We start from the raw sequence: 144,179 nt of genomic DNA, 5'->3' as shown, positions 1-144,179 counted from the left end.
AGAAATATCTCTGCAGATGGTTTGTGGTGTTCTCATGCCCTTTGTTTTCTACACTGACTCCAAGGGAACACTGATCTCATCACACCTACCATGGGACTAAGGAGCCCACTGATACTGTGTGTGTGCCACCCTCTTACTTGGTGACAGGGAACGTGTCCTGCAAGGTGTCAAGAATGTAAACATGTGATAAAAGACCCCCACCATATCTTCTCTTAGCTCCAAAGTCCATTCAAAATGTGGGATAGGATTAGGGATGAGCCAGAAGTTGTTATTTATTTCTTTATTGTCAACTTTTAGCACTCAGCTTTTGTTCAAATTCAAGTTAACCTCCCTTCATCCCCCTACCTATTTTAAAAACAACCTGCTGGAAGAAAAGGAACCATTGCCAGAGTCTGATGAGCATTCCCTCCATCCTGGTGCCAGTGCAGGCAGCTCCCTCACTGTGCTGCTCCCTCTCCCCCCAGGCTGTGCCTTGCCTGTGCCAGAACAGCTGCTCATGGGGTTAGGTGAACCAGACTGAAGGGCTGGTTTGGGTTAAAAATACCCAATGCAACAAAACAAAGCAAAACAAAAGTAGTCATTTTTAACCAAGAATGCTTCCCTGACCCAGCCAGGCCGCCACACACCACACAGTCACAGCTGGCCAGGCTACACCTTCCCATGGTAATGTGAGATGTTGGCTTTTCACTGCATCACAATCCAAAGCACTGCAAGAGGTCCAGGCTGTCCTGCCCAGGGGTGACCAGAGAACTTCAGCTTCTCAACACATGTCCCATGGGGTCCACAGCTTGCCAGGCAGGCTGACACTAATGTCACAGAGAACTAAGTGGCAACAGGTCCTCTTCCTTCTACAAGGGCAAACCAAGCATTTCAGACCAGGAATATCCAAACTTTTTAAGAGGACTTTTTGAAATTAAAGACTCCAAGTTGGAATTTTTTAGGGCATTCTGTCCCACTGAAAAATTAATTTCAGTTCAGTTTTCATCCTGAATCCAAGTGGAAATAGATTTTAAATATCTGAATAAAACTGACCAAAAATTCTTATTTTCAGTGGAGTAAGGATTATATTTATACCAAGCATAAGTCATGACAGGAACAAGATTCAAGGATAAAATAAGTATTATCAATTTTACACAAATGTACTGTAAATGTAATAAAATAATACAGCAAAATAAAGTACATTTAATGACTGCAATACAATGCATCATTATGCTACAGTCATACAATACCTGTTAGTCTGTACACATAACAATTTCAAAATTGTATCTATGCATATAAAATAGTCACTGCTTTCTTCTTCAATATTTCAGTATCATTCTAGTATTATTTTAATCATAAATACTCTTAAGTAGCTTTAGGTGAAGACTTCAGAGTACGAGAAATGTTGAAGCAATAAATTTCAAGGAAAATGTATGTAAAGGGTTCTGTCAGTGGAAGTTAAAAAAGGATCTTGCTAATTTGGTCTTTTTAAAATGCTTTTTTTAACAGACAAGTAGATCAGAATTTTATTGCCAGTGATGGAAAGACTCAAATATTTTATAAAAAAACCTAGAAATATCTCCACCAAATGACAGATTTTCTTCTTTCTGTAACATATCTTGCTATTTTCTTGATCAATCAAAGATCTGCTGCTCACAGATATAAAAGCTTTGTATTGCAAGCGTTAGTCTCATGCAAGGATTTATAATAATAAATCCATATGACTATATAGATACAGTCAATGCCACAAAAGATACACTGAACAGGCCACAAAGTATTGGGGGAAAGTGCAAAAAAAGAATTCACAGCAGGTGAGAAAAAGTTGAAAAGGATTTCTGGATGAATTATGGATTTACAGAAAACAGGGCTGAAGAGAAGACCATAAGAGATCTATACTTGGACCAGGACTCAAAATTTCTGTGGGTTTTTTTTTTTCTTAATTATTATTCTATTTTTCTAACACCTACCTCCCTAAGTAATTTACTCTAATTCTGTCCTGACCTCTTAGCATGAGGCTGGGAGGAAGTTTCTGCTGCTAGTTTTAAACCCTCACATTTCCCACCACAGCCCAGATTTGGTGAACAAAGTATTCCTTTTCCTCCCTGCAACAGACTTTTCCACAGAACTCAGGGAGCAATTTAAAGCATAAAAGAGAGAAGTTATAATGGAGAAAGAAGAGGTTAAATGGAACAGAGCTCTCTGAGCAGAATAGTTGGATGTTGTTTATCCAAAATAAACAACAGGGATTGGATGAAAAGCACTGGGAGTTACTGAGGCAATGAGTGGGGGTAATAGTGAAGAATCAGAAAGAAATAAGATCCAGGGTTTCATGAAACAACTTAGAAATGGGTTATGTGAGGGCAGGTGAAGCAAGTACTTCTGGGCAAGAGCAGAGACATGATGGCGTGCTGAAGCCTTTGGTGGAAGTGATCTGTCCTTTTGAGCAGTAATGATTTGTTTCTCTTTGGTGTACCTGGGATAAAAAGGCCTCAGATACATGCACAGCAGCTGCTTCCCTCTGTTGTGCTCATATGCCAAAGGAGAGTAAACATTCACCAAACTCAATGCAAACAAGAGCCAAATACCTACTTTAAAAAACTCTGCAAGCCTGGGTTTGGAAATCACTGCACTGAATACATGGGAGTGACTCATTTCTATCACAACTACCCAGAGATGTTCACTGGACAATTTCTTACCTAAAACAGATGTGCTCAGAAAAATAGTTTTTAATCACAAAACCTGCTTTAGCAGAGCCTGCAATAGGTAGGACAGCAACAGAGTAATAGTGCACAGTCCCCCTAATAAATAAGGGCATATGAAGAAGATGCTCCACATTTTATCTCTCAAACTCTCTGAATAATGGATTTCTTCATCATGTTCAGCAAATTCCTAGAAACCCACCCTTGCATGGGAAGGACAGCATGAGGAACCCACACAGCACAGTTTTTCACTCAGAGGCTTTTGCACTGGGAGAGCAATCTTTGAAAATTGTGAGGCTCAGAGCCTGTAATCAATGGCTTGCCACTGTTATTGGCATCTTTTGTGATCTGCTCTGAGAAAACTTCCTGCAGCACAACTCCCCTGGTGCCCAAGCTGACCTCTAGGTAGGATCCTGGAGTCCAATGCAGAGCCTGAGCCCTGTCCAGGGCACAAAACTGATATTTTGGGTTGTCCCTCTAGTCCCAGCAGTGTTTGATTCTCACAGAAGCTACAGAAGCTCAATTTGAGGAAACTACACCTCCACATTTGCCTAGATTTCCTCCTCTCTTCCTCCCCATGGGTGTCACAAAAAGCTTAAAATAGCATAAGATTTGCAGCACTTTTCCTGTGCTATTTTTTGCAGATAATTGAAAAGGGTAGGGGGAGAAAGATTAGTATCTAAGGCAGTATTTGTAAGTCTAAAGAAATCATTATAATGGTGCTAACCCAGCTCAGGACCAGCTGGATCTCTTGGACCCGGAGGTGGGAATTTTAATTCCACAGTCTCTCCTGATTTTACTGTTTCAGAAATGTGCATCATGTGAAGAAATTAGAAAGCTGTGTCTCCTTTTGTCTCAAGGGATTTGACTTTGCTCACCATTCTGCCAGTCCTCTGGGTCTATTGAAGAAAAAACCACAACCCTCTGCTACTTGCCACTATTTTATTGTGTACTTTTGAAGGAAGAACTCTGTCTACCTTGAACAGATCCCTCAAGACAATCTCCAGTGCACATAATGACATATGAAAATGAATTGAATGCTCTGAACATTGTGCCTCTGCTTCACAGACCAATTCTGCCAATCTACCACAATTTGTGATTCATCAAAGTAGACCTTGATCTTAGACAGAGAACTTTAATTCCCCTCTTTCCTCTGTCAACCTAACAAAACACTAATTCTTAAGGAACATAATATTGTGTATTTGCTGATGTAAAAGGCTCCTGGTATGAAAAAAGCAGCTTTTCCCCTACCACCCTGTGGTGAGAGGCAGACTTTGCACAGCAAGGTGATGTATTATTAGAACTAGCAAAATCCACAGAATTCCTTCATGAGATTGAAACAAATTCTGTTTCATTTGTGACTGTGTTTGTTATTTTTGTTAAACTGCCCCTTCTCATGTCCTATCCCAAGAAGAAATCCTGTCAAGAAGGATTATTTTTGGCCAATTCTCCTTCAAAGAGTCACAATCAATAATCTCTTTTACAGAAGTAAACCTTTGGGAACGCAGTAAAGAATGTTAATCGTAGCTCCTATGGACATCTCACTTTCTCTAAAGGCAACAAATGAAATATTAAAAACTAAGTAGCATTTAAACAAGTCACTCACCATGAAGTCTATCTCAAAGCTCACACACTAATCAAAACCAGAGCAACACAAGGGACCCTGGCTTTAAAAAAATAATCTTTTCTCCTATATCATCAATTTCATAAAAAGCCTTCAAAATCCACAAGAGTAAAACTGTTTCTCACTTAGAGAGCAAAGAGAAAAAAAAAGTGTGTGAGCATTTCAGGTTTTATAAAGGAAGTAATGTGGCAAATTGTAGGCTTCTGTGAATCCATTTAAGTAAGCCAAGTTAAATACATATGGCCTACAAGGTTGTGGGGTGGGGATTTGGTAGGCTCTAGAAATTCAGAAACATTATAATCTCCTTACTATCACTTGTAAGGGGGATATCACTCCATATTTTTTCAGCATTAAGTGGCTTATCAATATAGACTCTCAAAGAAGAGCTTCAGATTTTGTTGCCTACCCTGAAAACCTTCACTTGGAAACAACATGTGCTGTTTATCAGTCTGCAGCAGAGCTACAGATACAAATATATGTTTTCTGTCATGATAGCATCAATTGAAACATCCCATAGTACTTTTCCTGCCAATATCTTCCTATAAAATTATTATGGACCCTGTGCATATTTGGGTAGGTCTGTGATCTGTCAGGTATTAGCAGTAATCATTAGGGCTGTTCACTTCTGCAGCTGTGAGCAGTTACAGAAGGAGATGCTGGTGATGGCCCATTCAAGAGCTGGGCCATACCAGCCACTGCAACTGCTTTCTGCTCTCCTCATTCCCTCCTCATCCCAGAGAGAAATTACCGAACTTCACAGGATCAGGAGCAGGTTTCTTCATTGCAAAGCAGAGGAAAGATCCTTCCTGTTACAGTTGGTGAGGCATTGGCAGTCACACAACCACCGACCAGAGCCAAATCTCATCTCTTGCTAGGCAGCGAGGTACCACAGATCCTCCTCTCTTTTCCCTCAGATGGTGGTGACTTTTCCTTCTCTCCTTTTCCCTTTGCTCCTGGCTGCCCTGGGTGGGTTTCTCTGCACATGACCTCTGTATTGTCCACGCTGTGCCAAACTCACTAAATCTGCAGGCAGAAAAGCAAAGAGCTGCCCAAACAGCCAAAAGGGACGGCAGGATCCAGCAAGAGCCCCTCCTGCAGAGGAGATGCACATCAAGGGCATCAGGGGCTGGGGAGCCAGCCTTGCACTGCATTTGTCAGCCAGGACAGGACTTTAAATACCTCAGACAGCTTCACTGATACAATTTCTGATACAAAGGCAGCTACAATTTCACTAGAATGAGTGTTATATATATACATACATGCTGCAGTCCCATAACTGTGAAAATCGTTCCTATGCAACTGTGCTCTGGCATCTCCATTTAGCTTTTAATGGTGCTTCCACCCTTTGCACTGCAAGGACAACCTCAGACCTGTAACACTGCCTGCAAACTGAGACAGCAGCACTGCCAGGAGCTGCAGGAAGCCCCCAGGCTGCAGGCTGGGTGTGTTCCACGCTCCTCCCTGGGAGGAGTCACCATTGAGGGTGCCCTCAAGCTCAGCATGCCCTCACTCCAAGCATGTCAGAATGAGATGCTTTCCCTGCTTTCCCAGCTTTGTACAAAGCCTAGTCCATGTTTCAATTTCTAATTTAAGTGAATTTGGACTGATTAAGTTGAATGTCCTAAGTCAATGAGCCTGAGGCCCTATTTCAATACAGTGCCCAAGCGCAGGTATGGAATTATTCCTATTCAGAATATCATATTCTTTAATGTGCTTTGCCACAAAGATCAGGAGCAGCCAAAAGCACAGGATGGCAAACTCTCTTGCCTTGAGGTTATTGCAGCAGCTCTGCCACTTGAAGAGCAGGAAAAATTAATTCCTAAAGATTACTGTGAGCTTCCCCCTTTCCCAGCATATGTGAAGAACACAGGGACAACATCGGCAAGCCCAAATCTGAAAGTCAGGGAGATGGACTTCCAAGACCAGGTACACATTCTTCCCTTTCAAGGCAAGGGAGTCTTCAGATGGGTGCAGAGCATGAGTCCTCATGCTCCCTACTGTTCCTTCAGGAGGAAAAGGGAAGAGAAGCTTCCCACTGCTCTAGAAAAACATCATTTACTGACTCCTCTGTCACCTGTTGGAAAGAGGAAAGAATTTTTTGCCTAGCACAGCTGACTGTAGAACTTATAATGCTTTTAAGCCTAAATATGAAAGCATGATGTTAATGTTCAAAGCAAAACTAACTAGCAACAAATTTTTTGTCATCAGCTCCTTACTGATGAGCTCTGGACCCAAAATTATTCATGGGAATCCTTCTGTTGCGACATTTTCAATAGGAATACTGTGTATTTGACTTGAATGGAAGCAGACATCATCCTTTCCATCCAACACAGCAAACAGGCCAAGAATACATCAATCATATCAAGAACATGGTCAAAAGGTTGGCTGTTTCTTTCTAAAATTACTTATAGTCAACACTAGTAAGGATGTGGAAATGAAATGTTCTGTTATCACAAACATAGAGCATCAGAAGGCAATACAAAATTAGCATGCAGCAAATATTCCAGTATGGCTTTCCAGGCCCATTTACAGTGAGACTGGAGATGATACCAAACAGGCTGTGAGCCCAAGCATTTGTACATGTGTTCAAGCAGTTAAAAAACAAGTAATCTGACCATATATTCTTTGCTGATTCCAGACAAGCCCTCTAGGCTTGTGTTGACCTTGCTGCATACCTAACATTATGCACATTCTTAACTTCTACTATTGAAATAATTCCTAAAATATGAGGTATTTCTCTGAGTATTTGCAGGACTGGATCCTAACTCTGAGCTGGTATTCACTAAGATATTCAGGAAAATTAATCCAAATTAACTAAGGGCTTAATTTAAAGCAGATTAGTTAAAGTGCATTTAACCCTGTAAAGACTTTTCAAAATTAAAGTAGTCTTAATTCAGCTTTGTATAGAGCTTAATCCATTTTTCAATTTCTAATTTAAGTGAATTTGTACTAATTAAGTTGAATGTCCTATGTAAATGAGCCTGAGGCCCTAATTCAGTACTATGTTCATGGACAGGTATAAAACCATTCCTTGAAATCATATCCAGCTGTTTTCAGTAAAGTGCATATTTAAATACATTCCTGAATCATACTCTTAACTGCTTTATATTCTTAAATCATTTGAGAATTATAGTTTGATGGTAAGGAAAAATCATAGCCCAAAGGGCCAAAAGGCAGATAAATATTTTTCATTTACTGTCCTCCAGATGATACCAATTTCTTCAATGTGTATACAAGCAATCTTCAATCATTGTTTTCTGTAGGAAATCTCTGATTGACACAGAATTAATGACTGGTTCTTCAGGCTGGAATTATTTTTTTTCCTTAAAAGGGGAAAGGAAGATTAATCCTTCACTTTTTGGAAAGATTTCATAAAGGGTGTTGTTTTCTCAACCCAGACTGGTAAAGCACCATATCTATTCCCAATGGAAAAGATGAATTTCAGTAATTGTATTTATCTAGGATTTTACATCTTAGGTTTTGCAACCCTTTTTTCAAAGCTCCCTTTACTTGGAAGTGTTTGAATCTAAATTATTTTCTTGAAGGATATACAGCAAGAAAGTGAACAAAAAACCAATTTAAAAATCTTAATAACAACATCTGAATAGGCACCAAAGTTAAGTTTAAATATTCAATGTCAGATACATTTGTGCCTAACTACTTCACAGAAGAGAGGTAAAATTTTGTGATAGTATTCCTGCTAGCAGTGTAGCAGCAAAAGCATGCTAAGAGGCAAGTTGCCTCTTAAATAAAATTTGCCAACTAAATTAGGCACTGAGCCAGGAAGGCTGTTCAGAGAGTCATGGAGCCCAGGCAGACTTCCCACGTCTGCTTACTCAGAGTGGATTGGAGAAGTCAACTCACACATGATACAATTCAGCTCTTGATCCTTCCAACTTACAAATTCCTGCAGCTTCCCCAGGCACTTGAAGAGTCCTGTTGAACAGAGCACTGGGCACCAAACCCCCGGATGCTAAAGACCCGAGGTGTCATGATGTGTAGATAACATGAATTGTAACAGAGAGAACCAACACGGTTGTATTTCCATGCAGCTGAGTCCAAGCAAACACTCCTCATCTCTCAGGCAGGCAGGAGCATTTCTGGACATGAGCTTACTGAGACACTCAGAGGTGCTTACTGAGTTTACTCAGACACCTTCCCTTACCTGAATGGATATCGTGGGTGGTGGCAGAGTGAATATGTGACCCACAGCTCACTGAATGCCATGATGCTGTTATGAGTGATGCCCACAACAAAACTGAGATTTGAGAGCTCTACATCAGTTTCACCAAGTATCTGTATTTTGGTTAGTCTTCCTCAAGGATGATGAGTTCTTCCCCAAGAGAGAGGAAGAACTTAATCTTTTTTTAACTCATGCAGTGTAAGAGGGACAATTTCACCCCGTGCAGGTCCTTCAAGCACATTTATCAACATCTTAGGTGAGCACTGTGCTTCTGTGTGAGATTGTGCTTCTATCCTTTCCACTGCAAGGACAACCTAAAACCTGTAACCTGTAAAGAAAGAGGAAGAGCAGGTATTGAAAAGAGATTCAAGGGCAATTACTGCCATCCTGATCAATGTCTACCTAACTCCTGCTGCCAGGAACAGCAACTTGTTTGTCCTTCCTTTCTGTTACTGCCTTTCACTACATTATTTTTCTACTGTCTGGTGAAGTTACTACCATCACCTCTCCCACTTTAATAAAAAAGTGAAGAGAAAAGATATTCACAAGAATATAGACATGGTTGCCTTCCACAGGGCTTTGCAGAATGGCCGAGTTGTGAGCGGGCCATCAGCAGCAGAAAGTGCAGGGGACACTGCTTGTAAATGGGGCTTCTTTTAATTCCACTATCATCGTTTCCAGAATTTCCACGGCTCACTTTTAGTTGAAGAGACGTTTCCTCCACACTGAGACAAAGGAGCTTTTTAGATGCGTTTGAAGGCTGTTAGCCACCACCACATGCCAGCCATCCTCTCCTTGTGCTCTGTAGCTGCTCCACATCAAGCACCCAGTGGTCTCTGCACTTCCCGCTGCCTTCTCTTGAACCCAAAGCTTTTGCTATTTTCCAGTTTGCAGATATGGTGCAGATGAGGAGCAGTGCCTAGCTGAGGTGTGCTCAGGAACAGAATCGCTCCAGACACAGAAAAGCAGCTTCTCTCGGGCACACATTGAGCTGGCAGCGTTTCGCTGGCATCCAGATAACAAGGACATCCACTTCCCTGCAAAACACGCTCAGAACTCGCAGCCATGGAATGGACTTGATAGCCTTTAAATTCTGTTTTACTGTGCTGGCTTCCAGGGATGGCTGGGAGCCGATGTGGCAGCTCATTAACACTCAGTTAACACTTCCCTACATAGCACAGCGCTGACTTTTACATTCTCCTGTTTTCCGGAGAGCAGCGCGTGGGCAATTAAAGGAGGGGTAACAGCTTAAGAGATACAAAATATTATGAACAAATCAGTTTTTAAAACACTGAAAACAAAAAAATCCACAATGCACTGAAAACACCATTTGTGATTATGGAATCCAGGAGAAGCATTATTTTTACCTCTCCAAATTTCCAATGCGTGTGATTTCTGAGAGTCTCAGCTTCAGGTATCACAGACAGACATCTACATAAGAGCAGTTCATTATCTGAGGAAGCAACCCTCTAAATCAGCTTCTGGTTTCAACCTTACAGCAACATCATTTTATTTAAAATGCCTACAGCTCGCTTTTAACTTTTAGACTGAAAAAGCAGGGAGAGTGCAACTCAAACTTTCTCTGATGCTGTATCCTTCAGCTCTGGAAGCCAGAATGATCTCTTCTTGCAAATAAATCAGTAAAAGAGGAAGTGAAAATGTCAGACTGCATTTGATTGCCAGAAAACCAACTCTTTTCCACAACAAAAGAGAGTAAACTCCATGTGAAATGGGGATCTTGTCTACAAGTTGCCTCAGACCTCAGACAGCACAGTGAGAGGGTGCAGAAGATTAATAGGCAGATTATCAGCCAGCCCACCCCACTGCAATGTCTGATGTGCTAATGAGTGGCCTGGTGCTGAAATCCCACTTAGGCTGCTCTCCATCCCTGTGAAACCCAGCTCAGCATCCTTCCAGATTCCAGGAGGGATTGGCAAACACCCACCTGCCAGCCAAGGAGGAGGAGGAGGGCGTGCTGAAGGTGGCCATGGATGCACTGACAGCCTGCACAGCTCCCCATGGACACCCAGCTCTCCCTGCCTCAATGGCTTCTGTCCTTTGGGCTCTCCTGCAATGCTCAGCAGGAACAAAAAGTGCCTCTCTCTGCACAGGACTTTGGTGGGCAGCACTTTCCTTCTTCCCCCATGGATCCAGCCTGCCAGGAGAGACCCACACTTTTTGACAGGCAGAGGTACCCCTTGCACTCCCCAGCTCTGCAGGAGCTCCTGAGTCTTTTAAAGCTCCTTTTCCTACTAATCCAGGCACCAGTGTCCTGTGGGAGAAGGTGCAGCAGAGCTGCTCTCCTGCAAAGCTCCAGCTGGTGCAACCAGCCCCATTGGAAACCACTGTGGGTGTCTCTGTGTGGCCCTGTGCTGGGCCAAGTAAACAAACTCACACTGCACATTTGCAAAGAGGGTTTTTCAGCTCTGCCAGAGATGGCCAGGCACAGATTGAGCCATTAGGCAGATTTCAGCTGTGCACAAACCCTGGTGTGTTGCACAGGGAAGATGTTGGGCAGCAGCTGAAGAAGCAGCTCCTGGCCTCTGCAGGAGCTTCTCTCATGGTAAAGAACCAGTCCCACCTGTGGCAGCTAAAAACACTGAGATTTATTTTGGAAATGTGATTGCCAACAGATAGAAAGCAGTAGAAGAAGCAGTGAAACAGCATATATTCAGAAATAAATCTCTTTTTGGCTACAGTGCCCGAGAGGGGTGCCACAAAATCCTCTTTAGTGTGGCACAGATGGGACAAAGGCAAGCCTGATGCAACCTGGAGTTTTATTCCTATTTGAAAAGGAAGCAACTAAAGTGTAAAGACTTTTTAAATGACCTCTGCTCTTCCCTTTTCCTTTCTCTCCAGTTAGCCCTTAAACACTCAGCTGCAGTCATCTTTTTAGTTGATCAGTCAGTGCTGGATCTCCTGGACATTTCCCTCACAGGTATTTGATAAACTATAATTCATCACAATACCATCTTTGGGATTATATTTTCAGATCTACCACTAATTTGGGAGGTATATATTGAAACATTGATTTAAAGTATTGACCTTTATATAAGTTAAAAATTTGACATCTCCATATTCCAAATTCTTCTGTCTTTCTTATCTGTTTTATCTTCTGGATAAACTGGAGGCCCAAGTTTCCAGGAAGCAGAAAAAGCATTTTATTTACCCCAGCCATAGAAAAAGCAAAGTGATCTCACTGAATATTTTACATGAAAAATTCAACTTTGCACATCTTTTTACAATCCAGAACACTTCAGATCCAAAATACAAAATATTTACATGCCCTTAAGTTGGCCAAATGTGACTCTTTGTTACAGCAAAATAAAAAAAGTCCAACTTGTCACAGGAAGCACCTTCTCAACTTAATATCATGTTCCTGCTGAAGTTCTTATTTGACATGGAAAAAAACAAAGTTTTTTTCTCAAAATCAGCCAGCCTGATTTTGAGAAATGGCTATTTTATCTGAAACTCATCATCTCTGTCCGCCTCTCACAAAAAAACAAAACAAAACAAAACAAAAGACAAAAAAGCAAAAAAAAAAATTAGAATCAACTTAGGTTATGTGGAATGGAAAATTACAACTCTGACAATTAAAGTTTGGTAAAAGGTCTAAAAAAAGGTTATAATAGGAAGGGTCAGGTGAGATTAAGTGAAAAAATCACTAAATCACTACCTGCTTCACCTGTATTATCTTCATTATTAGGACCTTGGCTATTACTCAGATTAATATTCCTACATTAATCACTTTTGGTGATATTGGAGAAATGCCTGTGAACTAATAAGAACTCAGGACATGGGAGGATCAGATTTGATATAAATGAAGTGTTTTTTCTGGGTCTTTGGCACGTAGCTACATGCATAAGAAGCAGAAAATAGGACAAAACCGTCAAAGTAATATGAAAACACGTGATGGTGGTTTATTAAAAGACTTACAGCTGAAGAATATGAATGCCCCCTTTTTTGCCTCTATATGTGATGTACCATCCTATCTCCCATAGCTCTTTGAAGGCAGAGGATCCAGAAGTAACAGCTGAATTCTCAAACCAAAAAGCCAATGAACTGGAATATTCCCTTCAAAAGGGATGATGTGGTTTTATTGAAACCACTCTCCAAGTGGCTGGCTCCCAGAGAGTGGTGGGGGAGCCAGCCATCTCTTGGAACAGATTTGGCATAAATGAGGAATAATCCAAGGCAGCATCCATGCCAAGCCTCTTGTCATTACTCGATGGCACTGCTGGGATGTTTGGTCTCTGGACCCTGACTCCAGCAGCACAGGCTTCCCCTGGCCAGCAGCTTCACTCCAGCTCACTGAAAATAAGGAATCAAGAGTAGCACAACTGGGATTTTCAAGAAGGAGCCTGGTGGGGCTGAATGAAAGGGAGCCTGAGCTGCAGGGAGGAGATTACAAGGCAGCATTGCCAACTAATGCTGCTGGAAACAAGGCTTGTGATAGCATCTCCTCTGCTGGGAATGAGCAGGAATGCCAGCCAAGCTTGCATTCCAGTAGACTGCAGGGTTATTTGAGCAAAAAAGACATCAGATAGCCTGAATGGAAGATCTTGCCCTTGCCAGTCTGCCTGATGTAAGCGAGCTGCTGTATTTACAGATGCATTGGTTTACAGAAACACAAAATAACTCCAAGTAACTGCAAAAGCACCAACAGGCTTACCCAGTGTAAATAAACACACTGTGCTTACAAACTAGTGGGTTTCTTTAGCACGCAGTACTGGGGCTCAAGACCTTGCAGAACAAAAGAAAACAGAGTACATAAAGAACTGTGATGTTTGTTTCACTACACAGTATATACATAACATAAACTTTGCATCCAAATTTACAAATAAGTCTTTATTGCTTTCCATCTGCAAATTGCCAAGTTGAACATCAACTATTGGTTTAGTTTCAGAGAAAGTTGCACAGAAGAGACAGAATTATTTGCAAAATAAAATGAATTGTTGATGATCCTGTCCTCATCATTTGATAAAAGGATATTTCACTGAGCTTTAGCGTGCAGAGTACCAGCATGGTCCCTCCTGTGATCTCGCTCAGGGAAAGGTCAGCTAGCCAGAGAAATCATATTTACTTTTGGAGCATTCAGCTACATAAGCTGCCAGCTGGGAAAAAAGTGTCCAGTGACTCAGAGGGAAATGCTTCTACACCCCCAACATGAATGGAAGCTATGAAGGGTTAACAATGAGAAATGGTGGAAGATGGTTCAATCAACAGATCTGTGCCCACTGTTCCAAAAAGAAAGCCCTGACGTTCCCAAAGTAGGGAGGATTCTCCAAAGCATTTAAAGCCATTCTCTGTTTCACAGATGAAAAGGTGCATACACATCCATGTTACCATGGAGAAAATGACATCTTTCCTCTCCCCTACTTGTGGATTTCAGGCTTTGAACTTTAGATTAATACAGGTCATTTTTTGCCTTTAGCTACCCTTCACCACAACACAGATGGTCCTGAAACTGTAAAGTTAAGCCATTTACTAATGGACCCATAGGGTTAGATTCAAACCCCAAACATTACACAAAAACTTTCAAACCTTTGGTACATTTAAACCTGGCATTGCATTTCGCACAGAACCTATTTTTCTAACATGTTGGATCAAATTCTGAAGCCTGACCACTTGGGTCAGACTCTGATAGCTTTCACAAGAAACAGCATTTTTTTTTCTTCCTCTAAGAGCCACAAATTAATAGATTTTGTATGAAGACAGGAATGGGACTCTTTCTAGCATTTAAATCTGGATTCAAATCCATATTTTACAGGTTGGGTCTAGCCCACAATCCAACTCATTTGGCAACGTTTTCTCTTCTAATTGAGATATCTAGTTCAACACAAATGGAATACTTCCACAGTTAAAGATGACACTAAAAAGCTTTTTTCCAGCATTTAACTGAAATTAATTTTAAAGCAGTAAAAATCTGAGTACAAAATGATGTCACATGCATGGACCAACTTCATTCTAACATTAGGCTAAGTCAAATGAACAAAGGTAATGAAGGTGAGAAGAGTAGCAGTGTTTTTAGCTGAAATTAATGCTTTCATCACTTATGTTAAAACAGGTAATAATCTCCTAATCTTTATTTTGATAAGTGGTTTATTTCTATATACACATTAGCAGAAGGACATCAATTAATTAGCAAAATGAAAACAGGGATATAAAAATTCTAAAAAAGGGGGATTTGCAAATTCAAACATCATTGGTCCTTACACTGTTCTCTTTAATATTAAGTTTTGCTTTTGGATACTGAGCATAACTTCACCAACACATACATTGCTCATGCCCTGAGTGTTAATCTCACTAGTGTTCTCTGTGGATTTCAAAAAACTGAGAACTCTTCAAGTGTAGAAGCAGTGCAGAACAGAGACTGTGCAAAAATGATATTTTCTTGTTCCTCGTGCTCCAAATCATCACACTGTGATTCCACAGCTGCTCCCAAGGGTCCTCTTGGAGAGCACCATGAATGAGTCCCTGCCCCACTGCTCATGGAAGCCAGGGCTCAGGCAGGGCTCAGGGAGGGAGGGGAGCTTCCATTTCTGCCCTCCACACTTAGTCAAGGCAGCGCCAGGAAACTCAGAGCCAGGATTCAGGACCTGACCTTGGTTCCCATGGTTTAGATGTATCTGTCTTTACAGACAAGAGCAGCTGCTCACCACAACACCCCAAAACACCTGAAAAAAACCCTGACCTGAGAAAAGGAGTTAACTCCTATCCCAAGGTCTGCTTTATCAACAACATTTTCTGTTAACATCACTGGAGTAGAAAAGATCTCATGGGTCATTGGAAGTTCTTTATCGTGGAAACTGCATCACAAAATCTCTTCCATAAAATTACCAAGCACAGTCTAATATTAAACAAAATTGTTTGCCACCACCACTCTTCCTGGGACACTTTTCCAGAACCTCCCAACTGGGATAACTGGAAACTTACTTCTATTTTCTATCTTTAATTAATATGCCCCTGGGGATTTTTACTATGAGCAATGATAAGCAAGCCAAAAAGAGCTTAGTGTAATTCTTGAAACATGAGCAAGGAAAGTCATTAGGAGAAGGTACCTCTTGGGAAGCAAGTTAGAAATTGAAGGTATAAGAGGAAATAAGTATCCATTGTTCTTATATTCACCCCTGACAGGTGTTAATTGAATTTCCTGGACCTACATAAACTTTTATATGGTTTGCTTTTATTATGAGAAACATGGTGCTATTATTTAGAACCAGGGGAAGTTGTAGCTTAACTCTCTTCTCACTGCCTAGACAAGAACATGCACTTCAGATTTATGGATATCAAAGAACTGAATGATGTTTGTGGAGACTGTAACAGAAAATTTTAGGTATATTCCAGTCTATAAAATTATCTAGTTTAATTTATTTATAATAGAAAGTGGTATATGTTTTCATTGGTGAAAGCTGCCATTTTCTAGCCAATTCTAGTTGCAAGAGGGAAAGGATATAAAAACTTGAATTTAAGTTTAATTTCTGAGTTTACAAGTGACTCAGCCTGCATTCACATACCAGTCCCTTATCCTCTTACTGTCTCCATTTCCTCATCTTTAAAATATGGGTAATAATATTTCTGTATCCCTGGAGTGTTTCTCAGGCTTAATTAATTCAATGCTTTACAAAGTGCTTTCTGATACAGAGATGGGAGTGCTACACATATCCAGAGGATTCCATTTGAGACGATTTGTAAATAAGTCTGTGCTTTCTAGATCCTGTTTTTAATTCAGACTAAGACTGACCTGGAATTAGAATTGCTACAATTGTAATTTTCACTCACAGCTCAACTCTGAAAGGTGCTGAGCATCGTAGCCAGATGCAAGTGATTTTCTCCCATAGAAAGACATCTATGAAAGCCAGGTCTGTGGCCAGCATTTTCTCCCAGGCCAGTAGCCCTCCCTAGCCTGGGGAATGTGAGAATGTGGCTGCAGGCCAGATCCCTGGTGCACAGAGGGAGGGAATTGGAGCACCAGGCCCCTGGCCAGCACTTGCCAACCAGAGCTGCCCTTTTCTCACAGAAAGCTAACAGGACAGTGCAGGCACAGGGGTTCTGCTCCACAGAGTGCTCTGCAGCTGTCCTGCTAGGAAAGGAATGGGACACAGGGCAGACAGCTCTGCAAGAGCTCAGGGGCCCCTTGGACCTCGAAGGAAGGGGAAGCAGAGGTCAGAAATTCTGGCTGGTCCTGTGTTTCATTAGGTCTATAGCTCCCCAAGTCAGATTGCCTAAGGCAGAACACCATTTTTGGAGCTGACACTCCACTGCAAGGCTGAAGACGGGAGGCCCAAGATGGGATCAAGGATTTTCATCTGGAGTTAAATGTTTCTATGGATTCATCTGCAAATCTATGTGGAGTGGGGAGGAGTGATTTCCCTATTACTTCTTAGTCAGGAAGGGTCTGTTACTCTCTGCACTGGACTTAACTAGGATGCTTTTCCTGCAATACATCTGTTAAAGCTGATTTTGTTCCTACAGATGAAAATCACCCAGGAGGTGTCTGCTATCTAGCCATAATGTATGTTTAAAATGAAAGAATGGCTTGTCACAGAAAAGTGTGGTCAAGCAATTTAGCAGCAAGTTCAGATTTGGGAAGGCCAGGATCCATTCCTTATCCTACCACAGGCACAAGAGCAGTACTTGTATTATCTGCAGAACTCCTCCTTGGGAATGCTAAGTGCCTCACACTATTTTAAGTCACCCCATCTTTGTGTCTCAATCCCCCATGTGCAAAATGGGAGACAATAGCAAAGAAGTCTCACAGGGACTGTGAGATGATGAGATGCTAAAGAAAGAGAGGCCATATGTGTTCCTAAAATAAGTAACAGCATGGATAGGGCTATTTTGGGACAAAGAGCTGTGCTAGCTTTGCATGCAACTGCCTCCACCACAGCAGATATGAAATCACAGCCTCATAGAATGGTTTGGGTTGGGAAGTACCTTTAAAGATAATCCAACTCCTCTTCAATGAGCAGGGACACAGGAGTTTTAATCTATAGGAGTTTAAACCCCCCAGTATTCATATATGTATATTATGTTGTCTTTCTAAGGTAAATGATTTGAGGATTTAGACTGCTCAGGTGATAACATTCAGGAATTCTGGCAGGTACTGAACTCCACTTTTCAGCGGCACAGATAATGCTGTGAGCTAGTGCCAGGTAACTCAAGAGTTATGGAATTATCAAGCTGGTTCTTCCAAGGGTGACATCCAGGGAAGGGAGCAGTGGTTTGGTGACTGCCTGGGGTGCCTGCTGTCCCCTGGCTGCCCACACAGACAGGGACAGTGAGGTGAGCACCATGTGCAGGAGTGCTGCAGTGTAACACTGTCTCTTTTCAATAAGTTTCTGGCTGAGGCTCTAAATATCAGAGTTAATCACCTAAAGTGCCTTGTGGTGGCTTATGCCCTTCTGCAGGTCTAACTTTTTATACCCACCTTGGAACAATAAAAGGTAAAAGCTTTGAAATATAGAGCTGTAAAATAAAGAGCATGTGGGGCACACACAGAGCTTATGACTTTTTGCCTTCATTAAGGTCTCACAAACTTGTTTTTCCTTGTCATGTACAGCCATGCCCCAGACTGCAAACACAAAGTGGCTGGGAGAAAAGAGGACACCAGAGAGGATCACTGGAACTTACAAACAGACTTTCAGCAACTGGAGATGAGAGCAGGTCACAAGGTTTGCTAAATGCATGTATGGCATCAAGGTACCTCATCACCCAGAAATAGTTTAAGTATTTGTTTATATATGGACCTAGAAATTTGGCTTGTGTTTAACATAGAGATTCAAATCTGATTTGAGCAAATAACCCAGAGTTCCACCTTATAAACTGGTCTTTCATATGTGTGTAATAACATATACTCATATGATACATTTCTTTTTGTTGTTTAAGTTAGAAATGTCAGTGATGCTCATTGCCTTTGAAATTCCTGAACAGATGCAGAAGTTAAGGGACTGAGAAAAATTAATGTTGAAAATTAGCCATACTTCCCAAACCTCAAAAATACTCACATTTGTGTTAAACTGCTTTATATATCCTAATTTATTTGCTCTTATTTATGGATACTTCCCAGGTTTCTTTGCCAGAAAATAAAGTATGTTAAGTATGTGGACATGCAAAATAAATTATTAGACTTGCTACAATTGTAATTTTCACTCACGGCTCAACTCTGAAAGGTGCTGAGCATCGTAGCCAGATGCACTTGAAGACAAGAGAATAAATGTGCTCTCAGAGACCCATGTAATACACATTAAATACAGATATAATTGGAATAATTCACTATATTGGGCAGAACTGTAAGGTTTTGGCAGGAGAAGAGGCTTCAGGGTGACCTGTGGGGGGGATGAGGGGTTGCCCTGTGCTGGTCAGGGACATTTCCAGCTGGATTTGCAGCAGCCAACATGGACCCACTGATGCCCCAAGAGCAAACCAGTGAGAGGAGCATATGGGGCCTCTGCAAAAACATATTTAAGAAAGGTGGCAGCTACTAAACAAGGAGAGATGCCAGAGAAAGAGAGATGCCAGAGCTGGCATGGAACAAGCAGGGGCAAGAGAGACACCAGGGCAGGGGAGAGACTGGAGAAAAAGGGGAGACTGATCCAACAAGAGGAGACTGGTCCACAGCAAAGCAGGGGCAGAGGAAAAGGAAAGGCTGGAGCAGGAGTGAGGAGTCTTAGGGGCAGGCACAGTCTGTGGGGACTGTGGCCCATTGAGGAACCTCAGTGGAAGGTTCTTCCCTATTTGAGTAGGGAACAAGGAGCAGTGAAAGAAAAGGAAAAACCACACAGTGACCACCTTCTTCTGTGATGTCCAGTGTCCCATCAGGGAGCTGAAGTGTGGTGTGCAGTGAGGGAGATGGGGCAGGGAAGAAGAGCTTTTACACAGGGAAGTGGTATTTTCTCCTAGTTTAAATCTTGTTTATTTCACAATACTGGAATAAAGACTTAAAAGTTTACATTAATTGAAATAAAATAAATTCTGTTAAATTGCCCAACACAACTCCTTTTTCCCCCCACAACACTTGGATAACAAAAGAATCAACTGAAACCCTTATTCCAAACCTGAAATAACCACCTACAATTCAGGAAAAACGAGAACCTTTCCCCTCAGCTGTCCTTCTTCACATTTTCACCATATTTACCCCAGATCCAAATAAGTCTACATTTTATGAATTGGACAATGCCCAATAACTATGGGAATTAAAAGATAATAATGTGCTAAAACACTGACTGCCAGATCTAGACAGACACAAGGGACAAGAAGAAATGTTTTTTCCTGACTGTCCAGCTGCTTTGAATTCAGCTGAAACACAGTCTCTCTCTGAGAAACCCAGAGAAAATGGCTCACAGTGAGCAAAGCTGACCTGCCTGCTCACTTGGGAGGGACTCAGCCAACCCAGGACATGGAAGAAGTGACATGAGCTTTCTGAGGAGGGGGCCAGGCTCTCCCTGTTCCAAGACTTGTTAGGCCCAGGAGAAGGGATGGGATGGGATGCTAGGAAGCCTGGGCTGATTCTTGGATGATGCTGGCCCTTGCCCAGCCTCTCTCATCACAGAGTGCTTGACCTTGTGAGAACTGGACAGGGTCTGGAGCCACTTAAGTGCCAAGAGAGTGGAGTTTCTCCATCTCCAATTTAATTTCCCTTGGCGTGTTGAGAGCTCCCCACTGCCAGACTGACCAGCCCAAAAGGAGATTGAGAATGAGCCCTGATTGTTGTTCAGCACTCACAAGAGCCAGACAGACCTTGGAGTTTCCCCATTTTTCCATCCTAAATGCAGCAGTACTGCAAATGCTGAAGTTAGAGCAAACTCAGATTTTAAGTGCAGTTCCAGCAACTCTTCCCATTTCTACCAAACAGGCTCAAACTTCAATATTTTGTGGAGAGAAGCTGGAAAGGGCCAGGAATTTAGCAGAAAGCTTGTATGGATGATTTATGGGCAAACCATTGCTAATTCACCAAGGGTGTTTAATTTTAAAGTATGATTGCCTTTTCAGTCACTCCACAGAGCTTCAGTTAGAACAAGGGCTTGGATTAGAGCTTTAGGGGATGTATAATCAACAGTCCACAAGGCTGAGGTATGCAGACACTATTTATCTCAATGAAACTCTTTCCACATTATGATGACCTGAATTTAATTACATCACCTTCATCCATCAGCTGACAGGCAGTTGCAGTCTCTCCAGTCTTAGATTGTCTCTCAGATCATTGAACTCACAGCATAACCAAGAAGACATCCACCCTTAAATCATCTTCCTGAAAGCATGGAAACACACAAGTTCTTCTAGGAAAGAAAAGATATATTTTTTTCTTTAGTAGAGCTTCTCTGTTAGGCATGTTGAGTCTGGTATAACCATGTCCTGTAAAACTTTACTGGCTTATTTGTTTTGTGCAAAGTAGCACAACACAGCTGCTCTTTATGGACTGAAACTTTTACCTGGCACTGAAATGATCCTTGGCTTCATTTTATAAAGCTATGGAAAACCTCAACCTGTGATTATTTTGTTAGCTTTAAAAATGACTTTTGTTTTCACTTGCCTTTAGTGTTCTCTGATTGTGTTAGGGAGTTAGCTGCATAATTTCCCTGTGTTGATTTGGAAACTATTCTTTCTGCCATAAGATCCATGTGTGTGTTTGTAGCACAGAAAGTTTCAGTTTGTGATTCAAAAGCTGCCATTCAATTAGACATGGACATTTCAACTTCAGCTTGGCAAAAACACTGCAGTGATTTCCCAACATCGCAGATGCTTTATCTGCACACAAACCCTCCAGATGCTCATGCTGTCACATACATGCTGTTGAAGGCTGTCCAACAATGCTCCAAGATCCTAAAAGCATTTACAAAATCAAGCTCAACTTCACTCAACAAATCACCAAAATATGAAGAGAGTGCAGACACTGCAATGAAAGCATTGACCACAATGGGCAGGCACCAGCAGGAGCTGAGCACCTCTGCAAGATTAACTCAGGATGCAAAGGGATCTCCAGAAGTCCCAGTTGTTTTGGTCTTCATCTTGACAACTGATCCATCATTTTTTAAAAGACAAGAAAGAGCAGGTTCAAACCTTTAGGGCCTGACTCAAAGCTCTCCCTGTAATCAGAAAAAAAATGCCATAGCTGTAGGGGTTGGTGGTCTCTGATGTGTCTTTGAGAAAACATCAATTAAAATACTAAAACACAATCAATGGCCAAATTTCATGTGTGACACTCTTTTCTAAAGCTTCATTTTTCATATTAGCTTTAATTTTGCTTTTACCCCTCTCTATTAATTTGAAACTTTGCTGCTTGCATCTGTAACCTTAGAGAATCATCGCTACACTCTGCTGCAAGGAGCATCTAGCACAGACAAGCCCCCAGCCTTGCCCAAATCCATCTCTGCTGTTTTTTGGCCCCTCAGAGAAAGACTGCAGCCTCACCTCATAAGTGAAGAGGGAAAAAGTGCTTGGCATCATGACAGTTCAGAGAAAGAAAAAACTTTATTTAGGAAGAAAAAACATTTATGGTCTGAACCTATCCATAAGAAACAGGCAATTTCTACTGGAACTTCTCTGACAAGAAAGTCACCTCCACCACAGGGATCTCCACTGCAGCAAGAGAAATAAGTCCAAAGTCTCCCCATTGGTACTGGATTTCTGATAAAGTCATCTCCCAGTAGAGAACTGGAGCAGCTCATTCCCCACTCCACAGCAGCGAGAGGGAGAGCAGAATTTTCACTCACTATTTTCCAAGTCCTGTTTCTGTCAGGGGAAAGGACTCTGGAGCATTGTCTGGCCATCAGGAGGGTGGGGTTTGCTGTGAAAAGGAAGTGATGAACAATCAAAATCAGTCAAATCATGTAAGAACAGGGCTCGGAAGAGTTTGGGGAATTATTAGGGGTTTATCGCAAAATTCCTTTCAACGTAATGTGCTGTAAAAGAAATATCTGATGGGAGCACCAGTTCAGCAAAACATTTAATGGGTACTTGATGTAAAGTTAAATACAAAACAAAAATTAACCCCAGGCAAATATAATCCACAAAATTCCCAAGAGTCTTTTCAGGTACTTCTTTGCATGAAGTTATTTCTAACTTGATCCAAGAAATCACCATACCAAATCTATTCTCATTTTTCTCTTCTAGGAGTAGGCCAAAATAATTATTTTTTCCCCTCAGAAAATTACATTGGTAAAAAAAAAGAAATATTCCCCATCCTCCTGTTTCTGAAGAAGATGTTGTGGTTACACCACGGACTTCAACAGATGCTCATAATTATACAAGGGTTTTCCTTGATCAGAGTTTGGAAGAGAGAATGGTATATAGCAGTCAAATCCTAAATATAACTTACTGAAATCACTGGAGAGGGCCCTGGCACTGCCATGGCTGAATGGTTGAGCTTCACATATGTGAAGGGTTTGTTTTAAAAGCACAAGAATGTCAAAAGGACAGAATTAGTATAGTGAGATATATTCTCAGTGTCTGAGAACACTGCATGCAGGTTCTGCAGTAATGAGTGATAAAATCTCTCAGGTTCATCTGTTCCATCCTGTACTCTTTAGCAGCACAAGGAAAATTATCTTCCAGACCAAGAGTAATAAATTTTGGATGTGAAAAAATATTTAGCTCCCAGGACTATTTAGCTATGTGTTGCAGACATCTTTTTGTGAAAATCTTTTCTTAGGATTTTCTCTCCTCTGAGAAGCTGAGGCCTCAGAAACAAAATGTAACCAATGGTTATCTGCTGCTGTGGAATGCAACAGGTGTGTCTGTGATTGGGCCATTTTGAGTGTTTACAATTAATGGCCAACCACAGAGCAGATAGCTTGGACTCTCTGTCCGAGCCAGCTGCCTTTGTTATCATTCTTTTCTATTCTAGCCTTCTGAGAGACGAAACCTTTCCTTCTATTTCTTTTTAGTATAGTTATAATGTAGTATATATATATCATAAAATAATAAATCAAGCCTTCTGAACATGGAGTCAACGTTCTCGTCTCTTGCCTCATCCAAGAACCCCTGTGAACACTGTCACAGCTATGCATGCAGATAAGAAGCAGAAATGAGAAGAATGTTAATCTGACCAGCCTCCTGTCAGCCCAGGGATGGGCTTTTCCTTGCTGGGGGTCAAAGACACCTCCTAGCCCCATTACCACTTTCCTTACCTAAAGATTAAAAGAGTCCCACGGCACAAAATCCAGTCACAGGTCACAACCAGCCAACAGCAAATATCTCCCATCCTTGCCCCAGACAAAACTGCAAAATCTAAAATTTCCATAGTGGAACACTGTATGTTCCAAAACTGCAAAATCTAAAATTTCCATAGTGGAACACTGTATGTTCCAAAACTGCAAAATCTAAAATTTCCATAGTGGAACACTGTATGTTCCAAAATGCCCTCCCTTTAATAAGCACTGTTCTGTTCATAACATTCTTTATGAAATGCAGCATGTAAAGGCTTTCTGCAGACACAGAAAATAAAGGAAAAACAGCACTTAAAGATTTAACCACCATACGGATTTCAGAAATAGGCAAATTTTTTTCCAATCTTCCTGATGCGATTTCTTTATTTGCCTGATTTACAAAATAAAGCACTGCTCCCTCTTCCTTTCTGCTTCACTAGGATGTTAGGAAGACCATACACACAGTACACTGAATATGCAAAATAGTATTTAACTGATCATGCATTCAACAATCAGAAAAACATGTTCCTTTAAATTCCATCTAGTTTTATTGGAAAATTATTTGCTTCAGAAAATTTGTTTCTGGAACTTTAAAACACTGTATTGTGTGATAACTTGGGTTTATTCTCATCATTTATTGACTTGTTAGCCATTTCATTTAGTGTTAATGATGCAAACCATCTTGTTTAATGCTTTGATGCTGCCCAACATATTATTGCTTTGGTCTGCAGAATAGACCACTTTTAATACCTCTCCTTTAAAAAACATTATCATTATTTAATTTTTATTACATAAGTTTTTCAAAAATGCCATCTCAGAACAAGTAATTTGCAGATTAACTTGTTCACCACAACAGCTTTTAAAAATCACTGCAGTGTTCCAGAGCATTAACCTAAGACATCTTAGCAAGAATTTTATGAGCTCTTGTGTTTGGGACAAGTACTACAATTTATTCCCACTACAATGTCCCTTTCTAAGAGCCAGATTCAGAAGAGTGCCATGCAGTGTCACTGCAGCATTGCTATGCTGGAATGTTGTGTATATTGACTCAAGAATGTTCTTGGCAGAAGCCTTCCAGAAAAAGACACTGTAGTTTTGGAGGCAACTTTTAATTGAACAAAGTTCCTTGTTCAATGTCAAGAGAAAGTGCTTTTTCTGATTCTTAGTCAAGGCTGGCTGGGGCGAGCAGGAGTGAGAAGCTGAGCTGCTTCTGGGAAATCCTGCAAGGGTCTTCCATGACTTAGCATTGCTGATGACACTTCTACCCTATTTCTACTGGATGGAGCAGTTCTGTGGGTTTCATTTATACTTCAAATGGTTTATAAAGAGGTGAATATTTTTAATGTGCTTTAAAGTAAGGATGGTGCAGAGATTCAAGAAAAAAAAAAAGACACTGAATTTTGCAAATGTACAACCAAGCTCAGATCTGGGATAAGTGTACATAAAAATAGGAGCAGGGTCCCCAAAAAAGTAACTTTCTATCAGCAAGGTTCTTGTTTTCCTAGGTAGTTTTTGATTTTCTTGTTTTCCTTACTGTAGTTTTTGATTTTGTTTGGTTTTTTTTTTTAAGAAATAGAAAAAGCAAAATTTAATTTTTTTTAAGAAACAGAAAAAGCAAAATTTAAGCAACCTAAAGCATCTTTTACCCACACACCAAGTAGGTTGTATGGCTTTTCTGGTTGTTTCCTTTTCTAATCCCTTCCCTTAGTATTCCAGGTTACAACATTTTCTTTTCCATTCCAATAGTTTCAGAAACCAAATTGTTTACTTCAATGCTCTATTCCTTCCTTCATGATTCTCAACTTCTGTCGTGCCATTATATGAAAGACATTTTTGTTTGACATTTCATAGAGCTTATGAGAACAATACATTTCATGCATCACCTTTGTATTTCATTTCAAGCCACTGAAAGGTAAACTCCATTCAACCCCACTGAGGTTATCTGTCTTATCTCAAGTCCATGCTGGTTTGGAGAGCCGTTTTGCACAACTCCTCAGACAAAGCCCTGCATTTTCCATTGCTCAGGCTGTTTCCTCACCCACAGCTCAGAGCCCCTTTGAGCAGTTTCTTTCTTTCACTTTATGAACAGATTTTTTTTTTTTTTTTTAAACACAGGGGACCCTTACAATGGTTGTTTTAAATCTGACAACAGCTCTCCAATAACCCAATGACAGAAAACCCTGAGATGGAAATCAGCTGAGCAAGTCTATAATCAGTTTGAGAGACCACTAGGGAAAGTACCCAAAGCAAGCACCAAAAACATACTTAGAGAAATTGTTAAATGAGACAAAGAAAAAGCCTTTCTGTAGCTTGCAACTGAAATGCTGCATCCTTCCAAAGGTGTATGCAGCTACAGTGTGGTTTCAAATTCCACAAGGAAAGATGCAATGGGAAAAGGGTCATTTTCTCATGTGGTATATTGCCAAAAACATCCTCCTATCTCCCTGAAGTTCCCTCATTGGCCTTTACAGATGGTAAGTATTATAATGCCATCCCTTCAGCTCTCAAGCATGTGATGTCATCCCACAGCAAGTATCAGTAACAAATGAGACCCAGGAGACAGCACAACTGTGTTTGAGAGGAACTGGCACTGCCACTACAGAAAGTGTGATTAACAGGACAATGGTCAGTATGTTTGTATTTGGCTGTCTCATTTGGAAGTCTAATTTGAAGGGCACAGAGAAGAAAATCTGGCTTAAAGCCATGGATACATCATCACTTAATTCAGGTATGAATCTGCACCAGTACTGAGGCAGTTCCACCTCCAGCCAGCAGCTCCTGTCTCACTACATCAAAGCTCCTACAGCCACACCATGACCTGGCTCACAGAACTGTCATCACTGAGCAGTGACTCTCTCAGCCTCAGATTTTTTTCAGTAAGCTGAGAGGAGACCCACAGCCCATGCAATACAGAGGTCTGGGGGATAACCAAAGTTGTGGGAGAACAGAGACACCACCACCCCTCTCAAAAGCAAGAAGCTATCAGCTTAGCTCAGCAATCTTCACACTGATGGTTGCAATGACTATCTTCAAAATACAGAACATATCTAAAGCACCTGGACCCTTTAACAGGAGCTTCTATTGAGCTCAGGATGAAGATAACATAAAAGCTTAATGGCAACAAATTATATTTTAAGTCTTAACTACTCCATTGTTAACCGTTTTAGTAGAAACAGCAAGCTAAGGTGTTTATCTGCTGGCTGTGACTTCTCCCCTGGGTGAACTTCAATTAAATCTCTTCAACCATAGGGGGAAGAATGTAAAATTTAACTCTCTCTCTTTCTCACCACATCCTAAATCTTCTCAAACTGGAAGAAGAAGTGCATTTCCAGAAAGGCTGAGTAGTCACAACAGAATATTAGGTTTGTGGGGCTGCAAAACACAAAAGGTCACAGCAGAGAGGGCTCATTAACCAAAAGTGTAAAAGACCACCTTTGTCCTTCTCAGTTGGAGAAGTGATGAAGGCAAATTTCAGAAGCCAACTCTTAAACCTAATAGCTATGGAGAAAGAGTAAATTAGCTCTACCCTTCAGTGAGATGAAGCCAAAGCCCTGCCCTGCTGTCACAGCTGTGTTTGAGTAGACACAGGCAGTTATTGCTGAGTTTCTCACCTGCTGGAGAGTCACTCCCCCACTCACTGTGTGACAAGTGGCTGACAGGCCTACACCTACAGGCTCAAGCTGGGTTTTGATGTTAATATTGAGCAGTTGTGCCAGAGAAGGGATAATGTTCTTGGTATTGCTCTTGCATCCAGAGAGGAGATAATGCTCCTGCTCTTCTCTTAATTTTTGGATGACTAAGGTACCAGCTTCAGTCTTTAACAAGAATTAGGAACAGAGATACCTCAAGTGTTGTCAGCTAAAGTGTGCTAATCTCCTCACAGTGCAGCTTATGAGGTTTTGCGGATTGTCTGTAAGATGTAGCCTGGCACTACTGAAGGCAAGTTCCCTCATAATAAGCTAGTAAATCATAGGAATTGCCTTCTTACCTCCTATGAAACCATGTAAGCTCAAAAAAGTGGGATAGAATGATCTAAATTCTATGTTGATGTGGAAGGAAACAGCAAATTCCAGTTTCATCCCAGTTCCTACCAAAAATTAGTGGGTCCTTGTTATGATGTTCCTCCCTTAAAGGGAAGGGAGCACCCAAGATTTGTAGATGCTTGTGGTGAATGGAATGATGTAAGTCAGAGGTTCTTGCAAAAGGTTACAAAGTCTTTTTAGCAAACCACACACTTGGCATGGAAGTTGGTGTGTTAGTCCCAGACCTCCTAGTATAAGCAGTGGGTTTTGGATTAAGGGATAAGATGAAAGGGAAGAGGGAAAGAGAGATGAATTAAAGGGGGAGAGAGAGAAAGAAAAGAGAGGACAAGAGGTCACCAGTGCTTGCTCCAGTGTTGATCTAGCTGTGGTGTTCAGGGATGTCCAGGGTCCTGGGATGCAGATGAAGAGCAGGTGCACTGGGCTTTGGGAGGATACTTATTTATAGGTAAGTTTTCTCTGCCCTGGAGAGAAGTTTCTAGCTTTCCATGCAAATTAATTATTGTTGCCCATTCCTACAGACCGTTCTGGAAAAGAGTCAGAGGTTTTGGGGTCTTCAGTGGTCTCGATGCCCCCTACAGTCCACACCTGCTTCTCAACCTCATTGCTGTGCTTGCACTGTGTTGGGCTTATCTCCAGGAGCCAGAACAAGAGCATTTGTCAAGAAAACTGCTGCCCTACCTCTGCAGGGCCCCTTCCCCAGCCACATTCTTTTCCTTCTCACTGAGCTCTTGTCTGCTATTACCAACAGCTCTTGGCTCCACAGCCATCTGGCTATCAGTGTTTGAGACATACACATTAGCCCTTTATCTTCTGGCTCAATTTGTATCACTCACTCCATGCATGCTCTTAGCCACTGTTTTTCAGGAAGGTTGGTGTGGAAACCCAGGGCACTGGGAATATTTCTGTGTCTGCTCTGGGGTGCCCTGACCCCCAGGGGAGCACTGACTTTGACCCTCATTCATGGGGAAAGTTTCCCAGCCTTCAAGATAGACTGGAATCCACAAAAGTGTGAAATAGATGATAGAGAGCAGTGTAGGTGCATCACTTGGTGAGAAATTGAGGTTTTGGGATCTTTTAGTATGCTGTGGATAGAATCAAGATGGAGGGCACAGGGTGTTGTCCTGGGTTTCTTCTTCATGCTTCTTCTTCCTTCTTCTTCATGGGTTTGGGTGGCATTTTGTAATTGGGCAGAAAAGTCCTGCCAGTTATTGGGGTCAGTTATTGGGTGAAAAGGGAAAATAATCCAGGTGTCAGTTCTTCATTGGATAGTTTAGTCTTAAAAGACCTTGTACCAAGAGCTTGTTGGCCATTTTGTGCCTTCTAATGAAAAGCTGCAGAACTCACAGTAGTGAGACTTTTACTGATAAGAAATAATAAACACCTGAGTCCGAACATGAACTATGGTCTCAAGTGCCTTCAATCCAGACCCAGAGAAACCGTCAGGGTGGGTAGAGGGATACGACGGGCATCTGTGGAGGGGACAGCAGATTAAGCGCTCCCAAAAGTTGGGAGTTTCCTTTAAGTTTCGGTCCCCGGACGCGACACAAGAGCAGCGAGGCTGCAGCCGCAGCTCAGACCACGCGATGGTGCCAAAGCGCCCAGGTTTGGGATGCGCGTTCCCACCTGCCCGGGCGGCCGGGCCTCTCCAAAATCATCAGGAAAAGGTGAAGGGAGAGGAAACACACGAATCAACTGCCGTTCGTACGCATCACGGACATGCGGATTTCTCTGAGCAGTTTCAGGTCTTTCTCACACATTTCGTTCCTCAGTAGCGCTGCAATGTCAACACAGAGAAGCTGCGTACCTTTAATTAGATCAATTACCCCTAAAACCACACTCATCCCCTATCTTCAATGACGTTATAATACATTAAAATGTGTTTTGATTAAGTAGACTTAACAAAAAAATAGTGTTTAACGTGACTTTGAAACCACTAAAATTAAGTGAATTCCAGATGACCATCTTCCTCAGAACTGTTGCATCAGCATCACGGTCTCAGCAGACTGCAGTGTTGTGTTCTAGAACAATATGTAAAATATATTTCTAAAAGTTGGCTGTGATCACTGAAGGCAGAATGGCTGAGAGGGCAGTACAGGCTGAAGTACAGGTCACAGAGGAAAGGTTCTCCTTGTCTTCCCACTGACCTGCCTTAGGACCTCAGGTGAACCAGTCACCTCCTCAATACTCTGTCCAACCCCTGCAAATTCTGCAGGACTGGGGCTGCCTATGACAAAACAGGGACACTCTCACCTCCAGTGAGCCCACAGGGGCAGGCAAAGTCACAAAAAAGGCCATGCTGAGAACTGTTAGAAAATAGCAAAAGTCTACTGGAGCTTCATCAGAAGGTCACAATTTTGACCTTGTGACATTTGTACTGATACACAAAAAGAGCCATATAGTTTTCTTTATATGATGTGCATATAGAACCTAGCAGAAAGAACCCTAAAATGGGCTTCTTGTGCATATTTGGAAGCTTTAACTGTAGCTCAGCTCTACAGAGAGAAAGCTGGCAATCCTCTTTAAGACAGCTATTGACTGACAGAAGTAAAAGAGAAAGGCACTTTTCCTTTCAAAAAGAAAAAATATAGAAGACAAATCTGCCTTTTAGAGAGGGCAGAACTCAGATTTTGCTTATTTTTTGAGTCCTCAGGATATCAGCTGTGACATAGCCTACGATTTGGCTCAGTAACAACAGGTTTGGTGTGGGTTTTTAGAGGTTTTTGAGAGTTGTTTTTGACTCCTTTAGAAATTATTTGAGCTGTCTTTGATTTATTTAGCCTTGGTATCCACATTTGCAAAAACAACCGTTTCTGCTTACATAGATGGAGGGTGCAAATGGGGGTGGGAATGAGGAGATCACAAAGCGATTCAGCAGCAAGGACCAACAACTTTTCACATGAGACCTGTATAAATTGCACCCAGTATAAATCACCAAGTTGGGCTAACTTTTCTCATCTCTCACCTCTCAGGATGTCACCATCCCCCAAACAAACTGCCCAACACAGTTCCCTTGTCCCATTTCCCACCACACCAGGACAGGGGTTGCCCAACTGACTGTACTGTTTATTCACATTCAACCAAAGTCTCCAGGTCAGAAAACATAAGAGAAAAAAGAGTTTTGTCTGCTCAATTTTATTTTAGAATCTTTTGCTTAACTTCTGGGTATAAATTCCCTTTGAGACTGCAAATCCTAGTACCAAAAGGGGCATTGCTGACCCTGTGTGCTTCTGGAGTTGGTAACTCCAAGTGGCACCTGGCACTGGGATTTCATTCTTTCCAGTAGGATACAACTGGCTCAGTCATCACAGCAGCCAGAAAATATTTTCCAGTTAAAGCATCATTCTGGAAATGATGGTTGAGACAATTACTTTGCTAGCAACCAGCCTGGATTTAGTAGTAACACAATGAAAGCCAGTGATCACACAGCAGTCCAGTTGAGACCAATGGTGGGCTCTTTGACTCAGCCTTTTCCTCATATTCCCTCCTCTACCATCATTTCACCCATAACACTGTTGGTACAGACAGGGCTGCAGGCAAAGGCAGCATCCAAGTGCCTTGTGAGCAATTCCTGCTGAAGACATTTCTGCACAGCACACTCCTAAAACAGCCAGGGAACGCTGGTATTTTGCCTACAGCTGGCACATTGATTTTGTGACTGCTGCTAGCACTATATGGCTTTATAAAAATTATTTCTGACCTAATGTGCATGTTGTCTCAATTTTTCACTTGCCCTGAGCAGAAGCTCAAAATGAAATCAGTTTAATAGAAGAAATTTACTGCATGTAGATTTTGCCACAAGTATTGCTTACAGGATTACAAAACTCACTCTCTTCAAAGCACAGCTGGGATCTAAATTAAGCCTAGAGAAAATAGCTAGAACTCTGCCAGCCTACAAAGTGATGGTATTATTCTCTTATATTGGGCTTCACTGACATACAGATATACCCAGTGGGCACTAGAAACCAGTACAGAGTTTGTGAGACTTGACTGTTTCATAATAAAATTTATTGCTTCTATTTATTATTTTCCCAAAGAAGAAACCAAGATGAGAACAGGAAAACATAAGATAGAGAATTCTTCAGAAACCATGTTTGCATTGTGATTTCAAGAGCAGCAATTTGAGAAGCAGAGAAGGAATATAAGACTCTTCAAATACAGAACTCTGATTTCTCTTCTATTTCTAGAATTACATTATAGTATTCCTAGCACCACAAGTTCAGAAAAAGAAAATGAGAATGCAAATGCTAAAGTCTCAAAAATACAATTCCTTCTGCAAATGAGAAAAAAAATATAACATGATACTCTTTTGTTGTGGTATGACTTTCAGAGTGAATGCTTTATGGAAAGCAGTGTCAAGAGATTAATAAAAAAAAATTGAAATGATTGCTAACATGCACAGATATGAAACACAGAGAGAGTAACAGTTATAAGAGAAAGAACTTTTTCAAAACAGTCTTATTCACTCTGGCACCTTCTTTTCCACATCACATTTGTAAGAAATCCTTAATTTAGATGAAGAAACTTCTTCCCTCATATGATCCTTTTCCTTTTTGGTGATTCCCACTACCTTCCCATCTAAGGTACAACCACATCCACCCAGTGTCCTCTAGCAGTTTCAGAAATTCCCTGCTTTGAGTCACTCTCCTTGCTGTATTTCTATGCACATTTTGGGTGTAGACACAATCTGAAGGGAAGGCAGGGTAAGGGGCAGGACAAAGCATACCTGCAGTTCATCTGTACTTCAGACTACAAGGTGCAGGAACCATGTTTTCCTAAACAGGCAAAACTTTGTGAAATTATGCTAAAATATACACAGTAAATGGAACACTACACTTGCAAAGTCAAGTGCCCAAGGGACAGCAAATGCCAGAAATAAGGTAACCCACATAACCTTAATCCAGGACCCATGGGCTTACATGTTGTGCTAGCATTATCAGTTTACAATACAGAATACTATCTCTTCAAAATCATCATGCCTTGCTCACTGCACAAACCAGCTGGGCTCACAGAAAAGCAATCATTCAATATCTTTGTTGTTCACTGATCCAGGCTTTCTCTGCCATGTGTTTTTCTAATCCTGTTCTGGAAGCAGAAAAGCCCATCAGGAAACAACTTATTTTGATCATATCTTTGCCACAGTATTCAGGTAATCTCACAAATCTTTTTTTTTTTTTTTTTGCCTTTATTTCACAAAAGCTATTATGTAGTGCAGGTTTTGTGACATGCAATACAGAGTAAGAAATAATTAATTTGAAGTGCTCATAACTTGCTCGGCTGCTGAGTTTTAGAGTACCCTATGCATCTGGCATGATTTTCACATTCAAAGTGTAGCTTCCACCTGGCAGCAGGAGGAGCAGGAGCTCCTCCCAATTTATGCAAAACAACTCACAGACAAGGGGGGTGGATTGTTATTGCCACCTATGAAAAGCTGAGTTTAAGTGATTTGCCCATTGTCACATACTATCATGTGGCAGTGGCAAGGATGTAACTTTACTCTCTTAAATACTGTTTGCTGTAAACACACTTTCATTTTACTACCTGCACTCATGTGCCCACTCACTCATTCTTCTGGACAACCTTTTCTTTTCCCAGTTGCTCAGGCACATTTTCAAAGTGTTTCCATAGTTGGCTGGAATTTCTAAATGCACAGCAGAATAGCTCTGGCCAAATAGTTGTATGGGTAGTAATCCTTGGCATGTTCTGCACATAGATACAGTATTACCATGTGGATGTGACACAGGTGCTGTCTCCCAGCAAAGCAGATAAAACACTCCCTAGCATTGCTGGGTTTACTGTGAACTCACACACATTGCTTCCTGAGGAATCCAGGACAAGAAAGCTCACCAGAAAAAAACTATTTTGAATCAGATAATCTCAAGCATTTATTTGCATTTATTTTACAAAAGCTATTACGTGGTGCTGGTTTTGTGATGCACGATAGGAATGAGTGAGTATTAATTTGAAGTGCTCATAACACAGTTTTAGTTCCAATGCACTGGAAGGCCTTAACCTCCTATCCTACATGGTAATTCACCCTCAAAGCCTGGCTTCGTCTGCCTTTACTTGCAGAGAGCTTCACTGAGGTCCTGGAGACTAAAAATGTACAAAGACCCTGAGAAATACTCACAACTTCACAGAATGGGTCAGGCTGGAAGGGACCACAGTCCACCTGGGCCCACCTCCCTGCTCAAGCAGGGTCATCCCACAGCACATCGCACAGGATTGTGTCCAGATGTGTCTGGAATAGATCCAGTGAGGGAGACTCTGTGCCTTCTCTGGACAATCTGTTCCAGTGCTCGGTCACTGAGCAGGAAAGAAATTCTTCCTCATGTTCAGGTGGAAGTTCCTGGCCATCAGTTCCTGTTCCATTGCCCCACAGAGCAGAGCAGAGCCTGGTCCATGCCCTGACCCTCCCTGCAGACACTGACAGGGATCAGGGCCCCTCTCTGCCCTCTCTTCTCAAGGCTGGACAGGCCCAGCTCTTTCAGCCTGTTCCTCAGTGAGATGCTCCAGTCCTTCCATCATCTTCATCACCTTCCATTGGACCCAGTCCAGCTCCAAGTCTGTCCTGTCCTGAGGAGCCCAGAACTGGTGATCCTCAGGTGATCCTCACAGGGCTGAGGACCAGGACCACCTCCCCTGACTGTGATGATCATGGCATATCACAGGAATATTAAACATATACTCACCAAAGTGCACCACCTGCCTGTTCCTATCACTGGAATTGACAGCTGAAGTGAGATGAGCATGGCTGGGCCAGTCATTGAATTTTTTACTGGGATGTTCTCAACAAAATATAAGGAACAAACCACTGAAGGTTTAATAAAGTAACATACTACACATAATTATACATATGCATGATAAAAATATACAATATCTAATACAATATACAATAGGAGCATAGACAAGGGGAAGGACGAGGTCAACGTTAGGACCCAAAGGGGCCCCTCACAGCCCCACACCCAAGGGTGTCCTCCCCACACGGCCACCGAGAGGGTGGGGCCGGCGCCCTGCTCTCTGAATGGTGCATTCGGATGTCAATCACATCTTTGCCCCGCCCCATCGTTGTCTGCCTGACGAGCATGGGCGGAGCAAACTCCCCATCCCTCACTCTCTGATTGGCTGAGTCGGTTGCCAGTTGGCTTCGCCTCCTCGCCGCTCCCTCTGGGTTTACAGTGCGGGGAGGAAAATGGTGCGGGACCTCTCGCGATCTGATTGGCCAAGTGGGAACGCCATTCAAACAAAGACTCCGCCCCCAACTGGACAGCTGACTGCTCAGCTCCGTGACAGGGACGGCGCTGCGCTGGCGATTGGTCAGCTCTGCCGAGTCCCGCCCACCCATCCTGAATACCGCTCGCCGATTGGCTGCGACGGCTGTCGGTCAGACGGCGGGCGGGGCGCTCGGGTGTCTGTCCGCGGCCCGGCAGTGGCGGCTGATGGCGGACATGGGGCGGTGCGGCGGGGCCGGCCGGGCCCTGGGGCTGGCAGTGCTGGTGGCTGCGGCCTGTGTGGCCGGTGGGTGAGCGGGGCCGGCCCGGCGTGGGGCAGCGCCGAGGGGAGGGGGCAGGGCCGCCTGGCTGCTGCAAGGGGAGATTGCGGGAAAGGAGCTGGGCCGCGGTGCTGGGGAGGGGGAAGGTGAGGGGAGAGGGTGAGGGGGGCTCTCTGTGTCTGTGGGTGCTAGGCTCAGGACCCAGGGGTGCCATCGGGGCTGTCACTGTGCTGCAGCTCCCTGCCCCCATCCACCTCCAGAGACGGTGCTCGAACCCTTTTATCCAGTCCCTTTCAATCCAAGGGCTGGTTTATATTAAATTATAAGTTTCTATCATTTTATTGTGTAAATTCGTTATAGAAAATCAGTTTTATAATTACATCACAAAATTATAAGATAAATTTAGATAATAGATTATGTATTTTTATAATGCATATGTATAATTACGTGTAGTGTGTTACTTTATTAAGTTAACTTATACTGTGCACAAATTATATTAAAATCCAGTTCTATAAGCTGAGACAGAGGGATTCAGATCAGAGACTAGAAACATTTTTTCCCTGCCAGGGTGAGCCATTGGAATAGGTTGTCCAGGGAGGTGATGGGGTCACCATCCCCGGAGGTGTTTAAGGGGCATCTGGACCTGGCACTGGGTGACCTGGTTTAGTGGTTTAGGGGTCACAGTGGCACTGCCAGCTTGATGGTTTGACTTGATAGTCTTAGAGGTCTCTTCCAGCTCTGCTGATTCTGTGATAGACACACATAATTTTGGTATTTTGTACAAATTTTCACGTTTTGCTGAGCTGTTTCTGTGGTCACTGCAGCCTCTCTGTTACCTGCTGTGAGTCAGTTCCATGCCCTGTAAATATTTCCCACCCAATGTTCCTTGGCCTTCCAGGTTCACAAAGGCTTTTGAGAACCTGAGGTACAGCTTTGGCAGGGTAGGAATTAGGTTTTCTATTCCATAGGTAATTGGAGGGAATCTGCTGATGTTCCCAACTTCAAATTTAGTTTTAATCATTGTAATCTTGAGCAACAATCTTGAATTTCCCTTCTAGTTGTGAAGGGTTCATGCTCTGATTCCATCCACCAGAGCAATCCTACTCTAGATAAAGCCAGTTTGCCCTGAATAATGTGACTGTGTAACAGCCCTCTGGAGAGCAGCATGTGAAATCCTATGGATTTGTAGGCATTTTGTAAATTCTTACTTAAGGAAATTGGTCTGGAAACATTTCTGCCCTTCAAAGTGTGGGTTGATCCACCATTAAAATTGGTAGCAGACCACCCAAGGAACACATCAACTGAAATAAATTCTTGAATCTGCTCCATAAATATCACTTGGCTTGGCCTCTTTCCTTCCTTTTCCCCCTCCCCAGCCTGCACCTCAGAACTTTGTCCTTTGGTGTGTGTATCATAACATAGCTCAGATTTACTGTCAACATTTGTGTGCATGATCATGAGCCAGGATTTGGAACAGCATCTTCAAGGTCACATTAGTTAAATTAATATTAGGGAGGTTTTTAGCTGCACAACACATCAGTTTACTATTGCATTGTTTTTGTAAATAGCCTTTAGATTTGTTGATGCCCTGGAAAACTGTTGTATATCACTGCTTGGATTGGTAACCAATTTTCAATGATCATATCAGTAAATACTTCTATTTTTTTAGACAGCTACCTTATTCATGTAATTTTGAGGTATGTAGTCGGATTCATTGTATAATTAGAACTTGAGCATACAGGCCTGCAAACAGTTATTACTCTGTTACTTGATTTTCTTATATCAAATCAGTTTTCTGGTGGCAGCCTACTCAGATTGCTCATTGGGGAGCATATGCCCGAAATTTTGAATTGTGCATCTTTCAAACAAGTTTCAAAATTTATTTACATAAATGTTGTTGTACACAGTATTGCAGCTGTGCCTAAGTGACTTTAAGATAGGAAGCCAGGTTGAAACAAGCCCTTCTCTTATTTCTGTGGAGTCCTTTCTGACTTTATTATGCAGTCAATTGCTGTCATCATAAAACATTTTAGAAATATGCTTTTAGTCAGCTTTGCTGTTCCAGGTAATGGGGAAGAGAGTGAAGGGGGATCCCAGAGCAGTGAAAACCCCATGTGGCAGATTGTGGCTCCACACAATCAGCTCAGGTCCAGCTGCATCCAAGGCAGACAGACACCTCCTGGTGTCATGAGGTGGAGGAGGCAGAGCAGGGACACCAGAGCTATTCTGCAGGAGCCAGGTTGTCCTGGCACTGCCTGGTTTAAGCCAGCCCTGACAAATTCCCCTGGGCTCAGTGGCTCTGGCTGCTGCCTGCATGAACAGAGGGGTTGTGCCAAGCAGTCCTGGAAGTAGACAGAGCTGTGTTGGTGCTTTGTGAGCTTAACAGGGTTTTGGGGTCTTCCTGGCTCCATGGAGAATTCACTTTACCAGGTCTGAACTGTGAGACTGCTTGTAGCTGTGCTGTTGTTGGAATAATTGTCCTGCTTTTGTTAATATGGGTCTCTTCATTCTTAGTCACTGCTGTACAGAAACCTTATTTTGTATTTCAGAGCATTAAAATTATGAGTTCTCGTTCCTGGCTTTCCATAAACTGATAGGCCTGGGAGGGAGGAAGAAGCAATGAAAGCTCAAATATATTTTTCCCCCGTTCCTGCAGGAGCTCTGACAGCTCTTTGTGTCTGTTTTCAGGTGTGTGTGGGGGTGAGTTCAGCATCCTACGGTCCCCTCAGTCGGTCGCATTCCGGGATGGGCGTTGGCCGATCCCAGGCGAGCGGATCCCGGACGTTGCTGCCCTCACCATGGGCTTTTCTGTTGAAGAAGTACGTTCCAGGTCTTGATTGTGAAACGCCTCTAGGCTACAGACCTGCTCACTCAAGATGCAAATCTTCCTGTCATGTGCTGGAATATGTAAAATACTGCCCTGTTTGTCTTGAGGAATGCATGACTTGACAGAGGTGGTTCCAGGGCAGAGCTGTGTGGGTCATGTGAGCAGCCAGAAGCCTGTGCTAGCTTGGCTAATTTGAGTCACCAGCTGTAAAAGGAAGCCTGCAGAGGCTGCTCCTCAGTTCCTCTGAAACCTAGCTGTGTGCTGTATCCCCCCCATCCATGGTCACACACTGAGAACCCGTGGGACCACTGTCACTTCTTGCACACAAGCTCTCTGTAGGGCTCTGCTCCTGAAGACTGAGAATGGCTTGGCAAGGCAGGCATTTTGTCAGGTCAGCAAGCTGTCTGCTGAGCAGAGGTAGAACAAGTATGTTGGTTGCTTAGGAAATAATCCAAAACCTTGGAAACATGATTTGTGGTAGTGTTTCTCCACATTAAGTATTCAAATATAACTTTAGCAGTGTTTATAGTGGGGCACATGAACAGGAGCACTTGGATTGATTCCATCTTGCCTACTGAGTATTTTGCTGGTGTTCAGCAGGGATGAGTGGCTGTTGAAGCAGTAGATGAAAGTGTAATAGACAGAGATCTTTGGCAGTGTCTGTGTGCAGCCAGATACTGAAATCTGCAGCCTGAGGCATTCTCACAGCACTGCTGAGGGCAGCCAGTTCTCATTTCTTCCATACATCAGCTAGGGAAGAGGTCTGATAAGGCTGGTTTCGGTGCAAGGCTGCTTAGCCTGTGTTTTGGAATTTGAAAATACCTTCCTGTCAATTAATTCTGCTATTTTTGTCATCAAACTAGTAACAAACTTGTATGAGTAGTATGACTAAGGAGTAAATGTTGATTATTTTATCAGGAAAAAACAATTTATTGAATGGTATTGTGTGTGTTGCCTATAAAGACACCTAGAAAAACAGTGGAGTTTGGCCTGTTCTGTCCATTTGGCATCCTGGTCATCCAGGGGTATGTCATGGGTATGATGGAAGAAAGTGTTGCAGTACTCACTCAGTGCTTTTGCCACAGCTTGGGATTCAGTTGTTGCAATGGGTCTGTAGCATCTTTTAGAAATAGTTCTGTTGCTATTAATTCAAATCCTAGAAGCAGGCAGGGAAGGAGGTGTTTGTTTATTCAGTTCAGCCCTGCAACTGAGAGTTCCTCAAAGCTGTCCCTAAGGCAGAGGTCACTGTGTGTGCAGCTTCCAGCCCTGCTGAGGGGAGTACTGCAAAGCCCAGGCACTTCTGCAGCTCACATCAAAGCTGTGGTCCAGGAACATAAACTGGCAGTGCAGCAAGGCCACTGGAGAGGATTTGGAATTCTTAGTACATTACAGTGGGAGTTCTCAGAAAGAGTCATTCAATATTCTTCTCTTGTTAAAAGAAAACAAAACCAAACCCCATTTTTGTCCCTGATGATGCTTTAAAGGGTTTTTCCTTTGTTTCTGTGAGGTGATACAAATCATAATGTTAATGACATTTAATTCTAAAATGCAATTAACTTGGCTTTCAAAAAAAAAAAGGGGCAGTTATGTCATTTACACAGATGGGAAAATCTGTTTGCCTTTATTCCAGACAGATGAATTTGTATTTTGTGCCTGAATAAGCCATTCAGTAGCCTCCACTGTGCTCTTACTGATTTGTAATTGTAGTAAGCTACTAAGAAATCTTTTTATATTTCTGTACAAATTTGTACATTTAAGTTTAGTTGCCTGTTGTGATTGACATGTCCCTTTCTTCCCCTTCCTTTCCACCCTGTTTCTTTCTTATACTGAAAATATAAAGATGTTAGTGGATTTTTTAAGTTCAGCCTTCACTTACTAAACACAGACTGAAGTATTTATAATTTAATTATGGGAAATAACTCCTCATGTATCCATTATATATAAAATGTTTTCTTAGTGTAGACTTTGCTATGAAGTTACTGGCAGCTTTTAAGCTAACAGTTCCTTCATGGTTGACGGGAGGCATTTCTCAAAATGAAAGCAATGTAGTATTAACCCACTTCCCCATGAAATTTCCAATAGGCTGTCCTGCACAGAGGCATTAACAGGATAATAAGTTGTTTTGCTTTAATAGTGGGAAGAACTCTTCCCTTTGCCTGTGAAATTTAACTTTTTTTGTTATTTTGTGCTAGGACCTCCCCTGGCCTGGGCTGGGCGTGGGTGATCTGTTTCACCGGCCCCAGGCCACCGTGCTGGTGACAGTAAAGGGCGTGGACAAGTTGCCTGTGAAAGGGTTTTCTTACCCCATTGAGAATGTGAGTATCCACTTTTGGAACTGTCACCTGATTCCTGGGACTCCTGTGCTCTAATGACAAGTACATGATTCTCTGCTGTAGGCCCTGGTGTTCACTTATTTCCTGCTTCACTGGAAGTTTGCATATCCCCATAACTGATGGATCAATAACCTAGTCAGGATTCTATACAAGGTACAAGGCCCTTGAGACCACCCAGGGCTTCCTGTGTTGAGTTCAGTTCAACATGTTCTGCTTGAAGACAGCTAATTTTAATGTCTGTACCAATCCACTTCTTCCCACAGTAACTTAAGATTTTAAAATCAGAATTGTTAAGCTTCCTGCTTCAGCTGAGTGTGTGATAACATTTTATATGGAGTTGATTTTTTTGATGTACTGTATTGCCCTATAAGTGGTCTTTTGAGTTTTCCTCAAGTACTTGACTGTGAAATACAGCACTTAGAAACACCATTCCATTCTACTGAGAAGAAACCAACACACATTACATTTACCTATCACTGTCTATCTTTGCTAAGGCTTCTCAGGCTTCTTACAGCAACAGAGAATCCTTTAGGTTGGAAGGGAGCTATGGAGATGCTCATCCAACACCCTGATCAAGCAGGATCAGCCAGAGCAGGCTGACAGCACTGTGTTCAGTCAGGAGATCAGCATCTCCACAAATGGAGACTCCATGACCTCTGGGCAACCTCTGCCAGTATTTTACCACCCTTGGAGTAAAAAACTTTGTTCTTGTGTTAAAATTTCCTGGGTTTAAATCTATGCTGTTGCCTCTTCTGTCATAGGATACTTTAAGTAGTGAATGGAAATGTGCCATTCTGTGTCTTTTTTTAATAAAACCCACAAATAAGTGTATAAAAAAATTAACAGTTCTATTTGCTTGCCAGTGATGGCACTATACTGTGTTAGCATTTCTTCTATTTTTAGTAGGTTTTTTTATATGTATCTTTTTTTTGTTTCAGCAGTTGGTCTTTCTGCTGGTATATTTTCATCCATCAGTTTTTTTGTGGTTCATAACTTTCCATTTGCTGTGAGATTGTTTCCCTTTTGCATTGCTTCTATATTTGTTGGTCTTGTTTTACTGATAAACAAGGCTATACTCTAAGCCTAAATAACCCTCTTAATTCACAGTCACGGTCCCTTGGAGTTCTTCAGAGTATATTGTGTCTGCCACTTAAATAAAATGTCTGTTCATAGATACACAGGTGATGTTTTGTTTTGCACAAAGGTTCTTATTACTTATTATCACTTTGGAAATGTGCATCCCTTTACTCTTTCTTTGTTAAGCTTAGTAGCCCCTGTTTAACCCAAAAGTCTGACTTTGTCTTCCAGGCTGTTCCCTTCAGTCTGGACAGTGTTGCAAATGCCATCCATACTCTGTTTTCTGAGGAGACCCCCGTGGTGCTGCAGCTGGCCCCCAGTGAGGAGGTGAGCATTGCTTCACTGCTGGTTCCATGTGTCCCAAACTGGGAATCCTCTTTCACTTGTGGAGGAGCTGAGCAGGAGGCTGTGCTGGCATAACCATGGCTGTTCCTGCAGAGGGTGTACATGGTGGGCAAGGCCAACGCCGTGTTCGAGGATCTCTCGGTCACCCTGCGCCAGCTGCGCAGCCGCCTCTTCCAGGACAGCTCCATCCTCAGCTCCCTCCCTCTCAACTCCCTCAGCAGGAACAACGAGGTAAAGCACATTCATCACTGGCAACTTCTATGGGGCTTTTTTTTCTAATATTCTTAGTTACCCTGTGCTTTTCTCCTTTCGTGCTTTTTCTTCCCTCTTTCTTTGCCTAAGAGCCCACTCCTAATTTTTTCGAACTGAATTAACTAAGTTCAAACATTTTTTTCTAAGTAACTTTATTGAAAGAGTTATTTCCTTCTAGCATGTTCTGATGTTGTAGCAGACAACTGTTATAAAATACTTGCAACAAAACAAGACTTCCCTAACTTGGGTTTCATCAAATGAAAGACTTGTCTCTGCCTCTTCCCCCAGGTTGACTTGCTTTTTCTGTCAGAACTTCAAGTCCTACATGATATTGCAAGCCTGGTAAGGTGTTTTGAAACATTTTCACCTGTCTTGTGTCACAAACTTCAGAAATGTTTAGAGAAGCCATAGCCAGGATATGTGGCAACCAGTGATACATAATTCTGTTGTGTTATCAGCTGGTTCCATCAGTTTAAATAATGAAGTCTATTTGTATCAGCCCCATCACTGCAATTGTGAATGGGAACCTTAATCATCTGTAGTTTTCTTTTGTGTTGTGCTTGGTCAGAACAGGGGCAATTTTGAAATACTCAATGAAGAATTTGCTGGGGCTTTCTTTGGTGTCTAACTTGAGAAGTATAATGGTAGTTAAGAACACGTTCTTTGCCCTGTCCACCATTTTACTTCAAAATATCCCTTTGTCTGAAAAGACTGGAGTGACTTTTGTGCCATGAATAGTGATGGTGGTAGAAATGCTCCAATGGAGGGGTGAGCTTTTAATTCTGAGGATCTTTTTACTGAGAAGCTGCTGTCTTGTTGCTGTGGTTTAGGGTTTGTTTTAGTGGGTCAGTGGTGTGTGGGTCTTTTTGTTTCATTTTGGTTTGGTTTTTTTTTCCTGTGTGTCCTTTAAGCTGCAGCTCTTAGCTACTGAAGTGAAAGAAAGAATTGTGGAAAAACTCATTTTATAAAAAATGTATAATAAAAATGTATAAAAACTCAATATATAAAAAATTCATACTAGGTAAAGGGCTAGTGGAGAGAAATGATGCTTTTGAGAAAATGAGGTAGAACAACTTGGTTTTGTTTTGCAAGCTAGAAATGCTGCAGTTTAAGTAGTTGGGAAGATGGGATTAAATTGCTTGTTTTCAGAGGCTGTTGTCTTGTGCAGGCAAATATCAGTGCTGCATCTTCTCACCTGCAGAAATGCAAGAATGTCACTACTGTCCTTTGAGATAATTTGGATTGTATTAGTTGGATTTTCTGAATATTGGAAGATACTTCTCAGATAAACTACTTTTGTATGTGGACAACACAAGGTGGAAGTTGCATTCTACTGAGCTTTGCAAGGGCCAGCTTCAAACAAGGAAATGATAGTATCCAAGTCTTGTAGTTATGTGGTTCTGTTTTCTCTGAGTTTTATTTTCATGGCAATTACAGAACAAAGATTCTGGTGTCAATAAGTATTCTATTTCTTTTTAGTACAGCTCTCTATTAGGTGGATGTATCTTCATGTTAGGAACAGATGCTACATAATGATCATCTGCTTTCTTCTGTAGAATTAAAAAAACCCCAACAATTATGGACATCTTCTAGTTGGCAATAATTCCATTTCCTGATTATGGAATATGACTGTAAAAGATGAGACAGGATTAGTCCAAGTAAATTGACATGGTGCAATGTGTTTTTAAAGTAACCTGTGTGTGAATTAATTTCTTTCTGCCCTCAATGTTGTACCCAAGCTGTCTCGACACAAGCACTTAGCCAAAGATCACTCTCCAGACCTTTATTCCCTGGAGCTGTCTGGTTTGGAAGAGATTGGGAAACGATATGGGGAAGATTCTCAGCAGTTCAAGGATGCTTCTCAAATTCTTGTAGACTCTTTGCAAAAGGTATATTGTCTGCCTAATGAACAAAACTCATGGTAATACTAAGAAAATAATTTTTATTTTACCTACAATGAAGTAACTTCATTAGTGCTGGCTTGCCTAATGCTTGTTTTTGTTTGGTTTTAAAATGTTGTTGTTTTTTTGTTGTATTTTTTTGTTGTATTTTAAAATGTTTAAAATGCTGATGTTTAGTTATAAAATGGAATGTTTCAATTTGCCTCTCTGGAAAGTGTTGGTGTGATTCTACAATGTGTTTAGATATTTTGAATTAAGGAGTAGGGGTATTGAAACCTTGTATCAACAGGACTTGATATGTTTGTTTTTCTTAAACAAACACCTTGCATTTGAAAGCATCAGAATGTCTCACAAAAAGAGGCTCTTGGAAATCTGGAAATATCTTTATCCCAAAATGCAGTGGTTAGTTTACCCTTGCCCACAAAAGATATGTAAATGTAAATTTCTAAAACTGTAAAATAACTGCTGTTTATCCATCAGTGTGCTCAAGAAAGTAATTCTTCATTACATAATCATTAGTTAAATTTTTATTAAGATCAGTCACTTTTGAGAGCTTCCAGAGTGTGATGAAAAAATTCAAATCCATCAATTTGTTAAGCCAAGTACTTGTTTTCTCTAAGCATTGCTCTTTGGCCTCTTTGACCTTAAGGAAATATATTTAAATATTAGACATATTAGCATTTGATTAAAATATTCAGGTTCATAGTTTCCCAGTGGGAGTTTGAGAACCTGAATATTTTGCTGGAACTGACAGGCACACAGTTAGGAATGATGTGGGGATAGGCCTTTTGTAAAAGGAATAGCAGATTAAGTTTCAGCCCAGAAAGCAGGCATAAGCCACAGTCTGCTGAACAGTGACTGGGGGTTTGAAAAGGCCTGGTAAACCAGGGGAAGGCTGACACTTGGTGAAATAGTATAAAAAAATAGTATAAACTTTTATAGCTTTCTATAATTATTCCTGAAGCTGACATCTTTTATTTTACTACATCTTGCTAACAAAACTCTGCTTAATTCCTGGCTACAGTGTAGGCTTTCAATTAAACCACCTTTTCTTTTCCAGTTTGCAGATGAGATGTTTAATCTCTATGGTGGGAATGCAGTAGTAGAAGTGGTGGCTGTGAAGGAGTTTAACTCTCCCCTCTCAAGGAAGACTCGCTCAATTCTCCAGGCTTCACAGGTAGTAGAGCCACATTTTTCTACATCTCATTTATTAAAAGTGATGCAAAGTGTATCAGTTCACCTGAGTGTAACCTTTTTCTAAGGACTAAAATACTGACTGACTTAGATGTGGGTACAGCTTATTTATTTGTCATTCAGTAACTTCACTTGAGGAGGCCTCTGGAGGTCATCCAGTCCAACCTGCTGCTCAAAGCAGGACTAATTTAGGAGCTAGATCAAGTTGCTCAGGTTCTTGTCCAGCCAAGTTCTTGGAAAGTCCATGCCTGGAAGTCCCACAGCCTCTCTTGCATTAACCACTTTCATGGTGAAAATTCTTTCCCTTATGCCTTGTTAGAATTTGCCTTTCTGTGTTGTCTTCCCAGTGCAGGCAAGTCCTGCCTCCCAGCTGTGGGGAAACATCTTTTCCTTGGTCCTGTGTCATTCCAGAGGCACTGCTGGCTCCTATTCCCCTTGTCCTCCAGGAGCTCCAGCCCTCTCTGCAGCTGCCCAGCTGCTCAGAGCCCAGCCTGTGCTGTCACCTGGGTTGTTCTGCCCCAGGTTCAGGACTTTGGATTTCATTTTCCTGTCGCTCTCCTCTTTTGGGTTCCACTAATGCCACTCACATCATCACTTTTTTGCATTCTGTGCCCTTGCATCAGATTTGTGTAGACAAAAGTGCATCTCTCTTATGTAGCTTGTCAGACTTTGGGTGGAGTCAAGATGTTTGGTGTGCAAGCTCACTTTAAATTAATAAATCTTTTCTTTATTGCAGAGTAAAAATGACAATCCATATAACCTTGCCTATCCGTATAACTACGACTACTCTGTAATCTTCAACATTGTTCTGTGGATGATGATAGGTCTTGCTTTAGCTGTGATAGTTATCTCCTACAACCTGTGGAACATGGATCCTGGCTATGACAGCATTATTTATAGGATGACAAATCAGAAGATAAGAATGGATTGAACTGCACCGTATTTCAGCGCAGGAAGATGATGAAGAGCAAGGTCTCCTTTAGCCTGTGTGGAAAAAAAAATGTTCTGATATGGTTAATTGTGGGAGTGTTTTAAAGGTGTATTTATTTCTAAGTATTTTTCCCCCTTTCAAGACTATTTTAAATGTTAGTAGTAGCACCAGATGGGATTTAGAAATTGAAATCTGCTTGTTAAAAAAAACCAAAACAACACTCCCTGGAGTAATAGTTATTAAAGTGACATCATTCCATTTTTTTTATCTTGTAACATGAGTTTTTGAAATGGCCTGTACTGCCTCTGCCTGTGCAAACCAGATAAACTGAAATTATGATAGCAACATATTGTTTGAAACTTTTGCACTGGAAGATCAAAAATTATAGCTAAATTGTTGTGTTGTATATTAAGAACCAGCTGTAAATGTTTGATGTAAATATTTATAATGGTTATATGTAACTTCAGAGAGGATAGTAAATATTCTTCAGTAAAATACTAAATATAGAAGTACTTCTATCAGCCTAGGACTCTAGTAGCATAAATGGCATTTTGATCTCATGTTGATGGCTCAGAAGTGAGCTGTACACAGAAGGATCCTTTCCCCAGGACTTCAGTGGTTGGGAAATGAATAACACTGGTGTGACTGCTCTGTGCAGTGCAGTCTGGAAACCCTGAAGCAGCACCAGTCTGGTCATGGTCTAATGTCACAGTTGAGAGTTCCTGTTATGATGCTTCATGTTTCTTCCATTTGTGTTGATGTTATTATTAAAAAAATCAGTTCTTTTTGATGATAAGAGTGGACCAACACTTGATTTAAGTATACCTGGATTATAGTCCTGCTTCAACCATTCAATAAAACAAAGAACAGTTGTTCTGGAATGCATTTATTCCTTGTGGTTTTGTAGATGTGGATACTTCTATTTAGGATTTGTTCAGCTGACCAGGGCAGGTGTGGCAGCATTTGATGTGTGAAGGTGGCCCTAAGGCTGCAGCAAAAGAAAAATAGTCTTGTGTGAATTTTCCTAAGCCAAGATAGTGAGTGTAATTAAAACAAGTGGTTGATCTCTGGCTTGGGTCTTTTTTAGAACTACCTCCTTCTTAGAAACTCATTTGCTCTTATGGTAAAAGGAGATCTTCCAGACTTACAGCAGCATGAATGGAAACTACATTTTTTATCATCTTGCCCTCTAATGTGCTGAACTTTCCCTGCTGTTAGGAGATAATTGTTCTGCTTCTAGAAAAGATGTTCTCACTGAATCAGTCTCATTTACTAGGAATGTCTGAATTGGGGCTGTTGAAATTGTTCATGTCTTGGAGATCCTGGACAGGGATTCAGGTTGAAATGAGCAAATTGCAGGTTTACCTGAGTCCAAGAAATCCACTTCAGTATATGTTGCAATCACTTGAAATTACTTTTAATGGCATTTAAAGTTAATCTGGATGATTGATACCAGTAGATGGAAAGGAAGAGTTGCAGTGGCAGTTCCTCTGTCAGGAATGTAATTACTGAACATGCTGTAATACACCATGACAGAGTAGGCAAGGGCAGGCTCACAGCCAGGTCTGAGAAGTGGGACACAGTGATTATGTCAATGATTATGAGTAGATTTATTGCTAATACAGTATCTAAATATTCCTAGTGAAGTATCTAAATAACAATTCTGTCATCTCTAACAGTGGATTCAGGGGTTTGATCAGATTAGCAGTCCACTTCAGATACTGGTACAGAGTTTTACAGGAGCTGGTTGTTTAAGGGACTGTGTAATTAATGGGAAGTATTTAACAGTTGTATTTTAGTCAGTGTGAAGTTGGCAGTGTAGAATTTGTTTAAATGCAGGACCTGCCATTGAGATGGTCTCTGCATGTCAGCTCTCTCCCAGCTGCTGCTGTGGGCTCTAATTTTACTTTTTAAAGCTGGTCTTAGACTGCTTTGAAGGGTGAATTGCAATTCCCAGTTCTCCTGTTAGTACCACATTTGCTCCTTCTCATGGCTGTAGGCCTCCAGCTGGTACTAAAGGTGCTTTTGAGCACTGTCATGTGTGCTGTGTCTTAAATACCAAATGCTTTTGCAGCACTGGCTGCATTTTGAACCACTCCAGAGCCCCTGTACTTCAGTTTGAGTTAGGAAAGCCAAACACACTTTATTATAAAACAATATTGGTCCATAACTGCTAATCAAACAGGCAATTACAGAAATAGCCTTTTCATACTTTGAATTAAGTTAATTAGAATGCAAGTGCCATCAACAGTGCCAGACCTGCTCTTGGTTGTTCTCTTTAAATTTAAAATCACCCCAAGAATATAAATTGTAAAAATATTTATGTGATATGGCAGAGATCATAGGTTTTGTGCACAGAACTATGATGAAAGCAGTGAAACTGTCAGGTGAAGGAAGGAAGGCAACAGGGAGAAGCCAAGGCAGGAAGGGGAGGCAAGGAAAATAACAGCTGGTATTGGGATCCTGTGTGCCCAAAGTGAGAAGGGCAGGAGGGTTGTTTTGCAGTATCTGGCAGCAAGCAGCTTTCACCAGGCTGGGACAGGCTCCACAGAGTGCTGGCAGTGGGATTTAGGATGCAACTGCAGCAGGAGTAGTGATCTGATCACCAAAGAGAGTTTTTCTTTGGGAGCTTGGCCTCTGGCACAAAGGGTGATGTGTGTTTGATTGGGTCTTCTTCAGACCTTGGTGTTTATGTTGTCCACTCTTTGGCTTGGGGTGTACCTAAGCTGTTCTCAAGAAGTGCTGAAATCTCTGAAGATGGAGAGAATCCTGAGTCAGAATTAAAGACTGAGTGTTGCTTTTGATACTTAGGTTAAAAAGAGAAAATAAGCCATAAAATAAGGGGTTCTTTGAAGAGTCAGTATGCTGCTTTTTCTAGATAATGCCCCAAAGTCTAAACCTGGCAGAAGGAGGTAAAATCAGCCTTTGTGCCTGCATCAACTTTCCAGACTTCTCTGTGGCAGGAATGGCAACTTTCAGAGTTCTTGCAGCTGTAGCAACACACAGGCAAGGGAAGCCTAAAGCAGATCTGAAATGTTATGTCTAAAAAAAGGAAGTGGAAATGAAGAAACGACATTGAAATGCAAATGTTGAGCAACCTGGCAAGTGATTGCTGAGATTTATAGGTCATTCTTCATGGATCTAAGAAGCACCCTGCCAGAGTCTAGGTAAGGAGATAAGCATCCCTCAAAACAAAACAAAAGCCTTCCAAAACAATGACAGTCTGTATCCTATACTGACACAATTTTTGGCTATGGTGAAATGGGTGCTTTGAGGTAAAAGTCACAAATGTTCTCTTTAAAAAAATATTTTTTTTGCTCAGGTGAGGGTTTGGGACTCTCCTGCATTTTTTATTTTCCCTTCTGCAGGCTCTGAACCACATTCTTAGGAATTTGCATCTTTGTAGAAGCAAGGAGAACATTTCCACACAAGTATTGCAGGACATCAGTGGAGCAAGATCAACGAAGACAGAAAGTGGAACTATCAGATTTCAAATCTGCCAGAACAAAGGAAACTTGAAAAAAATGGGGAACCCAGAAGTTTCTTTCCTGTCCTGTTGTGCCACTAGAGCAGAGCATTGCTGTGGAGGAACTGAACGTTAAAGGGCTCCTACAGCTCATGGTGTGCAATCACCACCCTGGTGTTCCTGCCCAGGCTTGTGGCACGTGTCCTGCCTGCCCAGGGCAGGGGGACAGGGACAGAAAGCCCAGGTGGCCACGCTCCTCTCAAATAAACAGAGCAGAAGCTGATGGATGGCACAAAGCCAAACATCCAAAGAGTCTGCTCCAGTGCCCTCTCCTACCTGAACTGCTGGAAAAGCAGCTGCTGCAGATGGTGTCTGTGTGTGGCAGGCAGGAGATGGGGCTGTCCAAAACCAGGGATGCATGGGACTTCCAGTGCTCTGGAAGTGTAAAGGTTCTCCTGGACCTCTGTAACAGCTCTCATGAATTATTTTCTAGAACAGGTCAAAAAGGCATGTACAGCATGTGTACTCTGCAGTGGCTGAGGACAGCACCTAGACCCAATCCTATCCTTAAATAGGGAATTGCCTTGCTTTCAGAGTTTAAAGAAATTCCTCTGCTGCTGAAGGATGGATTCCCACTAAAGGACTCTGGCAGTCAAATTTAGTATTGTTGATGTCACCCAACATTAACAAAAATACATAGCTAAGTTCTTGGCATGAATACACATAATAAAATGTTTAAAATGTTTCGTAAGGGGAACAAAATTGATGGTTGCACAAAATCACAAAGGCAGTCAAATTCCACTTAATTATGCTCCAGTGCATGAATTTGTGATGACAAATTTACATGTCCTTAATCTAGTCAGCATATGCTTTTCATTAGCCAGGGACACAGAAGCAGTGACTAAGGTAAATAAATTCACAATATTTTATCTGGTAGCTGGTGGCCAGCACTGTAAAGTCACAGACTTGAATGACTTCAGTGCTACCAATCTGCTCACCTGATCAGCTCATGTATTTAAATATTTCTTTACAATGGCATGGTCCAAGTACCCAAGCAATTGATATTAAAAAAAGTCTGCTGCAACACCTGAGTGATCAGTCAGAGCATTTGGAACACTGGAGGGCTAAATGGGAGCTCCAACCACACCCTACAGCAGGTGATCAATCAAAAATCTTGACTGTGGTATAGCATCAGCTTGGAAAGAAAAACAGCTCTTAACTATTTCTGTCACTTTTAGACTCTGCTGTAGAAAAAAAAAAAAAAAGAAAAAGGAAGGAAAAATTCACAAAAACAGCTGTACCAATAATTTTACATGAGCCCATCCCAGCTTTTCTGCAGGCTGCAGAGCCAAGAGGCAGCCACATCCTGCTGCCAGTGCTGCCCATAGCAGAGCTGCCAACTCCAGAGCACCTCTGACTCCCTCTGGGACAGATGAGTCTGAACCATCTCTGCCCCACGGTGAATGTGCCGCTCTCCCCTCTGGAAATCTCCAGGGAGCTGTGTCCAAGCTGTGGTGGATTCCTTGGGAGCAGGGAGGCTCTGCTCCATGGCTGAATGGGGTCATGTTCCTCAGGGAAACCTGGTGGCACCCAAATGGCAGCAGCTCTGGATAACCTGACAGGAAAACAGGCTAGAAATAGGAAGTGCAATCAGCTGTCAGTCATGCAGAGAAACAGATGGGGTGAGGAGGCTTAACTGGAAAAAGCACAAACTAAGCTAAGCTTTCTCTATATATGAAATGGTTTTGATCTCCTTCCTGCATGTTTGCATGCACACACACAGTGTTATTTGGGTCTTTACAAATGAAACCTTGGGAGAAGCTTCCTCCCCCCATTCAAAACAATACTTCTAATAAAAAGTGAAAATATTGTTAAGCTATTTCCATATTTTAAAGGAGACTGAAAAAAAAAAGTATTCTCAATATTTGGTAAAGATGAGGATTTGTGAACTCAGAAGATGAACAGGAATACATCCACCTAAAAAAGATGTCCAGGAAAAAAATCTGCAGGAAAACTGTGACTATACCACTATCATCCCACAGGTGATGCTGACCAGAAGCTGTCTTTGGTGTGTATTACTTCTGGAGAAAAACAAAATAATCCATCAAAAATAAGCCCGAGTGAATTAGGAAAATAGGCAGGACACAAATAGTGCTGTTGGAGTGGAACAGCCCCAGTGCCAACCTGCAGCACAAGGCTCACTTTAATTTCACCTTTGTCCCTGAAGTGCTGTGTTTTATCCAAGGGAGTGGAAGAGTCAGCACTGAAGAGGAGACACAGGGAGTCAGAGGGGTTTACTCCTCACACTCCCCCAGGACCCAAAACAGCAGTGAGAAGCCTGAAATTTTAGAAAGTGATTTCAGGGCAGTGCTCCCTCCAGCTCTGCCTCCCCAGCCGTCCCAGGGCAGAGCTGGAGTCCCCTGTGCTCCTGGTGAGGGGATAGCTGCCAGACAAACCACTCCATCCCAGGAACATCTCTCTGGAAAGCAGCTCTGACATGTCACAACTGCAGTCATGATCTTGTCATGAGACCAGCTTCCTGTCTGGGACAGACTGTCCAGACTGGAGCAGCACAAACAACCAGTCTGCAGTTTGCTTCCTCCTCTGCTCCCTTTCCCCCCCTTTTTTTGTTTTGTTTTGTTTTTATTTTTTTTTATATTTTGTTTTGTTTTGTTCCTTTGTTTGATTTTTTTCTGCTAACCCAGAGGTCCCCAGGAATTCATCAGCACAGGAATCACCTTTATTTCTACTTTCCACCCTGTGTTCAGCCACTTCCACGCCACAGACCTGATTCTTTAAAAATGCCACAGCTGCTGAAATATTCACATTGTTGGAAGTGGTGAAACAAGTCCTACTTGCCATCATTTCCAGCACTGTGTGGGAGTAATTGGTTACTGTAGCCTAAATTAACTATTTGGCAGAGGGGAAAATAATCTAAAAAGCGGAAGTCTTTAAATACTGACAAATTCCTTTACGAATTTCCCTGTAACGTGCAGCTTAATCTTAGCTGGAAAATAAACACATATGCATTCTCAACTCCGTTTTTTTTCTCCTTAAGCTCTTCTTCTGAGGTCTCTGATAAAATTTGGTTTTTGCCATGTTTCTGTTTTTTGAAGCATTGTAGGCTCTGCACTCCAATCCTTCAAAATCCTTTATAATCTGCACCTCTTGCCAGCATTGGAGTAGCACAAATGGACAAAACTATTCTGATGGAATTAACTATTCCTACACAGGACATTATTCCTCAGGACATCCCTCACTCAGGAGGACACATGAATGAATTCTCCAGGGCTGACCTGTTCCCGCACAGCTCAGGTGATCTTCATTTCATCAGCTGTAAGCTGCCCTCTGCCACTCCCTGAACTAGGCTGAGCCTGCACTGGCAACATGGGACACCCTGGCAAAGATTTGGGATGGGATGGAGGAGTATAAAATAAAAATACATTTATTTGTTTATTTGAATGCCTGTTCAATTCAGACGGGGAGGAAAATTTGTAAAAGTGAAGAGAATCAGAGTAAGACTTTGATCTCTTTTGTTAAAAAGGAAGGTTTGGAAAGCACTGAAGAACGATAATGCAGGAAGGATATTCTGGCTCCCTCTGAGTTGCAGGGAGGATGTGCCAGCACCAGGGCTGGGAGAGAGGCCACAGGGAAGGAGGGAAGAAGCAGCCAGGGGCTGTCCCTCTCTCCAGCCCTCTGCAGGACACTGGGCACCTCTGGGCCACTCCCTGCTGCTCTCCTCCCTCGGCTCCCTCCACTCCTTAACTTTAACATCAGCCTTCAAAACAGCTGAGGCTGTGTGGATTTTGTTGTTGTTCTTTGTGCCAAAGAAAGAAGCAAGATGCTTCTAAAATCACAACTTTAGAGCAGCTGCCTGACTCTGCTCCTAACTCTGCCCAAAGGGATTGAAACAAGATGGGAAAAGGGCAGGTTTTTTTCTTGGATTCTTACAAATATCACCTCATGCTCACAGCTTTCTCTGGCTGACTTCATCTCTGTAGTGCACCACAAAGCTCAGAGCAGTGAGGATCTCCATGAGCCTCCCTCCCTGAGGATTCAGGGAGGCCTTGGGAGTTTAGGCAAAAACCTGTAATTAAGACAGAGCCTGCCAAGTTTATAAACAGCATTTTACAGCACATTTGCCTGTAATTGATCTGGGTTTGGAGACACAGGAGGGCACTGCCAGTCCTACATTTCTTATGGAATCCAAAGCAGAACCCCTTCTTTTATTTCTCTTTTTACAGCTGTATGAGCTGTGGCACCTTCTGCACTGCATACAGTGAATCTTGTGTCTCCCTCCCAAATCCCTTTGGCTATGAGGAAGAAGAAACTCCCCTTTCTGAGGAACACTGCAGCTCACTGAGGTCTCCAATCCCCCAGGGAGAAGGGAAGAGCTGCAGCAGTGCCCCTGCAGGGCCATGACTGTGCTGAGCTCAGCTCTGGCACTGCTGCCCCCAAACACCCTGCACAGTGTGGGGCTGTGCAGTGCTGTGTGCTGTGAAAGCAAAGAGGACTCTTGGGAAATACTCTGGTCAGGGTCACCTCTGTGACTTTCTGCTGATGTCTGTAGTCCCAAAAGTTCAAAGGATGGAGGAGAGCTGCTGTGCTCCACCAAACTGACCCAAAAAACTTTCATCTGCCCACAAGCCAAGGAAATCTGCACAGCAAAACCCACAGGGCTGATGGGTCACCTTGGGCCTCAGCAAGCTCTGTCTGCAGCCACTACCCACCATGAATGCCACTGGAGTTTGAAATTAAATTAAACAACCTGGAATAATCCTCTTCCAGGATGCCCAGGATGTGCTATTTGCGTGCTGCAAACAACAGTGTGTTTGAATAAAAGGTTGATTCCTTCAACATTATCCCTGAAAATCTTCAGAAATCTTTCCCTGTTTGAGCAGCTGACTCTTGGGTAAGAGCTGCACACGGATGGTACCACGCTGTGCCAAGCTGTGCAGCGAGCAAGAGGCAGGAGGTGTGTGGGCAAACTCTGGGTTTTTTTAAGGCACCCATCTGCAACAAAACAAAGCAGAAAAACAAATGCAAAAGTGTGTCAAGAAAAGCAACTTACAAACCTTGTTCCACAGCTACCAAGTGTGTTTTCAAATCTAAAATGAATTGAAGTTGACTGTGACCAACTGTGGATGGATCTGATCACCCAAAGCATAGAAAAGAATTAATTTATTTCTAAAGATTGCCCTGGTCCCTGTCTGTGAGATACCATGAAAGGAAAGGCACTACCCACCAATTGCTCCCACAGAAATCATAAGGAATTTATTGTTTCCCAGCATCCAGAGCTACCCTGAATGTGCATATTAGGCCTGTACATTCATCCTGGAGCTTTGTGAAAGGGAGGGACTGTGCCTACACTGCAAAGTGAGAGGGACAGGGCCCAGTGTGGGCCCTTGGGACAAACACCCCTGACTGACTCACACCCAAATGCTTCCACATCCACCCTTAGCCAATTCAGCTTGCAGAGATCTCACTGGAGCAGTCCCACACAGAGCCAGGGATCTTGCTGTCCTGCAGCTTCTGCACAGCAAGCCTGAGTCTCCTATCTGGCCCGCTTTATCTAGCAGAGGAAAACACACCCAAACCCTTTGGAGACTCCTGCCAAGCTGAAAACTTGACAGTGGGATCACTGCAGGGGCCAAGAGTCTGGCAAAAGCCAAGGTCTGAGTTTGGGTTCCCAGCCGACTCCTGCCTGGCTGCTGGAGCTCTGTGATGGTGGAGAACACAAGGGCTGTTTCTCCACAGCAGTTGTGATTTCAGAAGCATCTTGCTTCTTTCTTTGGCACAAAGAACAACAACAAAATCCACACAGCCTCAGCTGTTTCAAAGACTGATGTTAAAGTTAAGGAGTGGAGGGAGCAGAGGGAGGAGAGCAGCAGGGAGTGGCCCAGAGGTGCCCAGTGTCCTGCAGAGGGCTGGAGAGAGGGACAGCCCCTGGCTGCTTCTTCCCTCCTTCCCTGTGGCCTCTCTCCCAGCCCTGGTGCTGGCACATCCTCCAGCTGCTGGGCTGGTGCTGCTGGGAGAGTCACTGAGCAGCTTCTGGTGTGCTGTCCTGACACCTTAATCGAGAGCTGAACTGGAAAACTTGAACTCTGAGTGCAAAGCAGGTGGAAAGGGTAGAGCTGGGTTCAAACACGGGTTAGGTCTCAGCTTGGAGCTGGCAGCTCTCCTCTGGGCACTGAGGTGACAGCCAAGCAGGACTGAGCTAGGCTTAAGCAGCTGCTTCAGTGTGGGGGGAGGATGTCTCAGTAGTATTTGGAGTTACACTTCAGTTCTCACACAGTACTGTTGTCAAAATAGCTATTTTCACATAGCTAAATCCCTAGGTATCAGTGAGCTTTACAGGCTGTCCAAGGAGTTAAAGCATACATCTATTTTTCCTTTTTTTTTTTTTTTTTTCCAAGATCATTGATGGCACATGTGCACAAACACCTCTTTTCCTTGCCTTGTCCTTGTCCTCCTTTTGATGGGAGGACAGAGCACAGATGTAAGTAAACAAGATGTATCTGTCCTGCTAGCTGATGTTTACATAGATCAGCAAGTCAGAGTGTTATTCCACAGCACCAGTGGGATAATCCCAGTGTCAGCTTGTGGAGTAGCTTCTGTGGGGGCACATGCATGGTGAGCAATGTGGTTTCCCAGCTGGGTGTGGAAACCATGACAAGTTCCTACAACATCTCAGTGCTTCACAAGCAGAGGCCTTGTAGGCACAAGGGGGAGAGGAGTGGCTGGAGGCAGCCCTGCAGGAAGGGACCTGGGGGAGTCAGTGATGCTGCAGCAGTCAGGAGTGCAGAGCCCATCCCGGGGTGCTCCAGCCATGGCACAGTGAGGTGCCAGCAGTGATTATCCCGCTGGACTCTGTGCTGGGCCCGTCTGTTTAACAAGGATGTTGAAATCCTTGAATGTGTCCAAAGGAGGGCAACAAAGCTGGTGTAAAGGCTGGAAGGAATGTCCTGTGAGGAATGGTTGAGGACTCTGGGTGTGTCTCCTTTGGAGAAGAGGAGGATGAGAGGCGACCTCATTGCTCCCTGCATGTTCCTGAGGAGGGGAAATGGAGAGGGAGGCATTGAGATCTTCTCCCTGGGATCCAGGGACAGGATGCATGGAAATGGTTCAAACCCACACTGTCAGGAGACATTTAGACTGAACATCAGGAAGCATTTCTTTACTGAGAGGATGGTCAAACGTTGGGACAGGCTTCCTGCAGAGGTGGTCAATGCCCTGAGCCTGCCAGTGTTTAAGAGGCATTTGGATTACGCCATTAACAACATGATTTAAATTTTGGTCAGCCCTGAATTGGTCAGGCAGTTGGACTAAAAGATCCTTGTAGGTCCTGTCCAACTGAAATAGTCCTATCCTATCCTATCCTATCCTATCCTATCCTATCCTATCCTATCCTATCCTATCCTATCCTATCCTCTCCTATCCTATCCTTCCTCTGTAACCTCTAGCAGCAAGCTGGGAGCTCACATGCAGAGTAGCACCAGCGCTGTGCCAGGCTGGCTCTGTCCCTGCTTTTTGGGATCGCCATCACAGAGATCTGTGCTGAAAGCACAGCAAGGCCCAGCCTGCCCTGCAGCCCCCCAGCTGCCCCCTCCCTCCTGCTGCAAAATCAGCTCCAAAGGACAGGAGTGCTTTTCTCTGTCTCTTTCAAATGCTGCTTTGCCAGCCTGCCAGCTGCTTTCAGCAGCGTACTCGTCACGGAGGAAGCCTTAAAACTACATGTGCAGGAAGGAGCGTTTTGCAATGAGGCAGGGCCGCAGCACTAGAGCGCCCTGGGCAGGCCGGGGGTCCCGGGGGGCTGCAGGTGAGAGATGGGGCTCCCTGCCCACACATACCGGCTCATCACAATGTGGAGATTTGAGCGCTTCAGGGCCACGGGCAGGGGTCCCGAGGGTGGGTAGGACTCCTCGTCTGTTTTTGATCAGCTGCCGTGACCCTGAGGGGGTTGGACATCCATGAGGGATGCACGACATCCATGAGGGAGGCACATCCCCGTGTGGGGCGCAGGAGAGGGAGGAGACCCCCTCTTGCCTGAACCCCCTGAGCTCAGGGAGCTGCCTCCCCTAACACCGGGCGGGGATGTCAGCAACCCCCTTCCCACCCTGGAGCTTTCACAGCCCCATTTTGGTAACTTCTGACGAGCTCCCCCTTCAGCCGCTGCCCTCCAAGAGTGCAGGTGCGGGTGACGCTCCCGGCGCTCTGGCAGCCTCAGTGCAGCCCTTCCACTGCCCCGTGTGGAGATGGGGATGGCAGGAGGAGTAAAATCAGCCCGTGGCAAGGCTGAGCACGCTTTCCCCGCTGTGGGAGCCCTGTCCCGCCCAGCAGGGCCGCGTTTCCCGCAGCACTGGCTGTGAGAGGAGCTCTCCAGCAGCCCTGCTGTGCCTCCAGCCCTCCGGAGGCCCCTCCGAGCTCCTGTTCTAGGGCAGTGTGAAAAATGCGTATTTTGATTGGCTTTTCGCAAATATTAAAATGAATATTATATGTGTTGTGTTAGAAAGTAATGCTGTATTAATTCTCTTAAGTAGTGTGTTAAATATAGTTTTAGGTTATAACAAAATGTTAAAATAGAAACTATGCTATGTAGGATACTTTTTTTAAAGAAAGGACTTGCAGTGAGATAGCAGCCACAGGACACCTAAATCTTTCAGAGAAAGAGAATTTCTTGCCCTCTTATCAGAAGAAACGAACTTCTTCCCACCTCGAAGGCGCTGTTAGCATTCAGAGGAAGAAGATGACGATGACCAGACAGAATCCTGTATTTGAATGGACTTTATGCATCATGTATGAGGTGTATGAATATGTAACAGGCTATTGGTTTTTAAGGGTTAATCCTCTGTTAACGGGTGTCCTTTTTCGGGCTCGTGCTGCCCAGAAAAAGGTACCTGGACGTCCGTAACTCTTTGTTTCTATTGTCTCATATTGTCCTAATTCAAATTGTCCAAATTATTGTTACTCTAACTGTATTACTATTTTTATAACCATTTTATTACTATTAAACTTTTAAAATTTTAAAAACAAGCGGTTGGCGTTTTTCACACGGGGATTGAAGCTGCCCAGGCTGAAGCTGCCGCATCCGTGCTGCCCTGCACAGCCTCACCCAGCCCTTCCCTCTCAGCATCCCTTATCTCCCGGAGCAGAGGCCGCACGCTTCCTGCCAGAGCCTCCGCCAGGGTCATTTCCCAAAGAATTAATTCCTGCTCTGGAGGAACGTGAAGAGCTGGGAGTACGCGGGAGAGCGGCACGCAGTGAGGGGGCAGCTCTGCACCTGCTCCCGGAGCCAAAGTTCAGCCTTAAAAACATTCCCCTAAATAATGATCCACCCGCTGAGCAGCAAACCCCCGGCGGCTGCTGGAGCACCTCCGGAAAAGCGTCGCGCATTTGAAGTCAGCATGATTTAATCTAAATGTGAAAGTCTCAATTACATCGCTATTATGGGGTTACACAGAGTCACAGCTTGGTAATTACAGCCTCAATGCTATATATGGTTAATACATTTCAATTACACGTTAATTTATTGAAATATATTCTTACCTTAAAAACCTCTGAAATTCTGTGGTAGATGGAGAATTTGGGCCAGGGGAACAACTATAACCACTTGAGCTGAGATGGCCAGTGTGGCACAACTTCTGAAGTGACACCTTTGACAGACTAATCAAAGATCTGATTAAAATGACCCAAATATTCTCCTAGTAGTCTATTTTTCATACAGAAGATTTTGCTTTAAAATGCCTGTGAACCACAGTAACTTCCAACTGACAGATGAAACTGAGCACATGCCTAAAGACAAACTGCAGCTCGTAAAGAAAAACAGCTTCTGGTTTTATGGAGCTTTGTTTTGTCTCAGCAGTTTATCATCAGAGCTTGTTTCCCTGCAGCCTTTGTAAACTCAGTTTAAAAAAAACATCTGCAGACTCAAAGGTGACCGGTGGAACACTCAAACGTGGAAAGATAACAAAGAATTAAAACTTAGTTTCAAACCAAAATCCCCCATCACCTCACCTTGATTCTGCTCCTTGTCTGAGTATTTGCAGGGCTCAAAAAAGTCTCTTCCCTATTTTCTATCTTGAGGAAACCTTTAACAGGATCAGTATTTGTTATCTGGAAAGCCACAAAATCTATGGCTGCCATTGGGAATGGCTTTCTGGACATGTAAAATGTAAAACACTGGCTAACATTTCTAAGCCAGAGCTGTGGATCAGCTCAGAACAACTATTTTTCCTCTCTATAATACAATCATTCAATAACTCATCCTTGTCCCACAGGTGGGTTGATCAGGAACTTAGAAACCTCTAGAAATACGGAAGGATGTGGAGTCACTGCAGCACTTTCAGTGACATAAATGGACGAAGAAATCCACCATAAGGAAGAAATCTACAAATAGTCTCAATGCAGCAGGTGGTCACATCATCTGGCTGCCAGAAAAAGGGAATGAACACATGGAAAATGAAACTTAAAACTGAAGTTGTAAATACACATGGAAAACAAAACTTAAAACTGCAATTGTAAATACAGTCATTGCTTTGAAAGGAACAAGTGCATCTGGTGAGTGGGAAATGCTTCCTTTTACTAGTAGTGCTTACCTAAGAATTTAAATTTTTAGGAGAAATGTTTAAAATGTGGTTATGAGTACTGTGTATAATATAAAACAAAATTCAACCTTCCCATCATCTGGGATTTGGAGTGCCAGTCCATAACCACCTGTCAGTAGTTACATGGTTTGTTTTCTCTGCCCTGTGGGGAGGCCTCTCCCCTCCCTTTTATTTCCAAGTGCTGAAGCTCTGCTGCCACCACACTTGACATCTCCTGCCCCTTCCCACAACGGGCAGCAGGTACTGCTCAATTTTAAAACATTAGTTTAGCTGTAAAAAGGCAGAAATATGGGCTTTTTCCAACTGAGCAGCAGCAGCATTTAGAAACTGCAGGTTTTCACTCCAGGGGATGGGTTTTGCTGTTCAGAAGCAGAAGCTGTATAACCATCTGTTAGATACAAACAGGTGAGAGCAGCAGTGACACAGAACCCACTCTCACACCACAGGTCCAAGGCTGAAATCTGAGGTGGGCACCAAGCAAAAGGTGATTTCTAGCAACAAGAGGTTCACAGAAAGAAGCACTGTAAGGGCAATGAGCAGCCTTGAAGACAACAAGGCAGGCTGGAATACATTCACTAAAAGATATTTAAAATTAGTTTGAAGCATCCTTCAGCTGAGCAGGGAGCTGCCAGAGCTCTGCAAAGGCAGGGAGGCAGCATGACTGAAAGTCACTGTTGTAAGAAATCAGGAAACCAACTTCAACTCCATAAAAATTTGAGAATACTGATCCAAGGGACAAATGGTTAAATGACAGAGTAACTCCTAAGGATAGACATTTTATTAAATTACAAGAGCCTTCAGTCATTACTGACAAAATTATCTACAAACATCCAATTCAGGAAGTTAAGTGTGAGGTTGTTTCTTTTTTGGATCATCCTCTCCAATTTTGTGGTAGCAGGTCCAGCTTCTACCTTACCTGCCTCTACAATAAGACAAGAGTCTGTTATTACAGATTACATAGAAGATGACAAAAGGTTCTTTCTTCCACTAAGCTTTGCTTTTGGGACAGAAGAGATGTAGTTCCTGATATAAGAAATGAAGCACCATTTTAAGTAGTTACTGATTATTTTTACAACCAGGAAAATGAACAAACTCTGTTCTGCTCTGATTTGGAACAAATGGAACCCAGAGGATAAATAAATAAATAAAAATTTGTTTGGGTTTTTAAGTTAGCAGCAGGTGTGCGTGTGAGTAACCAAGATCACATGCAGAGATAGTGCAGGAAGTGTGAACATAAGAGATCTGATCAGTAACTACACAGGAGAGGAATAAAGTTCAAGATGATACAACATCCAGTTTAAGATTTTTTAATCCAGTTTATTAAATATTGCTTTTTGGGGACATGTTTACAACAAGCCCAAATAAATTGTTTAAGGATTCAAAGCAGTCATATTAAAATACAGCTTCAATATAAAGTTTGTCACAGTTTTACAGTATTCAAAAATGACAGACCTGCCTTAAAAAAAGACTATTACACCAAAACATAAGAAAAACAGAAAAACAAACAAGTTTGGCATTTTCATAATCTTTATAGTATAAAACAGAATATTAAATCTATTACCAGCAAGCTGATACTTCGATCTATTACCTAGTCTGAAGTGTCTCCCATTAAAACACACTATACAACAGCACTATACAAAAGTCGTGGTGATACTCATGTGATGAAAGTGCATCCCTGAAAGTTTGCCAGTTTATAGTTAGCTCTTAGAAAAAAAGGTAAAATTAAAACGTCCTCTTTTAACTGAAGGCTTTATTTTATTTTTTTAATTTTTTTTTTTGCTGTTTTTTCTCACTTTCAGCCTTCTTTTAAAAGTGTCTAGGGACGCCCCCCAGGGGGCAGCGTAAGATTAACCATCAAATCACGAACGGCTGCAAATATTGTGCATTCACCTGGAACAGGGAAAAGAGACAGGTTAGCACCGCGCCCCGGCCAGCCCTTCCTCACTCTGGGGCAGGGAAAAGAGACAGGTTAGCCCCACACCCACAGCCCTTCCTCACTGAGCCCCCTGAGCCCCCAGGCCAGAGCCCGGGGTCCAGAGGCTGCCACTCCCACACCCCAGCAACCTCCAGGGATGTCGGGATTTGTGGGAGCTACCTGCTGAAGGAGCTCCAGCTTTCCCAGCAGGACTGCTCTTGTTGCTGGTGGAATTGCAAGTAGCTCTTAACTTTTAATTGTTTTTGAATGTCAAGATTGAATCCATGCTAGAATTGATTGCACATGGACTGTGGTCCGATTTTTTCTGTATGTTATTAATGAAGTGCACCAATCTTAAGAAAAGAAAACCCCAACTTTTTCAAATTTTATTTCTATTGATTACAAGCAGAAACTAAATATTTTTAAAGACTCAAGTCTGAAACAGCTGGAAGACGTTTTCTGTCCTAAGCTTAGTCTTGGAAAAATTTCTAATTCCAAGACTGGGCAACAGCCAGGAATCTGTTTCTTTCAACCAAATTGCTCTGGCTCTACCCTTAACATCCAAACTGCAAAATAAAATACAGAGCAGGTGGACTTTGTTTCAAACAGCTGAGATTCAATACTGAGAGGAAAAACCAGCCACAGCTACCCCAAGTTTTAAATAGCACTTGTTGACAAAAACACACACGTTTTGAATAGCTTAAAGAAGTTAAAACCAACAGAAGCGAAAGGGTTAAAGAAGAACAACAAAAGATGAAGCAACAGGCAGCTGTGATTTTCATCTACTATTTCCTGCTAAGAGAATACAATTAGTAGCCACTGTTGTACCCTGGTCACTGTGGGCTGAATTTTTCCTGCATATTTCAAGAAATATAAATTAGAAGACATTGAATTTTGCTGCTGAAGGAGCAACAGTGTGAGCAGAGAGATAAGAGCAGAGCCTGTTGGGATGCATTAATCTGAACTGCCAGACTAGGGATTCCCAAGATTATTTTGGGTAAGTCATTATCATATCAAAGCTACAAATCTGGGCTAAATACCATCCACTGCATCACTGAAAATCAGACACTGAAAAATGTTTAGTTGTGAAGTGCTTTAAGAATCATCACGAGTCCCTTGAGCTCCTCTCTCAGGGTCACCTCCAGCATCCGTAGGGACTTTAATTTCCTTACCAGATTGATGTCCACTACATACTGTAGGTTTTGGACTTACAGCTCAACTTTAAACTTATTATTGCAGGGCATTGATTTCCTCTCAGTTCATACAAATATTTCCCCAAAGTAAAGTATTTTCTCCCATGGAGGCATAGGTAAAGGGGTCTTAGACAACGTGTACTCACAATGAGTCAACACTTTACTGTTAAACACAGCAGAATGTGTTTGCCCACAGATCTGAAAAGAAAACTCTTTCAAAAGAACTTACTTTTCAGGCACTACCATTTTATTAAGAGGAAAATTAAGCTGAATACAAAATACTTTCTCACAAAGAGAGAAAGGTAAAAAAGATACAGCCAGAACAAGGCAACACTGATTCCAGGTTACAACGACAGTGCCAGTAACATCAGCTGTGCACGATGGGAGGCCCTGCTCCTTCCTGACTCAAACAGTGAAAAATTCCCTTAACCAAGCAGATTGCAATTAGTGCAGCAGAGAGCTAACAGGTAGGAAAGACAGGAAAATCCTGGGTACAGCACAGGAGCAGCAGAAGAGAAAGGAGCATCAGACAACAAAGGACACACATCTGGGATCTCCCATCTCCTGCTGTTTTAAGAGAAGTCTCCCAGCTATATACCTTCATCTGTTGGCTCTCCTATCACCTTTCAATGGTCAAGAAAAGAAGGTATTCTTGTTCTCTTTGATCAGCTATAACAATGTATGTTTTGACAACAAGAACAGAGGAAATTGCATTTCAAGTGTCCTCAGGGAAGATCCTACTTTTGCTGGGTGATGGTGGAAATAAATAAAATCATACAGACTAATTCTTTCTTTTGGAAGTTAGAGGAAGGACTACTAGAAATTTCCTCTGCTCAGCCAGCTACATTTTCCTTTGCCTGGACAAGGTTCTGCTTGTGGCTCCAATGCTTTTCCTATGCCTTTTTCCCCCATCTATACTTTGCTCCCTGTAGTGGATTCCAAAACTGCTTCAAAACTTGCACAACAAACAAAAATTGTCCATTTTGATCTATCTAGTGACCATCAGAAAACATCTCACCACACATCTCCAGAGCACCTTTGACAGTTACTTGCTCTGCCTGTGGAATTTTGTGGAGGGTTTACTTTAAAGCACAACTCAGGGCAATAACAAACAGCAAAGCAACAACCTACCCTTCCCCACACCAGGGGAAATCTGTGGGGAAGCACCTTCCAGAAGCAACACCTGAAGTTTAGTTAATGTATTTTGAAATAAAAGTGCTATACAAACAACAGCTCTTTTCCACATACAGAACTCCTACAGGGAACTCCACATGCTCTCAAGGTTATTTTCTCTCCTATTTACCTACACTATTACTACATGTTAAACAGAAAGTCCATATTAATTTAAATCCCATCACAAGTTTCAGAAATGTATGCATATCCACACCAATTTAAGGTAAACATTTCTCATGTTCTACCAATTGAAATAATCCATCAAGCATAGTTAAAATTACTGCATAACAACGAGATGAATAATTATACAAAACAGAAGTAAGAGTCAACTTCTGGATTCACAACTTCCATCTATTCACTGGGTTACTGGAAAAAATTATGTTCTTCATCAGAACTGAAAGTTACTTTTCTTATGAACCATCCGTGTACTAGGACCCCAAACCACTGCTTACAGACAACATGCTGCCCAAAGAACCTGCTACTGTTTTTCCATGTTTTAGATAATAAAAGAAAAATAAAAGGTATGACAAACAAGAGGGAAAGCAAAGCACAAAGCTGCTCACAGTGCACTACCTACAGGCCAATGAACACTCAGAACAACCTAGCTCAAACACTTCACAGCAAGTCTGGGGGACAGAACTGTATGCACCTCTGCTAGTGGACACACTGACAAAGGAGTATACAACAACTGCAATTAGTTTTAAATCATTCACAGCACGTGGACAAGTTCTGGTAACTATTTTAAGATTCCTTTACATGCTACTGTTAAGCCGAGTAACTTCATAATTAACCATGAAAACTGACACTTGGCCATAGCATATTTCTTGTGACTCATTCTAGGCCCATTTGTCAAAAAGTGTGACTCTTACTGAGCAGCAAGAGTGGGGCCAACAAGAGGTGGGTGCATTCTATCACTTGGGCAGAACAGCAAAACCCAGCCTGAATCATCAGTGCAACCTTCTGCTGTGTTGCCAGTACTTCCTATTAATTATGTATTGCCTGTCACATCAGGAGTTTGTAATCACTAAAGAAGCAAGATAGAAACCAAGAAGAATTCAGACTTAAGAGAGGTTTAGTTTTACACTGGAGATTTGTCACAGATGTCTGAGTGAAGAGAATATATCTACTGGACATGTACAGTACCTGGTCGTGGTGAATTCAGTTCAGCAAACCTCTTTAGAATATTGCTAACCATCATTGGAGCAGCAACAGAAGAGTTCTGCTGCCTGGGAATGTCAGCCTGTTGCGTTGTACCCGAAGCCATATCATAAATAATTGGGACAATAATACTAACAGCTTCCTGTGGGACTGTTGTTTTCTGTGTTAGCTGAAGCTGTGGGGAAACAACCCAAAAAGTGTGTTAAATGAAATGACCACGAACTTCAGTGCAACTTCTGATACAGTTAAACACTCCAGGCCTACAGCATGTACTCCCATCCCCCTGTTTTCAAACATCAATTCTGTAACAGAGAAATTATCAGTCAGGTGGAGACTATTGTCTTCTCAAAAGCACCCCACAGTGAGCATTGCCTCGGGCACAACACTAATGCAGATTTGTTCTGAACATCCCATCCCTCTCTCCTCTCCCAGCACCACTAATGTGCACTTCACCCATCTAGGTGGTTAGTGCCTCAAAGAACAACTGAACACCCACAAGGGGAGCACTTGAAAATGCAGCCCAGAGGGAGCTGAACTTTATATACTGTCAACATCTCTCCAAGAACACGAAACACGAGGAGTTGCTGTGCTTTAGTAGGAAGGAGAGTAGGAACACGAACCAAACTCATTACAAAAGAGATCGAAGCAAATCGAGGATTCCAAACAGCACAACACTTTTAGCTATTACAGCTGTCAGATACAGTGGGTTTATGTTTTGCTATGAACTCATGATGATCTCAGAGACATGCAGGGTTAGAATTTTAAAACAGATAGCTCTACTTACAAAAAACAACATTTTGGATTTCAGCACAACAGCAGGTGTTCCTGGAGGCGCAATTGGTGGAGCACTGGGAGGGATTGTTAAACAAAACTGCACGTTCCATTTCAGCTGACTTGCCTGGTCAGGGAACTGCTCAGAGAGCAGCACAGAGAAAGAATAGCAAAGTTCTCATGTCAGTGACATACACAGCTATGAAACAGGGAAGCACCACAAAGCAGAATGTGCCTCTTTAGCTAAACCTGCAGATGTTGCCAGGTTTAGAGAAATCAGAGTAACACTGAAAGAACTGAGCACAGTAACTCAATCAGAAAGATTCTGGTCAGGCTATACATGTGCCTGCTGTAACATGTCTGCAGTTCCTTAGAATCATAAGTTTAAAGGAAATTTGAATTTCCTTTAAAAGGAAATTTTGAGCGTTTCCAGGAAAGCTAGTAGCAAAATGAAAACTTCTCCAATAACATTAAATAACTTATGTATAAATTTAGAATAATTTGTGGGTTTGTAGATAAAGACACATCAGCTTTTTTCAAAAATATAACAACTAAAGTTGTGTGAACTAAATAAATAGAACAGTTGACTTACCAGCTCCAATTTCATGATGTGTACACAGTCCCTGAGGATGTGTGTGGGAGCCCCTAGTAACTTGGTGAAGGCTATCAAGGTGTTTGCTTTAAAAGGTGGTCCTGCAACCTAAAGAAAGACACTATTTAGTAATGCCTATTTAGATAATAAATATATCATTTAATATGCAACCAGCATGCACAGCTGACATTATATCTTTTGCAGCTCTAACACATGCCAGTGAAAGTCAGCAGGACCACTCAAAACAACACCAGAGATTAAAAGCAAAGCACGAAAACATCAACATGCTTGATTTCAGTACATACCCTTGTTTCAAAGAACTTCTCCAAAACCTGTAACTCCTCTGATTTCCACTGTCCTGTATTTTCAGGTGTTACTTTCAGCTGCAAGGTCTGGTTGGTTTTGGGATTGAGAGCAACTCTGCATTTCAGTGCCTCTGTCTTAAACATTATGACACCTGGTTCATTGGAGTTTATTAACTGTAGCTGCATGAAAAGGAGATTCACAGTCAATTAGTCATTCATTAAATGGCATACACACACACACACACACACACACACCCTCTCTCACTCCCTCCCCAAAGTGTAGTGATCAACCTCCCTTTCCAGAAAGAAACACATGATATTTTAATACAGGTAAATTTGCCTTGAGAATTAAGCTTATGCCAGATTTGGTTTCTCTGTCACTGAATCCATGCCATAGACGTGAAGAGGCACATTTGTCTGTCCAAACCCTAAAGTAACATTCCCAACTGAGTATTAACTAGTAACTCACTTCTCTGGCTATCCTGCCAAGGAGTGCTATCCACAGTAACCCCATGGCTGTTCTAGTAAACTCCCAATGGACATGCTAAACCCAAAGAACCCATAGCATCTGAAACTTAGATCATATACTTGGTCATAGACTTGCTATTTTAACAACTACCAAATATCACCTGACCAAATCTAATTTGTGCGGAAAAGAAGTGGAACTAAAAGATTTCTCTAAATTTTGACACTTTAGATGGCAAAAATCAGAAGTAGAGCACAAGCCTAACAGCAAACAGTTATTTTTTTGAAGCATTTCAGTTTATGCCTGATTTGAAAGACACAGAGCACTCACATACCCACAGGTCCATTCAAACTGAAGCCCTACCGTTTCCTGTTGAATGATCCTCTGAAGATGCCTCCTCATAATCACTGAGCCAAGGAATCGCTCAAGAGGGGAGCACAGATAGCTGCCAGCTAGTCCTGGCACAAGCCCAGGGGTAGGAGAGGGCAAGAGCAGAATATTCAAGGCACTGTGGGTGAGGATTGTAGGAATGGATGCAGCCCAAGAGCGCTGAGGTAGTTTCCGAGGTGGAGGCATGCTTGTTGGCATGACTTGGGAACCTGTGGGGACACAAGGACTTGCAGTAAGGGAGGATTTAAGCTGAAACATTAGATACATGTTTCACTTTAATTGCTTCTATTCATATATAAGTCCTCTGGACCAAAGCTCAATCCTTCTTATTTAAGAATTTGCCTGCCTAGTGATAGGCATCAGACAGACAAGGAATTAGTTTTGACCCTGAACCCATGCAAAGAGTCTCAGTAACATTAAAATCCTCCTCCCTTTTCCTCTTTCTGCAGCATGCCAGCAGACAGCAGGTTTGCACAACAAACTCAATGGGATGTAAAAATGGCTAAATCAGTCGTGCAAGAGCAGCATTACAAATCTATGATGTGAAAAGTTAGTATTTGGGTTGGCAAATGTGCCTATCATTGCTCTCACTCTGAGGACTTTTCTCTTAGTCATGGAGTTCAATAGTTTCAGACTGATTTCTGCACTTCAACAAAAGCTATCATCAATCCTGCTGACATTTATGCTGTATGCTTTAGGTCACTTTTCCAATTTGTTATTGAAGATTTGAAGTAGGACAGAATCAAGGCTTAATTTCCTTAGACATTTTACTGCACAAGGACAGTAAGGACTGTTAGACTGACACAAAAACTACCAAAAAGAACACAGCTAGAAATGTTAAACATGAGTGTTTCACAGTTATAACACTGATAAAGAAGCCTACTTGTTCCAGCTCGTGGGGAATGAGAGGCATCAGGGACAGGTGAATGAAGGGAAGGGTTGGCTGGTGACATTCCAGGCATCCGTGCTGCTGGTGATGGACCAGAGACCTGGGGAGATCCTGGCCAGTTCCCTGCACGCTGACTGGGTGACATCATGGTGTAGGGTGAGCTTGGGTCTATGGTACCTACAGATGTTACAAGACCATTATTATTTCTTTAAAAAGTAAAAGGCTTTCTAATAGAGAAATCTAAAAGAGTCTTACTAAAATCTGTAAAGCATGAAAGTGCCTGCAAGCTTTCAGACTACTTTCTACAACCATACAAAACACATGAGTGGGGGCAGAGAGTAAAAATCAAGATACAGACTTCAAGGGTTTCCAGGTTGTATTTTTTAAAAAGTAGAATGCTAAGGAAAATAGTCATGTTCAACAAGTAATGGGTTCTAAGCCAAAAGGAACTCTTGCCTACAGACCTGGACTTCTACTGCTCCTTAGCAAAGGAAGCCTCAGCCAGACAGTTCCTTATTTATTCAGTATCTTACAGTTATTGCTGCAAAGGTATCTCTGCTCTACAGACTGAGCAGAACCTTAAACCTACTCTGTGGTACATCTCTCTCACTTTGTTCATCTCCACAGTCAAACTGATGTGTGGTAATTATCATCTGAACTGTTCATTTGTTGTGATCTATAGAACAGTTTCCAATGCACTGTGATTACACAAAGGATTATTTTGGCAGCTTTCCAAAAAACCCAACCAAATTAACAAAGGAAACAACCAAAAGGCAGGTTGCTCACACACAGATATGTCAAACCAGCCAGATTTTGACAACATTTTCCCATCGCAAGTATGTGAATTTCTAACCTGTTCCAGTTATTTTTCCAGGAAATGTAAGCAGTGAAAATCCACTAACTAATCTAACAAAAGAAAATGCTCATTAAAAGCTGCAGCCACTGTTCTGCTACAAGACCACATTGAATTTCCCTACATTAGTAAGCAGAAAGAAGTGACTGAGAGTCAATTTTTACCATGTTAGGAACACCTCAACATGCCATGCAGCTACTTTTGACTACTGTTAACAATTAACACTCACATATATAAAAACAGCTACTTGAGCCAATTACAAACCATGAATTTTTCTCAATTACCTTAGGTCTGCTCTGGAAGACTTAATTTTAAGAAGCAAATCTGCCCTCCCTGTCACTACATATACTCCTGCCAGTAAAGAACTCACCATGTGGGCTGGCAAAATTAGCTGTTTGTCCCATTGTGATTCCAAGAGAGGAAGGTGAAGGAGTTGGACCAAAGGATGCTGGTGATGGTGCTCTTAAAGCCCCGCTAGGTGAGCTTGCAGCATGCAAATTTCCTGATCAAAGACATCACATCACTTGACATACACATTTCCCAGCTTTCTGTTCTATTTTTTTTTCTATCAACTGCTCCCTCCTATTTAGGGAGACAGCAAACAAGATTCAGGAGAATTTGTTTTTTGCACTCAATGACTTTATTTTGTACATGCATGACTGTTATATTTTTCAGGTTGATTTACCACACAAAGGAAACTTCCCATGATATCTGGCTTGAAGAATGGCATTTCCCCTGTGCCCAGCCCTTCCTCAAATTTAAACACTTTCAGCTGTTGTTCTACAACAGCTGGGAGCAGAAAGCAGAGCTTTGGTCATGAAAAGCTTTTCTGAAAAAGCAGGTATTGAAAATTAACAGGTTTATGTCTTAGCAAGTTATAAACAGAAATGATGAAACACCCCAAATATTACACAGCTAAAGATGGCAGTTTTACTTAATCGGATTTTTTAGCTTCAAAATGTACTTTCAAAAACATGCATGGCAGGACCCTGCTTTTTGTCCCCACAGTGTAAGGTGCATTCTCTTGGCTAGTCTGGGGCTAAACACAGCTCAAATAATAGAAAAAACACACAAGCACAAAGACCTATTTTTCTAGGACAGGACCAGCTCCCAGCCATCCTACCTGGTGACTGTGTGTGCATCATGGACGGGGAGGGTGTCACTGTGTTGTGGTAGGAGGTGGGTGGTGAGGTGAGAGGATATGCTCCAGAGGCTCCTGCCTGTTTTGCAAATGGCTGAAATTGTCAACACAGGACAATTAAAACTTTTGATCATTTTGTACCAAAACAAAAATTAAGTGTATGCAGGAGAATACTAATGAGGCTTTGGTCTTACAGGTTCATCCACACAGTTGTTTGATTTTCTAGACTATCTTGTTTAGTGCTCACTGTTTTTTTCAGTTTCTTCTAAAGACATAATACCTCTGTACCTCTCTCCTTTTATCTGTCACCCTGCAACAGCAAAGCCTCCTGACTCTCCCTCCCATCTTTTATCTTAAACAGTTGTTTTCCCTCCCTTAGTCCTTTGCTTCTAGGCAGCAAGTCTCATGTGACCTTCCAAAGCTGCTGTTCATATGCTATGGGCTGTTTACACTGGAATGAGAAATGCAAAATAAATTAATACATTTTGCCCGAAGGGGAATTCTACAGCAGAGTGGGTTTATAGTCTCCCTTTCCATTTTGTTACTGCTAATCCCTTTAGAACATGAAGTTCTTAGAAATCTACTATTGTGGAAGGCAATAAACATTTATTTTGCCTGAAGGGTACCTGTTGCTGTGGCTGCTGTGGTGGCTGCTGGGGCTGGAGCTGTGATATCAAGGAATCCATCATGTCTCCTCCAATAGGAGAGGGTGGGTTATCATCTTCATTTACAGATCGTCTCCGTGCATCCTGGTTGCTGTCAACAAACATGTTCAGGAATGTCTGTGGAAAAAGCACTTTTGTTAGCAGTTTGCCCATTTAAATTTTACTATACAAATGAAGGCAGTATTTGCTAAGCTTTAAAACTACCTTTATCACCTACAGCACATAGGAGACAGGCAGGTCTCTGGAACTAAATACTAGTGGGCATTCATTAATTACAGTGTAATTAGTCTGCAAATATATCAATTAATAAATCGACCTGGCTCTATAACAAGAAATATTTCCAGTAAATAGAAATACCAACATTTTTATTCTCTCCTTAAAGATAAGGAAAAGTTTGCAGTTAGAAATACCTTTTCCAGAACAACTCCTGAGTATCCAGAACCTACGGGGCTGTTGTATCACATCTGCAACTGCCCTGTTTAGTTAAGAACATCTAAGTCACCTGCTCCACAGCATTCTTTTCTACCCAGAGGAACCTGCCAACTTTATTGAATTAATTCCTCCTCTACTTTCCCATTTCCATTCTCTTCTACCACTTTACACTGGTATCTACTATCTCCTTCTTTCCATTAACCTTTCATTTGGCATTTTTTAAAAAGGCAGATGTTCAGGATCAGTTAAATGCAATATGAGAAAATCAATATTCAGTTGCAACTGTCAGAAAAAAACTGGCAAATTAACCTGTTTCTCAAAGGGAGCCATTTTACAGTATTTCAGTATAACTAGCACTGGTACAGGTATAATACCTGGTACAGGTATTCTGTCAGTGTGCAGAGATTCCTTTTTAAGAAAGAGTGAACCAGAACTGCATTTAGAAGCAAAGCCACAGGCTCCTGCACACATGCTGATGGGAAGTGTTTTAAAAGAGAAGTTTCTGTCTAGAATCATCTGACATGGAGTATTGTCCCACCTGCAACTTGTGAGCACTGTACTGCCACAGAGAACAGTCTGTGAGCAGCAGCTGCTGCTAATCCTGGAGCCCACATCTAGCCTAGACACAAGTTTCAACAAAAGGATGCCTGAATACACAGATAAGAAAAAAAAAAGCCTAGCACTTGATGTTATTTTTTTCAAAGGAAATGTTTTCATTCAAACTAATTAACAGATCTACCAACAAATCAAAAACTTCCTTCTACGCTCAAAATTTTGGAAGGAACCGCAGAACTCCACAAAGAAAATCTTCACCAAGCTCTTCACCTCACATTCACACTTCCAAGTGAGAAGCTCATTTATTTACCAGCTGCCAGAAAACACAGGGGTGCTCACCTTTAGCCCAGGGGCGGGGTAGAAGCCCTCGACGATTTTGCTGTTGTCGAAGAGGCTGTAGGCGCCGTCGCGGATGGCCACCACGCCGCGGCTGCGGCAGTAGATGTCGATGCAGTACATGTTCCTGAAGGCCAGCCTGATGTGCGTGGGGGACTGGGGCAGGATGGAGAAGCACTGGTAGGCAGTGTTGGTGCGCTGCGTCAGCCCCAGCATGGGCACGGTTGGGAGTTTGTTGATGGCGTTTAGTGGAGCCTGAGTGTCAAACAAAACCTGGGAGAGAGCGGAGAGTGAGAGGTCAGGTAGCCCATCCAAAAGGAAAGGTCAGGGAAAATGAGGCATAGCAGGGAAAATTTGATGCTTTCTGGCAATGAGGTTCATAAACAATAACACCCTTGAAGAGAACAGTTTAATCTGAATTCAGCTCCCTAGTGTATTGGAATTCTCTTGATACAAGATTTGAGAACATTACCTGTAACAACTGCACCACGTTTGGTGTCTTATTAAACATCTCCTGGAGCTGGTGCAGAATTGTGTTATGACAGTTACTGCAACCTGAGTTTGGGCCAACTGTTCCCAGTGAAATATGGAACTTCTGGAGGATGGAGTTCCACTGAATGCTGATCTGCAATGTCACAAACATAAAATGGTCTTGGAAGCTAGAACAAGTAGGTTGTAATAACTTACTTATTCTACTTTTATATTACAGGTTGTAATAACCTGTTATGTAAGAGGTTATAGTAAGAGATTATAACAAGAAAGTTGGTCAGATTTAATCTTCCCCCCATTTTCTATCAAATCTCAACAGATTCATAATTCACCTTCTTCAAAAGCTGCTGAGGCTGTAAAGGAAAAAAAAAAAGGCACCCTCAGGTTTAACACCTATTTAGCTGCCTGGATTGTTGGCAACCACAGAACTGGACACTTATATCAGCAACTCAACCAAAAACCAAAAGAATCTTTTCTGCCAAAGTGAGAGAGAGAAAATTAAACTTGGAGAGATTTGTGGTGTGGAAAACTGATTAGTGAGTTGCTGGAGGTGGACTGGTTTTCTTAAGTTATATTACACAAAAATGAGTACTGGATAATATGTAAGGAAGTTAAATGCAAAGTCCATACTGCTGCTCTGGCTACTTACATACATATAACATACATATGTATGTATGTATACATATATATAAATATTTACACACACTTCCCATGAAAATGCATGTAAAAATACTTTTTAAAAAAATTCAGCTTAGAAAATGAACACACAAAGGTCCCAGGAAGCAAATTTCAAGTGTATGAAGCTACTTCACATCAGTTGCACACAAAATTATATTCTTAATCTGAAATAAACGTGCACTTACTTCCTCCTCTACCTTGCACTTAACACAAAGATGTGAGCAAGTACTCAGTTATTTAATTAATAAGTTGCAAATTCAAATATTACAGAGGAAGCTAGAGTTCTGAACAAGGTAACAGCACTGCTACAAAATAATCAATGAATACCTCATTGAAAGCACAGCACCATATTTAAAACTTTATATTAGAGTCCTATCTTTTAAGGCAGAATTAGGCATTCAGTTTACACATATCCATCCATATATCCCAGTACAGCAGTGAGCAGTAACAACACTTACACAAAGCTTTTCAGAAAAAGGCTGCCACACCATCTTTCATCAGTCAGAAGCACACAACTGTCCTTCCCACAATATAAAACATCTAACAGAAATTTTCAAAAACACTGAACTTCCAGCAACCCAGCAAATCAGCAATGTGGCACCCTCTGTCTTTTCTACATTCATCTACATTAATTCCACTACAAAGAAAAATTGTGCAGCAAAATTCTGAGAAGTCTAAGCCTACACATTCTGTTTTCAGTCATACATTTGAAGCCTATTTAGGAGTTACTCACTGAGCTCCCCTTGGTAGTTCCGTAACAAAGGATAAGTTTTCGATAGTTGTAGATCCGAACTTCTGAGAAAACGTTTAAGTGGTTGGGGATGTCTGTGAAGAGGGGAGGGAAGAGAGAGTGAGAAAATTACAGTCATCTGTGAGCCCACCACTTTGACAAAAAGGAGGCGATTTCTGTACCTGGTAAGGACCGTGCAAACTCCAGGACACACTCGTAGAGCCGAGCAATGCTGTTCCAGTCATTGAGGAACATCTCAACCACCTTGCGCCCTCCAACTGGTTCAGACAACTGGTTCTCATACGTCAGGTAAACATGGCGGGTTGGTCCTGCAGTGTGAGGAGATGGGAAATACTGATCAACCCAGTGGTTCCTGAGCTGTGGTTTACAGACTGTAAAGTGGTAAGTGACCAGGAAGCAAATTGAAATAATAAAAATGCATCAACTCAGCAGTCAGAATTTTGATTAAGGTACACTACGGTTTATTAGAAATCTTAGGAGCAGACAGCTGTCCAGCTACACCAAGACACTAAAACTACTGGACCAGACAATGTAAACTAGAAAGCAACAAAATTTACCAGTGTTCCTCAACAAAACTTGCCTTGTTCCCTGGATGAAGTGCTGTTCAGAGGGCAGTTTGCAAACACCAGCTCGGCCACCCACGTGCGATTATTTCTACCTTGTAGTCGGAAAGTGCAATCAAGAAGAGATCGGTCCAGAGCCTTCTGCGTTTCCTCGTTTACACCTTTACAGGGAGGAATTCTATACATGACAAAACCAGAATCTCCATTAGACACAGTGCAGTTCCACAAGTAACAACACTACCTTCTACCATTTCCTGAAGGACTCTCAAGGGACATGAAAGAATGAACAAATCAACAGCAAAGGCAACTGGACTGCTCAGTGAGATAACCTGTTCCTCTTCAAGGACTGTAATAAGTGTGTCACAAAAGCACTCTGAGCTAAGACCACTTTTTATACAGGATTCAACAACTGCAAATTACAGACTGTTAAAGGATCTCTTGAATTGTCCTTATCTCCTGGTGAACTAAGAGCTCACCAGTATAAAGCTCTTATACAGAGGAATAAGCCAAAAAAGATGAAAATAACTAAGTTCTGTGGCAATCTGAATTCATTTGCCTTGTAGAACAAGCTTGCTCTACATGCAATGAACACCCTGGCAGTTCCCTTAGTACTCACTAATTTATTCGTATCCCAATGTGTGAACTGAGCTCAGGGGACAGACTAAATAAAGCTTAAGTAAAAACATGCCAAACTCTTTTTCAAATTCCTTGAGGATCTAGCCAGAAATCTCATGTTCTACCCTTAACTTCAGCTCACAAGTTCTCTGCTCATATGCAAAGTTAAAAAGGTAGGGCCTGATGCATTTGGACACTGCTGCCTTTATGTCACTCTACATTTTTGCAGCAGAAAAGGAGTTACAAAGGTTTCACTCTAGGAGGTGTCTTTGGGGTTTGTGGTTTTCTGCTTTAAATTTTATTTGTTGCAGATCCAGTTAGTGGCTGCTTGTGGCTGGATTCCTCAGGGTTAACACAGAGGCAGATACTATTGGCCTGCTATTAAGAATTTCAATATAACTATTTCAGTAGCCAATATGATACAGAAGAATAGTAAATTTGCAGATGATGACAAACTGAAGGGACCACTTAACATGCTGGAGGTCAGGGCTGCCCTTCAGAGAGATCACAGATGGCTGGAGGAACAAGTTAACAGGAATCTTATGAAGTTCCATGAAAACAAATGCAAAGTCCTGCACTTGGGCCTAAATATCCTATTAAATTACTGCATGATTCTCAGATATTTCCTCTACAACCTCTTCACCATGCAATTGTCTTTTCTGGGATTCCTGGCATTTTCCTCTGCAGTTTCACATAATTGTCAAATACCATATGGAGTATGTAGGCCTCTGATCTGATCTAAAATTGCATGAATCATGAATCATCACCACTTCTTCCTTAGCACTGCCTGGATTTAAGGATGGAGGACTGTCAAACTGTTTTCAGAGCCCCTCAGTTTAGGCTAATGAAGTGAAAAAATTGTAGTTGGCTCTTAGTCTACTCTAATTTTCCCCTTTCTCTAGCACTGCTTCACATGCAAGTAGAAGACACACAGTATTAACAACCCTCCAAAAAAAATAAAAGGAAAAAAAACCCCCAAAACAAACAAAAAAAAAAAAGCAAAAATCCTGTCCCTGTCCTGATATTCTTATTGTTATCTCCAAACAAGCCTTTTTTTCCCTCTCAAGTGTATGAACAGTAATAAATGAAACACAGAGAATATCCTCTTACTTTAATAAACGTATTGCATGGCTGAAGCCATCTCCTTCTACTTGTACTCCCTGGTGAGGAATGTCCATATTGGATAACTAGGAGTGAACAAGAAAAATGTTATTCCAAGTAAAAAGGCAAGCAAAGAACTTGCAACATTTTCAAGGACTTTTTTATTTCCCCCTGAGGGTGACAGATGTTTCACATCCTCAAGCACTGGAAAGCCAAAAAACAGTCTGTGCAAATCTGGTATAAAGTTGTTTCCCAACCCTTCTCACAAGTGCATCTTTCATCCTCATGTTCCCTTTTCCCTCAACTTTTCAAGCTTTTTGCAGTGCTTTGTACTAAGAGAAGCAGCTCTAACAAGTCAGACTAGAGCAACACAGTGCAGAAGACTGAGTCACCCGGGCTCAGCTGGCAGGGGAACTCCAGAGTGAGCACATGACCACAATAGTCACATCTAGACACCAGAATCAGGAGCAGGGGAGGGGAAGAAGGGAAAAAATATTTTTTTAATACCTACCTCTATCCGAAGCCCTATAAAGGGCATATTTGTATCACACATGGCTACAATATGAGCTAGCACTTTATTGAAGGCACACATTTCTCCCGACCGTTTTGGTTTCTTGGGCTCTATGGAACATGGATCTCCAGATAACTAGAATTAAAATAAAGACCAATGTAATTGCATATTTGGAGTAAACACTGAAGATATGTCAGAGAATAACCTCATTCATCTAAGTGTTAAATGAATCACACTCTAAGCACAAACTCTTGGAAGAATCCACTTCAGAACTGAAACAATTCAGTTAAAGCCTGTCCTTAAAACAGTACTTGTAGATCACGAAGCCATGTCAGCCTGGCCCCAAGAAATAACTCTTATCAGCCCCTGCAAGTCCTTCAAAATCCACACATGGCCCAAAGTGTATCACCCAGAGAGCAGCACTCCACATGTACAATATACACACTCCTCTGCACAGAGCTCTGCCTTGGCTCTGAGAGCAGCGGAGCAGGCCTGGCATGAACTGAAGGACAACTGTTACAAAACACTTTCCCAGCATCTCCCTAGGGAAGCAGTCCAAAGGAAGATGTCAGTCATACAAACACTGGAAACATGGCTACTAAAGCTGGAATTGATGCTCAGAACGTGTGTTGAGCTTTCATGCTCTGTAACCACCCCAGTGGCTTTTGGAACACGTACCTTGCGCTTGACACCACTTTTCATTTGTTTGCCACTTTTTGTGTCCAGTACCAACTCTTCAATGTTTGGTTTGAACTGCTGTAGTAAAAGTGCAGTGGCAGGGCTGTCATCTCCTTCAGCATAGCTCACAGACAGAAAATGGTACTTGTACTCTAGCTCTGTAGGGTTGCCAGGAACATCAAACATTTCTACAACCTGTATTTAAACAAAACAAATTGAGAAGATTCTCAAGCTAAGAGTAAGCCTAATTCAGTTCCTATCCTTTCCTTTTCAAAGAACAGACATTCGTTTTTTTCAATCTATTAATACTGTGGATAGGAAAGGTATCCAAGAAGAGAAGAAAGACCAAATCTTTCAGGAAACACAGAGAATGGGAAGGTTGCTGAGTAATAAATCTGTATGTGCCTTCTTCTGTATGAGCCTGAGTGCTTAACAAACCCACAGGAGAAGGGAGGGAGAGGAGAGAATTAAGCATTATATCAATCACTTGGTTGCTAATGTCAAGAGTTAACAGTACAACAGACTGCCTGGGATATCCATGACAGGGAGCAAAAGACAGAAGCACTTTTCAGTTACTTACAATGTAGTACTGGGGAAGGCGAGTGAGTTTGATGAACAGTTTGTGTTTGGAAAGGTTTCCCACTGGGTGGCTGGCATAATTAGCTAGCTGAAGAGTTTCACTGCTCACTGTAGGCAGATGTTTTATAGACTGTTTGCAGCGCTGCTGTCCAAGCCAGAACCTTGCATGGAAATAAAGGTATTAGTACCCTGAGATGGTTTCATGATTCTAATACACTGCAGTGTATTAAAGCATTAGTGTCAAATTAGGAGTCAGTCATATTCTAAGCCAACATCTATCACTGCATCACAAGTTTAATAAAGAAAAATCACATAGAAAATATCATTACTTCGTATTTTCTTATCACTATCTTTACATCTTGTCTTCAGCTTAACAGACAGCTGTTCAAGAAGAAAAGCCCTGAAATTATTTGCTGAATAAATTTTTATATACTACAATATGAAATTACAAACATAAAACATAGAAGGAAAACATAAAAAAACATGCAGATTGCAATCATCTGACAATCTGGAATCTTAAATTACGTTTTTGTATAGAAAGAAAAATCTTTGCTCCCATATGCTGCTAAGCAATACAGTAAAAGAAAGTCACTGAAGCTGGATGTCACTCTGAGCTATGTTATAAACAGACTCATTCACCTGAATAAGTTTGGAGATGAAGACACCAAATTTGTTCTCATGTTTGGAATTAAAATTTGTCCTACTCCAATGGATTTTATCTATAGTGGCAAGGCCAGGGAGACCAGCTAGGCTTGAAAGGGGCTCAGAAATGCATGGCTTGGGTATTCAGTCAAACTTCCACTGACAACAGCAGTGGGAAGTGTGGGTGCTCAGCACCTCTCCATCACAACACAGCACATTTATTGTCACAGATACATGTCAGGTACAGCTGTTCCTAAAAGACATTCTGTGGACTGCCGAGCTTCCCCAGAAACTGCAGCACTACCCAAGCCATTATCTCAAGTACATTATTTATAACAAAGGGAGGTTGATTAGTTTCTCCAGGGTGCCAGTGCTTCATGCATCATCAAGCTTCTTTTAGAAGCAGAATTCCTCAAATAGAGATTTCACCCTGCAATTAACTCAGAGCACTGGGAATTTCCAAAACGACAGAGCAGGTGGAACTCAGTTCTCATGCAGATGCAAACTGTGTTTGTATTATTTGCTACAACCTCTTATGGGAGCCAAATGTATCTTGTGCTTATATCTCAGGGCTTTATGGAAGGAAGATTAGAGACTTAAACCAGCAAGGGCTGAAGTGCAAGAAGATAAACAGGTATTATTTAAATCATCCTAGGCCACTTCCTGGTTTTTCCTCTGTACTGTGAGAAGTGAGATCATTCTTGTTGAGAAACAAGCAGAGTTCAGCTGTAGAAACAGAGTGGAATAAAGGACATAGAAGATGAACATGAACAGAAAAAGAGATTCTCAGAAAGCAAGTGGTCTGCTATTTCAAAGTGAAAAGACTGAAAGCAAAGTGTGCATATAGCAATGCATGAGGCTACATGTGAGGGGGAAAATTAAAGCAGGGCTATGGAATCAATTCCAAATAAAACCAGACCTTCCTTCACTGCTTAGAAGAGATGACAAATACTCAAGGTTGCTTACAACAGTGAGAAAGTATAACCCCATGTGTGGTACAACACAAAGCCATGCAAGTGTCCTCATCCAGAATACAAATGTGGTGATTCATTCCATGCACACAAAGTGAATTGTACAAGTCACTCACTTGAGCTGCTGAAGCCAAGGAATGATTCGCTTCATGTCATCATTAACAGACTTCTCTATGTCATCGAGTGTCAGCTGATCTGCAAGAACATCAGGTGGGAGAATGGTCTTAGCAGCAGTCCTTCAAACAAAACTTCAAACTTTCACTGAAAGTGTCTCATCTAACTGATCTCATAATCACATAACAGCCCAGGTTTGGGCCTCAAAGGGGACTTCTGGTCCAAACTTTTGTGGGAAAGGGAACAGAGATGAGATTATCTAACTGCATCTTGAACATCTCCCAGTGATACAGACTCCACCAAAACTCTCAGGGGGTTGTTTCATTTCTCTGTAAAGAATTGCTTTCTCATATTGAGATTAAACTTCTGGTGCAACTTGTAACTGTTGTCTCTTGCACCAACAGATGATCCATAATGCTTTAAAGAGCACAGCAGGATGTTATTAACCAAATAAACTAAAAGAACTTCCTTTCTTTTCTTAAGCAATGTGAAATCTGCAGCTAAGACTTGAACAAAAGTAACTCAAGGTGTATAAGGTCACATCATACAATTCTCACTCAGGTCCACGTGAAATGACCCCATCCATTAACAGCACAAGCCAGGAATCATGAGTCATGAAGAATATGAACTGCATTGACCCCCAACAATAATTACTCTGTTGTCCTCTTAAAATAATCTTAACTGAACTGTGACACTTAAGCACCAAGATCCTCTTTTCTATTCCTCAAACTCCAATACCTAGATTTTGACCCAAGCGTGGGGTTCATTTGCTCACAAAACTTTGCAGATCTGACAGAATTGCTCCCACAAAATTACCTCATAGTGCAGGATTCTTGCAAGATATGAAATACCTCCTGGTTTTGTGCCTACTTACCAACACCATACAGCATCAGCTGGAACATTCCAGAGTGGAGATCAACAAATACATGCAGGCACTCTGATCGACCACATGGTTCCAAAATTGGAATTACAAGAGTTGGGAGGGCTGTCTCAATGAACGCTAAACAAAAAATGGTGTTAATAATTTCACTCAAAATTCAAGCTTATTATTATTGTTATTATTATTCAAGCTTATATTAAAACTTAGCCAATTATCATCAAAAAACCTGTATGTTTTTAGAGAAACAAACTTTACTTGCACATTATTATAGTGTTGACATAGAGAGGAATCTGAATATAAGAATTTCTCTGTGAAAACAGTGACAAACCAATGAGAAAAGGCAGACCAAATTTGAAGATTATTAATTCTCAAATATCTTTTAACTCACTGCTTCACAATTATCAATCTAAATCCCAAAAGTTTCAATAGCAGTTTAAGGAAAGTCTCATCCAAAACTAGTTTAAAAAATTTGCTTTCAATTCTGAACACAAACAACTTTTACAGTAGGCAAATTTTAACCCTTCAAGCCAGACTACAATATTCTACCAGCTTCATTTATTATACTGCATTTAGATGCATGGCTATTTTACAATTACCAATGCAGAATAATTCAAAGCTAAGTTTTGTTAATTTTGAACACATTTCCCTTGATTTTTTAAAATTTAAATTAATGAAAACAAGAAACATCAAGAGAAAAGGAAACCATCCTAGACACAACTGGAAATGAACTAGAAAAACTTCATCAGAAAACACGTACAATTGTCATTAACATTGTAGCTCTTAAGAATGGCTTTCAGCTCCTGGAGTTTTTGATGAGATCTTGCATGGACACTGTCTATTAGGAGTTTTTCTATTGATAGGTGGTCAATCTGTAAAAAAGAAAAATACTTGAGTAAGCTCATCTTTGATGTGTAGACTGGAACAAAGGTACTTGATGAAAAAATCACTTCAGAAATAATTTGCTTAGAACTGTGGTGAGCCACATTGACTATTAACTTGAGTATTTGGAGCACTATAAAATACAACAAGCTGCCATGAGATTCTGTCTGTGCAACAGGCAGTGGGAGGAGCTTTGAGCTGAGATCAGAAGAAGGTGTAAAAGACAGTTCACAAATTATGCTGTTGCCACTCCCTGTGCAGACCTACTTGTTCTGGATCAAGGTTGGTCCATTTTCAGCTTAGCTTTTTTTTCTCAGCCATTGGTAACTAGCTTAAGCTAAAGAAAAAAGACTCCAAACAGAAAACACCCCAAAGCAACACTTCATTAGGATATGGTTGCCTCTACACAAACATGCAGCTGAAACATGAAATCCAACAAGTTTAACAGGGTAACAATGCAGTGACAGACACTGAGTATGGCCAATCCTACTGAACACAGAAGTATCTAGGGGCATGCATCAACATTCTGTTGTACTGCCAGTGCTGAAGCTCATGCCACCACTTATATTCACTGTAACTTGCTTGTACAATCTAAATTAAAGCATTTGCAATCACATTCATTCACATTCCAGTCACATTATTCACATATTTTGCATAAGCAAAGCTCCAGATTACAGCAAAACCTTTTTTCTAGGTAACCTAACATTGCTTTGAAAGCTGTTCAAGCTGAATTAAACTCAGATTTTATTCTGGTGTAGGAGATAAATGCAGAAGAGAATTATACTGTATTTGGTGCAAGCTTTTGCATACCAGAATGACCTTCCCCTAAAGACAAGCTTTCCAAGACAAGGCCTTAAAAATCATGTTTTTTCCACTACAACATTTCACCTCAACAGCTGCAATGGGTTAAATCTTCCCCACTAAGTGATTACATGTTTTATAGCTCCATCCAATTTTCAGTAGGTTAATGCAGAACAACCTGCTCAGATAAACATGTTTGTTTGTGCCACTGCTTTATACAGTATCTTAAACAAACAGAAACCCAGTGTGCCATCTACGTCATTACAGCTGAGATCATTATTCAAACACTACAACAGCACTGTATTTACCACAGCTGATAATTTTTCTAAGCAAGTCCTCATAAAGGGGGACAGCATTAACTTTGATACATCTCAAATTTACAGTGGCCTCATATCTTAATTTACAGGCTGCAGACTTGATTCAGGGAGCTTAGATTGTGTCAGCTCAAGGGGATCTTCAGCAGATGCTGAAAATAAAGAGTATGTTCTTAGATTTACACATAAATACAGCATCTTCACTAAATTAACCCTATATTTAGTAGCTGAATTAGTAAATGTAGTATATATTTACTATACTAACAGTAGAATTCCTACTCTAGAAGGAGAGTAGAAGGCTACCATGCTTCACTAGGCTTCCCACATCCATCTGTAGCTGAAACCTTGGTAGTTCTTGACATTCACCATACAGACTTGTCTGTCAGCACTGGTAACATGATGGGCCAAGAGGCTGAAACACAAAGTATGTACAGGAGGGGGAGGATACCATCAGGAGGAAGAGACAGGTGAAAGATCTGAGCTGGGGAGCTTCTCCCTGTGGAAAAACTCTACTGAAAGTATGAAGACTACACCATCCACTCCAGTTTACCAACTCTCCTAAACCCAAACACTGAAAGAAATAGTGACAGACATCCTGATATATCACAGCCACATTTGCTGAAGGACTTACAGAGGATTTATTATGATACCCAGAATGCAGTTTTTCTTAACTATCTTTAACCTACATCTAGAATTATCCCCAGTGAAGCATGATCCAAGTAGGAAGTTGACTGCAGTTACTCATTTTGAATCATTGCAACAATCCCACCTTCAAAATACAGGAATTTGAACATTCAGATAAGCCACACGATATAATCTGGTTAGTGATAATGTAAAACCAAGTCTCACCTAACACTTGTAACAAACAAACCACATGAGCTCTTCAGCACAAGATTTCCAAATCATTAATGTAAGATTTTCTAAAGTGCATAGCACTGCTAGGTAGCCAACTCCAGTGATAAGGGGAAGCTGATTTTCAAAGGAGCTCCAACAAGACAGGAAAGGGAGGAACTGTGTCTCTAAAAAGCATTTCAAGCCAAACCCTAATAACTGATACGTTGCTGTTGTCTCCCCCCAGCCTCAGCATTCCATCTCACAAGTGGTATAATGCACTGTGAAGTAGGTGCAATTTTTAAGATTAAGTCAAGGCCAATAATTTGTAACAATAATTTGAGGTCCTCACATAAACATTACACAACCTACAGTAACTGCTTACTAGAAATCTTAGAAACAGCTTCTTAAATAGAATCAAAGTTGAACAGACTGACAGTGTAAAGCACTTGAGTTTTTGATTCACAATATTAGATGCCTCCTGCAAAGCAAACCTTTACCTTCATGGCTCTTTCTATCAGTTTGGAATCACAGGCTGGCAGTGGAGGCTCATGAGATATTTGTAAGGGTTTTGAGACATCAGTTTCATCAATTTTTATAGTGACCTTATGGACAGATGCAGTCCCTGTTTTCCTGCCAAGTACCTGTTGACTTAAAATAAATAGAATAATTAAACCGTGCAACTGGAAGAACAGAAAATATGTTTTTCAGTAGCTAAACCTTGATTCTGTGTGCTCTGGTTAAAAACAACATTATGCCAGCTGAACTGAAAAAGGCATTTGTTTCAGATGACATTTTAAAGCAGAACTGTTGGTAAACTGTAACTACATGAAGAATTTTAGATGACTGCAAATTTAACACCATCAGAAGTGTACTCGGATTGCTTTTTAAAATTTTATCTAGTGCAAGTCAAGCAATAAATACAGTAGAAGCCTGACAGATCTAATCAATTTTTAGATATCTGTGTAAATACAAACTCATTTATAACTGCATCCACTGCTCTTCTGTACATTAATTTGTAAATTACATAACACATGTAGGTACTTAATTACAAGAATTTAGTAGTCTCACATCAAAAAGAAAGTACAATTCTGAAAATTATGACTCAAGCTTGGTAAATATAATCCCTCCTGTTATTTCATTTATTGTTTGTTAACAGTCCTTTTGAAATGAACTTACTTCCAAACAGAGAGTGAGAGACATTTCCCTGCATGGTACCGCTCCACTTGCACAAGGTCACCCCAGCGCTCTCGGATCAGCATTAGTGTTTGTGAATGCAGGACTTCCAGCTGAAGAGCCAGGCAGAAGGAGTCTAATGCATGGAGCTAAGGAAATACAAGATGTCCAGGAAGTCTGTGCACTACACACACCTGTTTCTGGAAACTGCATCAACCCTTCTGTCATCTAAGTCACAAAAGATGCTGTCTGAAAACACACTAATGCACTAATCCAGAGATAAAGACATATAAACAGCACCAAGTATTTATCAAAAGGGTTTATTTTTGTGGTTTTCTAAATTCTAACCTAGCACAGATTGATAGACAGGACAGTCACAGCCCAGTTTTACAGATTTCTGGTTGTCATCATCTTTTACTGAAAAGATGATTACTAACAGAAATTCCACTCACCCTATAGTTACCACTAACCCAATCTCCCATGGTCACCCTAAAAAAACATTATTCTTTTTGCAGACAGACTTTCACTGAAATCCATTTCACACTGTCAAGCAATCTGCCCTTTCCAAGTGGAAAATCACTGCACATCCTATATCTTCTCTCATTATTTACACAGATACAATAGAGTTAACACACCCTCATCAACTACACTTTACTGCTGTTCTTGGTAGCAAGAACTGCCAACTCCCAGAACTTCCAAGTCAGCTCTGTATTTCATCTCCAAAATTACCTGCTGCTGCTGCACTGACTTACCACACAACCTGCTGCCTTGAACACCTCACCTTCACCAATTTAGTGTGCAGAATTAAATTTGACATGCACCTGAGAATTACCGCTTCCAAGGCCATCCTTTACTTCAAGGCCACCATAACTTCATGCCCAGACATTTCCCCCAAGCTTAGCAGGGAATCCATCTTTCCTGACTTGCAGCTAACAAGAGCAAGGCTGCATTAGACCCCTAATTCAGAAGCCCCTTTCAGAAGGATACGTAGGCAGTTGTACATGTCCTGGAGGGGCTTCTCATCAGCAAACAGCCTGGACTGGACCAGCTGATGGATGAAATTGATCTGCATGCTGTGAACCAAGGCTCGACCATCTTTAGCAAATGAAAAATAAGTCACATTAGCCATCAGGAAAGTAGGTATTTAAAATAATTCAGAAAATTGATAAAATAAAAATAAAAAAGATACAACTGTACCGAGAAATTTCCATATCAGGTATTACAACAAAATGAGAAAATTCTTGGTTTACTCTGGAAATGTCAGTCATTTTACTACACTGTATAGCTTTGCTAAGGTATTAAAAGCCCATAAAGCAAGGTCAAAACAGGACAAGTACATATAACTTCATTCTCTTAAGTGGTGATATGCAGAAAACCCAGCATAAACAAGACTTATACAGTGTCAGGGATGAATATCATGTTAAAAACAAAGTGTAAAGGTTTGATTTTTTTTTCTTTACCACCAGTTTCCTTGTCTTCAACCAAAATTTCCAGCTTGAGAAGGCGCCAGGGGATGTCAGGGTCATCACCCATCACTGTCAAGGTGGCCTCAAACTCACCCTCAACTCGGAACTTCACACGGCCATTGGCTAAGGAAGACAAGAATGTTTTATTTCACTCAGCCTCCTAAAATGCCTAAAAAGTAACAGTGTGGTAGCTTCTGGCACTCATAATGGATTACTTCCCCATCATTTCTGCTCTGTTGCTTATGTTTCTGTGCAACTGTGAACATTTTACAGTCTGCAACAGACCCAATGTCAATAAGCAGCATAGAGAGATGTACAAACTGTCCTGAGGTTAACTTGTTAAATCTGATAACTTGTTAACATTTGTGCTTCTGTAATACAGAGTAACACTGAGCTGACTACCAGCCTGACAAACAAAACATCTGGCTGAAATATTCCTATTCTTTGCTACTATCAACAATGAATGCTTTCAGCAATACTCAAATGACATTCAGAACATGGATCTCAGCCCAGGCTAAAATCCAGCCCCAAAAACATACTCACTGCAAAGCATTCATTTAATATTAGAATATTTTAAATCCATTTTCATGTGAGGAAGATCATCTTTTGCAGAATTTATATATACACAACAAGCAAAGTTTATGCACATTATTTATCTAATTGACATGTGCATCCTCACACCTGTGAACACTGCTATCTGTTTCACAAACTGGGAGCAAGGACTTTAAAACTGTGCAAGCAAGGTCATAAAAAGAATGAGAGGCAGAGCAAACAAGTAAGTACAAGGCTTTACTCTGACATGCAGGTCAACCTTCTCAATCATTTAACAAACTATGTTATATACCTTTACAATTAAAGACATTTAGCAATATTCCTGCAAAATATTTAACCATTTAACTCAGGAAATATCATTTTCAAGAGCACCCCAGACATGCTCTTAAAACAAACCACACTCTAAACCAGAAAATAGTAGTCATTGAAATGTTTAGCTAACTGAAAACTCTTAAGAGCTCAGATATATTATTCATATATCATTCATATATACTTCCATTAGCAAAAATACCTCTAATACTGATACTGCAAGCACTCACACAGGGACTAGAGAAAGCTGGCAGTAAGATTCTTCAGGAACATCTTTGATCTAGGTCTGTGGGGAATGGTTTACAAATGGCTAACCTTGTCTTGGTTAAAAGCATGGACTAGGTCCATTCTCTGTGAATCTGCAATAATCTGGTCCAGTTTATAGCCATCCTTCCTGTACAAAAGGTTGTCTTAATGTTTGGGCTAAATGAAAACAGATCTCAAAACAGTTTAAGAGATCTGCACTGTGGTGAGCCACTGAACAAAAGGCATGCATAAATATGAATAAATTCTCTGCCTGAACATGAATATCAAAACAGCTTAAAAAAGCAACATTGAGTGACTTGTTTAAACTCAAGTTCAAAGAGTTTCTGCAGAAAGACCTAACAGTTTAACTAATTATAAAATTAAATTAAGATGAAGTAGCCCAAAGACTTTCACAAAACATTTACTGAAAGAGCAAGACAATGTCTAAAACTCTTTGGCATTACCTGCACAGGATTTCTTCTTGAAAATAAGCAATATTTCAGCAATTTTATCAGTGCTCTCATTTTTCAAACAGGGGGAAAAAGCACATGTTTTGATGTCATAGAGAGACAGGATCCCAGTATTAATAGATGAAGCATCCTTAATGCTGTCAACTAAGCTATCATTTAGCTTTGCTTTAGTGCTAAAACAGCAGTTTTATATCTGCCTGCAATAATGTATCCTTCAAGAAATAATTGCAGTTCTTACCTACTGTAAGATTTGCCAGCTGTGGAGGGAGATCTGTGGTCACGAGTCGATGGCGAAGGATCTGGTTTAGCTGATGAAGTGTAGTTTGCTTCTCACTCTTTGTTATTGGGTCAGGAGGGATTATTTTATCCTGTTACAATAAACACAAGCAAGTCTATGTACCTCAAACACGTGTAACAGATTCATTGTAGCAATTGTGAAAACCAACCAGACCAGAAGTCTGAAAATATAAATACTACAGGCCATTACCCAGTGAAGTTTATGTCTTACACTCAGATTTGTTTTCTAGCTGATTACATTTTACCCAAGACTGACCACTGAATAAAATGACTAAATTTGGCGGAACTAAATAAATGGAGGGAATGCTTTACTGGGAGAGCATAACTTGTTCAAACAGGAAGTGTTCTGCATGAGAAACTGACACTGCAGAGACTTGGCACTGGGCCTGTATTGAGCTACAGCTCCATCTGCACACAGCCAATTAGTTTGATTACTGTGCATTTGATACCATCCAGGGGATTCCCACACCCCCCAGCCAGGGCAGTTACTCACCCTAATGCAGGTGGGCAGCCGAGGGTAGGATCCAGTTGTCAGAACATCAATTGCATATGGGATGGCAAAGCTGGGCAGCCGGGCATGAACCAAAGCATCTCGAGCCAGCGATGCCAGACGATCAGCAGTGTCCACAAACAGGATGGCTTGCTGATCTAAGAAACTGGATATCATCTGCAGAGGACAAGGAGTTTAAAAAAAAAAAAAGAAGCAAATTAAAAAAATGCACAAATCAATGGCCCTTTATATTTAGTTTATCTGTCACTTCCAATTCAAGTAACTGCATTTACAAAACAAAGAAAGAATGAATATTCTGGCCACTGCTTACATTCACATGCAAGGACACTCAAAATCCACAAGCCTTTCCTGCTGCTGTGGGGGATCGGTACAGCTCACAGCTCTTTATCTGCTGATTGCTACTGGAATGCAACCATACTTGTTTGTAATCAGTAGGGGCTTGTTTTTCTGCAACATTCTGGACTTTATTCTTATTTATCCAAGATCAGGATGAAAGTGATAATAAGAACTAACACACTCAGATCACCATCTTCCCTGTCCTGTTATCTTAACCCAAATCACTCCTGACATTATGTGCAGACAAGCCTTTCATTTTACGCCGCTGATGAGTTTTTGGGAACACGACCTGTTAAATAACAAGATTATACAATTCCTAAACAGGAATATTTTTTAAAATTTCTGTAGTAGGAAGAAGTCAGGGTGCAGCAATATCCCTCAGAGCCTGTTTCGTGCTAGTCTGTGTCTAACTTACCGCGCACTTTTCCACCTTCCCAGCATTATTAGCCCACTTGACCAAGGCTAACAAACGAACAAACAGCTGACGAGTGCGACTTGCAAACTGCACTATCTCTATTTTTCTGGAAAAAAATAAATGGTACATTAAGCCAATGTTCAGATATATAATAAAGCTGTAATTTAACTGTGTGACAATTTTAAAAAAAGAGCTGCAATGATAACTTTTAATTGCATTAATGCAGGCATCAGTAATATGCAGTGGCTTGTTTGATTAAGAGCAAAGGGGGGAAAAAGTCTCTGTTTTGAATACCTAACAACATACATGGATTCTAACAAATCATGACTGTCTGGTGAAACAAAAAGCATATTAATAGGAATTAATTACTGACTGTAAAAGAAACAATTCCATAGTGAGCTCAACTAAATTATCTTTACAGCTTTTATAGGATTTCCCCAAGGCTTAAGATTAAGTTTAAAGTAGGCAACATACCCAAGGATTACAGGACCTGACAGTAACAATACACTTATATTCACTATAAATAGATAGATAAATAAATAAATAAGATACTAAACAAAATATCGTTCTAGCATTTTTACAATATCTTTACACAGTAGGCTACAATATGGAAATAGGGTGGTGGTGGGGAAGACCACAAAAACCCCATCCTTTAACTTTGCTTTCCATTCCCTCCTTGCAAAGAAATTAAGGTAAGAACTTACTGACTCTCAATATTCCTCCCACCATTTTTGTACAGTCAAAATGAAGGAGTGTATGTCTGCATGTCTTCAGAGCTATTTTTTGTAAAAGAGAATGCAATAGGGGCACATGCAGATTTTCATGCTTTATTACAGATCTACACTGGAGATGCATCAGACAAGACACAGATCTACTGTGTAGATCTGTAGTGCCATACACTCTGAAATACCACTTCATCAACACTTTATAGAGGTTTTCCCCTCCTTCTATGTGTTCAGTTTACTAATTTCACCATGATTTTCTACTTAGTTTGGAAAAAAACCCAAACCTAAGCTGTTTTCCTGATATGATTTTCTGAAGTAACAGAAGCATTTGGACAAAAAGAACATTAATTAGTGCATAAGATATTGGCCTCTACAAAACAAAAGCTGCATCTCCTTCTGATCCCAATCTGTAAAACACAAACTCATAACACAAAAAGAGCCTGATTCTGCTGAAAGGGCTGGTTGTAATGAGGCTAACTCTTCTGTGCAAGCATTATCTGCTTGTAGCAGATGAACATGTAAGGCCAGAAGCACAACTAATACCATCTGGTCTGTTTCTTCCATTACATACTGTGAACCTCATCCAATGACTTGGGCATTAAGCCAGTAATGTCTCTGTGTTCTAGAGCACATGTTTTGGAATGGCATTCAGCCTGATGTTAAGATTTCAAGTGGTGGACAAGCTGCTATACGTACACATTGCTCTAACAGTAACCACACTCTGAAAACAATATGTTGAGAATTTTGAAAGATTCAGGAAAACTTTATGAGATTTGAAAGATGACTACAGTGAGACTTTAGAAAGCCAGCAATCTAATCTCTCAGATGAACTCCACATAGAAGTTGCTAAAATCCAGTAGTTATGTCAAACATCTATGGTGAAAGCAGCACAATAGCAGGAAAAATTCGAATTGATGTTCTGTGACTGAAAAGACATTTTAAAAAAAAGCTCCCAAAAAGCACAACAATTTTATAATGAAAATGATTGACAAATCTAGACAGAGTATTCTGGTAACTGTTCCATTAATACCACTTAAATGAAGTTAGAGAAGACTTGTTACTTTGATTTGACAGAACCCTGCTTCCAGAACCAGCTCCATCATCCCTGAATGACAACTGCATTGGGAACCTACTTCTCTAATAAAACATAAAGGCCTTCAAATTTGCTACATTGCATTTCATTATAGGTACACGACCTCATGTTGGGCTACACAAAAATAAACATTCAATGAAGATGAAACTTCAGGAAAGAAGAACAAGAAACAAAAATTAAAAATTTTTCTAACAACTCTGTTGCTCAGTGCATTTTTTACCCTTGGTCTTCACTGCTAAATTTGGATCTCAGGTTTAAGATCCTTCAGACTAATGCCTGAGTCTGGGGAGTAAAGCATTAGCTACAGTAGAATTAAATCAAGTTAAGGACCACTTAAGCAAGCTTGACATAAAAAAATCCATTGGAGTAGATGGGTTGCATCCAAGGATTCTGAGGGAGCTGATCCATGCCACTGTAAAGATGCTCTCTATCATTTTCAAAACCCACAGTGATCAAAGGTCTTGATGACAGCAAAAAGACAAGCACCATGTCCTTCTTCAAGAGGGCAAAGGAGGATCTGGGGACCTATAGGTCACTTGGCTTAAGTTCAGTTCAGAAAAAATTTCATAGGACAAATCTATCTCTAAGCTATGTTCTGATAAACACCAAGCATGAAATTAACCTGGAAACAATCATCAGAAATTTGCCAAAGGCAAACCACCCCTGATCAATAAACTACCTTCTACAGGATGAACTGCTCTGTGATCAAGGGGAGATCAGAAGATGGATTTACATTCACAGAAAACACATGGAATACAAGGATGGGCTGGGGAAGCTGAATTTGCTCCTGCTTAAGAAGAAAAGGCTGTGGCAAGATCCTACTGACATCTTCAAGTATCTAAAGGGTATTGTAGGGAAGATGGAACCAGACACTCTTCAGAAGTGCAAAAGGCCAAGGTACAACAGCTACAAACTAAACCAGTGAAAAACTAGTTAGATGTGAGGAAAACAAACAAACAAACACAGTGATGTGGTCAAAGACTGAAGTAGGTCATCCAGAGAATGATAACAATACTGTGCAAAACTCAGTCTCCATTACCAAGAAGAAAGCCCCTGGATTTCCCCCACAATTCAGCACTATTAATTTTCCACCACAGTACTAATGGTTTTTTAATCCAACTACTCTCATGTAAGAGTTATTTATTCCTACAATTGATTAACTAATAAATGACCCTGAAAAAAAAAGCACTATATTATACCATGATGCATAATTTCTCATCAGTTTTTCTTATCCCAGCATCTTTCAAATAAGCATTGTAGTACAGAATTTATATTTTATGTGAGCTTTATTAGAGGATAACACCACCACATTTTCACCAAAGTATATGTGCCATGTGCTCAGGCTCTAGCTCCAAGAAACAGCTTGAAGCCCAACTAGAGAATCCATCAGAGTCTCAAAGCTAGAGAAAATATGGATAATTAAGCCACTTTCCTACAGATGAGCTCCTCCAAGAGCTGGAAATCCAATTCACCAAGAGGAGTTCTAAGTCAAAGCTAACAAGGATGTGAACATTTAATTTCAAGACAATTTCAGATGTAGGACATTTTTTGTACATTGAAGGCTGTCTTATTTTCTTTTCTCTAACCCATTAGGATTTAAGTTGTTACCCCACACCCTTTGTTGTTGCCCAACAAAATAGAATCCAACTTTACCTAGAAATGCTAAATATCTAGATGGGAAAAGCCTGCCCATGAGTACAAGGGAGCTCTGGACCCAGGTCAGAAGTAATTTCTTCAGTAAATACTGAGATAATTAAAAATCCAAACTAAACCAAATCAAAACCCACACTGTTTCTCTTAATAAAATAGTATGCTGAAGGAAAATGGGTACAAGTAATCATTCCAGGTTATCCCATGAAAATGGGATTAATTCCACATGTTATGAGAGTTTTGGAAGGTTTGAGATAATTATTAATGATCACCCTGGTACACAGAATTCTTTATTAAGATTCTTAGAAACATCATAGCTCCTATATCTCTCTAAAGAAATTTAAGTCAATTAACATGTCAAATAAAGGGAACAACATTCTGACAAGTTTCATAACATTTATTATGAGAAACAGAAAAGTAAATGGATTTTTTCATCTGAGCAGGATGCTGTTCTGGTCTCTTACATTTGCTCTCTAATAATTTTCACACTTCAAAACCACATAGAACAGGAGCAGAAAACTGTTCATGATAAGAAAGACCAAGTAACATGGAAAAATGCAGAAAAAAAGGTTTTTTACCTTGTTGTCATTGTTGAACTGTTTCTTCTGAAGAAAACATTTCTTTATCACACTAACTAGAATCTATTAAATTCTAAAGTTCCCTTTCACATCAGCTTTACTGTCAATTCATTGCTTCAAGATTCATGAAGAGAAAAACACCCTTAGCAGAGTTCACCTATTATAACAGCAACAAAAAACCCCAAAAATCTATAAACCCAAACACCAACAAAACCCAATATTGACAGGATGCTGAGAAAAATCTTGAAACTATGTAAGGACAGCAAGACAGACAAAGCTTATTTTCTTGCAAAAAATCGAAAACTACATGAAAAAGATTTTATTTAAGCAACAGTATATTAACATTAACATCCCAAAAAAGTTCTATATTTTAACATGTATTACAGATTCTCTTATCATAACTCACCTTTCCATATCAGTCTTTCTTGGTAATCTATATGAAAGAGAGGGGGAAAAAAAGAAGATGTATTATATATCATTGTATTACAGTCCAGAAATTTTGTTAGACACTTTCAGTTACATGAACTTCTACACAACTACAAAGCATATAAAAAATAACACCATGGGTCACCTGTCACTAAAACACTGGAACTACTCAAATTAACTGAAAAGTTTGATGAAGGCTGCTGAGATCAGTTACTCTACACACACCATAAACATACAGAAGGGACTTCTTGACTGATATTTTGGAAGTTTTTTCAAAGCAAACTAAAAGTCTAAAATTCCTTGTCCTTTCCAGAGTTTGAACATTCTTTAACTCACACCAGGAAAACTTCTGTTTGCACCAGACATGGTACTGTACAAGAGCTATACCTCTCTTTTCCCATTTGTTCTGTATGTCACTTCTTGAAACACACAGCTTCCCCACAAGAACCTCTACAGTTAAACAAAGTAAGAGGGAAACAGGTTTATTCAGAGTCCAAATGCTTTCAGTGAAGTTTTTCTTGGCCCAAAAACATCCCTTTGTTTTGCCACTTCAAACGCAACAACATCAACACAGCAAATCATTAAGTAAATGTAAATAACTTATTTCCCAAAAATAATCAAATGGTACTTTAAAAACTACAGAGGTAAGTCAAGGAGTTGCAGCATCTGAAAATATCTCAGTTTCAGACATTCTAGTTTCACATTTTTTATATCAGTACCAGCACTCCAGTTGGGGTTTTTTGGCAGTAACTTGGGGGCAAACTTAAGCATTTAAGCAGCCAATCTGCAGCTGCTCTCAGTTCTCAGAGCCATTTTCTCTGTTTATGACAGATCACTCAGCAGCTTTCACTGTGCCCCTGGACACAGCCTGATGCAGAGACCGACCTGCCTGCACAGGCATCTCCCCAGGTGGGAGGATGGACAAGGGTATTTATGAGAGGACGACAACGGGGAATGGGTTCAAATGGAAAAAGAGTAAGTTTAGGTTAGATATCAGGAAAAAATTCTTCCCTGATCGGCTGGTGAGGCACTGGCACAGGCTGCCCAGAGAAGCTGTGGATGCCCCATCCCTGGCAGTGTTCAAGGCCAGGCTGGATGGGACTCAGAGCAACCAGGGCTAGGGGAAGGTGTCCCTGCCCATGGCAGGGGGCTGGAACTGGGTGATCTTTATGGTCCCTTCAAAACCAAACCATTTTATGAATGGGAAATCGCGACCACCTCCCCCCACTCCAGCCCCGGATGAGCTCCGGGACAGATCTGGCCAGGCCTCCGCATCCTCCCGGGATGCTGCGAGGCGGCACGGCCAGCCGGGCACGGAGGGATCCGCGGCACTCACAGGTCGGCCAGCACGGTGAGCTCGGCGTAGGTGCGGTGCAGGAGGAACTCGATGAGGGTGCTGAGGCGGTAGCCGGGGCTGGCGGCGGCTGTCACGGCACCGGGGGCCGGCGGGGCCGGGGCTGACGCGGGGCCGGCCGGCACCAGCTGGGCGCTCTCCAGCTGCACCGGCGCCATGGCGGCGGCGGCGCCTCGGCCCCGGGCAGGAGCCGCGCGGCAGCCCGGGAACGGCTCCCGGCGGCGCCGGCACCGCGCCCGGCTCGCCCCGCACGGACGGAGCGGGGAAGGGGCGGCGGGAGCGGGGCGGCTCCGCAGCGCTCAGAGCCCGCCGGGCGCAGGGGCCGCCGCCATGATGGGGCACGGGACCGGAAGCGAACGGGGACCCTTTCCGGGAAGCGCGGGCGGGGCGGGGGCAGCGGGACGGGGGGACAGAGGCGGGACAGAGGGACGCAGGAGGGACTGAGGGACACAGGGACACACGGTTACAGGGACACACGCGGGACATGGGGATGGCGCTGCCCGTGTGCCACGGGACCGCTCGATCCCGGGATGGGTCAGGCTGGAAGGGACCACAGTGCGCCATCTGGTCCCACCTCCCTGGTCAAGCGGGGCCATCCCAGAGCACATGGCCCAGGATTGTGTCGGCACCGTTCTGGAGTATCTCCAGTGAGGGAGGCTCCACACCCTCTCTGGGCAGTCTGTCCCAGTGCTCGGTCGCTGCACAGCAAAGAAATTCTTCCTCATGTTCAGGTGGAAGTTCTGGGCATCAATCTGCCTGTTCCTCTGTCCCATCGCCCCACGGAGCAGAGCCTGGTCCATGCCCTGACCCTCCCTGCAGACACTGACAGACAGGGATGAGGGGCCTCGGGGCTGGACAGGCCCAGCTCCCTCAGCCTGTCCTCAGTGAGATGCTCCAGTCCCTCCATCATCTTTGTCACCCTCCACTGGACCCACTCCAGGAGCTCCATGTCTGTCCTGTCCTGAGGAGCCCAGAACTAGACACAGCACTCCAGGCGATCCTCACAGGGCTGAGCAGAGGGGCAGGATTCCCTCCCTGCCCCTGTATCTGCTGATGTTACTGAAATCCAGGGTGAAGGAGAACCAGATTATAGACTTGGTGCCTCAAAAAGTGCCTTTGATGCAGCTCTTGGGGCTGTCAAGGGCCAGTGGGCTCTGCTGGACACCAGGCTGGCCAGTCCCTTCCTGATGATCCATTCGTGAGGGGTGTCCAGATGAGAAGCACTAGTGGAACATCGACCTTTGAGGTCATTGTTAAAGAGGGAAAAGGGAGCCATGAGCACCAGAGCATCCAGTGGGATTCGGGGATAAAGCATTGGGAACTTTTTCATATTTCTGCCCTACAGATCAACTGGCACAGCTGAAGGGAGGGAGAGGGGAGGTCTGCAAACAGCTGAAGATTGATGTGTTGTGTACTGGTTAACCAAAGGGGACTGTGTAAGGAAACTATAAATCCTGGGTGGTTTGTGTCATGATTCAGTCAAGTGTTAAATCATAAATTCTTGCCTTATGATTACAAAGAAACCCCTGAAATAAACATAATAAATACCCAAACTCCTCCAAGTTTAATAAAAAGAAGGAGAGGTCCTATTTGTTTTGTATGAAGTGCAGACTTTAAAAAACCTCTCCTTTTACCCGTATCTTTCCAGGAAAGTTAAATATTAAAGGAAACATTTTTCAACCTGAGAAGTGTGTAATCAGTTTAATAATAATAACAATAGCAATAACCCACTCAGGTAGGAAGGGCAGCACTGCTGCAGCTGTGAGCCATGCAAGGTTTGTCACAGTAAGATGAACTTTTGAACTGGGGGTGGATGATTGTTGACTGGGAATTTTTTACTCCTAAAATCACCATGTGTTTATACCTTTTTTTAATTAGTTGAGAGGGGTTTTTTTTTCAATACAGATGAAAGAAATTTTTGTTCTGTTTATATAAATTAATCTCTAAAGGATTGATAAAGGATAGAATGATAAATACTTTCTGGATCATGTTTTGATATAAATTATTGGCTTAATGTATTTTAAGTTCTGGTCTGCCCATTTCAAAGATTTTTTTTCCAAATGTATGAAAATCTTTTATTTTTTTCCACTTTAGATGCATGAATAAATGCAGTGTACTCCTTTTTACAGCCAACTAGCTGCACTAATGAAGAAAATACTGACTTACATGCACAGGAATCTGATTAGGGTCTTTATAAGAACGGTAACATAGAAATACAGGATTTTTAATTGTTTTCCCTCCTTATTCCCATCTCTTCACTTCTGATTTAGTCTGTAATAAAGTTCCCATTGATTTCAGTGGCACAAGCTCCTTTGATTTTGGTGGCACAAGCTCAGACTTTGTTGATGAAAAAGCAGGTGGGAAATTCTGATGCAGTTTAACTTCACTGCTGTTAGAATCCTTCCTCAGAAAAGCTCTGGTCTTGGTGAAGTTTTCAGCATTGGTTGGAGGGATGGATGTCTTCAGTGTGTCTGCCTTGCTCCATTCCTCTTGGAGAGAAGCTAATCAGTGCTATGGCACAAATTGTGCTGGGCTCTCCTCTCACATGGCTGCATAGGAGAGAAACTCTTGATACTGTTTTCAAAGAAAGGAGGAACAGCTACTGAGAAATTTCAGGAGATCAAGGCTTACAGTTTTGCACCCCCAGCAATTGTGCTGTTGGGAGACTTGGCAAGATGATTTGTTTTAACTGATGGAGATGAGCGAGAGGAGTTCAAAAACAATTGTCTGGCCTACATAATAGTAGTGAAAAAGAAATATTTAAGTTTCCTGCTTCTTGTTGCCTTTCTGAAGTTGGCAGGGCTACCTTTCTTTGACACAAGTACTTTGAGGAAGGATGAGCATTGTGCCTAAATTCAAAACTTCAGCTTGAAGGAACTGGAAGTAGGTTCCAGAAATCTGTTGAGGTGGAAAAAGCAAAACTATGTGAGGCAGAAAGCTGGGCCAGTGGGGTTGCTGGAAAGAGTAGCAAGACTTCTGGGTAGAGAGGTCTCCTTGCAAAAGCTACTGTATTTTCATTTGTGTTTATTCTCTTCATTCAGCAGGTTCCAACTTCTGCCATTTAAACCCGGTGACAAATTTTCTCATAGCAATGGAAGAGAACAGGCCTGGTAAGTCTCATACAGGCCTTGGCTCTGACCTCAGGCTTTCCTGCAGACAAACAACCCCTCACACAGACACCCCCCACACAGAGTGGCACTGGGTCCTGCTGAGTGACCAGTGTCACACAGACTCTCAGAGTGGCACTGGATCCTGCCCAGTGACCAATGTCACACAGACACTCAGAGTGGCACTGGGTCCTGCTGAGTGACCAATGTCACACAGACTCTCAGAGTGGCACTGGGTCCTGCCCAGTGACCAATGTCACACAGACACTCAGAGTGGCACTGGGTCCTGCTGAGTGACCAATGTCACACAGACACTCAGAGTGGCACTGGGTCCTGCTGAGTGACCAATGTCACACAGACACTCAGAGTGGCACTGGGTCCTGCTGAGTGACCAGTGTCACACGGACACTCAGAGTGGCACTGGGTCCTGCTGAGTGACCAGTGTCACACAGACTCTCAGAGTGGCACTGGATCCTGCCCAGTGACCAATGTCACACAGACACTCAGAGTGGCACTGGGTCCTGCCCAGTGACCAATGTCACACAGACTCTCAGAGTGGCACTGGGTCCTGCCCAGTGACCAATGTCACACAGACACTCAGAGTGGCACTGGGTCCTGCTGAGTGACCAATGTCACACAGACACTCAGAGTGGCACTGGGTCCTGCTGAGTGACCAATGTCACACAGACACTCAGAGTGGCACTGGGTCCTGCTGAGTGACAAGTGTCACACAGACACTCAGAGTGGCACTGGGTCCTGCTGAGTGACCAATGTCACACGGACACTCAGAGTGGCACTGGGTCCTGCCCAGTGACCAGTGTCACACGGACACTCAGAGTGGCACTGGGTCCTGCCCAGTGACCAATGTCACACAGACTCTCAGAGTGGCACTGGATCCTGCTGAGTGACCAATGTCATACAGACTCTCAGAGTGGCACTGGATCCTGCCCAGTGACCAATGTCACACAGACTCTCAGAGTGGCACTGGGTCCTGCTGAGTGACCAATGTCATACAGACTCTCAGAGTGGCACTGGATCCTGCCCAGTGACCAGTGTCACACAGACTCTCAGAGTGGCACTGGGTCCTGCCCAGTGACCAGTGTCACACAGACACTCAGAGTGGCACTGGGTCCTGCTGAGTGACCAATGTCACACAGACTCTCAGAGTGGCACTGGGTCCTGCCCAGCGACCTGATGTGCAGGCTTGGCTGGCCCATACACACAATGAATGTGCATTTCTCCACCCCAAAAGATTTCTGGAATGTACTTCAAGCTGAAGTAGTGAATTTAGGCACAATGCTCAACCCATCATAGAATGGCTTGGGTTGGAAGGGACCTTAAAGATCAGCTTGTTCCAATCCCCCTGCCATGGACAGGGACACCTTTCAATCACTACAGCATGTTGCTCAAACTTCATCCAACCTGGTTTTGAACACTTCCAGGGATGGGGCATCCACAGTTTCTCTGGTCACCCTGTGGCAGGGCCTCACACCCTCACAGTAAAGCAGCCATCTTGATGAGCAGCTCTGCCTGGCTCTGTCATGGAGCACAGACAGGGCCTGAGAGCCATAGGGGAAGGAGGGAAGCCTGGCAGGAGGATGTGGTAGGGACCCAGAGGATGGGGGTGATGGCCCAGCATTGCATCCAGTCTCTGGGTCAGCCTGGCCAGCTCCTGCTGTGTGTGCCCCACTGTGTGACATGAGGATGGAGAAGGGTCTGCAGGGGAAGCTGTATGAGGAGCAGCAGAGTGCACTTGGTGTGTTCAGCCTGGAGAAGAGGAAACTGAGGGGAGACCTCACTGCAGTTACAGCTTCCTTGTGAGGGGCAGAGCAGATGCAGGTACAGATCTCTTCTCTCTCATGACCAGTGACAGGACTCAAGGGAATGGCCTGAAGTTGTGTCAGGGGAGGTTAAGGCTGGGTATCAGAAAAAGGTTCTTCCCCCAGAGGGTGGCTGGGCACTGGAACAGGCTCCCCAAGGCAGTGGTCACAGCACCAAACCTGACAGAGCTTGAGAAGTGTTTGGACAATGCTCTCAGGCACATGGTGTGACTCTTGGGGTGTCCTGTGCTGGGCCAGGAGTTGGACTTGATGATCCTGGTGGGTCTCTTCCAACTCAGCTTATTCTATGATCCCACGTTTCTAGTCACTGCACCCCTGTATATGTAAAAAGCCTTACTGGGGAGCCCAGAAGCCTGACTTCAGATAGGGATTTGTTGGTTGATCAGAACCTGTTGCTATTAACTGTGGAGCTGACAGGGTTACAGAGCTAATGGGAAGGACAGCAGGTGACTTTCTGTTTCCAGGGAAGTTAAACATTTACTGTTCTTGGAGCCCTGGGGCGAATGTTCAGTATATCGTGCTCTACAAGGCAGGCTCTGAGCTGTCCTGTGTTTGTGTGGCTCAGAGCGTGGGCATTCCATTTCTCTGGCAGGCTTTTAAATCAGAGAAATGTTTAATGACACAAGCACCTCCTGGACTTGACACTTAAGTATTTTTTTAAATCATAAAAAATAATACTATGCAGATATAGTGCAAAGATTTCTTGTTAATCATTTAATTGATGCAGTGTTGGGATGTTCAGCAATGTTATATCCAAATGCCCATATAAATTAGGAGTAATAAAAATTTCATGTCTTTCATTCTTTTTAGAAGGCATGAGAAAATCAGATATAGTGTGGGAGAGCTCCCACATACAGTATCAGTAATTGCAGTGCTACATATTATATACTTACAGAGCTTACAATTCAATAAAAGATATATATTTAAATTCTAATGGGGTTTCATGTGTCACTATTAAATCAAACACATACCAATACTGAAAAAAGATTAGATTTTTCTATTATAACACTTGCATGAATGTAAGACTTTTTCTAAACGTTATGCTGAAAGTCCAGTGGAAAAATATCAGTGACCTTTTAATCACAAATTATTTTATGTCCTATATCTTTATTATCTATTATTTTTTAATTAAAAGTACTTTTTAAATTAATTAATTTGTTGACAGTCCTGTACTTCAAGCCACAAATCACTCTTTTGTGATTTGTGCAGGGCTTACTGCACCAAAAATAAAGCATTCTTTGCAAAATTGTGTGTGTGTTAAAGGAAGAGGGTTTGTAGCTGGTTACTGCAGGTGCTCTGCTTTTTTTCGGTTTATTAAAGGGTCACAAAGGGAACCAACTAAAAAAAGAAAAAGCCTCCAACTTAAAAGCTTTAAAGTTATAATTTTACATCTCTTTTTTGATCTGCTTTGTCTGTGGGATTAAGTTTGACAACTATTTGTTTGAATGATAGGAGACCTATAGTAACAGATTGAGAGTTCTCCATCAGTCAGTCTGGTTAGTGAGACAGAGAATCTCTTGTGTGGTGTGTAGTAAAGTACACCCCAGTTCTAATTATGTGTTGTGAACAACTTAAGAAAAGCAACATTCTCCAAGTCATAAAATAGAATCTTTGATTTACTTGAATTTACAAAAGTCCCCTTTCTTATTATAAGGCAAAATGGATGAGTTTTTTTAATACTGAACATAGCTGTATTACTCTGAGCTTCTTTTGGGGCTTCTTTACTAACAATGTTGATATCCAGTGTAAATTTTAAATTGATTTATTTCTGTCAGACTGGAACTAAAGCCAGCTAAAGACCTTGCTATCCTCAAAAGACTGTATTTTCATTATTATTGCCATTAAGTTAATTACAACTCAATTTACTATTTTAACCACAGAAGATGCATTTTTTTCTGCACATAAAAAAATGCTTTGTTCACAAGTAATTCTGAAATGGGAGCAAAACAGTGACATCCTTTCTGAACCCCACATCTTTGAAAAGCTAACAAAGGAGAAAGAGCCCCTGATCTGGCAATCTGGCACAAAGGGGTAAAGTGATGAATTGCACTGTTCAGTCACGGACTTGGACAATTTGACAATACCTTCCAAACCCTGTGATTTCTCCCCATCTAACCATCCCTGGGTGTTACTCAGTATTTGAAAAAGATACATGTGTGCTGAAAAAATACAAAGTGAGCCCTTATTTCAACATGAAAGCACTTTGGGGCAGAAAGAATTTATCTGTGCAAACACCTAAAAGAGATGGAGAGAATGTCAGGGAAGTGGATGTGATTAGTCATACCCAGTGGGAGCAGGCCTGCAGCTGTGAAGAATTCTGTCCTGACCTTAGAAGTAGGCAGCTCGATTGTGTTTAACTGGTGCTGCCTAATGCATTCAGACAGTGCAAACTCTCCCGCTCCTCTAAAGACAAAGGTGGGTACCAGAACATGCTTAATTGCAAATTCTTTGTAGATCTCAGCTGTGCTCTGATAAGGTTTAAATGCTGACCCTCTCTCTCAGAAGTAAGGACATGCAGAATTATGTCTGAGCTGCCATCCTCCGCGCAGACTTTGGATGTGAAGGAAGTTTCTGGGTTAAGATGCTATCCAAGAAATTTCCTTCTTGCACAGCTTCTAGACTGGGATATTTTTTTCCCCAGAAGGGATAAACCAGCATTTTCTTGTAGCAGTTAGAATCTTATCTAAGCACTGCCTGTGTCACAAAGCTCCAAGATGCCAGCTCTGACAACAGGGAATGCCAGAAGAGGTTTGGCTCCAGACTGAAGAGCTGATTACGTGTTTAATTCTGTGACTGCAAACTTGGTTGACTTAGTGAACTCCAGCAACTATTCACTGTAACTTAAAATTGAAGAGTACTGTAAAAAGGCAAACTCATATCTGTAGCAGTGCAGGAATACTGGTTCTCTGGTAGATTATAAGGTATTTTGCTAATGGGCAAGAGGTGCAGGTTGCTCTCAGATGCTATAGGGGCTTCCATGCAGGCAGCAATTTTGGCCAGTGCCAGTTTTGGAAGATCAGAAATTGTAGGTTGAGGGTGGAATCATCTCTCTTCAAGGATTGTATTTCACCTGGAAACACCAACTTCTCACACCTACCCAAATAGATAGAGCCTGTTGTGGCAGAGAGACAGGAAATCCTTCGTGTGGGGCCAGGCAGCACCTGGCTGAGAGATTGTTCAGAGATTTTTGTGGAGCACAGACCACATCCTGAGAACTGCATGTAGCCCACGGTTCATGCTGCTTACAGCTAAGCCTGGAAGATTCCCTGCCCTACTGATTGCAGAAGTAATTAATAGCCTGTGGCTAGTTGCAGCACTGTGCAAAATGCTAAAAATTGTTACTTTTCTGCACAGCTGTAGAATGCAGAAGACACAGTAGAATCTCAGTAAATCCTGGCAATGTTTTATTTTCAGTTGGGGTTCAGCCAGGAGAGCTGTAGCCCCTTCTATCCCCCTTCTATATTTTGTTTGTTTGGTTTATAGGAAATGATTTGATCCTGAAAGTGAACACTTTTTGTGAAAATGTGCTTTCACCAGAAAGCACAGCACTGCCCAATGGCGCCGTAGTGCAAACAAAACAAATTGTGTGGGGAAATGACTGTGCTTCACCTCAGAATGTCACTTACTGGAACTGATTCCTTCAGGCCTGAGAGCAAGATTGGAAAGAAGAGCAACAACAGAGCAATATCTCTCCCTCTAGTGCCTACAGACCCAGACTTCCCAGAGTATGACAGCTCAAAGGAAGACTGAAAGAGAAGAAAAAAATAATCTGTCTTTCTGCGATGCATTTAGGACAAGCAAAAGCACATTCACAGCTAATTTTAAGCAGCCTTCAGAATGCAACACCTTATTAACTCACTTGTAGCTAATCCTTACATTCTGGTATTTTTAGAAGGCATCATGCAATTCAGCAGTAGTTTCAGCCCATGTCTCCTTTGTAATAGGACACCACTCTATTTCTCATTTTATAAGAATTAGCTTTCTGACAATAAGCCTTGCTCACATAACACAAACTGATTTAACTAAATGAATTTAGAAATGATATTAGATACACATGGACACTCTTATTTCTCCCCACCTCTAAGGTGGCATTCATAGTTTGGTTTAAGGGAGCCCTATGACGAGTCTAGGTGGAACAGGTTGAGACCTGCCTCCACCCCTTGCCTGTCTCATCCTCTGCACCAGGAGGAGAGTTTGGTCTAATTTCCTATCTGAAACTGTAGGAGGGTAAATTCACCTCCATAGGCTAAGGGTGCTTTTCTTGGCCACCTTTATAGTGCAAGAACCACCCCCAGTACTGGACTGCAGCAATTTGAGTGCATGGATTTTGAAGCATTTGAAGACAGTGCCTCTTCCTTTGGTGGCTTATTATTTTTTGATTTTGTGGGAACTCAGGATACAGCTGTATCAAGTGCAAACAGTGCTATTTTGTCTGTGCCTGGTTTTATCCTGATCCAGTATCTCCCAGCCAGGAGGCTTAGGTTAGCTCTGGGCTGCCTCTAATGAGCTGCAAATGAAAACAAAGTCCTCTAGCCCGTGGTTTCTCTCTGTTATGTGTTATCTAATCAGGGCTCTCTGGAACAGGACTTTGGAAACCTGTTCCCTGCACAAGCATATGAACAAGACTTATCAGTGGTTTGTGTTAAGGCTGCTTTGGAGCAAACATAAATATAGAGCGGTCTTTTTGATTTTTTTTTTCCATAAATGTATAATATGTTTTCTTACAAAGACAGACATAAAAAAATCCTCCTTCTCTTTAGCATCTTGTAGAACCCAGAGGTACAGTACATAAAATACCAGTACATCAGGAGAGAAAAACTGAACATTTTCTGGAATAAAACAAGGAATGAAAACTAAAACCAATTCCTGTTCCTTTGACTTGCTAGAATGTAGATAAAAACTCTAACATTTCTAGGGATGGGTTTGTGTACATGGGAAAGCTGCTGAAAATCAGTGAAATATGTACTTAAAAGCTGATTATTCTGCACCTTTCCCTGGATAGATCCTTTAATACTGTACAAACAGTGTCCTTCTGCAGGGTAGGTTAATCTGTTTCTAATAGGTAAAAAGAGACCACGTAGTTCTGTAGTGCAAAAATGCTGCCAGAATAGCTGGGCAGAGCCTTTTCTCCATGCAAAGAAGGTCTATCTTAATTGCAGTTAATCCAGTCAGAAAAGAGCAACAAATCTCTACACAAACCTCTACAAGAGGTATTTATCAGTCTAGAATGTGACAGGAAAACAATGAAGATTTCCCCACAGAGTGCTGAGTCTGAGCTTTATCTGGAGCTGTCCCTTCATTTCACCCCAAAGTTTCCCTGTTGAAGAGGTTCCCAACTTAGGCATGTATCACATCACCTCCTTGTTTGTAACATCACATTGCATGAGGAAGTTGTGTCCAGGGCTTCACTGTGCTGGCAAATTGTATCCCCACATCTTGGAGAGGGGTGAGAAGGGACAAGTGAAGGACAGGGCAGGTGTTTATCAGCTCTGGGTGCTTTACCTGGGAGGACTCAGACTCTTGCCATGCTCTGGGCTGCATCCAGCTGGGTGCCCAAGGGGGCAGAGGTGACAGGAGCCCTGTGCACACACACAGGCTCTGGAGGTGTCCATCTGTGTGCACAGCACAGAGCAGCAGGCAGGGATCAGGGCATTCATCTCTCCTGTGATAAGAGCCATAAATCACAGTGTTCAGAGCATGCAGGAGAAGAGGCAAAGAGCACTGAAGATGGGGGATGCCATCCTCCCTGCCTACCCTGAAGTAGTAAAGCCTGTCTTGTAGCCCACAACAATTTCACCCATTAGTCTGTTTAGTCCTTCCTGTCAGAGCACTGTTTCATTTTCAAACACAAAAACTTTCAAACTATCTTGAAATAATAATTAATTTAATTCCCCTAAGCAGACCCACCTGCAAACGGTATTTCTCCCATCTGCCTCCAGTATCTCAGTATATCAGAAGGCTTTCCCTACTCTCCTAATTTTTTAAGGACTCACCTGAGCCCTTTGTCTCAATGACTGATAATCTTCTACAGCCTAAAAATAACTGTTCTTAAAATGGGTCACTCTCTGAACAGATGTGGTTTCCTTAGTGTGGGTGATGTTGCAACAGGAAACCAACTTGCTACAGAACAGAGTCATTATTTACACTAGTCCTGGGCCATGGATAGAAACCTGTCACAAATTTTAGCTCAGAAAAACAAATGTTAGTCATAGGAAAAAGGGAGACAGTTAGAGAAATGAAGGAACTGTAGGAAGCCAGACTAGTTTTAAATTGAGGGAGGGGAAATGCAGTCCATAACTTGTCATGACTGATGGGGATGAAAGCTAACTAGGATACTGGTTAGACCACTGGAGGACTCTGATTGAAGGAGTTTTACAGAAACACTTTTTAAAAAAAGACTTACAGACTATTGCCAGGGCAGGCACCCACCACTTTAATGTCTGTAGTTCAGACTGGATTTGTCTGCATGTGTTCTGAATGTCAAAAGTGATAATGAAGATAGGAAATGAAAATATTTCTCCTTAACCCATGAAGAGAGGCTGAGAGCCTTGTTGAAATAAAATATCTTCTGCAGATTTTGCAATCAGAATAGAGATTACATTTTCAGGGCCTTGAAGGTCTCCATGTGGTGTATAACCCTTTGATGCACCTTCTGCTTTGTGCTTCCATCACAGCCTGAGAAGGAAAGTCTGGGGCAGAGCACATAATTTCTTACACCATGGGAGAAGCAGAAGTGACAAAAGCATTTCCAGAGCATTGCTAGGAGAATGCTGAGATGCCACATGTGCATTCAAAAATTACTTTTCTAAAAACAGAGAGGACACCTGCAATTGCTGTAATTGCTGGTTTGGTGCTCATGTCCACAGATCAAAAGAAAAGGAGCTCTCCTCCTGTTAGATAAGGATTACTAATGCAAAGTGAAGGACATTGGGAGAAGTCCTCTTTGTTTTGGAAGAACAATGGGAATTGGTTGTGCCCATTAAGTAAAAAGTCTTGCTTTTTTTCTCTTTGTGTAATCAGTGCTTTACAGATTTATGGAATATGAGATTATTTTCTTTGACCTTCAATATATCACAGAACCTTCAGTTTCACTGGACTGACAATGTTGCTGAGCAGAACATGTTGTGTACCTTATGCTTGGCACAGTGTACCATGAAGAAAGTGCCCAGTCTTGGTGTGAAGGCATCAAAAAATGGAGCAGCCAAGGTTTCATTTCATTGTCACAGTTTCACTTTCACAGTCTGACAACTGTGCTGCTCTAAGCTCCCCTCATGTGATTCTCCACTAGACTCCATGACAGGGCAGGTCATAGTTGATGCCTAATGGTTTTCAGTGCTTCTTGTATTTGTGAAACATCTGAGAGACAGATTTTCTTAGCAGTGTAGAGATGCTGTGCTTGAAGGGGGTCTCTGTAACACTCTCAGGCTATGAATTGTGGTAGAACATGCCAGCTGAGCATAGAAGGGAAAGAAAATGAAATATAAATTTGTTACTGCAGAGCCAGAATAGCAAGGATAAATTCTGTCTGTTTCCAGGCATCTACTTTATATTCCCACCTAAGGATACCATTAGTGGAGACAAACTGAGCTCTTTTGATCACTTTCCACTGTGAAAAGGGTCAATCTTCCTTGCTCTTCACACTCCCTCCTACATGATCCTGACTCACCCTTGGGCTGACTTTCATATTCATTGAGCTGATGCAGCTCATTAACCCATCAGAAAACTGTTCTTTTTTTTTTTTTTTTTTTTTTTTACTTCTCTGGATTTATTTTCTCTCAGTTCAATGAGCTGAATCTGCTCAGCCAGGGGTCAGGTAAGTGTCAAAAGTAAGGAAGCACGGCTGGGAAGCAGGTAGGATTAGGGGAAGGAAGAGGAGGAAGATGGGAAAAAGCACACAAGATGAAGGAACAAGACTACTTCTTTCAGTGACAGAAAGCCTTAAAATCAGCTTACCATGTCTGAGTATATCCTTAGGAAGTTATTTCCCTGGAATTCCTGTGGGTTCAGTGTAGAAGAGGGAGTTTCTTTAGAGGTTGGTTAAAAAGGAAATAAAAGGAAGTAATCTAATTTAGGCACATGGGTTAGGCAATATAAATAGGCCTGTTCTTTACTGCAAAGACCCCTGTGACCAAAGCTTTAAAACACAGTTAGTGACTAAATGCCTGCAAAAACAAAACAGTTGTCTCTAAATGGAGAAGTGTCTTCAGAGAGCTCCAGAAGGCCTCAAGTGCAGTCAGAAAGACCATGCAAGGCCAGGGAGCAGGGCATGAGCCCCAGCTGGGTTGGCTGGGGGAGTCAGAGTGCAGCAGAGGCTGGTGAAGCTGGTGTCACTTGGAATTTGCTCAGGCTCTGCCTGAGGAGGAAATCAGGAACACTCCTCTGGCATACACCTTGTTTTCAGCACAGCAGAGCTCTCCCCTGCCATTCCCTGTGTGCCACCAGCTCTCTCCTTAACTTTGTTTCTGTCTTGCTCTTTTTTCACTTCTTGCCATTATTTGTAAAACTACTACTGAAAATGACCTACATAAATAAATAAATGGAATGAATAAATCATGAGGGAGAGAATGAATGTGTGAGTGTGTAGGTGGATGACACAGAGAGCCGGGCTGGTGGGAGCAGCAGGAGCTATCAGTTCATTTGCTGTCAGCAGCAGAGCCCCAGGGAGGGTAAGGACATTAAGTACCTGATTGTGCAAGGTGCTCAGTGCCTTCATCTTCTGTCGTTTTTGGAGATAATCAAAAGCATTTCCAGACCTTGCCAGTAGAGGCTTCCAGGAAGGATGAAGAAGGCAAAAGACTAAACCTGTGACTTTTATCCTTTGTTTTTTCGCTTTTCAGATCCCTAAGGATTTTTTCCCCATAATGAATCTTTTGATAATTACCTTTCATGGAGCCTTTTAAAACAATCAATGGACCCTCAAGGGTGCAACTGAGTTTCTGGCCTTCAGATAATGTAAGGCAGGAGAAACTTCCCTCTTGCAAAAGCAAGTCTGGAAGGGTAATTTCAGAGTTTATATTGGTTGTATCCTCTCAGGTATGACTTTTTCTCCATGGAAGACACTTGTAAGCCACTGGCCCCTTGCCACACCACTGAACCCTGGGACTTTTCTGTATTGGAGCATGAGGTGAACTCTGCAGTTCAGGGAGGATTTTGATGCTCCTTTGAGATTTGCCACATCTTGGCCCCAGAGATGAAATGTGCCCATTATGCTGACAGCTTTGCTCTTCAGAATGAGGCATATACATCTGGAATTCAACTGATTGCAGAAATGCAAGGTATTATTAAATGGACAAATTCTGACCAAAAAAAAAAAAAAAAAAAGATAAAGTGGTTTAATTATCAGTGGTGTTTGCAGTAAGTACTCAGTGCTTCTGACCTTGCAGCAGTCCTCCCTTTTTTTTTCTGAGAAATTCAGACCTTTGTGTGATATGTCCAGAGGATAAGGTTGTATTATGGTATGAGGTAGATAGAGCAGTTTTTTAAAGAATGCTTGGAAACGTGTGTCCATGCCTGTGGGTTTTGTATATGTACATTTTCTTTTCACCTTTTTAAAATATGTGGCTCTTTAGCACTCATCACAGGAGTCTAGACATACCTCCTAAATTATAAGTAGCTGGATTAGAACTAAAGAAATTGTCTTGAATTTCTCTTCAAGTCAAGTGTGGCTTGTTCCTGTTCTCTTCTAAAAGTTTGCTCTGCCACAAACTTTACAATTGACCATTGGAGGTGTTGTGGGAGATCCAAATGACACACAGTGCAGCCAGCCCTTGGGGACATTATGCACTTCCCTGAAGAGCCCAGGAAAGGAACACAGGATTTTTCACTTTCTTTTTCAGTATGCAGGGTAGCAGCAGAATTGAGAATAGGATATAGAGGATGAGGTATTGTTGGTTGCAGGCTGTGCTTTTGAGAAGATGTGATGTTCTAAATTGATTTCCTCTTTAAACTTGGCAATTGTACATGGAGGAATAGGGAATTACAATAACAAAGTTTGGAATTCATAAATACACTTATAACTCTGGTCAAGTGCAAATCCCTCAGGTGGTGAGGAAGGCACAGTGAGCCCATCAGTCACAGGTAGAACAGTCTCCACAGATTTCTACAGAGATTGCTCAGAATCAACCATTTGTTCAGCTCTGAGATGCTGTTCACATACAAAGTGGGCCAGGATGTCACCTGACTGTGGCTGACAGCCAGTCCACTGACTGTGGCTTATTGCATATGTGTAAGTCCAAGGTTACCTAAGTTAACTCAACAAGAAAGAGAAAATTCAAAGGAAAATGTGGGCAGCTGCACCAGAAACCTCATTATTGTAAATCTGGGAGCCTCCAGAATGACTTGTGAACATCCCTGTCAGGTCAAACATTATTGCCCCCCATTACTCCAGATAATACTGCTCCCTGTAGGACCTGATGGGTCAATATCACTGGCAAACTGCATGAGCTTCCTTTGTGCCAGTGCTGGGCAGGACATGTCCAGCCCTTCCAAGTGGTTTTGAGCCTGTGACAGCAGGCCATGGCCAGGAGCTGTGCTCCTTGTCACCCTGGGAATGCCACCACCTTTCTGGATCCTTCCTGGCCTTGGATTTCTTCTGTCCATCCTCACAGTGTGGTCCTGAAGCAATGGATGAAGAAGGGAGTTGTGGCCATAGGCTGATGTGTGTTACCGTGGGGAAGTAAGAGATGAGAATGTTGACTCCATGATCAGAAGGCTTGATTTATTATTTTATGATATATATATTACATTATAACTATACTAAAAAGAAAAAGAAGGGAAAGGTTTTCTCACAAACTAGCAAAGCTAAGAATAGAATAGAAAATAATGAAAACAAAAGGCAGCTCTCTCAGACTCTGAGATAGCTCTGTATTGATTGGCCATTAATTATACACATTCAAGATGGGCCAATCAAAAATCCACCTGTTGCATTCCACAGCAGCAGATGACCATTGTTTACATTCATTTTTCTGGGGCCTCAGCATCCCAGAAGGGAAAATCCTAAAGAAAGGATTTTTAGTGAAAAATGTCTGCGACAGATGTGGGCAGCCACACAAGTGCTGCCCTGTTAGAGATTCTGTGCCTTATCTTCCATTTGATCTCTTTTCCAGATGGGTGAAAACAATAGAAATTAAGAGGTATTTACCTGATGCAGAAGCCTCCATTCCACCTTCAGGGGGAACTGAGCCATCTAGGTACATAAAGCCTCAGTGACAGACAGTGGGCTGGATCCTATAGAATGAAAAGGGGAAGACAAAACACCACACTTGGTGGGATTTCCAGAAGGATTTCATTACTTAAGGTTCACACTGATTTAAGAGCAGGTGCCTAACTACATAAGCACATTTGTAAACCTATCAAGTGGGGATTTGTATGTGTAGATGTCTAAATATTTACCTTTGTACAGCATTTAGTAACTCTGAAATAAGTGTGCCTGTCCAGCTCCAGTGCAGGAGCCTGTACAGTCATGCAAACATGGCCCTGCCCCTCAGCAGGGGATATTAAGTCTGGCACTACATGGATTTAACTCAGACATTTGGCTTCTCAACCAGAACTGCACTTGAATGCTTTTTCAAATGCTCCCTTATTCATCTAGAGCAAAAGAAGTGGCGTTAGCACACCACCCTGTCAGTGCCCTGCACTCCTTTGGGTAAGGATTGTCCCTTGGTGAAGACAGCATCCATGGAAACTACAGAGGTGGCTGCTCTCCACTCTTTTCCAGGCATACCCTTGTCAGCTTTCTTGTATGTTTCTCAGCATTTGAATCTAAAAAAGCTATTAAAAACCTTAAAAGGATCAGAGATAACATTTACTTACTATTTACACACCTATTCCCAGTCAGATAACTCACAGTGCCTCGGCCACCTTGCCTGATAATCAGGACAGCATATGGAATACTATGTGCTTCTCCCTTTCACCTCCACTCTCTCCATCACTGCTGCAATCCAGTACCCAGAGCACTGTCCTGAATACAGATTTCCTTCTTCCTGCTCTGCTTATTTCCTTTAAGGCATTTTTCCCCCTCTTGTGGATTGACAGACTTATCAACACCAGCTAAGATTCATTTAATATGCCCAGCATAAGCCAAACAGGATCCTGGCCTGTCTCTCCATATTCTTTTCTCACAAAGAAATGGTTTTAGCTGCAATTATTTGCATTGTCTGCTGAAATATTTAGCAAATGCAATAGTTTGGTAGTCAGGTGTTGCTGTAACCTACCCTGAATGTTAAGTGTATAAGCCAATTCTGCAGATGCTTGCTTGGATTTTTGTTTTGTTTTTCTTCCTGGCTGTGATGAGATGATATCCCCAGGAAGCAGGGACACAGCAGCACCCTGGGCTGGGTGCTGCACTCCTGGTCTCTATGTTGGAGATGTGCAGGGGCATCCACACACAGCAAGCCTGCAGAATTAATCCCAGATGCCAAATGTGGAGATGAGTATCACGTGGCAAAGCTTTGAATTTTTCATTTTTCATTCATTAAAAGGCAGTCAAAAAGAAAAAAGCTTCGTTCTCATCCTCTTGAGTGCTGTCACACTCACTCATATGCACACATACACTGCTGCCTTTCCAGTTAATACCAAGGGATGTAATGCCACAGTAAGGAGAGAACTGTAGCAGATTTCCATGGATTATGGAGTATATTTTTATGGATCCAATTGCAAAAGAATCATTGCTATTTTTTTTTTTTGAGGTTTTAGTGTCTCGCAAAAATATTTCTCTTTTTTTTTCCTCTCTGTCCAATTTAAAATCTCCTCTGGCATTAGGCAAAATGTTTCTCTTACTAATCCCCATCAGTATAGTCCTAGTTTGCTGCAGATGCTCTGCTGCATGTTAGAACATGCAGCACCTGAATGTGCTTATCTACCTGTAGGAATTCCCTCCTTGGGTACCACAGCGTTCCTGCAGGCAAGGAGCAGCTGTCCATGGGCAGCAGCATGCACAGGCACTCAGAGGCATCCCTTTAATCTGAGGTTACAGGCCACTGTCAAGTGCTGGTGGACAGAGTGCAGGCCAGACTGTCAGAGGTGCCAGCTGAATGCAGAGCAGTCACATGGATATCGCCTCTTGGTGATAACAGCAGAAGAAAAAATGCCTTTATTCACTGTAAAGAACATTGGCAAGGCATGCCCAACTCACCCACAGCCCTGAAATCGAATGGAGAAAAGGAAAGACTTGCATCTCTGTCTCTTTGTTTATAAACCTGTCTGTAACACACTCCAGGGCTCCATGCTCCTTTTCTGATAGATGTGCAAAGCCTGCAGATGGTGACTTTGTCCAGCTTCCATGCTAACACAGGGCCATATCTGGGACATCCTGGGGGTTGTGCTCTTGATGTTGGCACATCAGAGTCTGTGACATCAGAGGATATCCTGCCTGCAGCTTCCCAAAATTACTGGAAAGGCTTTTATGGGAGATTGTACCTTTTTACAGTGTGTCACTGATAGACAGCGGTGATGCTGTCACTCTTAGGGAAGTGACAATGTTCCTGCCTCCACAGCACGTTCACCTTGGTGCATGTGTTCTGATTTAAGAGTTTAAAAAACCATCTTAAAAGAATTCTCTCAGTGTGTAACTGATATTGACACATCAAGGACACAATTATCATTCTGCTCACATGGAAGGGAAATGTTGAAAAGTAACCCTTCAGCCCATTCCTAGTATTTTCTATTTATCATTCACCAAATGTACACTTTTAAAATTGTAGTATTTGACTAGATTTTTTTTAAAGTGTTGAGTTTTGGGGGTTTTTTCTCCTTTAGCCCTCTCTCTGTCATCAGGCAAATGGCTTGGGGTAGTCCCCACAAGTCACCTGGGAGCACTTGTTGAACAGTTGGAGTAACAGAGCAGCATTCACCTTTGGCAAGAGCTGCCTTTGATCCTCAGGACAGCATGGGAAAGTGCATACAGGGCATTCTAATCCTTGCAGGCAGATATTTGTCCTCGTGAAAAAAAAAGCATCTTCATGGCATGGGAAATCTGTCCCAGGAATCTTTGTACAGGCAAGTCCTTGAGCTATGGACTTCCAGAAACAGGGAAATTAAGGAAAATACTTGCCCTCTACTTCTAAACTCTTCTAGGCATCTGGTTTTGGCCCTTTTTGGATAAATAATTATTGAGCTAGATAGACTACAGGTCTAACTGAGTGGGATATTTGTTATTAGAAGGGATGATATTTGTTATTTTGGGATATTTTTTATTAGAGGTAGTTAATGCCTGAAAAAAAACAGCTAATCAGGAAACCATTTTTCATGCATTTTTTTCACCTCCATTGGCTTCAGCCATAATGACAGGTCCCAGATCAAAATCATGCCAGTGGCTGAGAAATGTTTTTTTCAGTACAAGCAAGAATTTCCTGTTCTGTTCAAGTTGGTTGGGTCCACTGAATAGCCTCTGTGATCTATTTCAGCACTGAGAGGCAAGGGTAGGCCACATCTCGGGGATGACATGTTCTGTCGTGGTCAAAGGGCAGCAGATGGAAATGAAAGTTGGTGAAGTAAACAGTTAGGAGAAGGTGCTTGTCATATAACAAACAGAAGTGACTCATGCAATGTCCCCTTCCCCCTCCAGTCATTACATGAATCACCTCACCTGTGTCCAAGGAAAGGTCAAACCAATTTCTCAGTTCTTGGAAGAGTTTTCGATTTAAAAGTACCGCAGGATCGTGACATTATTTAGTGTGAAGAGTTGTATGGGCTCTGATTCAGTTTAACATGGGATTACAATTCTATTAGAACTGTCTCGATTACACAATGTGATTAATGTACATCTTGACTAGCTCTCACTGCCAACACAGATTTTCCTTTTCCAAACTCCTTTAGTGCTCTCTCTAGCTCTCCCTTGTTATTTGTAATTGTTTGGCTTAGAAATAAAAAGTGAGGAGATGGAGGAAAGTATACTTCCACTGGAGGAAGAAGCATAGACTCATTTTAAGAGGGTGAGGAATTGGGATTATAAAATAATTACTCTTCATGGTTTCAACTGCAAACCCACCCCAGTTATGCTAAGGAGGATGTTCACTCTTTTTTGCCTCTCCCTCACATGTGGGCTCTACTGGCCTCTTCTCTGTATTATTCAGAACCTAAAGGGAGGATAAGTGCTGCTCTGGAAAATTTCAACTTGTCAGAAGTGACACAGTGTTGGTAGCAGGAAGGGTTCTTTCATCCCTGGCTTTTCCATGACTCTCCTCCTCCTCCCAGCCCCATTTGTTTCCATATTACATGCTTGTTACCAGGAAGAATACAGGAAGAAATTAATCCTGGTATGGATTTCTCTCAAGGCACATTTCTCTCATTTCCATTTTGGCTTGATCCTCTGTTAACTGTCATAAGATAAAATCAGGCAGCTTGACATTTTTATTTTGTTCTCCACACAACAGGTTGGGTTAACCTATGTGGGATTCCCATATGTAATTTACCCAGCTAATTTATGTGGAAAATACCAGCTCTCTTGCCCTAGCTTGAATTTGAGTTTGACTGAGTTTCCTTAGCATAAAAGCAAACCTCATTTCCAAATGAAGACATGCTTTTTCCCCTTCTGAAGTAGTTTGTCCTCCTGCATAGATGTGATATAAAGGAACATATATTCTGGTTTTCTGCCATTTAATTTTCCTCTTTTCAATTGTACACTCCAAAAGCAGGGGGTGAATGGGAAGATGTCTTGGCAAATCTGGTCACTGCCATTATCATACCTGTAAACGAATTAGGAGGCAGTGAACCTTTTAAAATAAGATGTTTAAATTCTGTACATGGGATCATGCTTGATTTTATAATAAAATCCACATATTTCTGTCTGCATCTCATGCAAGACTGCACCCATCCTGGAAAAATCAATTGAAGTGTTTCTGTGTTATGAAACATAGGCACTTATTTTTTAATTATTGCACTCAGCTTGAGGCTATGCTTCTCTGTGACTGGCTAACCTGGATCTGTTATAACTCCATTACAACTCAAAATTCAACAGCATTAGCAGTTTTCATCACACTAAATTGTTATTGGAAATGTTTGTGCTGAGTCTCACTCCAAATATAACTAAAGCAACTAAAATGTTAGTTCTTCCTATAGATTACTTAGCCTAAATAGAAATTAATAAGGATGCAAGACTCCATTTTTATGTTTTGAAAGAATTTATTTGCTTGTTTGTAGGAGCCAGAAAGTAAGTTGAGGTGAATGAAGTGGAAAGAGCACTTCTGCTCAGTGAACTATAGGCTTGAGATTGAACAAAATCATTGACAGTTTTACCAGAGAGGGCTTGCAGATGCCCATCAAAATGTCTGCACACAGACTGGCCCTGCAGCATGGGAGCAGCAGAACACACTGCCACAAGGGAGATCTGGCTGGGTATTTATACCCTGCTCATTGCCATGGAAACAGAAAGTCTTATGAAATGCAGACATTGCATACAGAGGTGTTTGTGCTCTCCTGCCTCTCTCACACTCACTCTTTCCTTCCCCCCAGCCCTGGGGCTTTTATGGCTGGTTGAAGAGTGAGGAGGCCCAGTGTCAGCCAGCAGCATGAACAGACTCCCAAAGCCTTGGGATCCCTGGGGCAGTGCCTGCTGGAGGGTGCCCTCAGCACTGGATCCTCCAGCCCTGCAGTGACCCACCTGTCACAGGAGCTCCTGAGCCCTCTGAGTGCCTGGCCACTCCAGGCAGGGCTGGGAAGTCCTTCAGCAATACCTGGAGGTCACAGCTGTGGAGAAGGAGCACCAAGACTTAACTCACATCGTGCCTCCTGCCTCCGCAGGGATGCAGGGAGTTACAGCCGTGGGGCGGGAGGTCCTGAGCTCAGAGTTTGGTGGTGGGCTCTCTGCCAGGAGCTGAGGGGGGTTTCCAAGCTCTGGACCAGCACACATGCCCTGCTTCTTACACAAAACATTTCCTCTTTCAGCAGCCACATGCCAGGGTCATTCAAAATGGGAGCTCTTCCTCCTGTGGTCACATCTGGCACTGACTGTGTGAATTTTAGGTAGGTATTAATCATGTTTTTGCACCTCCATACTTCACTGGCATGTTGTGCCACTTTTTTTCATCAATATCACTGTAATGTACCTGGGAGCTTATCAAATGAAGCCAATAGCAATAAAAGTATCCTAGCTGACTTAAAAAATAAATTAGTCTTTTTCTGCTTCTGTCTATAAAAGAAGTCTACCCTAAGAGCTGGGTAATTGGTAAGCTCTGGCCCTCTTAGCCCACATCTATATAATTTGCAAAGCTGGGGTTAACATGATGCTTCAAGTCAGTATGCTGACACAATCTAATTTTCTAAAGAAAAAGGCTGACTACAGGTCTTCAGAAATTCTTTAAAATGTTCTGCTTAGTCTTATGGCAGTATGTTGTACTAGCCAAGAAAAATGCAAAACCAGGTTTTGGGTGTTTTGGAGCAGTTAAGATTCAGGAGTGCTGTGGAAGGAAAGGGAAGTTACCTCTTGTTTCCTGTAAACATCTTCTCCATGCTATAAGATATTGCTCAGTCTCCTTGGCCAGAGAAGAAATTTATAAATGGCAGAGAAATCAAGAATCCAGAAGACTCTGGAACTGGGAATTTTGATGTCTAAAGCAAATGAAACGGTGCATTTCAATGACAGTATATTGTTGTTTTTATGAATTTGTTAGTTTTTTGATTTAGAAATGGTTGTATTGTTAACATAGTACTTCTTTTGCTGTAGCTACACACTTAAGTAGTCATGGTACAACACCCAAAATTGCTACCTAGAGATACAGTATTTTGTACACAGTAGGATTTCTAATTGCTTGAATAATACTACACAATGGAATAATTTCTCACACAGTGAGAGCTGTTTCTCACTGCTTGAGCTATAATAACCTCTTGGGAAGTCATGGAGCTGCAAACTGTAATGATCTATGTAGAGCATTTTTGTTCAGTCTCTACTCTTAAAATGCTCAGCATTCACTAAAAAAATGAATCAGGAGAAACTGGTAAAAATAAGTTGCAGAAACAGAATGAGATGGCTCTTCAGATTTATATATAGAAGGCTTTTTAGACGCCCACATCCCCTATATTAAAAACAGTGATTCAGAAAATCAGCCAGCGGATTCCTGAACCAAAGTATTGTGTGTGATTTTTGCAGTCCACATTTAAAGAGATGCATTGTTTACAAGAATGAAATGGGCATTACAAGGCACTTTTGCAATACAGCTGCCTTGTAGTGTAGTCTCTTTACTTGGATGAGATGATGCCAGTTTTAATTTACCAGTTTAGGTTGCTATATGCATCTATGCATTAATAAAAACAAACTTTCTTCTCAGAAATATATATGAAACAATTCACCCAGAAATGTACATGGTAATAATAAATAACCAAAACAGAGTGAGCCTGAAAAGAGTAGCGAAGTCACATATCTGTTGCCTACAGCAAAGAACTGGAGTTGGGAAGATATTGTGCTTAAACCTGCCTGCAAGTCAAATATTTGCCATCCAAATCCAGAATCCTCTTTTTGAAAGGACAGAAGGAGCTGACTACAGCCCAAACTCTCTAGATCACTCTTCCAATCCTCCTTAAAGGCGAGGGGCCACTGGAAACACTTTGGTTTGTTGGTCAAACCACAGTGGCAAATGTTAATTAAACTTCCTGTCACAACCTGTGGAATTGAGATAAGGGGGAGGTTCCCAAAATGATGCCACCTACTCCTCTGGCATGGCATGTGCAAGGCCAGGGAGGTGCCCTGGGACCTCAGTGCCAAGGATCCAGCTGGCAGCAGGACCTGGTACAGGGGCAGCAGCTGCCCTGGACCCGCCTCCCAGACTGGAACTTCCACTGACTGGAACCTAAGGCAGTGCCAAATGCAGGATGATACATTTTGAATGGTCATGTGCCCCCCAAAAAATTTATATTGGTGTGTACTGATGAGCCTAGGTGTAGTTTTTAATAAAGTTCTTTGTGTTTTTGACCCACCTACCCAGGATTGTGAGCCCAGACTGCAAAACTCCAAGCAGACTGACAGCTTGGCACCAAGAGTGGGGACTCTGCTTTCCCAGATGGAGAAGCTGCTGTGCAAGAGCTGCCAGCCCTGACAGCAGCTGCCCAGGGGGAGGCGAGAATGCCCCAGAAGGACAGCTCCTTGCTCAAACCCTGCTCAAAAGACACAAAAGAGAGGAATCACATACTGCAGAAACCCTCCTTCCCCACCAGAGAAGACAGCCTAGGACCTTCTTGAATGCCCTTGCCCAGCTGAGTGCTTGATTTTTGTCCTGAATTATATTCTAGACTCAGTATGGAACAGCACTGATGGTGGCTGTGCATGTGAATAGACTGAAATCTGACAATTTTAAAATTATCAGATTTAATTTAAAATATCTAATAATTTTAAAAAATACACACCCTAAGGACTTTTTAGGCATTAGGGGTACCTAGTGGGACTGAAGAACTTTAGTTATTCAGTTTAGTTATTTAGTTATTTAGAACTTTAGCCCCTCCTGCGCTAGAAGCGCAGCGCAGAAACTTTTTAAAATATCAGTCACTGTTTCACCCACTGCCATCTATGCTCTTTTTCAGGACAGAATTAATGTTGGAAGGGCTTTTCTGGATGGAAATTAAGAGTAGGTCTAGTACTTCAGAGAAACAACAAGCCTTTGTTTCCCTTTCAGTGTTACAAGGAAGAGAGGTTTGCTGTACAGGCTATGACATAACTAAAAGTAGCTGTCACAGAGGATGAAAGTTAAGAATAAGGTACATATTCAAAATACCTCTGTGTGCTCTTTCAGACTAGAAATCAGTGCTGTGCCATCTTCTGGGTTGGTGTGGAGATCAGGCTTTGCTGGATGCTACACAAAGGGAGCAATCACTGGCAGAGCTCCCATAGGCGTTAAGGAAAGGCAGGACTCACACCGAAGGAATTTGAAGCAGTCAGTTCCATTCAGAGCGTGGCCTCTCGTGTGCTATTTCTCCTCTGCTTTTCAAAACTAAGCTGGTGATCACAGAAAGGCTTGTCCTGCATGCCTTCATTCCAGAGGAATTTATCCCAGAATAAAGTCACCCCCCAATGCATTAGCAAAACAAGGCTTCCTGCTTAGTCCCCTTTTATCCTGTCAGGCTGTGCTGGAGCAGCCTGCTCTTAAAGGAAGTGTGAGACCCAGCTGGGGTTGACCTCTGCCAGCAAATGGAACAGCAGCTCAGCCAGTGTGGCCAGTGGAAACAGCCCAGGTAGGATCTGAGATGGTCATTTGTGTGTGGACAGTCCAGGGCAGTTTCAGGAAGCAATGGGTTAAGTCCACACTGGTGACAAAGATGGTGACACACACATGGTGAGTTTTGTTCTATTGCTGGCACTTGGGGAATTAGAGCCCTTGGAGGTGGCACCAGGAAGAAGTGAAGCCCTCAAAGAAAGCTGTGTTTGAGGCAAAGGAGATTCCCCTAATAAATCTCTCACTCTCTCTCTCTCAGGTTGTGACAGCCTGTCACAAGTCTGCAACACTTTTGTCTGAAACTCCACATAACCCAGAGCTAGAAAAACAGCATTTCACAAAAGGCAAGAGATCCTGCAAGTGATGGTTGCCTGATGTGTCCCAGGGGGAATACACCAGAGGGATCCTGCAGTGTGGCATTTCTGGGAAGGGTTGCCTTTAACTCTGGGCTCTGGCTGTGGGAGCTGCCCCTGTGGGGCATTGTGCAGGGTTGTATAATCCCAGTGAAAGACCTTTTTGTGATGGGTGCTGCTTATGGCATAGGAAATTGTTGTGAGATTCTCAGGCTGAAGTCTCCTGTTAACTCTATCCCAGCACTGTGCTATTTGTGCAGAGATTGTGCCATGCTCTCATAAAGAGCTTTTGGAAGACAGTCCAAGTGAAAGATGTGTATGCTGGAAAGGAAAAAAAGAAAAGAATACCAGTGTATGGGTTGCAAAAGTAGAGGTATACTGGAAACCCCACCATTTTCTATTCTAGCCTTCTACAGTGAAGCATTGCATCCATTGAGCATAACATTTTTCTTTCTTCTTATCCTTCAATTTTGTATTTAATGAAGAATATTAATGCATATTTAAATTAGGATAAAACCACAAAGTTGATAAAGCTCCGTGTGGACAGACTGGAGCATTAGAGAAGAATCCAGGAGACTAAACATAAAAGATCAAGACATCAATAGGACTAAAAATTGTTTAAACCTATGTCTGGACTACCAAAATATCAACTGTCACGTCAGATCACTTTTCAGATATTTGGAAGCCATACAAAGTTTCCTCTGTTAGTTAATTACTCCCTTAACTGTCCACTACAGAGTTTCTTTCATTTCCTCTCCCAAACATCTGGCAGTAGATGCTGCAGAAGCCCACAGTCAGCAGGATACACAAGCAGGGGCCTAACTTTAGTTCATGAGTCATCTCTGTGGCTCCAGTGGGACAGTTCAGGTGGTTAAAGTTAAGCATGCACTTGAGCACTTTGCAGAAATGAAATGGATCTGTGCCAGAGGGAGGTTGCTGCCTAGGTGGGAACTGGTTCACTTCTCCTTAACCATTTATAAAAGAGGTTTGTATAAAATATAAAGACACCCCTCTGCTGTGAGAGCAATGATTCCTGATTTTTAAAAGTAGACCCCCATCAGCATTTACAGTGTCTCTCAGCCCCCCTGTTTTTATCCAGCCATTAGTTGGAAATACTTTGATAGGGTTCAGCAGAGCAGAGAGTGACTGCTCACCCTCACCTTCCCCAGCTCAGTGAGCTGCAGGGCACAGAGAGACAATCCCTGCTCCAGGGTTCCTGCTCTGTTACAAATGTTCTGTTCTCCTGGTGGCCCCGGTGCAGCTGCTGAGCTGGAGCTGTGTTTGCAGGAAAGCTGTCAGTCTGTGCAGTCACCATCTGCAACCAGCCCTTCCCACTGCAGGGACATGGAACCAGAGAGCTTCCTCTCCTTCACCAAATATTCATGGAGCTGTAAAAAATCCTTATTCTTTAAAACTCCTCTTGGAGCTCTCTTATCCAGGCCACGGAGAGCGCATTCTCTGGAGCCCTGATCACCACAAGGCCTGCAATTAATTCTGCTCGGGCTGTGCTCCTGTCTCCACCACACCCTGTTTGCCTTGCCCTGGCTCCAGTGCCACCAACCCAAGCACAGGTGACCAGGTGGTGGGTCAGGTGAGCTGCAGCTTCATGGGAATTCTGCTCATGCAGAATACAAGGCTTGTATTGTTGTACCTATACAGGAGCTGTAAGATGTGTCCCAATAATCCCTTTAATAAAATCAGATAGTGATTTGTAGCTGAAAGAATGGTTTCAAAGCTCTTTAAGAGTACCTGTGTCACCTGTAATTCCTTTTTTTCTGAACATAAAAAATGAAAATCAACTTTTGCCAAATAGAGAGCAATTTTTCCTGAGCCCTAATATCTGTGAAGTATTTCTCCTTGTGCACTTTTCCCAACCTGTCAGAATCATAAGACTGAATATTATAAAGCCAGCAGCTTTGCTAGAAAATGTCAGGCAGCCACACATTTTTCAGAAGAACACAGTCTACTTTATGCTGGGTAGCATTGTTTGAAATTGAGTTTTCAAAGTGCACAATTTTTCATTTCCAAGCCAAGGCTAATGGAAAAATTTCACTTCCAAAGGTGAGATATGGAGCAACTGAAAAGAGAGATTTAGAAAAGAACTGCCATCTCAGCAATCATTTTGAACATTAGGATCATTTGACATTTTAAAACTGGTGGCAGTGATTCACTTATCAGAGGGACTTAACTAGGATTTGTTTATATGTCTTTCAAATGCTAAGTGTAAATCATCAGTCTTCTGTGTCTCTGTTTTCTCCTCTGCAGGGTTCCTCTAAGCTCCCAGAGTTTCTCTCACCTATTGAATCATCATGGGAAATGGACTTGAATATTTACACCCCATCCAGTATTAAGCAATTCCTTCCTTCCTTCCTTCCTTCCTTCCTTCCTTCCTTCCTTCCTTCCTTCCTTCCTTCCTTCCTTCCTTCCTTCCTTCCTTCCTTCCTTCCTTCCTTCCCTTCCTTCCCTTCCTTCCCTTCCTTCCCTTCCTTCCCTTCCTTCCCTTCCTTCCCTTCCTTCCCTTCCCTTCCTTCCCTTCCTTCCCTTCCTCCCTTCCCTTCCCTTCCCTTCCCTATTAGGAGACTCTAGAACTTTAATAGGAGTCTCTATTCCTACCTGCCTCAGCGGCCAAGATCATTCACATGAAAGGCAGATTGTTACAAATTAATTAAGAAAAGGAGCATGAGAGTGAGTAACAGCATTATAGAAAACTACAGAGGAAAGTTTTGGGTTGACATGTGTAAGAGAAGTCAACTCAGGGTACTTTTTTTTCCATGCATTGCATGGGAAGGTTGCTTTAGTCAGATTCCAGGGAATGGATGCAGGGCAGCATTGTCACACACTAATGCCGTCCTGCTGCTAAGCAAATATCATGGCCTTTATTTAAATACACATGCATAATAAATCTTTGCCAAACAACCCATGAAAATTACCAGCAGTTTCCTTGAGATTAGGAATACTCAAGTATTTCTTCATTGCAAGAAATTTTTGGTGCAGTGCCTCTGTTCTACCTGAAAAGCCTTTTCTGGCCCTGCCACACAATTAATTCCCACTTTCCTCTGAAATTCCTGCTAGAAAACAGAGTGGCAGCCTGCTGTCCTGGGCCAGGGTGCTGTCTGATTTAATTTCAAGGCAGGCAGAGGAAAAAAATGTGGGAGAGGAGGAGCACTGAAAGGGCACATGGGAATGAGCTACCATGGCAAAGGGGAAGAGTGGTGGAGTCAAGAAACAAAGCCATTTTCTCCACAGGATCATCATCTACACCATTTAAATACGGTCCTTGCAGAAATGCTTCCTGCTTGTTTTGACTAGAGGAAATAAGGTAGCAGGGAATATAAAAGTGTCAGGCAAAAGGATTTGTGTCAAATTACATCTTGTACAGCTGTCCCTGGAGCAAGACTAGGCTGCCCAAAGAAGGCTACAGAGGAGAAAAAGTCTAGCAGAAGAAATCCTTCTTTCTGCTCCTCGCATCTCTTTTCCCTTCCCATACCTTTTGCCAGACTCTTCTGTCCTGCTTTCATTCCTTATAGTAACCTAAAAAATTCTGGTAGCTTGACATTAATCTTGTCACCATTTCTTGTGCAACTGAGTAAAGAGTACAGCCTGAGCAAGAAGGCTGAGCATCACACAACAGAGTTTGGAATTAGCCTTGTACATCTTGGATTTTCCCTCTTGTCCCCATTTAGGTGCTTCATACTGAATTTATCTATAGCCTGGTCTCCCATGCTGGTGTCAATGAGTTTTTCTTTTAGCAGTCATTTATCTATGATCCAACAGGCTCATAGATTTCATAAAACTTCCTTAAAAAAGCCTTTTACTTTGCATTAATAGCAGCCAAGATGTATTCTCTTGAAATGCATGCCTGAACTTGCACATCTATTGTGACTGCCACTTACAGAATCACAACAATCTTCTGGATTACTGGTCCCTAAACATGGAGTTTATCACTCCAAACACTTGAATATCCTTCTAGAGGGCAAAGGCTTTTACCCAGGGCAATTACTTACCTAATGCAAAATTTTCTGAGGATCACTTTCATTTAGAGAAGAGGTCAAGAAAAGAAAACCTGCTGGAAAAATTCATTTTAAATTGCTTTGTGTGAAAGGAATGCAAGTGTTTCATGCAGTAGTCATATTAATGTGCTTGCTAACTCTGTCTGGAACAGGAAAGGAATATAAACAAATTATTTCAAACAGTGTACTTCTCTCTGTCTGAGAGGAAGTGAAACTGCAATGACACCATTTAACCCTTGCAGGATCAGGTACTAGCAGCCTGGTTTAAATGACAGCATTGTTTTTTAAGTTTTCTCATCCCATGTAGAAGCAGAGGCAAAGGGATATGCATTCTTCTTAAAGAGAAAGGACCTGTCAGTGTATGCCTGTGTCCTTTCAAAGATGTTACAGGAGGGCATGGTTTTTACAAAACCAAGTAAAAGTTGTTATTCAATGGCAGTTGTGACCCCTCATTTAAATAAAACAGCAAGTGTAGCCAAAATTTAAGGAGGGAGAAGAACTTATTGTTAAACATCTATTTTACACTTCCATAAGCATCTCAGACATATTAAAAATGAATGTAATTTGAATAGATGCATATTATTTAGTAAGATAATGCAAGGGAAGTTTAGCAATCTGTGATGAAGTGTGACTGACAGAGCAGTGTTTATTCCCATTAATATGCTAAAGAGCCCATCACCAGCAGCCCCAGACTGAGTGAGTTGAAATCAGCAGTTTGTGGTATTTTCAGGGTCCCCCATAGCAGGAAGGAAATGATGAATCTGACTCCATGTTCTTAGAAGGCTAATTCATTATTTGATGTTACTATATTATATAAAAGAATGCTATACTAAAACTATACTAAAGAATAGAGAAAGGATACTTACAGAAGGTTTAACAAGATACTAATGAAAAACCCATGACTCTCTCCAGAGTCCCAACACAGCTGGACTGTGACTGGTCATTAAGTTAAAACAATTCACATGAAACCAATCAAACAATCACCTGTTGGATAAGCACTCTCCGACCACATTCCAAAGCAGCAAAACACAGGAGAAGCAAATGAGATAATATTGTTTTCCTTTTTCTCTGAGGCGTCTCAGCTTCCCAGGAGAAGAAATCCCGCAGAAGGGACTTTTCCAGAAAATATGACAGTGACAAGCAGTGGAAACCTTTTACTTAAAGAAATAAAATGCACAGACATCAAGGTGAAGCACACAGGTACCACTTCTGCTGCACAAAAGTCCAGCCTGTGCACTCCATTGACAAAATGTCCCTGCTGCAGTAAAAGGACCAACCTTTGTTCCTTGCTGCCACAGAGATGCAGCCCCTGGAGGGAAGGAGTGCTGCCAGTGCTGCCACTGTGACTGTGACTGCACAAGGGGTTTCTTCTGGCAGCAGAGAGGCAGCTCTGCCTCTCTATACCCCCAGGAGATGGAGGTGGCAGCTCCTCACAGCTGGCAGAACTCTGTACCTGCGGCCTGGGCATCCACACTGAACAGTGCAGTCTGCTTCTGAGCAATTATTGCTGTGAGGGCTCACACACCCATAAAGGTATACTGATGTTCAGGAAAAAATTCTAGTAGCATCCACCTTTGGCTTTAGAGGGGGACAAATAACATTTTGTTAAACAAAAGAATACATCTGAAGATGCTAATGGCAAGAGAAACCAAAACAGAGTTCATTACAGGTGTTAAGGCTTAGCTGCAAAGGGGCAGCTGTGTGGCCAGCATCACACTGCATAGAAATATCTGCTCCAGTCCAGAACAAAACTGAATTTGTGGCAGTTTTCTTCTTCTTTCAAAAGCTTTTTTGGTTTTTGGAGAATGGAATGCTGCTCCTTCTTTCATCACTACGTTTCCCTCGGAGTCTGATGCAATTTTTAGTTATTGCTTTGCGAGGAGAATTGTTTATCATTCTGCAAACATGGAGAAATATGTTACTCACATTTCCTCATCCTTCAGGTCCTGGGAGAGAAATGGTGGGAGAGAAATTCTTCTGGCCAAGTGTGCACTCCTGCAAGCCACCAAAGGATATCTGCAGTGTCACATGGAAAAAAGGAGGCCCTCGTAAGGCATGACCCTCTCATTTAAAAACAGTTGCCCATGGAGAACTTAGCCTTTTTAAAATATCAGAGAAATATTTATCACCTTTAGCTGTGTGTATCTACACCAGGATGGGATGAACTGCATCCTAAAAGGGCTTGCTCCTCCTCAGTTGACTCCAAAGGGAGCCTTGCCAGCCATGCTATTGCAGCTGTCTACACTGCAGAGGTCTAAAGTTCATAGAGACCAGTTTTGTCCCAAAATGTCCCTCCACATCAGCCTTTTCAGTCACAGCACTGCACAGGCATTGTGCTCAGCATGTGCTTCATATTTCTGTAATTCTCATCTGACATCCCTGGCTGTGTTTGACCAGAACCCAGGCGCTGCCTGTCCAGCACACAGAGGTCTCAGCTCTCCAGGGCCACCCCTATAGCTAATAGGGCTCACCTGGTGATTGAACACTTCCTTTAAGGCTGCAGGGAATGCCAGCCTTGGCTGGGAAGGCCATTGCTCTAACAGTGTGACAGTAAAGTGGAGCAATGGCAGAAGGCCATGTCACCCGGCTCCACGCTGGTGTAACTCCAGGTGTGGTTTGACATACAGCAAAAGCCTGTCTAACCACTCTGTGCAGCTGAAAACTCCCCCTCTGCTGTGCCCAGCACCTGTTCCCACCCTTCCTCCTCCTCCTCCTCACTGGCACTGGGAGTTCTCTTGGGAGCTGGTTAAACTCACCCTTCAGAAGAAAGGATTTTCTTTCTCTCCTTTTGTCTCCCTGGTCTGGCTCACATGAGTATCTAAGGAGTGCTGGTGGGGAGGGCAGGAAGACAAAGATGAGGCCACCAGGATGGGAAAGGGCAGGGACTGCCCTGGCTGAACCTTCAGGGAGAGATTTTCTGTCAAGGCTCAATACCTTGCAGCTGAAGCTTGCCCAGAACCAGTTACCTTACCTTGGGTGATGAGAAATTACACGTTCAACTCCAGTAACTTTATATTTACTTTAAACTTGTGCTTCCCAGCTCTTAAAACATGAGAGCATTTCATTTGAAATGCTGCTTGTTAATGTGCTAGGTGTGCTTCCATCAAGCATGGTGTGGTGGGTTCAGTGCTGGCCAAACACCAGTGCACTCACTAGAATGTACTTACTCATTTCCTGCTGTGAGATAGGATTAGGAGGAAGGTAAAGCAGGCTCAAAATTTTGAAAGGGTATAAAGAAAAGTTTATTAATAGTAACTAAAAGAAAGGGTAATAAGAAACAGAACAAAACCTTCAGAACACTTATCCTCCCCCTACAACCTTTTATTTCCCACTGACAATGTAAAGAGACAAACCCTAAAATTTTCAGTCAGTTTACCACCTCTATAATAGTCTTTCTTCAATTCACACAGGGAGAGAAGTCCCTCTTGTTAATGTTAACTTATTTCTGGGCTAAACAGATGAATGGGGATGCAAGCATCATAAAGTCACCCCAGGACACATGGGTAGCCTTCTCTAAGGCAGAGATAACAGGGGGAGTTCAAAACCCTGAGATTGGTACCTGCTCATCTACTGCCTCTTCTGCTTCAGACAGGAGACACTGCACTGACAGGAGACAGATGCCTTCAAACCTTGCCTAGGCTGTCACCTCAAAGTTCACCTGCCTCCAAAATGGCAACACAGGAGAGCCAGCAGGTGAGCAGTGAAGCAGCAGTGATCACCAGAGCTGTGTTCAACCAAAATGGATTGTGGTTTTCCTAGTGCCCTTAACAGTAATTTATGATTAATCCATAATATTTTCAAATAACTGTCTCTTTATTACCATATTTTAATTCTTGGCATCATAAAAAGAGATTAGTCTGATTATTTTCTGTAATTTGAAGTAATCACCAGTCTGTGGCCTCTTTTCATCTCCTGTTTCTTGTTTCTCCAACAATGGACTAGCCTAGTAGCTCATGAGAAAACTACCTTCAAGAGCCAGAGCTTAGTTTAGTCAAGCCTAAATCATATCCCAGGATTCTCAAATAAGGCTTCAACAAAAAGGCAAGTGTGGGAACAAAGACCATGCTGAGTTAGAAAAGCTTCTTCTGTCATTATCATTTTCATGAGCACCACAACTTCTCTTCCCTGATCCAAAGAGACCAACACAAGGCCAGGGCTGGGTCCTTTTTCTTGCTAAATGAGATGTCCCAATTTATCTCACAGCTACGTATGTGATAAAAGCTTGAAAGAGCTTTAACCAAAGTCATTTGCCAGCGCTTGGTTGTCTGGCAGCCCTGAGGAAAAGAGCACCTCTCCCTGCCCTGCTTCCCTGGGGCTGCTCTCTGCAGTGGTGGGAGGCCCTTGCAAGTCTCACCTCCCTCTGGAAGATGAGATGATCTAGAGCCTGCCCCTCATCCCAGGAGGTTCCTCTCAGGTCCCTCGTTGCCTGGCAGCAGCTTCTGATCACTCCTGAGCAACACATCCACATCCTTCTCAGGAGCAGTTGCCATCCTCAAATCCTCCAGGCTGTCCTGATTTTCCTATACCACTTATTAATGTTCATAATTGCAAAATAATTGGGCCTGCTGAGTTTGTAATGAAGGCACAATTTTAAATGCTGTAATCAAAGAACTTTCAATTGGATTAAGACTCGAGTGTCCTGGTGGTTTAATTACAGGCCCAGGTAAGCACAAACAAGCTTTGGGTTTACTCCTGTCTTTCAGATAGGCCACAGCAAAGTCTTTGTGCCCACTTGGTATCACTGAATATTTGACACTAATTGAAGGTTGAACCCCAGTAGCCAGGACTCCTGTGTGGCACCCCAGGCAGTGAGAGTCAGCCCCAGACAGGCACAGATCCCAGGGTGAGGCTCCCCTAGATTTGCTTAGCAACATGACAAATATCAGTGAAGAATTCCTTAGGAGGAGACACCATCCTGTGAAATAAAAGGCTGAACTGAAGGGTGTGCAGCTTGACAAATGCTCCAAATCAGCACAGCCACTGAAAGGTGGTGTCCTCCTCTCCCCTTGCTCCCAGCCATCATTCTCAGCCATCCTGCCTCCTCCTCTCTCTGGCAAAATTGCTTCAATATCCACATGGAAAAGTAAATATGGTTAAAGGCCACTTTTTTATTTGTTTCCTTTTTTTTTTTACTTGGAGGAACAGCACAAATATTTACAATAGCATGGTGAAGCAGGGAGCCCAGGGACAGGGACAAGATGCTGGTGGTGAGAGGAACCCCTTAAGAGAGATGTGAGCATCAGAACCCACATGCTGAAATGGTGGTCAAATTGAATCCTAAGGAGAAAGGTGAGAATGACTTAAGTGTAAAGGGGGTTATTTGAGCTGGAGTCCTATAAGGACAAATAGTTATTTCTGCCCTGCACCTCTGGAAAGGGCAATGTATTTCAGCAGCATTAGAAAATGGCATCTATCAAACAGGCTTCAGACAGTCCCTGGTGACAAACCTGCTAATCTGAGGCACAGGGAGACGTGGCACTGCAAGGGAGGTCTGAGCAATAGGCAAAACACTCTGGGACTTCAGTTTCACTTCTGCTTTGGCTCTTTGCAGCCCAGTCCTTTTCTAGTTGCAGTCTTTGAACTCCTCCCAAGCACACTCAGGGACTGGTTGGTAGGTAGGATTTGCTGCAACTGCCAGAGAGATTAATTGGAAGAGAAGTGTAGATCAACACCATCAGCTGCACACACACAAAAGTATCAATTTAACTTCTCCAATTTAGAAAAGATTGAGATAAATTGGTACAATCTTCTTTCTGGACAAGGTTAGAATGTAGATGCTTTCAGCTTGCCAGGTGCAAAACCAGACAAGCTACAGCACCAACCACCAGGAAAGGGAAAATATATCTGTGGGTCCATGCCAGTTATAAAAGTGTTACAACCAAATATATGAAAATAGGTAGGGGCTGCCCATATTTTTGCAAAAATTGCATCTACATATGTCATACTAAGTTTAATTGTAGTTGATAGCATTTTTCTAGTAGCACAGTGGTTGTTTTATTTTACTGTGGGGTGGTTTTTCTTCATCTCACTGGGATGTATCTGCTTTGATGCCCTATTGAAGTCCCTAAAAAGCTGTGAGTTATTTTGGGGTCACCAGGAGTTCACATTAAATGATAAACCTCAATGCAAAAAGAACAAATGCAAATCTGCAGTCATTGAATTTTGACTGTTATGTAATTCCGGAGGTTTCATGGACATCCATATTATATTTACTCAGTTTAGAGGTAAGAGGTACAAACAGAAATTTATTGTTTCAAAGAGAGAAAACCTACAAATTGCCTTTACTAGGCAGAAGCACCCATGAAAATATCTAAATGCAATTTATCTTCATTATAAAGACTCAACATTGAGACATGGGTTGTCTGCTGCTGATCATACTAGAAATTATTCCAGCTCCATTTTCACATATTGGTAATAGTGATACTAAATTATATTTCATAATTATAACCATTATATTGTATTTGTACAGATTTTATTTAACAGGTTAAAATTATAATCTAATCTTATTAGCAAATAATCATCTTTGGTCTATCTTTGAAGGGGGGAAATAGAATAAAAGCTACAAGGTGGGAGATCCAGCTGTCCAAAGGTAAATGTGTTGCCTTTTCAGAGAGAGGCCCTTTGGCTGCCTTTAGGCAGCACAGAGGTGGATGCCATGGGAATGATTGCTCTTAGTCTAGAGCAGCCCAAACAAACCTATTTTGCCACTTTTTACACTCCTAAATGTACACAGGGACACCACCTGATGTTTTATTTACTCAGTAAATTTGAGCAGACATCAGACATTAGTCTTTCCAAGAGCAGAGAAAAAGCCACAGTTTTGTCAAATGTGACTGAAAATGGAAAATTATGAGGGAAACAGCTGCTCTGCCTTACATCTGTAAGTGCTGCACAGGGTCCACGAGCACATTTAGGGGGAAAGGGGAAAGCAGTGTTTGCTAAATTGATTTATTTGTGATAGCTATGCAATATAAACATCCCAGCAGCTATTCCAAGATAATTTCTCTTAACAGGGTGAGGAGAGCTGAACCTCCCCTGTGGTCCTGAACCAAACCCATCACCTTCATCCAGGTGCCCCTGAGGGGACGTGGGGCTGTTCCAAACCCCTCTACAGCAGCTGAAGGGGAAGTTTAAATAAACTGTGTGCTTCCTCAGCACTAAATCCTCCTGTCCCTGAAGTACTTGCTGACAAAGTGAAGTGGATTTTTCTTGAAGCTAATGTCCCTTTAAGGATTCATGTAAATCCTTCATGGGTTTTGCTTTCATTTTCAGAATGACTGAATTTTATGGTGGAATCATATCAGCTCTTCCATTTTAAATTCAGTCTTGCACCAAGGGATGGTTTCTATCATTATGTCTATAGTTAGTAAAAGCAAAGCTTTACCATCTGAGCTGCACAAAAACCAGCTAAAACACTTTACAGACCCTGTTTTCCTTTTCACAGTAGTTAGTTCCTCAGACAATAAGCAAATATATCACTCTTCTAGAGGGGAGTTTCATTTCCTCCTTATGTACATTACCTCAGGAATGATTAAACTTTGGGCTTAGTTTGCAGCATCCAATTTCTGCTTCATCCAGCAGCTCTTGGCAGGTTGTTTTTGGGATTATGTGGCACAGAGTCAGTGTTGGCAGCACTGTCCACCCATGAGGATGCCCCTGACACATCCCAAGGGGTGTGAGGAAGAAATGCCCTCCTTTGCCTGTCTCAGAAGGCTGGGGCAGGAAAGAGGGAGCTCAGAGCCACCCTCTTTGGAAGAGCAAACAAGACATCAGCTGCTTCCTGAGGTCTCCCTGGGAAACGCACAGCTCATAGGAGCTCTGGATCTTGTGGTTCTTCTCCATGAATGTGGCCTAAAAATAGAGCTGAAATGTGGCTGTTCAAGATACAGCCTTGTGGCAAACAAGGAAATTGAGCACATAGCCATGAAAGTTTTGCTTATTTTTTTCTATTGTGGTCTGTAAACTGTTAAAATCTATTGACTGTAGCTTTTTATTTTAGGGTCAATTGCCAATAAGCTTAAGAAAATCTTCTGTTGTTCCACTAGTCCAGCTTGGTGCAGATCTCAGGGGCTTCTTGCCTGTTTCCAAGGTTTTTTCCAGCAGGCACTTTGATTCAGTTAGCTTACAATGTAAATGGTATTTGTAGATACATGCCAAGTATAGACATTTACAGGATGATTGCCTAAAACTGTCCATTATAACTTAATTTTCAGTTGTCTATCACTTGGGTAGCCATTTTCCAGAATTTCCATCAGGTTGAAAGTAGAAGCCATTTGGACTCTTTCAGAGCCACAGACAGGGAACATCACACACTGGCCTTGCCACAGTGAGCTGAGCCTCTCAGGGGAGACAAAGACAAAACTGATAAAACTTTTCCAGGCTTGCTTTGTCAAGGACAGCCATGACTCTGAAATTGCCAAACTCATCCTGAAGGATCCTTTAGTGCAGATGGCATAACCTGGGGTGTTTGCATGGCCAGAGCTTTACTTCCTTATCTCAATCTTTCCCAACACATTTTGGAGAAAGGCTGTTTGGGAGGGACTGCTGCTCAAGAGAGATTCTGGAGGGTCTGACAATAAGGGATCTAGAAAGCCTAATGATCAACCTCCCTCCTTCCCCAGCTTCCTCTGGAGGAGCACAGCTCTGTCTTTCTCAGGATACAGGAGTGGGAGGAGGGGTGAGACAAGGATGTGTGAGACAGCTGAACTCAGCTACCAAAAAAGCTGCTGCCCTCCCTTGTTTAGAGATGTACCCAAGCTGAACTTGCAAGCCTTGCTTTAATGATGACTCCACAGCCACTGTGAGCTGCCTTCCCACTTATCCATTATATATTGTGGAAGTAGAATATGCAGCTGAAGCTTCTCCATCACTCTTTAAATCTGCTGTACACTCTTCCTTAGGCTCCACTTTTGGGACCTGGGATGTTTTGTTTTATTCTATGTGGTCTTTAACCCCATAACTCACCTGGGCTCTGCCAAGCTCATGCAGGCAGGTGAGGAGGCCATGCAGACATTCTTGCATGGAACAAAGGCTCCAGAAACCTCATTTTTTTGTCACACCACTACAGTTTTTCACCATTATTGTGCCAGAAATGGCACCTCTGGCCACTGACAGGAAAAGCTGTCAGCACTGGTGGAGGAGTGAAGATGTTGGGCAGCAATACTGCAAGGTGGAAGCCATAAACTGGGCTGCTTTTCTCCTCTGACACCAAGGCATCAAAGACAGCCCAGAAAAGACAGAAAGAGGACAAAACCAAGAGCATGGAGACTTGGGCAATGAGGATTCAGCAATGTCTATGTTAAAGGCTTGTCAAAGGTCATGTAAGCCTTTAGAGACCAACTTACACAAGTCTTTTAGGGGGCCTGCATCCCATGTCTTGCTGTCCTGCCTCCCCTCAGCATGCCTGACATGTTTTGCATCTTTGTTTCCCTCACCACCACTCCCCTTATGGATATCTATCACCAGCCTAGCTCCTTTCCTAAAGAAGGAGTTAATTTCCTAAATCCTTCCATCATGCCCTTGGCTTCCTCTGGTTTCTCCCACATTCTTGCTGTATCTCCTTCCAGCTTGGGAAGATGATGCCTGCACATTTGTCATGCAGCAGGAATGTCATCCAGTCCATGAATGTAGCCAGGAGGGCAAACTTTGTGGGGTTTTTTTCCCCCTGCAACTGACTGACCCTTCCTGTCACCAATTTATCATGCTTTCATCTAGCTCTGAAAAATGCTGTTAGAGTGTTGCAGTAGGGCACCACACCAGTCTGAGATGCTTCTTCTCTTCCTTTCAGAAGAGAAAGGAAATTTCAGAAATCTCATGGGTATTTTTCTTTAGTGACCCACCTGGAAAAGGATCAAGGAACATAACCTTGAAATAAAGCCCTGATAGCTACCCCCCAAAACTCAATATGGACAACCAGCTTTACTTTACATTTTATAAAAACCATGGTGCTGAGTGCTGTAATGTTTACAGATGTATTTTTATTAAATTTACACCTACAGTTTTTGTGCAGTCAATCTCACAAATGGCAAACACAGGACTACTAATAAGTCAGCTGAGAGCTGCACGGAGGGACCAGGCTGGGATGGAAAGGATTTTGTTGTTGTTGTTGTTGTTGTTAAGGATGGCATGAACATGGGGAAGCAATGAATGCATGGTCTTTCATTGCCTTGGCAGGATCAGAGCTCTGAAGGAGCCCAGGCATGCCCAGTCCATCAGAAGAGGAAAAAAGAGAACTGCAGATAACATTCTCTCCAGAGTGCAAAAGAGGAACTGAGACTATCAGAAGATGTCACAGGGAAGGCAGAAGTAAACACAAAGCCAGCTGGAGAGTTCCTGGAACAGGGGAGGAGTGGGAATTGACTGGATCCTCTGTGCAGTCACTCTGGGCACAGTTCATCCTCTCTTCTCCCTGGGGTGGGCAAGCAGGAAACTGGGTTATGCTCCCTCAACTTCTGGCTGCATGTGCACGTGCCCAGGGAGAGGCTGCAGAGGGACCAGGCAGGGAACATATGGGATGACACAATGTGGATAAATGGAAATTTTGCCCAGGTCAAACTGTCAGGACAGAAGAAAAGGTAGGAGCATGCAATGGGGTTAGATGTACTCCTGACTCTATACAATACATATCCTTAAATGCCTCAGTCCTGAAAACACAGCATTCTGAAAGCAAACTGTCCCTTGTCCTCTGCAACAGGCACACCTTTCCAGCACTGCCCTTCTCTTGGCATGGGGTTGGGACAGAAGAACATCAGAAACTAAAGGTCCAGGGCAGCTGGAGTGAAGAAAGGGAACCCAGAGAGAGAAAAGGCATCTCCCAGTGGACCACAGGGAGCAGAGGCAGAAGGGTGCAAGGCAAGGGGTGAGGGGTAGAATGGGAGATAAAATTATGATGAATGGTATGGGAGAGGCAATTGTGTCACTGAAGGTCAGAGAAGGGAGAGGAGAAGAGAGAGAGAAGAGAAGAGAAGAGAAGAGAAGAGAAGAGAAGAGAAGAGAAGAGAAGAGAAGAGAAGAGAAGAGAAGAGAAGAGAAGAGAAGAGAAGAGAGCAAATGCAAAGAGAAGCCAGCAGGACTGGAGGAAGAGGAGAATATGCAGGAAGAATTGGGTGATGAGATCCCCTTGGAAAGAGGAGTGGTGTTGGTGTGGTGACTTTCACAGCACTCTGGGAGGGACTCACAGCTCCGTGACCTGCACTCACATCCAGTGGCTGATGCTGCCTTGGAAGTACAAACCTATGTGTCCTGAGCGGTGACTCTCTTTCTTCTGGGCAGCAAAGAAGCTCAGAAGCTGCTGCTGCTCCCACTGAGGGCTTTGGCACTGGCAGGAGCTGTTGCCATGTACATTTACAAAGGTCCCCACCTCCAGCAGCACCCAGGCACACCAGGAACTCTCCCAAGCCAAGGCAGCCAGGGGCACTTCTGCCTACAGGGTGTGATGGTCACTGCTAACAATTTTGTAGCTCATTGAGGCAGCCCCTGCCCATTCTGCTGTGCACTGAGGGGAAAGCTCCCAGCACACCCATTTAACTCACATTCATAACAGATTATAATTTTCAAATATTTGTCAAGAATTATTAAGAGCTCTGCCAGAAATTATCTTTACATTAGAGTCACTTATAAAGTGCAGGAGAATGCCTGGAGAAGCTGAGGTTTAGATTGCAAATAATGTGGTATCATGACAGCTTTTCACTGGGAGTTGCAGCACGTGCGTTTGCACTTCTATTATAAAACCTTACTCAGCTGCTGAAGGGGCTAAAGCCATTCTTAGGTTCTCTAAAAGATCTTTTTAATTTTCAGCTCTCCCTGTGGGAGGCTGGAGGCCAGCTATTCTTTCCACTTGAAGAGTAGGTACCTACAATTCTTGACAAGCAAAGTTCTTTGTAGGCAGACAAAAGTAGGCTAAAAGCAAAGATGCCTGTTAGGAGTTTTTCACCACGTACAGAAACTGAGAATTGTTGGTTCTTATCCTAACTTGTCACCCCATTTCTAACATATGCTAAAGATGGTTATTTTTGAAGAAAAGACCTTTATCATAAAGAAAAAAAAATCATATTTGTATTGCTCATAACAGAGTATAAAATATCACTAATAAAACTATTCAGCAAAGGCCAATAAAGTATTTAAGTGCTCACCTATGACAATTTAAAATATTCACTCATTTATATGTCAGTGGATGAAAAGTAACCCCTCTAGAACAAGTTCATGACAATCTTCTCCTGGTTTTGTGTCAGTGGTGCCCTCAGGTGTGTCCTGGACATGGCTGGCAGGTTTGAAAGGCAGCATGGTCCTGATGCAGAACCCAAACCTTTGTCCTCCAGACTGTACCCAGGAGGGCACATCTGACAGATCAAAGCAGTGGAAGTCCTGAAGACCCAGAGGCTTAGCTCAGCCATCATTGCAGTGCTAAGCTTCCTACAAAAACCTCTGAAATGTCCAGCCTCCAAACAGAATAAAAATATTCAATAAAGCTTCAGAAAACTACCATTCTATACCTTTAACACAAACACAGTTATACTTTTAAATAAATTGATTTTGTTTTTGTAGGCTGAGTTTGTTCCTCAGTACCTAATTTTATCTCAGAAGACTTAGTTGCCTAAATCAATATTTACTGCAATGGTTCAGTAAAACCACCAAATACAACATGTTATAGAATCACAGCATCTTAATATTGTATTTTAAAAGACATCAATTTTATGAACTGGGATGTATGAAATGTAAGCCTGGAATTATCCACCCTAATTTTTGTGCACTAGGTAAAGTTTATTTCTATAAATGAATTCCTGTAAAGCAAGACACTATTTTTATCATCCCTTTAACTCATGTTAGATTAACAGATTTGGAGTCATTCAGATAATAATATGGGGTTTAGGTTATAATAAAAAGAGGATTAATAGCACCAACATTATCCACATGATATATTCCTTATGCCACCAGCTCTCCACTACCTCAGACAGCCTGAGCCTGGCACCATGGACAGGAAAACCCAGTGGCAGAACTCTTGCAGACTCCAGAGTCACTCTGGCATCCCTGTAGCACATTCCAGGTTTTGCAAGTGCTCATGAGTGGAGCTGGCTCCTCACAGATAAGAAATGAAAACATTACACAGTCAACTCATGGCTGAATAATCTTCCCATGGGCTTTGGAGGCTGAATGATCTTAGCAAGTCTTCAGACTCTCAGAAAGCAGATTTTCTAGGTCTAAGACAATGTTCTTGATATCGTATCCTCCTTGTCAGCAGAGAAGAAAGCAATGAACCCTTTCTTTTCTAGATCTTTTTCTTTATTTAGCAGCTTTTCCCAATGTAACATTTTAAACTGGCCATCTTGATGTATACAACAGCCTTCCTAGAAGCAATTAATGAATCCAGAAAATTATTTTTTAAAAATTGTAATTATTATTTGAGTTTGATTTCATGATCTGTTTGCTGCACATTTGTTGAAGACCATTTGAGTTTTTGCTTAAACTGGAATGCACTCCTAACACAGCATAAAATATTAAACATTTATATTTTCATATTTTTTTCAGCCAGATCCTATCTGTTAAGACTTCTTAGATCTTTCAAATGTTCATCCACTTCCAAACCAAGGTTCTCAGAGTCCTGCTCCAGCATATAGAGGCATGCTGTGGGGTTTCTGTTTGTTTTTTCTTCAGTTCCTCCCTAATACCCAACATTTTGAGCTCATACATTTTAAGAAAGGCAATTTTGTCATCTGCAAGTCCATCACATTATGTTTTTAATGCTTTTGTTCATAAAAAAGGCAAAACCTGGTGCATTTCCTTTTATGATCTTGGAATTAATCTTCCAGGATAAAGAAAAATGAAACAAACCTTCTTGCTGGCTGCATTAGAGATATTTACCCTTGGCATTAGTTACTTATTATGAACTTTTCTCCTGCATTATCTCATTTCTTACTGGGGAGGTGAACTTTTTCATGTTATATAATGTTCTTGTAAGTTTTACCACTGACAAAAATACAGCAGGAGTGAAGCTGGTGGTTTTAAGCAAACTCCAGTGTTTTACTTTCACTCTCAAGCAGAAATAGCTCTTTAAAGTAGTAAGTTTTATTTTGAAGAGATACTCAGTGTTCTGACTGTTGCATACCTTGCCTTCTAATCTATGCAGAAAATCATGAAGTTCTAACATTCCTTAGAGGAGAAGCTTTGACTTGGTAAGATGGACAGAGTTGTCCATCCTTGCCTTCAAGCCATTCTTCATTCCCACCAAGGGTGTGAGCAGAAGAAAAGTCACAGCCTAGAGTAAACCAGGCACACCCAGACTGCAGCCAGCCAAACAATGTGGGACTCAGCAATTCCTGCCCATCACCGCTGCAGAGGAAATACCAACTACAGCAGAACAATCTTGGATCCTATCCCTGAGTGTCCAAGAATGTGACGTGTTTCCTCCAGTGCACGACTGAGAGAAAGCCAAGTAAATAACCATTGTGACTCAGGAAGAATCCACACAAAATGCCCACAGGGGAACAAACACCTACTTGGCAGTCAGTGGTTGTTTCTCAAAAGGGTCATTTCATCCTAATCCTTCAGTCTGGACCCTCAGGGGAAACTTCCTGAGGATGAGCCTGGTAACTATGGACTCATTTATAATTCTGCACAATCACAGAAATGAGAGGATTTTCAGATACATATTTTTGACATTTTATAAACTCTCTTGTCCGCTGCTAAGCTCTCCATGCTATACAGGTTATAGACTACAAGTCCCTCTATTTCTTTGCCCTAGAAGGGAGCAAGCCTGAAATTTCTCCATGTTTCATGCATCCTCCTCTGTCCTGCAGTGAGGAGCCCCATTCTTCACAGGGACCCATCACCTGCACTATTAAGCACTATAACTAACCCAAGCAATCAAATTGGTTCATACCCATCTAAGCCCTGAGCCATCATCCTCCATTCATCTTTATCTTACAGACTCAAAAAATCATGGAATAGTTTGTGCTGGAAATGATCTTTAAAGAACATCCAGTCCAACCCCCAGATTTTTGAAATCTGTTGCTTTTATTTCAGAACAATGACTTTGTGTGTCTGAGATATTTTCTGAATTCTTCAACTATGACAGTTGGCATGTTAGAAAATTATTTCCTCTCCCTACAAGCCTCATAGCTGCAGCAAAATAACCCACACTACCTTTATCTGATGTTCCACCATCAATATATCTATGCCTTGTTAAGGTGCTAGAAAAGCCATTCCATACTTTACAGTCATCTCTTAGTTTTTAATTAAGAATAAATTATGGACAATATGTCCATCATTTAACAATACACTGCATACACAAGCATGACAGGGAGGGACTGAAGACTGTGTGGGTTTTTTTCACATTTATTCCTATGTGAACAGCTGTGTGGTTGTACCACTGCATTAAACACTTCTATATATTGATTTTATGTTTCTAATAAAATTGACAGTGATAGCTCATATTTTGATTACCATAGGATAGATCTTTTTACTGTAATTTGCCTGTATGGAATACATAAGGCAATACAAAAAGCAATATTTAAAATATACAAAAATAATATTCAATTTCTCATCTCCCTTTTCGGTCTTTCACTATGAGATTAAATAGTTAGGAAACAATATTCTTTCCAGAAAATAAAGAAACAGAGATTGAGAAAACTCTTTCCCAGACAGTTTTGAATATATCTATGCCTTGTTAAGGTGCTAGAAAAGCCATTCCATACTTTACAGTCATTTCTTAGTTTTTAATTAAGCATGCACAATATGTCCATCATTTAACAATACACTGCACACACAAGCATGACAGGGAGGGACTGAAGCCTGTGTGGGTTTCTTCACATTTATTCCTATGTGAACAGCTGTGTGGTTGTACCACTGCATTAAACACTTCTATATATGTATTTAATACTTCTCATAAAATTGACAGTGATAGCTCATATTTTGATTACCATAGGATGGATCTTTTTACTGTAATTTTCCTGTGTGAAATACATCACCCATTTCTGCTGTACAAAGGAACAGAATTTACAGATGAGTCCATCTTGCAGTGCTAGGGATCTCTGTGAAGTTGAAGTTCTCTGCATCCATGGAAGAAATAGCAAGACAAAGCTAATTAGTGCAGTGAGAATCTGGGAGGAGAAGTTGCTTCCTGTCTTTGAAATTTTCCACATCTTGGGTGAGCTGATCAGGCACTGAGTGCTTTGTGACAAGCTGCAAGGCTGATTGTACACCTTCGTTTGCTATGAGTTTTAAATGATATTTCCACAATAATATGCAGTTGTTTCCTAAGTGAATACGTGTTTACTTAGGCAAGAAAAATACTCTTTTTTGTATTTACAAGACAGTTGGCTTTAAAATTTTGCATTCATAGAAGCTGAGTAATGCACTTAATGGTAAGTAATTTTTTTCCCTTTACTCCCCAGTAGGTTTTAGTGAGAGAAGCTTCCTTAAGAGATGTGTCAGAAGAGAGGAAAATATGCTGGTCTATTACAGCTATGTGGGAAACAGTAATGTAGTAATTGTAATATTTATTAAGCTTCAGATTTTATACAAGCTACAACTTTTAGCTTGTATTTTTCTTTCATCAGATAAAGAAATCAGGGATTTAGAAAGAATAACAAAGCTTTCTAGCACATTCAAAATTCAGCGTGTCATGCCCTGGTGTATGAAATTGGAGATGTTCCAAACAATATTCATTGAAAACCATCAACTTTTTCTCACTTCATAGTTTTGTATCCAGCCAATATGAGTGTAAATATTATTAATCAGAAATTTAGATGGTCTTTCATGAACAAAAGAAAGGGAAATGAGGAAGGCAAGAATGCCTTTCTTCTTGTTTCTCTGCTTCGATTGCTGTCCCTGTATAATATGAAGACAACATGAAGTCTGTAAATGTGCTCCAAGTTAACTTCAGTAGTGTCACAAAAGCAATATTCAATTTCTCATCTCCCTTTTTGGTCTTTCACTATGAGATGAAATAGTTAGGAAACAATATTCCTTCCAGAAAATAAAGAAATAGAGATTGAGAAAACTCTTTTCCAGACAGTTTTGAATTGATCAGGCACTTATCCCAGATAGTAAGATATACTGGCATGACTTAAAATACTTGATACTAAATTTTGCCATTAAGGGCATCTGTATAACTTTGAAGGATAACCTTTGCATACTATTAAAGGTATGCAGAAACTGATCAGCCACATGTAGAAATTTAAAAAACCCAGGTATGATCTTGATGAATTCTTCACATGTATGACACGGAGCCAGTCTGTAATTTATTTGTTCTTGCAAGCAACATCAACATCTAAATTTAGCATTCATAAGGCAACTCCAAGATTCTACACCTAAAAACTGTGTGCAATGTGATAAGTCCTGCATTTCCAGAGTCCGTGTGAAAATTTTTAAGCAATTCTTTGAAGAATAAATTTATGTGTGGCTCCCAAGAAAAGCTGGACAAAGAATTTTCAATCTACACGTGAAGCAATAGTTGTCTTGTAATTTCTACTCCCTGATAAAATGAATTGAGCCTTTCAAGGAGGGAAATGAACAACAGTGAAGTTGAGCAGTGAGGATCTTCCTGTGCAGGACAGACAGAAGATCAGCCAGAAGAACAGCTGACCAAAGCTGGAATCACACAAGTGTCCACAAACACTAAGCAGAGGGCATAAATGTGGTTCAGTCCAACAGCTGTTTGCTATTAGAATGAGGGTTTTCAAGTACTGTGTAGGTAATACTTGGACAGTGTAGCCCATTGTTTAGGGTGAGTTAAAGAAACCATTCCTGGAAAGAATTGTTTGTGGTCAGACTCTCATTATCACAGCTCTTTTCTCACCCCATCTTTCTCTCTCACTGGCTGCCCTGGCACCTCATCTGTGTCTGGTGAAAGAGATAAGTGGTTGTCATGAAGCCAGGACAGGCAGCAGTCATTCCATCTGCTCCCTGAGCACCTCTGATGCTGTGGGCAGCACATTCCTGATCCTGTGGCCCAGGCAGTTTGTGCCCCACTTGCTGTCTGTGTGCTAGGAGGGGAACTGTGGTGGGCTCACCCTGCCTGTGCCAGGTGCCCACCAAAGCCACTCTGTCACTCCCCTCCTCAGCTGGGCAGGGCAGAGAAAATCCACCAGAAGGTTCATGTGTGAGGTGAGGACAGGGACAGGTCACTCACCAGTCACTGTCATGGGCAAAACAGGCTCTACTGCAGGAAATTACTTTAATTTATCACCAATCAAATCAGAGTAGGGTAATGAGAAATAAACCCAAAGCTTAAAAAGCACTTTTCCCCCAGCCCTCCCTTCTGCCTGGGCTCAGCTTCACTCCTGACAGCTTTACCTCCTCCCCTAGGCAGTGCAGAGGGATGGGGAATGGGGACTGCAGTCAGTTCCCTGCACATTTTCTGTACCACTTCTTCCTCCTCAGAGGGAGGACTTCTCAAACTCTCTCCTGCCCCAACATGGGTTCTTCCCAGGGGCTGCAGTTCTTCATTAATTGCTCCAGTGTGAGACCCTCCCTCGGGGTGCAGTCCTTTGGGAACAGTTGGCTCCAACACGGCTCCTCCATGTTCCAAGGCCTGCCAGCAAACCTGTCCCAGCCTGGGCTCCTCTCTCCATGGGTCACAACTTCTGCCAGGAGCCTGCTCCAGTGCAGGGGTCTCAGCCTCCTCTGGGTATCCACCTGCTCCAGCATGGGATCCTCCATGGGCTGCAGGGGATCTCTGCATCCCCGTGCCCTCCATGGGCTGGGGGGGAATCTTGACTCCTGCCCCTCCCTCTGCACTGACCTTGGTGTCTGCAGGGCTCTTCCTCTCACACCTCCTCACTCCTCTCTTTGGCTGTCGTTGAGCTAC

At 42.1% G+C, this 144,179-nt stretch overlaps 3 protein-coding genes across 3 annotated transcripts; 2 read left to right on the top strand and 1 right to left on the bottom strand.

Moving 5' to 3' along the window:
* The first annotated feature begins 35,034 nt into the window (after positions 1 to 35,034).
* ATP6AP2 (ATPase H+ transporting accessory protein 2) lies at positions 35,035 to 46,904 on the top strand. Its single transcript, XM_054627726.2, has 9 exons — positions 35,035 to 35,189; positions 37,852 to 37,982; positions 40,183 to 40,305; positions 41,632 to 41,727; positions 41,839 to 41,976; positions 42,286 to 42,339; positions 43,737 to 43,886; positions 44,959 to 45,075; positions 45,829 to 46,904. Exons 1-9 carry the CDS (start codon positions 35,111 to 35,113, stop codon positions 46,021 to 46,023), a joined length of 1,083 nt encoding a protein of 360 aa, XP_054483701.1. The 5' UTR covers positions 35,035 to 35,110; the 3' UTR covers positions 46,024 to 46,904.
* Positions 46,905 to 61,389: 14,485 nt separating this feature from the next.
* On the bottom strand, positions 61,390 to 96,280 carry MED14 (mediator complex subunit 14). Its single transcript, XM_054627875.2, has 31 exons — positions 95,911 to 96,280; positions 94,555 to 94,581; positions 90,103 to 90,208; positions 89,334 to 89,507; positions 88,782 to 88,911; positions 86,961 to 87,089; positions 86,488 to 86,595; positions 85,504 to 85,636; positions 84,825 to 84,975; positions 82,257 to 82,368; positions 81,494 to 81,619; positions 80,622 to 80,700; positions 78,894 to 79,053; positions 78,314 to 78,508; positions 77,636 to 77,770; positions 77,134 to 77,210; positions 75,426 to 75,586; positions 75,007 to 75,153; positions 74,828 to 74,919; positions 73,400 to 73,552; positions 72,931 to 73,200; positions 71,566 to 71,721; positions 70,922 to 71,033; positions 70,169 to 70,300; positions 68,940 to 69,122; positions 68,030 to 68,265; positions 67,201 to 67,380; positions 66,896 to 67,003; positions 66,317 to 66,442; positions 65,518 to 65,707; positions 61,390 to 61,983 (listed from the first exon to the last, which is right to left on the bottom strand). The coding sequence occupies exons 1-31, from the start codon at positions 96,084 to 96,086 to the stop codon at positions 61,910 to 61,912; spliced, it is 4,338 nt and encodes a 1,445-aa protein (XP_054483850.2). The 5' UTR covers positions 96,087 to 96,280; the 3' UTR covers positions 61,390 to 61,909.
* On the top strand, positions 95,682 to 123,881 carry LOC143692114 (uncharacterized). Its single transcript, XM_077171674.1, has 4 exons — positions 95,682 to 95,925; positions 98,970 to 99,038; positions 117,758 to 117,835; positions 123,630 to 123,881. Exons 1-4 carry the CDS (start codon positions 95,714 to 95,716, stop codon positions 123,688 to 123,690), a joined length of 420 nt encoding a protein of 139 aa, XP_077027789.1. The 5' UTR covers positions 95,682 to 95,713; the 3' UTR covers positions 123,691 to 123,881.
* The last annotated feature ends 20,298 nt before the right edge of the window (positions 123,882 to 144,179 follow it).

The sequence above is a fragment of the Agelaius phoeniceus genome, chromosome 2 (assembly GCF_051311805.1).
Source record: "Agelaius phoeniceus isolate bAgePho1 chromosome 2, bAgePho1.hap1, whole genome shotgun sequence".
Lineage (NCBI taxonomy): Eukaryota > Metazoa > Chordata > Aves > Passeriformes > Icteridae > Agelaius > Agelaius phoeniceus.
Note: the sequence above shows the minus strand (reverse complement) of the source record. Positions and strands in the feature narration are given on the sequence as shown.

Excerpts from the sequence above, each read along its gene's own strand:
- ATP6AP2 (XM_054627726.2), top strand. The coding sequence starts at position 35,111 with ATGGCGGACATGGGGCGGTGCGGCGGGGCCGGCCGGGCCCTGGGGCTG. Across the intron at positions 42,340-43,736 it reads TACATGATATTGCAAGCCTG|CTGTCTCGACACAAGCACTT; the intron begins GTAAGGTGTTTT and ends GTTGTACCCAAG. Across the intron at positions 45,076-45,828 it reads CAATTCTCCAGGCTTCACAG|AGTAAAAATGACAATCCATA; the intron begins GTAGTAGAGCCA and ends TCTTTATTGCAG.
- LOC143692114 (XM_077171674.1), top strand. The coding sequence starts at position 95,714 with ATGGCAGGGGGCTGGAACTGGGTGATCTTTATGGTCCCTTCAAAACCA. Across the intron at positions 99,039-117,757 it reads AATGGAAGAGAACAGGCCTG|CAGCCACATGCCAGGGTCAT; the intron begins GTAAGTCTCATA and ends TTCCTCTTTCAG. Across the intron at positions 117,836-123,629 it reads ACTGACTGTGTGAATTTTAG|GGTTCCTCTAAGCTCCCAGA; the intron begins GTAGGTATTAAT and ends TCTCCTCTGCAG.
- MED14 (XM_054627875.2), bottom strand. The coding sequence starts at position 96,086 with ATGGCGCCGGTGCAGCTGGAGAGCGCCCAGCTGGTGCCGGCCGGCCCC. Across the intron at positions 71,722-72,930 it reads ACCCCGCCCCTGGGCTAAAG|ACATTCCTGAACATGTTTGT; the intron begins GTGAGCACCCCT and ends CTTTTTCCACAG. Across the intron at positions 71,034-71,565 it reads CACAGCAGCCACAGCAACAG|CCATTTGCAAAACAGGCAGG; the intron begins GTACCCTTCAGG and ends TGACAATTTCAG.